The following is a 134,028-nucleotide window of genomic DNA, read 5'->3' on the forward strand; positions in this document are numbered from 1 at the left end:
TGTTGGGGGAGAAAACATGGATGGGTGGGTGGAGGACGGATTGATGGGTGGGTAGATGGATGGATGAATGGATGTTTAGATGGATGGATGAATGAATGTTTAGAACAATGGATGAATGGATGGTAAGACGTTTGGTGGGTAGGGAGACATGTATAGGCAGACATGTATAGGCAGGTGTATGAATAGATGAATAAATGGATGAATAAATGCTCACTTACCCCTTCTTGAATCAAGATGACCAATTTTATGCTGGATAGACAATATAGAATATAGTTTAAGACTACCTTTTATAATCTGATGAGGAGAACCAGAGAGCCTCTGACATGAACCTGGCCAGGGTTCCTCCCATTTGGGCTCACTTTGCTTATCTATAACAAAAAGCTACACTGAGGTTATTGATAGAATCCTTCTAAGAGGTAAAGAGATGTAGCACTTATTTGTTCCAGTTGCCTGTCACATGGGAAGGCCCAGTCATTCATGGTGTATAGGACCTGTCCATACCATGGCTCACATTTGCTAAATACATATATTGTGGGCTTTGTGTGTGTCATTTCACTAAGTCTCCATGACAACTACAAACTAGGTACTTTTCATACATTCATGGATCCCACAATCTTGTTGTGCACCTACTATGTCCTTGAAACGTGTGTTTATTCTGCACTCCTCTGTGTGTGCACAGCTGGGCTGGGTGTAACTCTCTTCATCTAGGATCCTTGTGATTACATCTGCCATGGACATGAGTGTGCAAGGCCTGGTTTCAGTTACTGGGTGCCAAGATTGAGTGTGCATAGTGGCTGCTGAACTTCTCCAGACCAACCCCAAGCCTCTGAGTCACATGCATGCCTTTCTTTTCCAGACTCAGTCCCCTTCAAAGCCTGATAGACAGCCTCACAGACATCTTGACTAAAGTCATTCCTGGCCTGGTGCAGGGTGTGGTAAGAGATCAAAGGGACAGTCCCCTGCTCCAGGGGCCCTAGAGCTTCTTGGGCTGAGCTAAACTGAGCTACTCTGTATGAGAAATATCTATCCATCAGTCCAGCTGTCCTGTGGTCCAGATGTCTGTGTTACTTCTTTCTACCCCTCTAAACACATCGGTTGGCTTCTTCTGGGCTGTAGAAAGTATTTCTGAATCTATTCCACCTTGGGCATTCTGCTTCTCCAAGGGTCTCCTTGCAGGAGGTCCTGTGCCTAACTCCCCTCTCTGGCCTGGGTCAGGTATGTCCTCTGGTCAACGGGATTCTCAGCCTCTTGGATGTCACCCTGATGCATGATGTTGCTGGTAAGTACAGTTTTCAAGTTTTGTCCTTACACACCATGGGACAGCCAAGTCTAATTAGCCACACCCTTCCTGGTTGGAGGTGTCTTGGTTCCCATGAATGATCCAGATGTGTTTGAGATAAAGTCTGCCTCCTCCTCAGTCTGACCTGAGAACAGCTAGGCTGGCTGGAGGGGAACACCTAGAGCTCCCTGACATGTCTGGGTATGATTGGTGAGCATGGCTGGTGCTCCAGGGCTTCGGGAGACACTCAGGTTCTTTTCGGACTCCTTTCCCTCTGGATCATAACTTTAGTCATTTTTTTTTTCCTAGACTTGCTGCTGCATGGAGTACAATTTGTCATTAAGGCCTAAGCCTTTCAAGAAAGGCCCTGTCTCTGCTGAGATGGTAAGTGCTGTTCCCATCCCCCAGCATTTGTGGACTAGCTGTCATCCTCTAGGACAGGAAGGCAAGGCTCTTGAGACAGCAGCACCCACAGAAGCTCTCCCAGCAGCACCACTCTGGGCACTAAGTCCTTAACACATGGGCTTTAGGGAAAGATGTTAGACCCAAGCTATAGCAATACCCCAGGAAAGAGGCAAACATAGACATACTCACACAGAGATGCATGAAGTCCATAGAATGATTGACAAGATGTGGAGACAGACCAGAACCACAGCAATACAGCTTCAAAGAGAACCATATGTGATCATGGGTACACACTCAAGCACATAGACATGACAGTCAAGCACTCATCTACATGGGCACACATACACAGACTCACTAGCCAAGCCCTCATGAGTACACAGACACCCACTCAAACACACGCACAAGAAGCCACAGCGACAGCGTTGAGTCTTAGCATGCTCCCATCCCACAGAGTGTCAGGTGACGACGGAATAGTGCCAGTGAGAGTCGCTGGCCTCAAGTCTCCCTCCTGATTGAACTCTTCTCCCAACAGAACAATTCCTTGCTGCTTTGACCTCTTCCTCCTGCCCAGCTTCCCATCATTCACAGAAGGGGACCCAAGTCCTGGAAAATGGCATGGCCATCTTCTCAAGGAACCTGCTCTTCTCCTTTCTCAGACTTGATGAATATTCTGTGTTCATCACTAAATAAAATGGCTCTGCTTCTCCACTGGGATCTTATGTTCCTCCCATCTCTTGAGGCTTTAGAGGCTAGAGAGAGCCCTGCCTAGGTAGCCATGGCCACACCAGAGCTGGACCTCACATCACAGAGCTGAGTGGTCTTGAACAGCTGAGAGCTGGGGTTCAGATACTGCTCTGCTGTCCTTACAAAGTGTCTGTGAGGAAGCTGGTGGTGGATACTCCAGGCATAAATGTTCACACACACAGCATTACCACACAAAAAGTGAAGCAGCTGATGGAAGAGATGTCCAAGAGCTGGGCATGGAAGAAGAGTGTGTAAGGATATATATGGCTCCAGTCTATATCTCAGGGTGGGTGTCTTACCCAAGGTTTGTATTGCTGTGATAAAACACCATGACCAGGCCCTGGAGAGATGGCTCAATAGTTAAGAACATTGTTGCTCTTGCAAAGGACCTGGGTTTGATTTGTGGCATCCACATGATGACTCACAACCATCTATAACTCCAGTTCCAGTAGACTCAGTGCCCTCTTCTGGCTTCTGGAGGCACCAGGCACACACAGGGAACACATATATACATACAAGCAAAACACTCATACACACACATAAATAAATCAATTAATAAATAAATCTAAGATTTAAAAAAAAATTACCAAAAGCAACTTGGGAAGGAAGGGGTTTCTTTCACTCCACAGCTTATAAATCCATCACTGGAGGAAGCCAGGGAAGGAACTCAAGGGGGGAACCTGGAAGCAGGAACTGAAGCAGAAGCCATGGAGGAACGCTGCTTACTGAATTGCTCCTCAGCCTGCTTTCTTATATATCCAAGACTACTTGTTTGGTCTGGCATCACCCCCAGTGAGATGGGTCCTCCCACATTAATAATTAATCAAGAAAATGCACTACTGAGGTACTTTCTCAATTGAGAGTCCCTCTTTCAAATGACTCCAGCATGTGTCAAGTTGACATAAACTAGCCAGCACAATTGGCCCCTTGCCAACTTGACATGTCACTATTCCACTAAGTTTTTCCTTTCTCATTTTTTCCCAAGATGGCATGTTAATGTTAGTATTACAATATAAAACATTCCAATTTTTAAAAGTCTCAGTCTTTAAAAATTCAAATACTCTAAGAGTTCAGTCTCTCTAAAATTCCAATACCTCTCAATTGTGGGCTCCTGTAAAATAAAAAATAAGTTAAACCCTTTCTTACTCCAAGATGAAAGAACCAGGGCACAGTCACAATCAGGCCAGTGCAAAACCAAAGTTCAACCATGTAAAGCTCGGTGTCAGACTTCTGGGACTCACCCACAATCTTCTGGGCTCTGATGGGCTTGCCACAGGACAGACAGCACTCCCCGGGGCTCAAGCCAGCTCCACTTCTTGGCTGCCAATATTCTTGATGGTCACACCATGTATGGTACTGGCATCTCCAAAATGTTGGCATCTCCCCAGCAACTTGGCTGCACCTTCACCAATAGCCTCTCCTGAACTCTCTTTAGGAACTCTGATCCTGCCACACAGTGCCAATCCTCAACTCCTCTCCATGACCTCTTCACCCCTGGTGCTTCTTCTATAGTTGAAGCTGAACCTTCACCAATGGTCTCTTCCAGATTCACCTCAGGGACTCAAGTCCTGGCAAAACAGTGCCAAGTCTCAACTGTTCTCCGTGACCCCTTTATGCCTTCAAAACCAGCACAACTAGCCAGGCGGTGATGGCGCGTGCTTTTAATCCCAGCACTTGGGAGGCAGAGGCAAATGGATCTCTGTGAGTTTGAGGCCAGCCTGGTCTACAGAGCGAGATTCAGGACAGGCTCCAAAGCTACACAGAGAAACCATGTCTAGAAACAAACAAACAAACAGCACTACCTAGGAGACTCTTACACATACCAAGTTTGGCTTCTAGCACAGAATACAGCTTTGGTCCCCTCTGGACCACCGTTTCAGTGAAATGACCCTGAGGGAACACTTTCCAGAAGATTTTGCTTCAGTGATGCTGGTCTCTTCTTAATCACCACTAATTTCTCAGCTCCTGCTGACTAGCACTGATTGTCCCAGCAAAGCAAAGCTTTCACTTTAGTGGTTCAGAGTTAACCAGAACCATCAATTCTTAATTCAAAATATTGGACGGCACCAACAGAGTCCTTAAGGGACTCACATATTTCCCTATGGAACTCCACAAGCCAGGCCTCCATCATCTGCACCAACAGATGATGGTATGATATGAGAAGTGGAGCTGGTCTTCCAAGCTCCCATCCAACAGCCCGCTCAGGTCTGAGCATTCAATGGCTTTTCCAGTCCAAAGCTAAAATGCCACTGCAGTCCTTCAAAAACATGACCTGGTATAAATTCTGCCTTAGTTAAAGTTTCTATTGCTGTGATAAAACACCACAACCAGCCAGGCGGTGGTGGTGCATGCCTTTAATCCCAGCACTTGGGAAGCAGAGGCAGGCAGATCTTTGTGAGTTCGAGGCTAGCCTGGTCTACAGAGTGAGATCTAGGACAGGCACCAAAAAAACAAAACAAACAAAAAAAAAACCACCACAACCAATGCAACTTGGAGGAAAGGGTCGATTTCAGCTTAGGGCAAGAACTCAAGGCAGGAACCTGGGGTTGGCAGAAACCGAAGCAAAGGCCATGGTGGCGGGGGGGGGGGGGGGGGGGGGGATGCTGCTTACTGGCTTGTTCAGCCTATAGACCCCAGGAGGCAATGACTAAGGAACACTGAGACACAAAGAACATATCATACATGTCACCAGACTCAGGATTCTCACCAGAGATAGAATTAAAGGACAGGCACAGACAATTTAAGCAGAAGCTCTCATTGAGCTGCTGGAGTATTGTGACAACCTGCTTTCTGTTGCCGTAACAAAATGCCCGGGGAAATCACCTTAAAGGAGGAGAAAAAGGTTATTTGGCTCACAGTTTCAGAGTTTACAGTCCACGGTCTATCGGATCCACGGCTCTGAGCCTGTCACAAGGCAGACACCATGGCTCACTTCATAACAACTGGGAAGCAAGAAGAAAGAAAGTCACAGCCCCCATGTTCCCTGCAAGGACAACCTTGAAATGACTTAGCTTTCTCCCACAAGGCCCCACTTCCATGGTTCCACCATCTCTTCGTTGCTCCAGAGACTGGAGAACAAGCAAGCTTGGGGGGATGCATCACATCCAAATGATAGCAAGTGTGTCCACAACATGGCAAGGGACTTCCCCAAAGACCTAACCAGGAGAGGCATGGGATGCTTTCTATGGCCTACTCTCCGAAGCCACACCCATCACTTTTGGTTGATCTCTCTTTACTAGAAGTGAGTCACCAAGGAAGGGAGAATCAAGCTCGCACTCTGGAAGGAGCAACTGAGCATCTGTGGGCAAGGCTAAAAGCCATCTTCCCTCTCCCTTCCAGATGTCCCTGGGCATGGCCTTCAGTCAGTAGCCAGAGGCACAGGTACGCAGCGTCCCAGCAAACCACGTTTTCCCCTAAAATCTTCTCTCTTTGAAGATGAAAATGACTGTGGGTCAGGGCTTGGTTATTCAACATCAATGTCCCTCCCCACTCTATCCAACCCACATCAAAGCAGAATTACTGTAGTGGGCAGTGAATAAAGTGTTCTCCAGCTGCATCTCTCCATCTGCCACGCCTCCCCTCCCCCATTGAGGGCCTGCGTGAGACAAGCTCAGGTGGAATCCGGACAAAGCGTGAAGTAACTGTAACCCGTGAAGCAGCCATGAAAAAGCCATGCTCCTTTACCATTTAATTGCAGCGAGAGTAACGTCCTGGTTGGGAGGGAACTCTTCTCAGGTGATATTGTCTTAGATACAGAGGTGAGGGGGAGAGAGAGATTCTTCTCATCCTGTTACCTAAAAAACATAAACTTACTAACATCAGTCTCGCTCACATCTACTTTGCAGTCACCTTCTAATTAAGACGGTTTGCTTCTGAGAGTTTTTTAACTTTGTTCCATGGGGCTGGTTCGGTGGCTTAGTGGGTAGTGTCACTGAACCCGAAGATCCAAGTGCTGGGATCAAACCCAGGTCTTTATTCTTTTTACAAGCACTCTACAGACTAAGCCATCTCCTCGGAATATAGATGTCTTGGAATAAAAAGTGAGGACCAGTTAGAGGAATATGAGAAGTAAATAAGGGAGATGGTGGAGCCTCACCAGCCTCTGTCCTAGACTTCTTCGAGCCCAGGAGATTGATCTTCAGGCCACTAGTCAGGCGTCGGTGTGCAGTTGTCTCTGTAGCCACAAGAGGGAGCTAATGTAAATGCTAGTCCCTATTGCAGTGGAAAGAACTCACTTTTACAGTGTGTGTGTGTGTGTGTGTGTGTGTGTGTGTGTGTGTGTGTGTGTTCATATATGTTCCACATGTGTATGTCTCAATACAATTTCCTAGCGCCACTTTTCTTCTTCCATCATGTGACTCCCAGTGAGTCAGTGGGTTCTTGTCCCACCCTCCTCCTCCAAGAGGAGAGTGAGCAGACATCGGAGTGCACAAACACGAGATACTTTATGACCAATTCAGGAGTAACAACCTTCAAACTGATAAAACAACTTAGGTTGCCTCGAGGGACTGAAATGAACCGAGTCGAACTCTCCATAGCTGATGAGAGGTTGGTGCTTTGAAAATGCTACAGCTCAAAGGCTCTCAGGGCATCAGATGCCAATCAAGAGCCTTCCCTTGCCAGGCACATCTGTGGCTGTGGGAAGCGTTATGGCTCTCTCAGACTTCCTGAGCAGCTGGCCTTTGAAGTGGTCGGTGCTTCCACCTCCAGTGGCTAGAAACTGTTTTGGAGGCCAAGGCAGGAACATGTTCCCAAGGCCTACAGTGGTGGGGAGGGGCAGAGAAGCCCTCGTCACCTCTGAGAAGTCCATCTAGAGCTGTCAAAAGTCATCAGCAGGTCTGGGTGTCAGGTGACCATCTGCTTTTCTCCAACCTGGTCCCGTTGGGTTCTGGCTGCCAAAAGTTGGGGCCTTGAGTGGCAAGGGGTGGTTTCCTTGGCCCCAGGCTTGAGTTTTAAGCCCACCCACCACAGCACCCCAGAATCCACATCTAGCAAGAAGCCCAACACCTGAGGCCCTTTCCACCCACACCATGGTTGATCAAACTCGGGTCATCAATCTTGGTGGGAAAGCAACATTATCCACTGAGCCATCTGGAGTCCAAGAGACTTTTATGGAGCAGGCACCAAGCAGCACTCTACTGTCCTGCAAGACTCCATCCCCAGGGACATGGAGGCTCCATGTCTCCTAAGTTATAAAGCTTTGTGGGCAGTCAGTCCAGCACTCAGGTGCCAGTCAGGCTCCACGGCTCGAGTTCCTTGCTGCCTGCAGAAAACTCATGCCCTACAGACATTTTTAAAGCTGGATTTCGAACACAGACTGGCTTCACATAACCTCCCTGTGACACCACAGATGACCTTGACTTTCGAATCCTCCTGTCTCCACCTCCTTGGTGCTGGGATCGTAGGCATCCCAGCGTATCCGGTTTATGTGTTGCTGGAGCTCGAACCCAAGGCTTCGCTCATGCTGAGCAAGTGCTCTACCAACTGAACTGCCTCAGCCCTACTTCCAAAAGAAATTGATTCTGAACGCTGATTAGTGCCCAGACCGGTACTGTAATGTGCTTATCACTCTCCCAGTCAGCACAGCACGCCATCCTGCATTAGCTGCTTCCTCCCTGTCTTAGGTTTCCATTGCTGGGACAAAACATTGACCAAAAACAACTTGATGAGAAAAGGGTTTATTTCACCTCAAAGGCCATCATTGAGGTGAGTCAGGTCAAGAACCTGAAGCAGAGACCATGGAGGGGTGTTGCTTACTGACCTGCTTCCTGTGGCTGGCTCAGCTTGCTATTTTATACAACCCAGGACCACTATCCCCAGGGTGCATCATTCACAGTTGTTTGGACCATCCCACATCAATCATTAATCAAGGAAATTCCCCCACAGACTTACCTACACACCAATCTGATGGAAGTATTTTCTCAACTGAGGTTCCCTCTTCCCAGATGATGTGGGCATATGTCAAGTTGTCAAAAAAAAAAAAAAATCTAACCAGGACAGTTCCCAAAGAGTTGTAGATTTATGACAAAAATATAAGAGATGAGGGTATACCTCAGTGGTCAAGTACCTGCTGAGTGGGCCCCAGGTCCCAGGTTCTATCCTCTGTACCAACCTTAGGCAGGTAATTCACCAGACCATGGGTTGAGCTGATGGTGGTGGTTGGGTTGTAATGATTGGGTGGTGATGGTTCAGCCATGGTGACCCTCCATGCTGCCTCGATGGGGGCCTATGAAGTGCTCTACAACAGACAGCCAGAACAAGAAACTGGCTGAACACATTTGTGTCAACACGCAGGAATCAGAGTTAAGTGCGAGTGAGGCAAGGTTTAAAGAGATGTTCCTCCAAAGGGAGCATGGACCTTCAGCTAGTGATGGCTGCCCTTGAAGCTGCCCAAGGTTGCCTAGCTTCGTGAGCATGCTGTGCCAAAGCATGCACAGACACATTTGTGACTTCCCCCAACATTGGAATTTATTGAATAATAATAAATTTATGGACCATATCGGTTTTGTTGGCGGCCGTTTGCCAAGCACTCATGATTTCCCTTGATCGTTGGCCACTGGCAAGCCAAGGTCTTTTATTCCAATCTCAATTATTAATATTGACTCTTAGATTATGCTTCACATAGTATTAAACCGTATCTGCGTGTGTGTGTGTATATATGTAGATTACAGAGTGGCTGTGAGAGGATTAAGGGGCCACAGAGGTCAAAGAATTCAACGAAGCTTAACTAGAAGTTGAGACAGAGAGTCGATGCAAATTCGTAGAAAGTCACTGCAAGTGATTAGATAAGACATTGCTGAACTAGTTGGAAAGCTGCTGGCGGCCACAGAGTCAAGCCACAGGGCTGAGTCAGCAGGATCTCAGGGCTGTGAAGGTGAGATTCAGGACTGGGTCCTGATGGATGGATAGATGTCAGGGACCCCACAAGCCTCAGCAGGAAGTTGATTGGCGTGAGGTAAAGAACAAAACTCCAGTCCGGGCTATCTTTGCAGGCACTGGATCAAAACCTCCAGGGTCTGACCTCATGGTTTATTCCTCTCACATATTTAAGCACAGGAAAAGTTTGGGGTTTCCACATGACAATTATCACAACAAAGCTTTAGGCATAGCGACATAGAAACTCTCTAGGAAGGTGGCAGAGCACCTGTGACCTTTACAATGAGTTCTACTGGCTGATAAACAGAGCTCAGGGCTGGGCCTAGAGTAAGGATCTGTGATAAGCGTAAGGATGGATTCTATTGGTGGAGGATGCAAAGTGCATGGGGCCTCTTGCATAGGGATGGGTTCTATTCGTTGAGAGACAAAGCTCGGAATTAGGATTAGGGCCTAAACAATGCTTGGGATATTGGAAGGATTCTGGTGAAGGCTGGCTCCTTAAAGACAAGCAAAGGGTCACCAGATTGTCTGACCATTGTCACTCTGACATTCCAGGTGACCGGGCATCAATTCATTTCCTTCCTTTGAAGAAAATAGGCCGCATGATTGACAATCCTGGTTTCTCTAATGCTCACTCTAAGCTGTGCTTCCTACACAGGTCAGCAGGTTTGGGTCAACAGGTAGATGGGCAGGTGGGCTGCTGAGTACAGGGGTGGGTGGATGGGTGAGTGGGTGGATGGACAAACTCCTGGGTCTATGCTTTTATCCAAGCAGCATGTAGCCCAGAAACCTCTTTTTCTGTTTTGTACTAGCAAAGGCTAAATCCACCACGCACCTTAATGTGCCACTTGCAGAGGCCTCATTCCCGCCATACTGCAGGTCGAGTGCACATGCCAGGAACCCGCCATAGTAGCTCAAACACGCAGGCTGCCACTAACTTGAGAGAAACAACTAGGAACTGTTTTTAGCTCCATTTTAGAATCTTTTTTCTCGTAGCCATGTTGGGAAGCTGAGGTGGGTGGAGCCAGCAGCCACAGCTGCTGCAGTTTAAAGGAATAGATTCACAATAAGACAGATTCAGATGTAATAGTTTACAATGTGTGTAAAATATATGTAGGCTTGAAAGAGACAAAAAGGTGATATATACAGTTATATAAACAAATACATAGTTTTAAAAAATAAGGTCTTTAAAGAGACAGTAAAATTAATATAAAAATAAGCCACGTAAAGAGAGACACTGCCAGCCGCCATGATGACAAACAGCATGTGAAGATGCCGGTAAGCCACGAGCCACGTGGCAAGGTATAGATTTATAGAAATGGATTAAGAACAGTTAGTAAGAAGCCTGCCACGGCCATACAGTTTGTAACCAATATAAGTCTCTGTGTTTACTTGGTTGGGTCTGAGTGGCTGTGGGACTGGCGTGGGTGAGAGATATTTGTCCTGACTGTGGGCCAGGCAGAAAAACTCTAGCTACAACAAATGGACGGCAATTTGAGTGAGCTGAGTCAAGCAGTGGGAGGCAAGCTGTGCTGAAGCTCTGGGGGACATCAGAAGTCCTCTGCCTGTGGAAGTCCTCTGTCGAAGTCCTCTGCCTGTGGAAGTCCTCTGCCTGTTAAAGTCCTCTGCCTGTGGAAGTCCTCTGTCCGTTGAAGTCCTCTGCCTGTTGAAGTCCTCTGTCTGTTGAAGTCCTCTGCCTGTGGAAGTCCTCTGCCTGTGGAAGTCCTCTGCCTGTAGAAGTCCTCTGCCTGTGGAAGTCCTCTGCCTGTGGAAGTCCTCTGTCTGTTGAAGTCCTCTGCCTGTGGAAGTCCTCTGCCTGTTGAAGTCCTCTGCCTGTGGAAGTCCTCTGTCCGTTGAAGTCCTCTGCCTGTTGAAGTCCTCTGTCTGTTGAAGATCTCTGCCTGTGGAAGTCCTCTGTCCGTTGAAGTCCTCTGCCTGTTGAAGTCCTCTGTCTGTTGAAGATCTCTGCCTGTGGAAGTCCTCTGCCTGTTGGTGACTTGATACACACATTGAGTATTTAGATGACATGTCAAGGCCTGTGATCACTGCCATCACAGTGGTAGATGTTCTTCTCTTCATGTGGTCTAGGTGAGAATGTTGAGCTCTTTGTTAGTCTACTGTGTTAAAGTCCTCCCACCTGACTTTTCTGATATGATTTTAATATACTACTATGCACATGTGTTCCTATCTACTTTGATAAGCTGATAGATGGCATCATTTTCTTTTAAGAATATTGTCCATCATTCTGTGCCTTGCAGTTGGCGCAGAACCAGTGCTGTGTTTGTGTACAGGGAGATGCAGGGTTATTCTGCCTCTGTATTTGCGTTCAAAGTAGAGCCAAATGTTGATTTGAAAAATGGAGTCATTCAGGACAAGGCACAGTCGGAAGCCATCTTACAATAAGGAGAAACTTGGTACATCACACAACCCAATAACCCTCATGTTACCCCTGAACCCCTAGACAGGTAATATCAGGTAAAAATGGTAATTTTTGTTTTCAATGCCGGGGCTTTGTTCTCTGTCTTAGCAGCTTACCCAGGACTCCTCTCTAAATGAGTAACCAGTACTGGGTGGAATGCTCAAAACCAAAAGAGTTATTATCAGCCCAGCCTTGGGAATTACCTACCCTATAGGCATGACATTGAGAGTCCTCACCTAAAACGTATGAGTTAAAAATCTATGACTCGGTGCTTGTAAACTGTGGCAGCTGCAGTCATGTGATGAACCATCCTGCCTCCACCTTAGGCTTAAAAGCCATCTTATAGTAAAGACAAACTAGGTTCACTCCTGTTTATCATTAAACCTGTTTCTCAAGGATTGGGCTATGACCCACCTGCAACCTTAACTACAAATGGCTCTGTACTGCCTGTTCAAGAAATAGCAATCATGTCTTTGTTTCAAAAAGTTGTTTATAGCCAGGCTGGAGAGATGGCACAGATGTTAAAAGCACTGGCTGCTTTTCCTAGAGATCCTGAGTTCAATTTCCAGCAACCACATGGTGGCTTACAACCATCTGTAATGAGATCTGGTGCCCCCTTCTGGCATGCAGGCATACATGCAGGCAGAACATTGTATACAAAATAAAGGGGGAAAAAGTTGTTTATAACCATCTAGCAACCCTACGTTTGTTTTAAAAAGGTTGTTATGGTGTCTTAGTTAAGTTTTTATTGCTGTGAAGAGACACCATGACCACAGCAACTCTTAGAGACAAAACATTTCATTGAGGTGGCTTGCTTACAGTTTCAGAGATTCAGTTCATTATCCTCATGGTGAGGAACATGGCGGCTGGGAGTATGGCAGCATGCAGGCAGACATGGTACTGGCTAAATCTTGACGAGAAGGCAGCAAGAAGTTGACTAAGACACTGGGCAGTATCTTGAGCATAGGAAACCTCAAAGCCATCCCCAACAGTGACACACTTCCTCCAACAAGGCCATATCTACTCCAACAAAGCCACACCTCCTAATGCCACTCCCTATGTGTGGTGATATTGTGTTCCCAAAATATTGTGCACCCTAATAAACTTGTCTGGGGTCAGAGAACAGACAGCCACTAGATATAGAGGCCAGAAAATGGTGGCACACACGCCTTTAATCCTATCACTTGGAAGGCAGAGATCCATCCGGATCTCTGTGAGTTTAAAGCCACACTGGAAACAGCCAGGCATGGTAACTCATGCCTTTAATCCCAGGAAGTGAGCCTTTAATCCCAGGAAGTGAGCCTTTAATCCCAGGAAGTGAGGGCAGGAAGTAGAAAAGTATTTAAGACGTGAACTAGAGCCTGGTTAAGCTTTTTAGGCTTTTGAGCAGCAGTTCAGCTGAGAGGCATCCAGTCTGAGGAAACAGGATCAGCTGAGGAATTTGCAAGGTGAGGTAGCTGTGGCTTGTTCTGCTTCTCTGATCTTTCAGCATTCACCCCAATACCTGGCTCCAGGTTTGTTTTTATTAGTAAGACCTTTTAAGATTCGTGCTACACCTATGAGATTATAAGATTATGGGGGTTAATTACATTCAAACTGCCACATATGGCTACCTTGTTCTGATTACCTTGTTATGCCCACCTTGCGACCATGTCTTTGTTTCAGGAGGGACTAACTTGTTAGGCTTATGTTCTGCTCCTGTAACCCCGCCTATTTTGCCAGCCAAATTCCCCACTTGGTAAACCCCTACCCCTGAGCTATAAAAGCCTTGTCTTCCTCACTTTCAATGGTGACCTCTCGAACCCCACCTTAGGGAAAGACAGCCCATGTACACGAATAAAAAAGTTTGCTTTAACTAATTGCTTGCTTTAACTAATTTGGCCTTGATGACTTGGGCCAGTGGTCTTTCTCCTCCTATCTTTGGGATTAACACATGCTCTGAGGCTCAGAGACTCTTCCCCCCACAAACCTCATCCCACCTGACACAGAAGCAGAGAAAGAATGGATTACCCAGAAAGGATAAAGACTCATTGAAAATAACTGGTAGACACAGGGGGGGATATAAGATTCTGTCACCCCACACAGAGCAAAACATTAGCAAGGGACTTCATGACTCATGGCATCTTAAAAGAAAGGCATCAACCGTTCTAGCCACTTGTGCCTTTTGGGAACAAAAAGAAAAAAAAAAAAACATGAAGTCCTCAGTCCAAAAAGTCGTAACATCCTGTCTGCACTGCTCCTGTAACACTAACTAGGCCACTGCCTCTCCTTCACCTTGTGCAAAGCATGGGCACATTCTGAGGAAAAAGACTGACACCTGAGTGTTCTCCACTGCTTCCTTGTTAGAGATGTAAACATCATCTGGTGTTTGCTGACACCTCTCAAGATGAATAAGGGCCTATTCACTCAGGCTGCAAGAATTCAAGAGCTTGTTCTCTAGGATAGACTTCTCCCTTCTGAGTCTCCACAGCCTCAAGAATATCCTGAGGAGAAGGTCGCTTACAGTATGAGCTGTGAACTCTTTAAAATTCTCTTCAAACAAGAAAGCACAGTATCTTAATGCCTCGTGGCTTGGGTCCTGGAACCCTGATTAAGGGTGGGGAGGGAATGAAGAAAGAACGGACACGTTACATGGAAGCTGGGACCAGGTGGGAAGCTGCTCCCACCACAGCCTGGAACCTCTGCATGTTTATTAGGTGCAGCAGGGGAGAGGGTTAGCTAGTCCACAGGCGGTCTCTGTAGGGAGCAGTTGCAGACCACAACATCCCGGAGGAGGAAGCTGCAGTTACCAGTCTTTGCACACACTGATCAATAGTCTATAAACACTCAGACTCAGACCCCCAATGAAAGCTTTGCCATTTCTCTTGAGTCTGGGTAAGAGCTTTGCCAAATTTCCCATGAGTCAATTGGCCCTGGAGTACTCAACATGCCTATGCCCATGTCAAAATACACATCTACCCAAGACTTCACTCACTCAGGGCTTCCTCGGCTCCCTACATATTAACTTCTTTAAAGCTGTAAGTTCCATTTATAATCCCCCCAGCAACTGTAACATTATGTTCTGGTTTGCTTCATTATTTTTCTTTTAGGCACTGTTATATAGTCACATATTCTCAATGATTACAATCTCATTCTGTATTCCTGTATTTTTTTCCATTGGCTTCCTTCTTAGGACTGTTCTTTGGTGTTTTGTCATTGTCTCAGAATACCACCCTCAGTTCTTACAAAACAAAGTAACAATAATTACCCAAACAGTCTTGCTTTGAAGCACAGAAGATGATGAAGACTGCTGTCTGACAGAACCAAACGGCCCTTGAGAGTCTGGCAGCACACAGGAGAAAGCCGCGCCACTGTGAGGCAGAGCACTGTGCACATCTACCTGACAACCAGGGCAAGGTGTGCCCTCAGTCCTGCACAGTTTGCGTGCCCATAAATCTGTGCTTGATTCCTCAGTAGGTTTTGATGATTTGTTTGCATTATGGTTACCAGGCACCTCGTGATAGAAGAAAATATAAAAGCCATGTTGGCTTTGGGGTCAGTCTTGGGGTCAGGCAAAACCATCTGCTGATGCTTTATTGCTTCTGTATGGCTTGATGTCTCCTCTCATATAGAAAGAGTCAAGAGAAAGCCAAGATAAACGCCCAAGTGCACGTGGCCCTCAAGTAGGGCTAACTCCTTTCCCAGATGCAAACTTTCAGTTTTCTGGGAATCTCACAAACAAGATTCTAAACTTTACTTACAGTAAAATGTGTCTTAACTTCCTTAACCCCTGTGACCTATGGTTTTACCTTACCAGCTTTAATCCTGTCCAGTGTACCTTGGGAGCTAGCCTATGACCTCGTTTACCAAAAAGGAAACAAATAGAAAGGGGCTGAGAAAGTGGCTCGGTGGTTAAGAACACTTGCTGCTCTTGCAGAGGAGCTGGGCTTGGTTCCCAGCACTCACTTGATAGTTCCCAGCATCCACATGATGGTTCACATCAGCTCTAACTTCAGTTCCAGGGGATCTGACACCCACTTCTGGCCTCCTCAGGCACCAGACACACATGCATACAGGCAAACACTCACATATAAAAAATAAAAACAAATAAGTACTCTTTAAAATAGTGGGAAAGGTCTTCCGAAACTCTTGGAAGGATGTAACGAGAAGCCACCAAAGCAGTATATCACTTGAGCACGGTTCTCTCAGAAGAAGCCTGTGCGCTCACACTTGGCCGCCCCATCCCTTTCCTAAGAACTCCTATCCCCACCTTAGACACACATGCAAAAGCTGTTTCCTGATAAAGTCCCCACCCAGCCCTGCTTCCTCCTGGCTCCTCATGAAATTCTTTCCTGGGACATAGTCAAGAATCTGACTTCACAGGAGTAGAGGTCTCCGAAGAGAACTGTTACAGGCACCGTGTGGAGCTGTGGCTCTCGTTCTGCCACTGGCACTCCAACATGGGACTCTCCAGGGAGCTTCCAGGCTTTCAACACCAGACTGGGACTGCCTAAGCCCTTAGCCTCATGTCTGAGCAGCTACCGGCTTCTCTGCCTCTTCTGCATGCAGATGGCCATTGCTGACTACCTAGCCATTCTAAAAAATTCTCCCTTTATGGTCAACATTCTGTTGGTTCTGTTCCTCTAGAAAACCATGCCTAACACAGTCAGAATATAAAACTAAAATATGTGCCCACAGATCCAGAAATTCTGCCCCCACAGAACCTACCCCACCTGTACCCAGAGCTAGCTGTCAACAATGGGACTGTTGGAAATAAGAATGCCCTCCTCTAAGGGAGGAAAAACTGCAGTCGGGATATAATATATGAGAGAAGAATAAATTAATTAAAAAAAAAAAAAGAATGTCTTCCTCTCAGAACACAGTGTCAAAGTTGCAGCTGAAATATGACACTGGAATGCTGAGGGGGAAGTGATGTCATGTGGTTAGATGGTGGAAGGGAAGGGAATCCCCAAGACATGCCCCAAGAGGCAGAAGACCAAGGACAGAACCTTGGAGTCCTTTGTCCTGGGAACAAACAGGTAAGCCCTTCTCTGCAAGGCCAGTAGGCAGGTACTGGCAGTGACTGCAGCTGCAGGGAGCAGAGTGGGTTGGGCCAAGGAGTTTGTCTGCAAGGCACTCCATCTCCTGTTACTCCAGTGAAGATTTATCTGGGAGCTGAGCCGCTTTCCCCAAACATTTTGTAAAACAAGTATCTAGGACTGGGCCACTGGCTCAGTTGGTCATGTGATTGCATAACCCTGGGTTCAATCCCCAGCACTGCATAAACTGGTTATAGTGACCTAGCACCCAGGAGGTGGAGGCAGGAGGGTCAGAAGTGTAATGTCATCCTTGGCTATATACAGAATCTAAGCTGAGCCTGGGCTACATGAGGCTCTGTCTCAAAAATAAACAAACAAATCCTAAATCTCCACACCTGCACACAATTTGAACTGTGTAGTGGGCACACACCCATACAAGTGCTAGACTGTAATTAGTGGTTTGTTCTGCTTGCCAGCTCACAGTGTATCTACCCACTCTGTCCTACCCATGTATGTATGTGTACCACATGCATGCAGTGCCTACAGAAGCCAGAAGAGGGCATTAAATTACCAGAAGCCAGAGTTACTGGTAGTTGTGAGCCACTATTGGTGCTAGGAAGGGACCCAGGTCATCTGCAAAGGCAACCAGTACTCTTAACTACTGAGCCATCTCTCCAGCCTGTAGCCTATATTTTTAATTTTAAGGTAAATTTTATACACAATGAAATGTACAAATCTTTAAGTATAACTGTGTACTACTTTGGGGAGGATTTATGTGTGTCAGTGTGTTATGTATATGTGGTGTATATACACATGTATGTGAAGGTATGTATGATGGTTTGAATAAGAATGTCCCCCATGGTCTCATATATTTGAATGTGTAGTCACCAAGGAGTAGCACTATTTGAAAGGGTTAGAAGGATTAAGAGGTGTTGGAGAAAGTGTGTCACTGAGGATGGGCTTTGAGGTTTCATGTCAAGCCCATGCCAAGCTCAAAGTCTCTCTTTCAGCCTATAGATCAGGTTATAAATCATAGCTACTTCTCCAACACAATGCATGCCTACAGCCATACTCCTGATGCCATGCTCCCTGCCATGATGATAATGAACTAAACCTCTAAAACTGTAAGCAAGCCCCCAATGCTTTCTTTAATAAGAGTTGCCTTGGTCATGGTGTCTCTTCACAGCAATAGAACAGTAACTAAGACAATATGCATACCCATGCATGCACACAGAGACTAGAGGAGAATGTTGAATGTCTATTAGTCTGCCATGTTCCTTTGAGACAGAGTCCACTGAATCTGGAGTTCGGATGGCAGCTGGCAAGCACCAGCCATCCTCCTGTGTCCTCCCCGCCCCTTCACCCTCCCACATCTCGGGGGTTACAGGTACTCACACTCTGTCTTTTGTATGGATTCTGGCGGTGTGAACTCAGACCCTCAGCTTACACAGCAAGTGTTCTTACCCACTGAGCCATCTCTCCAGCCCTTGTGCATCCATTGTGTTTATACTTGTCTTTTCTTAAACAGTTTGAGTTCAGGGACACTGCCCCACTTTCAGCCCACACCTCTTGAGCCCCCTCTGAGTATCAAATCAATGTTTTTTCTTATTAATAGCACATGTTATTCAGAGAGAGAAGATTTATTGTGATTGTCCACCATGTGGCAATATGCATGGGAGACAGAGTGGACATGAGTTGACTTTGTCATGTACCTACCACTCATGGGACAGGGAAGGGCAGACAATCACACTGGAGTTAGTAAGATCGCCAAGGAGGGCTACACTGTCTGGGGAGCCCACCAAATGGAAAGATGTTTAGGGAGGCAATCTTTAAGGTCCCTTAAGGAGGGGGACAGCCAAAAAGGTTCCTAAATAGCAGAGGATCCCAGAAAGCCTCTCACTTTGACACTGAACCTGTCTGCCTAACTGTCACAAAAATGACCCTTCCTCACAGGGAAGGTGAGGATTAATAGAAGTGTGATGTGTGTCCCTGTGGGAAATGCAGGCAGCAAGTGCAGGCACTGTCTCTCCATTGTATCTGCTGCAGCTATGCATGCTGTTAAATCCTAGATCCTGCTGAGTGGTGCTCTGGGTGCTAGAGATACTGTGAATCCCACGGTGTCTTCCTCATGGAGTTCACAGTCCAGATGGTGAGACAAAGACAGAACAAAGTGCCTGGAGCTGCAGGGAGACTTTCTAGAAAGGACCTCATGACACTGAGAACAGCATGACTTCTTGCTGGGATATCAGTGTCTGCCGAGGCTTCGAGGAGGGGACGATACCTAAGCTGAGCTCTCAGTCTCTGTCTATCTGTCTCTCTTTCTCTGTGTCTCTCTGTCTCTGTCTCTTGATCATCTGTCTTCCTGCCTCCAGTTCAAACTCAGGGCTTTGTACGTGTTAGGCAAGTCTTCTAGAAACTCTACCAAGCTACACCCCAGCTCTTAAGCTGAGTCTTAAAAAAACCAATGGGACACCTCCAGATCAGTGCAGCAAGATGCATTTCAGAAGAGAAAACCACTATATAAGAGCAAAGGAAAATGAGTTGCTTGGTCACACACAGGAGAACTATTCACATCAATGTAGGAGGGAAACATGGGAAATTCAAGACCGGGCAAAGGTGGGCTGAAACATGGAGGACTGGAATAATAAGTTAGGAGCCAAACCTTCTCCTGAGAGACACAAAGAGCCAGTGACATGGTTTGTTGTAAAGATGGCATTAGCACACTCACAAGAATGGACATTATTAAATAAATGTTAGTGAAGGAATGGGCTGACAGAACACTGCAAGTGAAAGTATAGAGTGGTACCACCACTTTGGAAGGTTCTGGAAGGTTCTTATATAGCCAATCATACACCTAGCCCTATGACCCAGAAATTTCATCCCAGGAGAAATGAAAACATATTCACAGATTGACTTGCAAAAAACATTTATAAAAAGTATACACACAACTGGAAACTGCTCAGGGGGCCACTTGAAAGAAGAATGAATGAGCACATTTTGTCAAGTTCATACAATGGGAGACTGTACCCCTGTCAAAAGGATCAGCTGCGGCCCAGACGCTACCAAAACATTATCAGTGATAACTCATGGGTGAGCATGACTGAGATGCACATGTGTGCTTGAAACTATAGAATAGACTAGACTAATCTATGGTGGGAAAAAGTTAGATCCTATCCCTGCAGTGGGAGCTCAAGGGATACTGGCTGGGAAGGGTTACAGGGGACCTCTCTGGAGTGATAGTGACATTCTCAGTCTTGACAGGGGGTGGGTTACATGGGCATAGGCTTTTGTCAACACTGAACAAGCCACACTTTGCATTTGGTTTTTCTCTCTGGCACTTGACTAATCTGATGTTCTGCAGTATGACGGTAAATGTCAACCATGCTGTTGTGAGGGTTGCATCACACAGGCTGCACAGTCCCCGGGAATGTTTTATTGGTTCCAGAAAGTTCTCTAGTCTGAGGATAGGTACCAGCTATGTCAGGTGCTGCTGCCAGTCTCACCAGGGGTCTGTTCCCACCACACTTTATGTCCGTGTGCCTGCTTTTGTCTCTGGGGAGCTTTGATAAAGGCAACTCATCTTTCATGCTGACCCCACCCATTCTGAACATCATTCAGACTGTGAGTTTTAAATCCTCCCAGTCTCCAGTTACTTTGCGGCCCAAAGGGTGGTGTCGAATTCCACAGCAGGTGCCTGGCTTTGATTTCCCCAGGATCAGCTCAGCGAGGTGGCGGAGGTGACTAGTATCAGATGAACCCGGATACTGAACAAAGAAAGCCATGTGATAGCCATCTCCAAGCTGAAACCAGACTGTTAACAAATATTGAACTCCAGGCTCCAAGCATCGCCAGAGTATAGAGGGAAAGGGCACAGGCATCTGCAGCTTTCTTTGAAACACCTCAACCAGTAGTACCATAGGCAGATGGCAGGGAATGAAGCAAGCAGAGACAGGTATCCATAGCGACCCAGCAGCACCTGATACACTGTTCGAAAAGGTCTGTAGTAAGTTACTAGGGTTAGGAAAGATGGCTCTGGTTAGTGACAAGAAATCAATCTGACAGGCTAGGTGGAAGTCAGGGAGGCCTGTGAAGAATGAATGAGGAGACCTGAGGGAAGGCCTGGGCAGCAGAGGGAAAGAGGAGAGGTAGCCAGAGGCACCATTTGTGGAGATCTGGGGGCAGAGACAGAGGTGAAGAATGACCAGAAGTCAGGTCTACTCTAGAGAAATGGAACAGTCTCTGTCAGAAGCAGCAGAGAGGAATGAAGAGGGATGGGGGTGGGAGAGGCACACCAGAAGAAAGCAGGGGGTCACTGCCAGTCCCCCACTCACCAGTGGTGATCCTGGCTCGCCTCTATCAAGGGTTGAACTCCTGGTTGCCTCGTTCTCCTGGATGACCTGGTGACCGAATGAGTAATTGTTAGCACAGAAACCCCACCCTGTGAAGGGGACCACGAGGGAGGCTCCCCTGTGCACCCCTGCTGGCCCCCAGGAGGTCAGGTCAAGCAAACATCAAGATGTTCAAAGCCTTGGGAGGACCCAGGCTGAAGAACAGGTGAGGGAACCCGCTTCGCTTGGGCCTCAGAGACTCTGCTGCTGCTGGACACAGCATCCCAAGGTGAGAAACTGCAGTCCTGGTGTGACGGGCTTGGGATGTCCTCAAAGCATCGCCAATGCCGGATATCTGGGGGAGGGTTTTCTGGAATCTATGGCACTGCCGGGTGGCACTGTGGCACCATCGGGTGGCATCCAGGCACCGTCAGGTGGCACTGTGGCAGTCAGGTGGCAGTGCTTTCCATTCCTACTCTCTCAGTCTTTGTGATGATAACTCAGAGAAAAGCTGGACATGGTGTTCATGTGTTTTCAACAACGTCTCCAACCATTCATTAACTCTCCCCTTGGAGAGGAGAGAGCAAGGGCCCTGAGTGTGGCTCGGTGGTGGAGTGCGGCTCAGACCTGGCTTCTGGGTTCAATCCCCAGCACTGGGGTGGGGGAGGTGTTGGTCGCCAGAGGTCGCTAGCATGCTTCTGTTTGTACTGAAGTGGAGAAAAGCCATTTCCTCTCTCTCTCTCTCTCTCTCTCTCTCTCTCTCTCTCTAACAAAGGTTCATCCAAACCCCATTCACACATGTCCAGGCACCCGTGTGGGGCTGCACAGATAAAAACAGCAAAAGCAAAGGACCTGGCACCCATCACACCGTAAACACCTGCTAAGTTGGTGATCGCCACCACTGCCGTCGCTGTGGCCCTACAGTAACTTTCCGTTGATGGAAAGTGGCGTTCCTCACTTTAGGAAGTGAGACACAATTTCCAACTGGGCGGAGAACATTCAACTTACTCAAGTTTCCCAAGGTGGCTTCTTGGACCAAAATGCATGCTGATAATTGGGAATCTCAGCAGTTGGCAGGTGGGGGTCCTCTGAGGAGGTTGTGGACAGGAAAAGATGGCACCTAAACACAGGTGTCAGCAGACCCTGGCAAGAGGACAAGAGTGCAAGTGTTGGTGTCACACAGACCTGAGTTCAAATCCCGGCTTCCTGTCCTGGTCACTGTGTGACCTTGAATAAGTGTTACTCAGCACCTCTAGGTCTCCATCTGTGCAATGGGGGTCATAACTAAACCAGCAGGCTCAGGCCCAGCCTGTGGCTGGTGAGCCATTCAGAGACGGCAGGACCAGTCTGTTCCATGTGGCAGGTACCACATGCCAGGTACCCCCCCTTCTGTGAATAAGCAACCCCCGAAGTTGTTTGTAAACCCAAATACATGAAGGTGGAACAGGCAGAGATGGGTGCATGTGCGTGCTGGGGGTAGGGACCACCCAGTTTCAGTGGGACTAAAACCTCACAGACCCCCACAGCATCCTGACGGATGGCCTCTCCAGTTAGTCCTCACACTGAGAAGACAGAGTAGTGTGGTTTTACATCAATTTGTGTATTTCTAGTTCACTCGGTCTTGCCCAGAGACCTTAGTCCAGGGGAATGTGTCCCCTGCTATGTCCAAGGCATACAGAACTCTGCTCACACATAGGGGAGTGCATACATCTGCTGGCTAGCCAGCTCAGCTCTTGGCTGGATCTCTCTCTCTCTCTCTCTCTCTCTCTCTCTCTCTCTCTCTCTCTCTCTCTCTCTCCCTCCCTCCCTCCCTCCCTCCCTCCCTCCCTCCCTCCATGGATTTTTAAAGAAATAGAGATTTCAGGGAGAGATGCTGCTGCATGTGAACTCCTAAGATCACATAGTGAAGTCTCCCTCCCTGGACTGTCCTGGGCTGCTGTGGGCCCCTCCCCGGCCTGCCTTGGCCTGCTGGTGGGCCCTTCCTTGGTCTGTCCTGGCCTGCTGGGGGGCCCTTCCCCAGCCTGCCCTGGGCTGCTGGGGGGGGCCCTTCCCCGGCCTGCCCTGGGCTGCTGGGGGGGGCCCTTCCCCGGCCTGCCCTGGGCTGCTGGGGGGGGCCCTTCCCCGGCCTGCCCTGGGCTGCTGGGGAGGGCCCTTCCCCGGCCTGCCCTGGGCTGCTGGGGGGCCCTTCCCCGGCCTGCCCTGGGCTGCTGGGGGGCCCTTCCCCGGCCTGCCCTGGAGCAGAGTGGAAGAAGCTGCCCTCAGAGTCTGTCTCCACCAAGGTTAACCAGGGGAAGATGAGGCTAACCTCGGTGTGCTTCCAAACTGAAGCTCTCAATCTGAGTGACTCCTCTGCTCAGAAACATCCTCATTGCAGAGATCCCCGTTTCCTAGGCCTCAAGCACACACAGCCACACCTCTGGGAGTATTCTCAGAAGTCTGGACTTTCCAGACCACTGGGTTTTTTCCTTTTTCCAGCCATGGATGTGCACAGCAATCTCAGCACGTGCAGTATTGATGTCAGGGCTGCTCAGGCTAAGAGTCCCTGTCCTTGGGGCTGTAGAGGTGGCTCAGCTTTTTAGAGCACTGTTGTTCTTGCAGAGGACTAGCACCCATGTGGTAGTTAACAACCACAGGAAACCAAAAGATCCGACACCCTCTTCTGGCCTCCACAGGCACCAGGCATGCATGAAGTTTGTGTACATGTAGGCAAAACATTCGTACCCATAAAACAAAGTAAATAAATTAAAAAAAAATTCCTGGGTCCAGGCCCTGCTCTAAGACAACACCTTAAGCTTTCCAAGTCCATGCCCCAGAAGTGCTACTCAGTCAAGGTTAGACGTAGCTGGGTGCCCAGAGTTGGAACACTGAGACCCTCTGTCAGGCCCAGGCTGTATCACAGAGTGGTGAGACACGCATCCAGGGCCACATAATCGGGAGGGGTCACCTGCTTTATCCAGGTGCCCAAACCTTGCTCTCCATGGGGCCTCAGCTCTGTCCCAGCCTCTGTGATGGCATCTAGAGATGAAGAGGAGAGAGGAGTAGAGAGAGAGACATGGGACCAGGAAAGATAGGTATAAGAAAGAAAAAAAAGAGAGGAGAAGGAGGAAAGTGACAGAGGCTTGGAGAAACCAGACACAGAGAGGGTGAACTAGGACTAGAGACAGAACAGCAGTCCTCAAGGCACGACTCAGGGAGTCAGAATCCCACCCAAGGAGGTTCTTGTGCAAACTAAGGATGAGCCGGGGCCCCTACAATCTACCCTACGCTTGCCACGGGGTTCAGACAAGCTCCTAGGCTCACTGTTTTGCTCCTGAGGGACCCCACATGAAGTGCCTCCCTCCCCCTACACCCAGCTCTTAGTTATTACCTTCTTCCAGCCCAGGGCAAAGGTCACCACTTCAGAAGCTGTCTCTCATCCAGCCTCCTCTCGTGCACCTGTTCCGGAGGCCTCACCAGAGATTCCGGGGACAGTCACACCCTAGACGGGTGCCAACCTCCGTCGGTGCTGATGTGTGTTTTCACGTTGCCTGTGCGTCCCACACTCTCAGGCCCTGACAACAAACAGTCCCTGTGCCAACCTCCATGCTAACATGCCACACGACCTGGACTCCTTGCAGCAGACAAATGCATCACACTGTTCCAGGTCCTGTCCTTAAGGCCCCCAGCCTCCATCTTCCTCTGATAGCGTGCTGCCAGTGGGGGGAAGGAAGTGCCCCCAGCACCAAGCCCCACCATTGCCTACTGTGAAAGGCCACTTAGCACCTGCCAGGACCTGACTGTGAGCCTCATCAGGGCAGGGCCCTGGTCCTCCTTTCCAGGCAGGGCTGTGACTGAGCCTGGTTTAGCCACGGTTTATTTGCCCTCAATTTCGTCTATTCCTGCCCTACAAAAGAGAGATTATGCCCAGAAGCTTCCAGAACGGGATTTCCGGGCTGATGTAACTGAGCCTTTGTTGCACTTATCAGTGGCAGTGTGGCAAAGCTTCCAGCTAACCTGGAGTGGGCAGGGCTATGACTCAGGCCCTGGGAAAGGGAGGCCTTCCTGCACTCCTTGACCTCTGCCAGCTTCCTTCTGCTCATCTTCAAGTTGTTTAATGTGGTGCTTTGCTGATCCAAAAATGCATTGTGTAAAAAATATTTAAATCTTAACATCACCAAGGAGATCAGAAAAGTCACCCAGGATCATATCACCAAAAAGAAAAAGACAGCTGTGTTCTCAGGGGACCGTATCCTTTCAGAACATTCTCTAGGTTAATTTCACTTGTCTCAGTCTCCCTGTGTTGTTCAGTGACAGCTGCCTGGCGGCTCCAGACTGAACAAACCCCCGGACACTGCTTTGGGGCTATTACAAGTAGCACATTAACAATTCTTTTCCCAAACTACTGGGTAACTCCCTCAGCAGAGCACCACCCCACCCCTAAATCAAGGAGCTAAACCTATCTTAGAACACACAGTGGTGGAACACCTCTCCCCTCCGCCCCCCCCCCCACGCCCACCCCGACTTGAATATCAGCTGGCTCCCTCTGCTGTGGACAGGCTCATACAAAACAGCCTGACCAACGGTATCACAGAACCTACATCTCTATTTTGCATTTGGGGAGACTGAGGCCAGAGATAGGAACCAACTTGTCCAAACTCAATCCACTGGAGGCAGTGGCAAACTTCATGTCATCTACAAGTTCCCCTTTCCATTTCATCATGTCTTTAGGATTTTTACCAGGGCAGACAGTCTTTAATAGGGATGGGGCAGGAGGCCACAGTACAAGGCCTCTGCGTTGTCATGGCAGACATTGCTAATCAATTGTCACATCCTTTTCTGCTGGACCCAGACCCTGAGGACATCCACAGCCATGACTGGGCTTGGCACAATAGTGAAGGCTCACTGGTGCCACGAAGAGCCATTGCGTAAAGGATTTGAATCTGCCGAGAGCAGCCTGAATTCTTGCCTTTCTTCTCCCCTCTCTTCTGGGCAAGAAACGGTTGGCAAGCTCTCCGGTTTCCACCCGACTAACCCTGCCACGCCAGGCCCTCCCACACCCTCTGTTTCTATGCAACCACAGCCTTCTCCAGAGAGGCTGCCCGTGTTGCAGCTGGACAGGGTGGCCGAGTAGGGGACCAAGTCAGGAAGAGCTCATCTAGTTTCTAGTTCCTGCTTTAGGGCTATGGGAACTCAGGCAGGTCTCTGCTCTTCTCCTAGAACCCAGTTCAGCTGGGAAAAGGGGGTACCAACATGCTATTTTCTCCTTTCTGGGTCTGCTTGATGATAGAGTAGAGGTTGATGGTCTTTTCTGCCTCTTGCTTTGCCTGAGCAATCAGCTTTGACATGACATGGCCTCTCCTCAGCCCTAACCCAAGCTCCCTGGGATGACTGGCAGCTGTTCTCGCTCTCACCATCCGGGAATGGAGGACAAGTATGTGGGGAAGAGGGAAGGAAAGCGTGGCCTGAGTGTGACAAGGTGCTCTTGCTCTCTGTGGACAGGATGTGCTTAGTGCTGGGCCTCAGTGGCACTTTGTGGAAGTTTCCCTAAGGCTCTCTGCTAAGCTTCCCAAACTGCAACCGCTCCAAGGCAGAGCTCCCTGCTGCCTACCCAGCCCACTGAACCATCCTTTCCAGCCCTCCCTGGTCCTCCTCAGTCCCTGTCTTTCTGACATCACCTCCTCTCCTCTCCAAACCATGACTTCCGATAGGCCAGAACCTTGTCCTGCTGTGTCCACGCCAGCTTGGACGCTATCCACAGCAGTGACTTCCCAAACCCGTCACTCTGCCCTCCACAGCTGCAGCTCATCCACCCACACAGAACTCAGCCCGCTGTGCATCACACTCTAGGAACACAGTCTCAAGCTCCCAAGTGGTCTCGGGAAAGCCCTCTCCTTCTAGACACCCTGCTTCTGTGCTGGGAGACCACAGAAGTCCCTTAAGGAATGCCTCACAGAGATGGACATGGTGCTGCATGCTTGTAGTGCCAGCATCTGGGAGGCACAGGCAGGAAAATGAAGGGTCCAAGGCCAGCCTGAGAGACGGTAGAAAATCCTGTCAAAAATAGAAAGGGAAGGAGGGAGGGAGGAGGGGTTGAGGGAAGGAGTATGGAGATAGGAATGGAGGGAGGGGGTGCTTTCACAACTATACTCTTCCCCTCTGGTTGCCCTTATTACCTCTAGCTGGATCAGAGCCCTGCACGGTGGAACTGAGAACTGTGTATTTGTTCTTGCTCCCCATTCCCCCACCTGCACTGTGGCCCGCCCATCTCCTTGTTGCATAACATCTGTAGAGTTGCACACTTGAGTCTTCAGGTCTGCTTCCAGCAAATTCTGGTGTAAACACCCATCAGCACATAGCCAGAAGCACCTCGCCCTAGTCAGGTGACCAGAAAAGGCCGCTCCAAGGAGAGAAGCTGAGACTTGGTAGAGGAGAAGGAGCCAGCCCGGGAGAAGGTTCAGCATGTGCAAAGGCCCTAAGGTGGGAGGAATGAGAGAGGACAAGGGCAAACGGATGAGAAACGAAGGATTAGAGGAGCCGCCAGTCATGCTGGGTCCTGTAGAGTTTGGTTCTCATGCAAGATCACTGCAGGCTTTGGCAAGTTTCACCAAGACTTGTTTGCAAAGGGCCACTGGCTGCTGGGGGAAATTGGACTTTTGGTAAGAGAGACTTAAAGGTGAAGACCCAGAGACCAAGAGGGACCTGTATAAGAATGAAGGGAGGAAGGAATCAGGAAGATGGCTCAGTGCACAAAGTTCCTATTGTGCAAGCATGTGAACCTGCGTTTGGATCCCCGGCACCCACATGAAAGCCTGACACACAGCAGCATGTGTTTGACGCCAGCACTGGCCAGCCAGGGCCAGAAACAGGCATGTTCTGGGGACTCACCGGCCAGCCTGTCTAATTGAATCAGTGAGCTCCAGGTTCAGTGAGAGAGTGTCTCAAAACGTAAATGGAGATGGGGGCTAGAAAGGTGGCCCCGTAGTTGGAGCATCTGCAGCTCTTCCAGAGGACCTGGGTTTGGTCCCCAGAACCCACACTAAGTAACTCCTAACTGTCTGTAACTACAGCTCCAAGGGATCTGATGTCCTCGTCTGGCTCTGGGGGCACCTCCATACACATGATGTACATTCACACAGACATATGAATAAAAACTAAAAAAATTCTTTTAAAAAACCATCAAATAATAAGATGGAGGGTATAGCAACAGAAATAGACAGCTGACATCAACTTCTGGCCTCTGCATACACAGACATGCTCACACACACACACACACACACACACACACACACACATCCACACACACACACACATCAAATAAATAAATAACTTTTAAAAGGCTGAAGGAATAAGGAATAACGGAGGGACAGAAGGCAGATAACACCCCTCAGGGCGCAGGGTTCATATCTTGGGAACGGAGTGTGGGCTTTGAGGACTCACGGGAGGGTAAGATGACAGGGACCAGGCTGGGCAGATATTCCCTTCTGGATTGGACCTTGAAGGTGGCAGCTGTGTAATGGAGGTAGAATTGTCATTCTGTGGATGATGATCCGGAGTTTTTCTCCTCAGAAGGGAAGAATGTTCAGTGAGGCTACAGCTCACAGCACAGGAAAGGGTGAAAATCGTGTCTCAAACTCTAAGGTTTCCTTCTGGCCACTACCACAAAAGATCTTTCTGTATTTAATTTAAATCTTTTATTTTATTTTATTATTTTATATATATACATACATATACATACACATACACACACATACACACACACACACACACACACACACACATACACTTACTAACAGTTGTGAGCTGCCATGTAGGTGCTAAGAATCAAACCCAGGTCCTCTGGAAACCAGAGGACCCAGCCAGTGCTCTTAACCACTGAGCCATCCTCTCCAGGCTTACGAAGGAGCTTTTGTGAGGTGTGAGGAGTTCCAGGAGGGGGACACACAAAGAAAGTGAGGATCTGAGAGAAGTGAGGCCAGAGCAAGAGGGGCAGGACAGAGGCACACAGGACTGGGTACACAGTCCAAGGGGTGCATGATGCCCGTCCAGCCCTTACAGACTGAGCCGACAGGCAGGAAGCTGGAGCAGATGTAGACATTGGCCTTGGCACCAGCTCCACCACCCCACAGAGGAACTTTGTCCCTGGGCAGCAGGCATGGCAGCTGAGAAGCCAAGCAGGAGTATATGTCTCTCTGCACATGTGCCCGAGGCACTGGCAGGGTCCTTCCGGGGAGCCCTTCTGGCTCTGGAGCAGCTAGCCTTTGGTGTTCAGGACGTATTGAATGTTCCAGATACGGCAGGATGCAAACCACATTTTCCTCCATGACCAGCCAGGGCCTGTGTGACTTCACAGACACTGCCCCTCTCTCGTCACACTACAGATGAGGACAAGACTCAATAATGGATCTCCTAGCCCTAATCCATAACATGTGCCCAGGTGGTGTCCAAAGGTCACATCTTTATCCATACTGACCCTAACATTAACCAGGGATCACCAGGACAGTGTGGTTAAAAGTGTGTGACTTACACTAGGTGCTCAAGTCCCCTGGTCCTGTGACCTTGAGCAAATCACTATCCTCTGAGCCTCCAGTGCTCCTGGGAAAAGCAGGGCTGTTAATGCCCCTTGGGTGCTGTGTGGCTAAATGAGACTAGCCTCTACCCAGGCGGAGATGACCAGGGTCCCTCTGGCCAGTTCACACTTGTCCCTTGGTCCATGGTCCGTTGCTCATTATTCTATCACTCCACAAACATCCACCACCTTCCTGGCAGTGTAAATGAGGCAGAGATGTGCGCAGGTCATAAAATGACCAAATCCAAGTCCACGACAAGGTCATGTGGCCCATAGCTCAGCTGACGCTCTCGCCAGCCTAATGGACAGCATTTCCATGAACCCCATTGTACCGAGGAGGTTAGAGAGGCCCTGCGAAGTGAAGCACCTCGCCCGGGGAGCACAGCAAAGAAGTAGCAGAGGTGGGATTCTAACCTGTTCTCTTAAAGGAATCAGTCAGTGGAGATGTGCTCTCCTTGGTGGATGGGAGAAAGTGAGACGGGCAAGGCTGTGCCTTCCTCCCCTCCAGGTGGTTACTTTGACTAAACTGTTAATGTTGCCTCTCTACAAACCTCATCCTGTTGTAAGCAGTACCAATGACAACAGCCCCAAACACACTGCTACTGAGCATCTCTGGGTAGGCCCAGTGTCTCCAGCTACATGCCCTCTAAGTAAGAGGAGCTTGGGTGTGCCCATTTCACACATGGAAACAGAGAGGCTCAGTCCCCAAGTCACTCAGAATGAAAAAGGTGAAGCCAGGACTTGACCCTGGTCTGTCCCCTAACACACATCCTGTGTCTACCAAGCTGCCGAGATGTCCCCAGATGGCTTTTAAAGCCAGATTTCTGCTTGGAATCCTCACTCTTCTGTTTATTGAGTGTGGCGGCTGGTTCCTCCTGGCTAATATCAGGATGACTGGCTGATCACGCATGAGGATGACACCCATCAACCTAACTGATGGAAAACACGAATGAGGCCTGCAATGTCAGAGCTGTTCATTCATAGAAACTGCTACTGTGATCATTATGGTGCTGTAGGAAGCACAGAGGTCTTTGTGCTCACAGATAAGTGCTAGGGGAATCTGGAATATTAAATACACAAAGTTGTACCTTCAGGGGAAGGAATGCATAGCTTTCTATCTTCCCAAAAGGCTGAGAGAGGACATGGTTCCTAGCCTGGTGACCTTTGCTCTATTTGTGTGGCTAGAGAATTTTTCTGGCACCAGGTCCCCCCCACCTCAAGACCCTTATTGTAAATTGTTTTTCTCAGTCAATCTATAAAACCTGTCTTTATGAACTTTACAAGAATTTTGATGTAGTCACATCTGATTTTGTATTTAGCTTACTTTGTTTCTCAAAGAGACTTATGTATGCTTTGTTGTGAATGTGAGACTGAGTGAATTATCACCGGAGTAAGTTTTCACCAAATACCGTTGTGCTTAAATATACCTAAAATAAACTCCTTAGGGTCAGGCTCCAGAAGTTTGAATCAACACCAGCTACTGAGTGATACTGAATTGAACTGCCTCTTGCCTCCTGCGGATCATGACTCTGCTGGCTGTGGAGGGTGCAGAGACCCCTGCATGATCCTGTGGCGGTGACCGCCCAGGATGCAGGGAGCCCCTGTGAAGCTTGCTGTGCGCCTGAGACACCTTCCTCCCATATGCCCCAGCACTCTCTCTGCCCCTCCAGCCAGTTTGGACCCTCCTTTCTCCAAACCTCAGGAAGCTGGAGTTCCTAGACTGCCTCCAGGAAGGGCTCTGGTTCACCAAGAGCTGCAAATATTTACCTTGGAGACCTCAGCCTGAGGTCTTGGCCCACATGCTCAGGGTGGCTGCCCAAGTCGGGGTTGCAGGATATAAGGCTGGGTTTCTAGACCCACCACCCAGGAGAGGAGCAGAACAAACCCTGGACTCCGGCACATCCAGGTAAAATGGGGGGGGGGGGTTCCAGAAGCCTGGGCAGTGAAGAAGATTCCTCAGGGGACACCTGCTGAGGTCAGCTAAGGGAGAATTGAGGAGCCTAATAATGCCCCTGTCAGCTATGGTTTCGGGGGGAGGGGGGGAGGCAGAGAGATGCTGGTGCTCTTATCCAAAAGCTGTGAACAAAGATGGCAGCATGAGGCAGGTTGGTCTTTCCCAATCCTCAGGCTAGGGACTACAACCTGTTCTGCACACTCTGGCTGTGCAATGCCTGTGTGTGCTGAGCTGTTGCTGGGGACAAAAAGAAGCGTCAGTCACAGCAACCATCAAAGAACTCCCAAGGGACCATTGTGGGCTTACTGTGTTTAAGGAAGGCCTAGGACCAGAGAGAGGGCAGTCACAGGAGGCTTCCTGGAAGAGGTGGCATGTGGGAGGCAAAGCTGAGTGGATGCTAGAAAGGAGTAAAAGGCATCCATGAAGAGGGCAGGGGCTGAAGACCCCATGGTGGGTGGGCCCAGGCTGGGATTTGTGGGAGACGATGTCTCTCATAAGAGGCAACACTACAGGTTCTGGGTTCAGAACCTGTCTGATCAGGAGGCTGAGCAGTGGGCAGAAGGCGGCCAACAGGGACCAAAGTGTTTGGAAGACAAAGACATGGTTTGAGGGTACGGTTGGCCTTGTCAACCAATGCAGATTGCCAGCTCTGCCTTCTGGCTTTCACTGTGGCGCGGTTTCCTCTGATGCCAGTATCGGTAGTCACTAAAAACTATTAATGTCTCCCAAGTTCTTCCTGTGGGGAAAACACCACACTGAACGATTTCTAGATACTGTTAATCCCAGAGACTCTGAAATGAAGTTTCATCCTGTTCACTTGCCAGAGGAGAACCCCGAGGCACAGAGGCATTTGTGTCTTGGCTGATTATTCAAGGATGCACACTAAGCCTTGGCTCTTAACCACTGCCCTGAATGCCTCTTCTGGACACTGTGTCCCAGGCATGGGCTCCTCTGTCCAGCTAGCAAGGACCCTTTGTGCTTACCCTAGGCCCTGGTACCTGTCACCCACTTCTCATCAATACCCAGAAAGATGGTTGGTCCATGGATTGTCACCTTCCTCTACGGTTTGCTGGGAGCCACATTGGTCCAAGCTGAACTTCGGCCCCCTGCTGTGCTCAACCTGGGCCCAGAAGTCATCAAGGATCGTAAGTCATGACTCCCTCTCCCTCAAACCTCACCACCATAAAGCAAGGAGCAGATGGAGCAGTCCTCTAAAAAGGAGGGGAGTTCCTTGTCAAAAGGGTGTATCAGGCATGGGTGGAGCCCAGGACTTGAGTAAGGCAAGAATAGTGGCTGGGGTACGAAGGTCTGGAATATCATGATCTCAAGAGCTGGTGACGCCAAGATATCCCCAAATTATATTATTCCAAAAAACCACTACCCTGGGGATCTGGGAGCCTTATGGGCGGTACATGGCCACTGCATGCAGGGATGCACCTCAACCCTGTCCTTGCCTGAACTCCCATCAACAGAGTTAAGACCCAGCATGTTCCTGGTCCCCAAATCAGAGGTCTAGGCAGAGTCTGGTGGCCTAATACCACACGCAGGCTTGTTACTCCAGTTCCATGACCCTGGGTCTAGGCTTACTCTCCATAAGCACATGAGAAGGCCTTCCTCCCTGGGCCATCCAGAACTCACAACACCATAGAAACTGAGGAGGGTCACAGGGCGATCTGGTAGCCTTCTCCACAGCTCCTCTCTGGCATGGGGCACAGTCCTATGTGGTAGAAGACACTTAGAAGCACCTTCCACCCAGGCATGGACACATGTCTCCTATGACAATGTGGCAATTACCTGGTGGACAAGCACTGTCCCAAAGGCTGGGGGAAGCAGATGACCTGAGGTCCATCCTGTGACTCCCAAGCATGTGGCATTTGAGCTACAGGGAGCTTGGGGTGAGTAGCCATGGTGGAAGTGTGCAGTCAAGGAGTTATGACCAGTAGAGGTTGGAAGGAGATTCCCAAGATCCCCTACAGGAGAGTCAGTGGGCCTTCCCAAGCAAGTGACCACCGAGGGCCAGAAGCCACTAGGCAACTCTATCCATTAACTCCATCAGAAGATAAAAGCCACACCATAATCCTTGGGAGGAGCTTTTAATGTAAAGGACTATGTTGGGGATTCAGAAGAAGGAGGATTTGACTAAGAGGGAAAGAGAGAACTAACTCTAAAGGGCACCCAGCAATTAGGTGGCACTCAAAGACAGAACACACTCACAGTCGGAGACCCCTCCCAAGGCCCCCTGGGACTGGGTGTGATGAAGGCCTGTCGAATTGGAGGGAAGCAAGCAGGGTTGTGCTAGCCCAGCACTGGCCTGATGCTGGCAAGCAGAAGCTGCAGAGCACACCCCTGCCCTCAGCTAATGATGTCCTTTGGATGATGTCCCTGGAGGGAGGAGTTGTTTTACCTCTCTAGAGGGCCATCTCTGCATGGGACCCTAGAAGCTTGCCAGAGGCCCGCAGGACTTGCTCTCAGTCTTCAGGAGCCCTGTTAACTGGCAATTTGATGTCACCTGGGCAGTGATACCACAAGAGCTGATAAGAGGCACACTTCAGGGAATTGCCCCTCCGTGTCCCTCAAGAGTCTATACTGATGGGGTTTAAGATTGCCAACCGGCAAAGAAAAAAATGCTCATGGGTCCAGCCCCATCAGTACAGAATAGGCAAATGTTTGACAAGACTCTGAAACACTGGGACTGGCATGGCTCGGGAACAGGGTCTATGGAATAGGCTCTGGCCACTGGTGAAACGCCAGCAGGGACCAGCCCCAGCGCCCTCACTCCCATTTCCTCCTTCCTCTGCTAGCATCTAAGGTGCTCTGGACAACAGGGCAAACAGTAAGGGAGCCAGAAGATCATTGTGTGATTTGTCACAAAACTGTCCCTGATGGGATACTCAGCTCAAGAAACAGTTGGCACTGGCTAGGGAGAGGGAGAACACAGGTCCAGCGTCCCAGCAGTGACAGGCAACATTCTGAGTGTGATGGTTCCCACTGTCTCAAGGCCACCGCCCTCACCTAATGTCAGGTCCAAGGAGTCCTGAGTGATGGCCATCCTCAAACCTCCTCTTGACCTCTAACCCCTGGATCTATCTGCAGAACTGACCCAAGCACTGGAGGATCACAACGCCATTGCCATCCTCCAGGAGTTGCCACTGCTTAGTGCCATGCAGAAGAGGCCTGGGAGCATCCCCATGCTGGACAGCCTAGTGCGCACTGCTCTGAGATACATCGTCTGGTGAGTCTTGCTGGACAGTGCTGGGAGCTTCTCTCTCCCACACTTCTGCCCACGTACGCTGCTTACTCAGTTCTCAGTCAACAAACATCAGTGAAGATGGACCAGGTTAAGTCTCTCTTTTGAAAAGCACCCAGCATGGCTAGTGGTGACCACAAGGCAGTGTCACTGGTACCTTAAGAGGACAGCCACATAGGAAGGTAGCCCCAGGTGGGACAGTGCCGGGACCAGGAGATGCTTCTTCGTGAAGGTCAAGGCTAAGCCAGAGACACCAAGAAACTGGCATTCCAGGCAAAGGGACCAGTAGGGTAAAACCATGACTGGGTGAGAGTCACTCAGAATGATTGCATTCCAAAGTCCCACAGCAAAGAGTGACAGGCCAGTAAGGTCGGTTCACAGAGGGGCTTACTGTCAGCCCAACAGGCTGAGGCTAAAAGCCAAGGAATCCGCAGAGAGGCAAGCAAGGGTGAAGGGAACAGACAGAGGTGGGGTCATGACAGAGAGGGCTTCGAGTCTGGTCAGGTGTGCAGAAGTCAGGAAAGAGAATGGTAAGAGGCTTGGGGTGACACTTACCCGAGTACGAATGTGATTCCATCTCCACTCCACCCTATCCAGGATGAAGGTCACCTCGGCTAATATCCCCCAGCTGGTTGTGCAGCCTTCGACCTATGACCAGGAGCTGATTGTCAGAATCCCCCTGGACATGGTGGCTGGACTCAACACGTGAGTGTCCCCTGAATCTGTCACAGCTAACCTAACAGCCTCATCTGCTCACTCTCGGCCCTCCATGCAGATACCTGGGAAAGAATCCAAAAGTGTGAAGAGCAAGTGCAAAGGCCCTGAGGTGGGAATGGACTTGCCTCGCTCAAAATGACCAAGAGGAGGGGGGATTAGTTAGAGGCGACATCAGCAAGCTGCTGAAGCCTGGTGAGGCAAGGCTTGATGGGCCAAGATGAGAACTTGGCTTTTACAGAGTATGAGGGCCACGAGCAACAGAAGGTCTGAGCCAAGGAAGAGCTATGGGGGAAAGTGTGAGGCAGAGTGGAGGTGGACCACAGAAGGTCCTTCAACAACTCTAGGGGAGAGAGTGATGGCTTAGGCCAGATGGTCAGAGGAGTAACAGACAATCAGACTTCAGGGTCTGCTCCAACATCAATCCGAGAGGAGCAGCCAGCAGCCAAGGCAAAGCTTGAAAGTGGCAGGCCAGGGGGACGATGTGGAATCCACTGCTGCCACGCTATCCTGAGGGACTCAGAGGACATCTGAGTCGGGCACAGTGTGTGACCTGGAGTCCCACGGCATCCATAATGGGTGAGATCAGGAGAGAACTCCAGATGTTGGAGGGATGAGGGGAACCAGCCAAAAAGATAGCAAGGGACAGACACCCAGCTGTGGCTCCCACGTGGACTTGCACAGCACCCCCTCTCAACGCTGTTGTCCTCACAGGCCACTGATCAAGACCTTGATGCAGTTCCAAATGAACACGGAGGTCCAAGCCCTCATCCGGGTGGAGAAAAGCAAGAGAGGCCCCGCCCACCTGAACCTTAGTGACTGCTCCAGCAGTGAGAACACCCTGCGCCTCAGCCTGCTGAACAAGTGAGTGCTGGGTTCCACCATGCTGCTAGGAGAAGCAGACTGTGGCTTGCTCTCACATGGACAACACTGAAGGAACGGACACCTGTCCCTCCTGACTCTTGATCTAAGGCTCCTTCCGGGATGCCAAAGCAGTTCTGGATGGCAAAGATGAAAACAGCAATAGGTGGCATAATACCAGGATGGGAGGGTGAGGGTAGGGGTGGGAGTGAGTACGGGTGGGGGTGGGCATGGGGCAAACACCTGCAGACAGAGCAGAGCCTCCATCTAGGGCTCCCAGGCCACCCAGGCAGACCTAGGCGGGCCCAAAGCAAGCTTACCTTCTTCCTTGACTACCTGGGTGATGTTGGCCAAGTCACCTCCCCATGTCTCACTTTCCTGGTCTGGAAATGCTGCTGATGACACTTTCCAGGCATCAAGAATGACCCACTCATAAGAGTGCATGTCATCCCTCCGGGGACCTGTCAGCTCCTGGCATCCTAACGTCAGCACAGATCTGTAAAGACAATACCCAGGCCAATGTCTGCCCTCAGCTCAGCCTCTGCCACAGCTTTAGCTAACATCCTGGATAAACCTGAGCAAGGAGTCCATGTTACCTCTATAACATAGGGACAATTCTCTCTTATAAGCTTCCTAATCTCCCACTCTCCTTTGCCAAAGGCTCTCCTTCATGGTCAACTCCTTGGCAAATAATGTCATGAATCTCCTGGTGCCAGCCCTGCCCCAAATGGTGAAAAACCAGGTGAGTTAAATCAGGCCTCTGGCCTATGGAGATGGCACCCTCTGTAGGACTAGGGTGAAACTGTAAGCTGGTGCCAAATGAGCCACTGGGCTAGTGAGATCATCGAGGTCAATGTAACAGGACAGCCAAAAAGCCGGGAGGCCTTGTCAGTAGTGTGCTGATTAAACTTTTAACACTTGTCTCTACGAGAGTTGAGGGAGGGAACCCTATGTGTAGCTTTTGCTGACTTCCCAGTTATAAATCCTACCTCCAGGCTGATCTTAGTCTAGTCTAAAGTGATGTCAGGGAGCAGAACTGGAAGAAGGTTCACAGTAGCATGTTCCTGTGTGGTATTGCCACCAAACAGACAGTAGGCAAGAGCAACAGACCTCGAGAGCAGTAGACAACAGTAGATGCTAAGCAAACTACCTAGGAAGGGACAGGTTTTCTGCCTTTATTAAATTTATTTTAGTACGTTTTTATGTAAGTCTATATACTTTACTTTTAAAAAACTAAGCTGGAAATCCCTGAACATCTAGCGTTTTGTCCTGGAATACTGTCATAAGCAGGCTGTGGCATGCCCCTGCTCAGCCATCCAGGTGTGGTTTGTAGACACTGCATCCCACCAGATGAGCTGCATTTATTTCCTCTGTGTCAGTAAACTCAGGCTGTGTGCATGCATATATGTGTGCATGCGTGTGTGTGGTGCTGGGGATAGAACCCAGGGCTTCACATCTGCTAGGCAAGCGTTCTACAACAGAAGACACCTGCAACCCTGGTGACTCCTTCTGTATGTCCTTAATATGCCACAGGTAACCAACATGCTGTAAGTGGATCCATTCATATTTACCTGTGATTTCCATTGTAAATTTAACGTGCATTCACTTCAGTAATTACCCAGAGGGCTCAGAGCACCTTGTCAAGTAGCTGTCTTTTTTTTTTTTTTTTTTTTTACCATAAGCTGACAAGATGTCATTAGTCTCATTGATACCATGGTAATGTTTTAATGAAAAAGATGACATAATAACTAGCACAAGTTAGGCAGAAAACATTCATAATGTGTCCAGTCCAATCCAGCAGCTGTTTGGCCATTTGCTCATCTCCAGCTCAACCACAGGCACTCATGTTTTTATGTGACTGCACCTGACGTTCCTTGTCCTCATCTAACATTTATAGTCATTATAATAGCTGGATCACATTTAACTGTTTATCAAAATGTCTTTTTAATGAAATGATTGTATTAAGATTACTTTAAAACAAGTGATTTTTTTTGTTTTGTTTTGTTTTTGTTGGTGTTGGTGGTGGTGGTGGTGGTTTTTTTGGTTTTTCGAGACAGGGTTTTTCTGTGTAGTTTTAGAGCCTGTCCTGGATCTCGCACTGTAGACCACGCTGGCCTGGAACTCACAGAGATCCGCCTGGCTCTGCCTCCTGAGTGCTGGGATTAAAGGCGTGCACCACCACCGCCCAGCAAAACAAGTGATATTTGAAACAATATTTCATATGCATGATGAGATTTTAAAACAATAGAGTATCAGTTTCCCTCTGTTCAAAATGTATCAAATCCTACCAAATCACCTTCAAGAAAAATACAGTGTGGCATTTTGCCTCTGTTAATCATGGTCTACTGTATAATACTGAATTGTGTTTGGGGTTTTTTTTTTTTTTAATTCATTCTTGGTAAAGCTTCAATCCCTTTTTCTATGCTAGGAAACAGTCTACTGAATCTGTTGTTAGTAGACTAAATGTCTACATGTTACAGAGAACAAAGAAAAACAATCAATTTATCAAAAAACCTAAGTGCTAAGAGTGTACCTTGATGACAAAGCACTTGCTTAGCATGCACAAGGCCCAGCACACACACACACACACACACACACACACACACACACACACACACAGAAGAAATCACAAATGAGATCTTATTTTACTGTAAAGATGTTTATTCTTAATCATCTGTATATGATGTGTATAGGAGAGGGAGTATATTCTACATATGTGGGTGCCCACTGAGGCCAGGAGTATCTGATCCCGGGAACTGGACTTGTCGGCAGGTTTGAGTGCCTAGAATAAGTGCTGTGACGCAAACTTGAGTCCTCTGGAAAAGTAATACAGACTCTTAGCGGCTGAGCCATCTCCCTAGGCCCTGGATCTTACATTTTATAGAGTTAATTTAAAAAACAATATTGACCAGTCTGGAATAGGCTTGTAATCCCAGCTTCTGGGAGACTAAGAGAAGGATAAAAGTTCAGTGCTTGTCTGTGCTATAGAGCAAGTTCAAGGCCAGCCTGGGCAACTTGGCAAGATCCTTCCTCAAAATTAAAAGTAAGCCAAGAGGGCTCAAGAAGTAGCTCCGTGGTGGAGCACTTGCCACGCATGTGTGAGGCTTGGACTCAATCCTCAGGGAGGGAGGGAACTTCCTGGTTCTTCTTGGAAGAGGGGAGGTAGGGAGAGAGAGGTAGGAAATGGGAGAATTAGTATTTATATGTGACTTCCAAATCAAGTCAATTTTAAACTCCTGAACCATTAGTTGAGGTGCATATCCAGAAAGGTATTTTTAAAGAGAAATGGAAAGAAATCACTTTGTTAAATGATCTTGTCTCACTATCATGAGCATGTTGTGCCAGAAACATATCTGAAGACATACATGTCTTTCCACAATGTCAGGATTTGCTAAATAACAATAAATTCACAGGTTCAGGGGTTTCGATGGCAGTGATTGTCGGATAACCCATCTACCTTGGTCATCTGGCTCAGGAGAATGCTCTTCAATGCAATTTTTTTTAAGAGAAGGGCATAACCTGTTATCAACTTATATGAGAATGTTATAGGAGTGGGGTCAAGGGTATCACGTAGCCCAGGATAGCCTTGAACTGCTGATCCTCCTGCCTCCACATCCCAAAGGTGGGGATTACAGGCATGTGCCAATATGACCAGTAGATACATTTTAAGAACTTTATTTTTCTGTTTAAAAATAGGAGTTTCTTGGAGTAGGACCCAGATGCAAATATTTTCAAAATTTTACCCAGGAACATACTTTAATAGAAAAAAATAGATTCCCCAGCAGAAGAGATGGCATGAACTTTGAATTCTAAGCTAATTCTAACTCATGGGTTTGTAGTGACTTGAGGCAGGGGTCATTGGTCACCATTGTGATTCACAGAGTGTCATTTGAGGAGGGGACTTCTTGATGGAGCTCACAGAGGAAAGCAAGGAGCCCTTTTCAGTATGGACATGGCGCTCAACGAAGCTGTGTTTCACAACTATCTGAAGGCTATAAAAATGGACGTTCCATCCCACCCCAGATTCAGAAGCAATGGATCTGGTGGGAACCTTGTGTCCCAGACTCAGATATGTGGCCAGGGTCGAAGGAAGTGAAGGATGGGGTATTGTGGAAGATGCCTCTTTCCTGCAGGGAATAGTCAGTCCCCTGGCTGTGTGAGTCAAGATGTCTCCCCACCTATCCCTCCTCCTCTCTGGGTCATGGGTTAGGGAAGTGATGGAAGCAGAGTACCTTTGTTCACAAGTTAGCATTTCTCAAAATGCACTGCCCTCCCTCACACAAGAATATTGAAGTGGGTAGCCAGTGAGATGGTCCTTCCATTAGAGCAGCTAAACATCAAAAGGTCCGTGGGTCCTAAAGACTGCAAGGCAAATGTTTACCCCTTTCAGTAGAACCCCTAAATCCACACTGCTTTTGGGGACTACTGATACTTTTGATACTTTGGGGCTGGGCTGAGGGGAGGAATGAGTAGTAGCATCCTTGACCTCTGTCCACTAGATGTCAGTATGGCTCATACGCTACATTATGATAACTAAAAAATGCCTCACAGTGTCTTGCCAGAGACCAAAATCGTTCCCTGATGAGAGGTGCTGTCCATGTTAGTCAGCGAACTCCTTGGTGGCACAGGGATGTGTTGGGGCTGGAAACTCACCAAGATACAGACACTGCTTAGCGTCTGCTGGGACAGCCCAGAGGGCCTCTGCTCTAAGAGTCTGACATGGGAGGAACTCTATGAGTTCTTATGGAATGAACAAGTGAGTTCTTGGCTTCCTCTAAGGAAACATGGGCTTCTTTGAGCAATCATGGGTGTCCTGGAGAGGGTAGCTGGCAGACCAGGCACAGTCTGGGTACAAGGCAAAAGGCAAACCACTGCAAAAAGGACCTGGATGGCCCGTAGGACAGCCATGGACTCTGAACAGCAAGGAGGGACGGAGATGGACAGATCTGTGAGTCCTCCACTCCACAGATGAACATTTTACTAGCTGGGGCACTGCAGTGGGATAAGAGTGGTGGAGACCAGGCCCAGGATGCCGTGGGCAAGGGACTGGCTCTTCACTGGTGGTCCTGTGTTTGTGCTGTTCCAGCTGTGCCCTGTGATCCAGCAAGCCTTCAATGACATGTACGATGACTTCCTGAGGCTGGCAACAGGTAGGGGCTCTGCTGTCTCCACTGTCTTTTCTTTAACTACAGGCTTGGACCTCAGGCCCCACCTTTACCCAGTAGAGACCACCTCCTCATGTCCCATCAGTGCCTTGGGCCCAGCACTGGTGCATAAGCACTTGTTAAGCCCTGCCTAGATGCTGCAACTTCATGATCACCTTACGTGTGCAAGGTTCTAAGACAGTGGTTCTCAACCTTCCTAAGGCTGCAACACTTTAACACAGTTCCTCACGTTATGGTGACCCCCAACCACACAATTATTTTATTGCTACTTCATAACTGTAATTTTGCTAGTGTTGTGAATTGCAATGCAAACATTTGATAAGCAAGATATCTGATATGCAATCCCCAAAGGCTGAGAACCACTGTTCTGTATCAGCAGATACTCAGGCAGAGCTGAGTTAAAGCCCAGCTTTGCTGCTGACTTGCTCCTTGATCTGGGAGAAGTCACTCTAGCCTTTGTCCTCCGTTTCCTCATCTGTAAAATGGGGCTTTCTACCTCCCAACCTCAAAGGATTGTATTCAGCACTTAAAGGTTATAGGAAAGTTCTGGTCATATAGAATACTCCACCTAGCATGGAGTTGCTTAAAAACAAATGCATGCTGGCTGGCTGGCTGGCTGGCTGGCTGGCTGGCTGGCTGGATAGATGGATGGATGGATGGATGGATGGATGGATGGATGGATGGATGGATGGATGGATGGATGACTGGATGGATGGATTGTATGGATGGATAGATGGATGGATGGATGGATGACTGGATGGATGGATGGATGGATGGATGGATGGATGGATGGATGGATGGATGGCAAACTGACTGCTGTGTGCTACTGAGAGGAGAGAACAAGGGCAGGAGTGAGCTATGTGCCCAGAACAGATGTCTTTCTCCCTCCCTGAGAGCAGCAAAGAGGAGACAATATGGGCTTCTGCCCTCAGCCTTGGAAACTGGTCCTTCTCAACCCCCTCAGAGTGGGAATCAACAAGATGGGAGAAAACCCTACCGTGTGCTGATTTAGGATCTAAAGAGGCACGTCACAGGGTAGCCGGAGTGAGATGAGGGGAACAAGTAAAGCCCCTGGTGCACACGAGAGCTAAATCCAGGACTGGGTATTTCTGTCTCACTTCCTCGGCACACTCAACGGCCCCAATGTACACGTGGGGAAATCTCTAAGCTCACAGAGGAGATTCATGGTACGGAAAGCTGGAACCTGATTCTTCCTGTTCCAATTAGCTGTGGGGTGGTATGGTCATGGCTTACCTAGCATGTATGAGACTTTAGGAGAGAGAGAGAGACGGGGAGAGAGAGAGAGAGAGAGAGAGAGAGAGAGAGAGAGAGAGAGAGAGAGAGAGAGAGAGAGAGAGTAATGTCACAGGAGTTCCCAGGTCTATCTAGCCACTCTGCTCTTAGTGACAGGGGCTGGAGGAGGGCAAGGACAGGCGCATGTACTCTCATTGTTCACCCAACAGCTGAGCAGAGTCTCCACCCTCTGTCCACCAAGTGGGGAAAACCAAGGCACACACAGGTGATGGATGAACTAATGTGTGCACACCTGAGTTCAGTGCCCAGCCCCTACCTGCCTTGAGGAGTGGGTTACAGTGAGGTGAGGGAGGCACAGGTCATAAACAGCATTTCAGGTTTGGCAAAGGACTGGATGGGTTCCAGTTATACACAGAAAAGTCCAGCTCTATGTTGGTGTTTTGAATGGTCCCTGTAATCGTTGCCATAGTTACCACCAACAGCATCATTTTTCCTGACTCTGGCAGTGTCCCTAGCTGGAAGCAGTAGAAAACCACCCCACCCAACCCCACCCTCCATCCTCACAAACTTTCTTCTTGCCCTGAGAAGCACCCGTTGCCCTCAGCCCTGGAGCCTTGGATTTTGACCTTCTGTCTCCTGCTATCCAGGACAGTAATATCGTGTTCAACCTGAAGGTGAGTGTGTAGACCTCAGAGCAAAGTGGGGACGTTGGGGAACAGCTGCTCTTCTGTGGCCACCCAGGGTCCAATACCTACACAGCATCAGGGTATGCAGTTGATGAAGTCAGACCCTAAGTACCCTGTGAAAGCCAGCAGGTAGAACTTCATGCCCCACCCACCAGGTTCCTGACCTCAGACCTTGACCTGATGTATGTATGGGTCCCTGGGTCTTTCTCTCAGGCAAGCTCCTGCCAAACCCCAGACTTCTGCTAACATTGCAACATGGCCTCAGGACAGAGGCGTCCTCAAGGATCATACAGCCTTAACTTTCCTGGATCCCTGACTCCCTAGCTGTGTAGCTGTGGGCAGGTTTCTTCACCTCTCTGAGCCTCGGTTTCCTTGACTATAAAATACAATTCTTAGGAGACAATGAGATGAAACCATACTGACTTCCCAGACAGGAAGCACTCAGGACCGGTGGACCTCTATAAAATACCGCACTGTACACCTGCAGGGAGTGCTCCCCGTGGGTGGTGTGAGTCCCAGACCTATTCTCAGGAGTCCCTTGAAGTCACAGCATGGGACAGCTGCCTCTGCTCCATTGCAGTCTGAATCCTCCCTTCATCTAAAGGGTTTGAGAGGCTGAAGCGTAAGTGAAAAGCAAGCATTTCAGTTACAAGCGAGGCACCGGCAGCATGCATCCACAATCCTGGGCACTCTGAAGATGGAGCCCAGAGGATCATTCGAGCTGAGGCATTAGGGGCCAGCCTGGGCAGCATAGGGAGATGCCATCTCTTTAAATGTGAGGCAGAAGGGCAGAGGGAAGGGTGGAAAAAGAAACTGAGGGAGGGACGAAGGGAGGGTAGAGGAAATCTCAGGGACTCAGTCAGGAGTGGAGCTGCCCGGTACCTGACAGTCACTGTCTTCATCAATCTCAGCTTCCTGACACAAATTCGAGGATGCAAAGCAGAATGGTATCTGTCTTAGTCTAGTTTGTGTTGCCAGAACACGGTACCTGAGTGGTTTATAAACAACAGGAGCTTGCTGGGCTCATGGTCCTGGTAGCTAGGAAATCCAAGAGCATGGTGCATCTTCTGGGGAGGGCCTCCATGCTGCATCAGCCCATGGTGGAAGACAGAAGAGTAGGGGAGGGGGAGAGCGAGGGCAGCCAGGGGTCGAGCTTACTTTCAAATGGCCTCCTCCTACCTGCAGTGACTAGGCCACTTCTGCACCAGCACTAACCATTGATCAAGGCCCAGTCACCTCTTGAAGGACGCACCTCTCAACCCTGTTACACTGGGATGAGGTTTCCATCATGAGAATTTGGGGAGACAACTTCCCCCTTCAGCACAGTTGTTTCATTCCAGGTGGTTATGGGATACAATGGAGTACCAAAGTCTTCAAACCATGCCCTGTTCTGTGTCTCCTCAGGCCAAGCTGCTGGACTCACAGGCAAGGGTGACCCAGTGGTTCAACAGCTCTGTGGCTTCCCTGATGGAGACCACCCCCAACAGGGCCCCTTTCAGCCTGCTTGTGAGGCAGGACCTGGTGAATGCCATTGTGAACACCCTAGTCCCCAAGGAGGAGCTTGTGATCCTGCTTAGATTTGTGGTAAGCCCCACTGAGAACAGAGGATGACTCACGTCTGTGTCATCTGCAAGGAGACCGAGGTGGGAACTCCCAGGAATGATCAGCTCTGCCCTCCCTTCAGAGAGACCCTGTTTTCTGAAGTTTGATGCTAGAGCCAAAAGTGTCCCTTAACATCCAACTTGGGTCCTGGTTCTGCCTTAAGGGAATGGGTGTACCGTTTTCCTCCTCCAAATATCCTGGGGGAGCTCCCGAGCATTCTGGATCCTGAGGAACCCAGAGATGGTGCCTGCACCCCAACAGCACAGGTCACTAACTGATCAAGGCCCTCATTTCTCCTGAGCCTGAGTGCCAACACATACGCTGATCTTCTTACTGCAGCCTGATCAATGCAACTGACTCACATCCCTTCCCCTCTCTCCAGATTCCTGAGGTGGCCCGAGAGCTACAGGCGAATATCAAGGAGATCAATGCAGAGGTGGGTCTGTTTTTCACCTGCAGCTTTCTGGGTGCTCGCTGCCTTTATCCATAGGTCTCTGCGGTGGAGAACAGATGTGGGCTGTTCTCGCCCGGAGACTCCTTCAGTCTAGCAGAGAAGCTTGAATCTGATAGGCGGACTGGCGCTGAGTGATGAGGGTCACTCTAAGCCCTGCTCTGGGCTGAGAAATCAGAGAACATCCACACAGGGGCCCTGGAAAGGACAGAGACTGGAAACACCACAGGGGCCATGAGGGCCTGTGCACTGTGACCAGACGTGTGGGTCTGATGTCTTTCCAGGCAGCAAACAAGCTGGGGCCCACCCAGATGGTGAAGATGGCCACTCAGAGCAGCCCCCAGATCGTGCTGAATGAAGGTAGCGCCAAAGCAGCCCAAAGTATTATCCTGGAAGTGTTCCCAACCAACACAGATGTCCGGCCCTTCTTCTCCCTCGGCATTGTGAGTTCAAGTGTCTGTGGCACAGGTCAAAGACTGGGGAGGTCTTCCTGGTCATTGTTCCAAATTGGGGTGTCACCCAGGAACAGGGAGAGGAGGAGGAGGAGTGATGAACCAAGAGTCAAGAACTTTGGGGGCCCATCAGCCAGTCATTAGCCACCAGCAGCCCTAGGGACAGAGGGACCCTAACTCCCATCAAGGCAGCTACATTCCAGCTAGGGGAGTTTTCAGAGAATAGGCAACATGCAGCAGCTCAGCCACAGAGCGCCTCCTGGAATGAAGGGGTGGGTCAGAGCAGGGCAGCAAGCACATGCACTCCAGAGGGCAGAGAAGACTGGCGAAGGGTGGGCTCATGAGTAAGGCCAGCCAGGCTTACCCAAAGAGGGTGAGCAGTACCTGTTATGAGTAGGAGCTGACTCCTCCTTATAGCAGGGTCGCTATGTGCAGTTCTACATTACACAATCTCAGGGGTGCCTTTCTAGACTAGAGGTGTATTGGTTCCTCCCAGAGAGTTCATCTTGACATTCTGGCCTTGCAGTGAAAGACAGTGTGGGAGCCCACTTTCCAGGCCAGTCTCACTCCCCAATGACCCCTCCATGACTGATGAGAAGCACTACAAGAAAAAGTGGTTCTCTAGGCTCCACTATAACGGAGCCCAGCACTCGGCCTCTGGGTCAAGCTGAAACAAGTCTTGAGCCCTGAATGTCAAGCCGGACTTAGCCTCTGAGCTTTGCAATCTTACTAATGGTGCTTAGGGCTTACCAGAGCCCCTGATGTCCTCTGCCCTTCGGTTTCCTCCCATGGACACCAGGGGACTGACAGGGCCCCTCGAGGGGTGGTGGGGCTTATTGAAGAAAGCATTTGAACTGCCTGACACATAGTGAGTAGCCAGCCAGTATGTGTCGGCTGTGTTGGAATTGTCGTCCCCAGGCCTGAACTGTCACCTGTGAAACAGGCACTAGGGCATGCAAAGTGAGGCCCAGAGAGGTTAAACTGTTTCCCAAGGTCACAGAGCCAGTAGCCGAGATGCGGGTCAGCTCTCCTCGACCTCGATCTTTCCTGTATAACCCTCCCTCTAGAGACATTCTCTTCAAAAAATGGGGGTTGGGTTCTCTTGTTGCAGGAGTCCAATTATGAAGCTCAGTTTTTCACAGAAGGTGACCGGCTTATGCTAGACTTCAGTAACATCAGGTAAATGTGTGAATCTGTGTGAGGTGCTGCTGAGTGTTGGCCCAGAGCAGTGGGTTTCTTTAAACTGCCAGCAGGGGGGCACCAGAGAGGGCTGATGGCAGAAGGCTGTCTTGCCAAGCCTGGTCCACCTTAAGGGATGAATTCCAAATAGAAAAGGAAAGGACTTTACAGGAGCCACAGAGCAAGCCAACCCCACCACAGGGCTGGCCTGCCATGCACCACCACAGGCTTACAATGGCCCATTCTGACACTTTTCAAGACAAAGAGGTAACAGCCTCAGATACTAAACCCTTGAGCCTAGCACAGACATGACATCTGTGCCCCTGCCAGCCCTGCAAGGTCAACCACCTTCTGTCCCAGACTGAGTTCAGGGACTCCAACGGGAGGCTCCAGTGATAAAGTTAGGCCCAGGGAAGTATTTAAATCAGCCCACACAGGGTAAGATGATAGCTAGGTAGAAGATGATAGAAGATAGATAGATAGATAGATAGATAGATAGATAGATAGATAGATAGATACATACATACATACATACATAGATACATAGATAGATACATAGATACATACATAGATACATACATAGATACATACATAGATACATAGATATATGATACATAGATAGATACATAGACAGACAGACAGACAATAGACAGACAGATAAAAAAAATCAAACTATCAAACTATTCTGTTGCCCAGGCTGGCATTTTTACACGAGTAGTTGAATGGGAATTAGGGACCATCTAGAAAGGACTTTCTCTAACTAGTTCACCAATCCTCCCTCATTCCTGGGTGATTTTCCGCCTTTGAGCCACTGTCCTCCCCGTTTAGAATGTGAGCACCATGAAGCGGGTACCTTCCCTGCTTCACCATTGTCTCCTGAGAGCCTGCCTGGCACACAGCAGGTCCTCAGTAAATGAAGTTATTGACTGAGACCCCAAGGGATCACTCTCATGGGTATCTTCTGTTACAGTATTGAGCGCATCAAGCTGATGATCTCAGATATTGAACTGTTTGATGTAAGTATTAGCAGATTATCTCTAAGGGCACCGGGGCCAGAATGGGCCATTCTAAAATGAGACACCGCCCAAGATTTACTTTAAAGAGATATCACAGGAACCCCAGGGTGGGCTGGAGGTCTTCTCACTACCCTCCAAAGTTTGGCCTGCAGACTCCCGTTTCTGCTGAGCACCCACTGTATGCAGACATAGCTGAGAACATCAATCACTACAGATGTGCACCCACTCTCTATTATAAACAAAGCCCTTCCACTGATCCTGGGCGGCCCCTCCCCTCTGGTCCTCAGTTTCCCAAGTTCCTAGCCTGAAGAAAGCTCAGCTAGGCTGAGTCTTTGGGGTTTTGTATTACTTTGGGTTTTGTTGTTGTTATTGTTGTTGTTGTTATAGGTGGTGGTTTTGCTTGTTTGTTTTCTATTTTGCTTTGCTTTATTTTGTTGTTGGTGGTTTTTCTTTTGTTTTGTTTTGGAGACAAGGTCTCACCATGTAGCTCTGGAGCTGGCCTTGAAACGCATGGCAGTCCTCCTGCCTCTACCTTCTGATTGCTGAGATTGTAGGTGTCCATTACCACACCTAGTGCCTCATTAGTTTCTGTGAATTTTGGTTTAAAAACAATATTTTAATGCAAGGCTTGTAAAAATCAGGACACCTGGCTTTTCTTCAAAAGCAGAATTCCCTCGGGGGATTCTGAGTGTAGGGCATTTTCAATGAGCCACACCCAGAGCAGTGAGGGCCTCTTCGAAGTCTTTCTGGTCTGACTATGGCAGCTCCAGCCTGCAGGAGGCCTGGTATTCCAACACATGTCTGCTGGTTACCCTTGTCATGGGGGACAAGTTAGGAAACCTGTATTAGCCCAGAGGACCTGGCAATCAGCCTGGTAATGGCTTCCTTCTTCCTCACAGCCTGAAATCCTGAAGGGCACCCTGACCAAGATCCTTGAATACACATTGCTGCCCAATGAGAATGGTGAGTCCCTCAGCCCCCAATACCCTCTCCTAAGCTGCTGAATCTCCTGCCTTCCCCTGGGGCCTTTTATTTAAAACCTGCTGTCTTAGTTAGGGTTTCTATTGCTGTGAAGAGACACTATGAACACAACTCTTATAAAGGAAAACATTTAATTGGGGTGGCTCACTTACAGTTCAGAGGTTTAGTCCCTTGTCATCATAGCAGGGAGTTTGGTGGTGTGCAGGCAGACATGGTGTTGGCTATATCTTGATCAGAAGGCAACAGGAAGTGGTCTGTGACACTAGGAGGAGCTTAAGCATAGGAGAACTCAAATCTCACCACTACAGTGACACACTTCCCCCAACAAGGCCACACCTCCTCCAACAAGGCCACACCTCCTAATAGTGGCACTCCCTTTGGGGGGCCATTTTCTTTCAAACCACCAAATTCCACTCCCTAGTCCCCTAAAGGCTTATAGCTACAGCATAATGTAAAACTGCATTCAGTCCAACTTCAAAAGTCCCTGTAGTCTATAACAGTCTCAAATTTATTTAAAAGTCTAAGGTTCAAAGTCTCTTCTGAAATTCACAAAATCTCTTAACAATAATCCCCTATAAAATCAAAATCAAAGAATAGATGACATACTTCCAACATATAATGTCACAGGATATACATTATTATTCCAAAGTGTAGGGAAGGGAGCATAGAGAGGAAATATTGGACCAAGGCAAGACCAAAAACCAGCTGGACAAACTCCAAACTCTGCATCTCCATGTCAGATGTCAAAATGCTCTTCAGATCTCCAACTCCATTCAGCTTTGTTGACTGCAACACACTTCTTTCTCTTGGACTGGTTCCTGTAGTCCAATTTCTAAACAGTCTTATTAAATAAGAAACACAGAGCCAAATACAGAGGTAATAGCCAAAGAGATCAGAGAACTAGCGAAGAGCCACGAATACCTTATCTTACCACCTCACCACCACTGTTGTTTCCCCAGAGAGAGCTTCTTCCTGTCTGACTTGTGTTTTTATTGCCTTTCTGTTCTGCCTTCTCACTGGCTTTAAGCCCAGTCACATGACTTCCTTGTCACTGCCTGTCTATACAGACCTCCAGGTCTCTATGGTTGGTATTGGAATTAAAGGCTCGTGTCACCACGCTTGGCTGTGTCCTTGACCACACAGATACTCTGCCTGCCATGTGATCAGACTAAGGGCATATGCTACCACTGCCTGACTCTGCTTATGGCTCGCTATGTGACCTCACTATGTGACCTCTGATCTCCAGGCAAACTTTATTTATTAACAAACAAATAAAATCACATTTCAGCATAATTAAAATATCACCACAGGTTCTACTCCCTGTTTGCAGCTTTCCTCAGCCAGGTATCCCATGACTCTGGCATCTCCAACATCTTGGCATCTCCAAGGCAATCCAGGCTTCAACTTTACAGCTTCATGCAATGGCCTCTCTAGGCCTCCATTCAGGGACATCCCTGACACATGCCTGGCCTCAGCAACTTTCCTTAGATGTGGAGGCAAATTCCATTGCCCCTTTCTTCTATCCTAAACTCTAAAGCCAGAACCACGTGCCTGAAGCTGCCAAGTTCTGCTGCCTACTGGGGCTGGAACATGGCCTCCTTACTCAATCTTCACCATCTTTCTGTTTTTGATGGTTACCTTCACTGCCTAAGCTTGGCTGTTCTGGAACTTGCTCTATAGACCAGGCTGGCCTCAAACTCAGAGATCCACCAGCCTCTATCTCTGGAGTGCTGGGATTAAAGGAGTGTACTACCACACCTGGCTCTAAGACTTTCTTTAATTCCTTTTCACAAGTAGGAAACTTAGCTGGGTGGGATAGTGCCCTGAGGTCATCACTCCCTTTATCCCATTTGTTAATCTGTTTATCTCTTTGAACACAGGATTTATCTCTATTCCACTTTCTGGTGCCCCTTTTCTCAATCTGTACATTTTATATTTTTTATTTGCTCACCTTGCTCCTTTTCATTATAAATCTTCATCAGAGTTAACACTAGTAACCACACAACAGAGTCTATACTAGGCTGTTTGAGATTCCCTCTACCAAAAGAACTAATCCAAAACTCTTCATTTTAGTCTCAGGTAGACTCTTAGGACAAGGTAAAAAGCAGCCACTTTCCTCACCAAAATATCCCAAGAACAATCTCTAGGCCACATGCTAACATTCTCTGATCCCCACACTTCAAATCATTCTCAGCACCACTGTCTTCCATGCTCCTACTAGTACAGCCCATTAAGCAGGGTTTAGAGCATTCCACTGCTTTCCTAACCCAAAGTCCAAATTCCTCCAATAAAAACATGGTCAGGCCTATCACAACAATACCCCGGTCCCTGGTGCCAACTTCTATCTTAGTTAGGATTTCTATTGCTGTAAAGAGGTACCATGACCATGGCAACTCTTATAAGGAAAACATTTAATTAGAGTGGCTCACTTACAATTCAGAGGTTTAGTCCATTATCATTGCAGGGAGTTTGGTGGTGTGCAGGCAGACATGGTGCTGGCTACATCTTGATCAGAAGGCAACAGGAAGTGGACTGTGACACTGGGAGGAGCTTGAGCATCGGAGAACTCAAAGCCCACCCCCACAGTGACACACTTCCTTCAACAAGGCCACATCTCCTAGTGCCACTCCCTTTGGGGGCCATTTTTTTTTTCAAACTACCACACCCACCCATCTTCTAAGCCTAGTTCAAATTCTTTCTGCTCCAAGGAGCCTTCCTGGTCACCAACTGGACAAGATTTTCCTGCCTCTCCCTCTGCCTCCCCCTCCTGCAATTCCCTCCCAATCTCCCCCTTCGCCTCCCCCTCCCAGCCTGGTCCTTTACTAAGGACAGTTCTAAGGCAAGCAGGGAAGAGCAGGCAGACACCAGATTCATAGGGCCAGGTGGAATCAGATGCGAACAGACAGCTAGAACTCACTAAAGGGGCCATAGGCAGACTGAGCTCGAGTGCCCAACTCCTCTTGCTGGCTGCCTGGCTTTGAACAAACTGCCTGGTCCTCTTGAGCCTTGGGTTCTCCACCTGTGAAAGGGATAAATACGAGTACTTTCCTCAGAGGTGGGAATGAGATGATGTATGTGAGGGGTGGGGAGACTGGTACCTGTGACATCATCACCTTTTTAATCTTGCTCTATGAGCAGAAAAATCTCAGGTAGAGAAATTTCTGCAGCGGGTAATGGCTGTTCTTGAGCAAAAGTGTTAGAGGATGCAAGGTGCATTGTGGGACAACCAGAAGATGGTGCCAGAGGGCCAGATAGGGCGAGGTGAATGCCAGGGTAGAGGACAGGCATGCAGGATGGAAACAGAACAGGCCCTACGTGCCAGATCCTAGGCTCACCTCCAGGAACTGTGAGCATGCCCATTGCTACCCAGACCCACACTAACCCACCACTCTCTGATTACATTTGTTACTTCAGGCAAACTGAGAAATGGAATCCCCGTGTCAATGGTGAAAGCCTTGGGATATAAGAAATCTGTGTGGTCTGTGAACAAGGTGAGAGGCATGTGGAGAAAACAAACTGTCTGGGCTGAGAATGGCCTATCTGCCACCACTCCTGGCCCTGCCAGGTGTGGACACCAGAAGTGGAAAATCAGCGCTCTCTCTCTCCCCTTGACATCATTCATCCCTTCACTCACTTATTCAGGAAAATTTCTTGATGCGTAATATGAGCAAGGCATGGCTCCTAATGCTTCAGGCCCCAGAAACAGAAAACACTGTCCCTCTGGAAGAGCCTACATTCTAGCAAGAGAGACACCTATATAAACTAATAGACAGCATCAAGTAAATAAGGGCTGGGAAGTAAAAGAGGGCAGACTCTGAGAGAAAAGTGGGATGCCGGTTTTGATGGGGTGGACAGGAAAGTCCTCTCTGAAAAGGTGATGTTTGCTGATACCTGAGAAGGCCCTGTGGATAGTGGGAAAAGTGTCTACAAAAGCACCGGCAAGTTCAAAGGCCCTGAGGCTGAGAGGTTTACTGTTCCAGGACAGATGAGGAAGAGGTCTTGGATATGAGGTAGCACCCAAGGACTGTAGACCTCAGATTACACACACACTTGTGTGGCTAAGTGACCTTAGCCTGAGAAGACCAGAGTTACTGCTGTGCCCAGCATGGTCAGTGGGGCCTGACACACAGTAGATGTTCGATAGATGGTTGATAAGCAAGTAATATTCCTGGCTTCGGCTGGAAAGGGCTGTAGCGGTGGCAGGCACCTCCCACCCAGTATCAACCTCCACAGCGATGTCACACCAACTGTGCTGCCATCTTCACACCTAGATCCTGAGGTGGATCCGGTGTGAACTCCTATTACAGATGGGGAAACTGTGACTCAATGACAAGATCTTCTCGAAGGTCACACACCCTACTGGTGGCAGAGTGGACATTTGCAATTGAAACCTGGCCCAATAACCTTTTGCTTTAGCTCCAACTTCTGCATGAGCCAGTCAAGGAAGTGCCCATTTTGGTCAGCTGGCTAGTGGGCATTTATTAAGCACCTACTGCATGCAGACACTGGCCACAACAATAAACCAAACAGAAGGAAACCTCTGGCTCCGTAGGAGAGGGAGAGATGCTAAAAACAGAGCAACGAGAAAGCCCACAGATAACTTGCTGACCGCCTTCTGTGGCAAGGTGTTCAGCCTCACTCTACAGAGGCACTTGGGGCCAAACCTGTGATTCTTACAAGTCCCCATTTGCCCCCAAGCTGCCCATTAGGACTACCAAGCTCCTAAGTCATTTAATTATGGAGAAATCCACTGATTTAAATCCATATTCCCCCTATTTCCAAATGTCCTATTTTTGCTGTATTGGTTTCTCTGTGGCCAGCAATTCATTGACTGTGTTCTAGAGCTGGGTGACACCACACATTTAAATTAGTGGGAAGAGAGTGGAAAGCAGTGAGTAAAGCCAGCATGTGAGAGGAGATGGCAGAACACAGGTGACAAGGGTCATGTGCTCATCACTCACTTCTACTTTGCTTGGAGCTGAGAAGAGATCAGAAGACAATCGCGGGGCATAGACCAGAGCAAGTTTTATCATTACATTTAGTTCTGTTTTGTTTTGTTTTTAATAGACAGTTATTTAAAACCAAGATGTCCTCTACAGACAGCCAGGAATCTGCATTTACAAAATTCCTTAGAGCTCCGCCATGGGCTTGAGGACAACTGTCCTACACAATCTAGCCACTGCACACGCACACACACACACACACACACACACACACACACACACACACACACACACACTTTGACTGGGCCACAGAGTGCTGGAAGATACTGCTGTGCATACACAAACCCTCCACTTCTGACCGTGTTATGCACTCGACACACACGTGTTCAGGGTCACGAATGTTCCCCCAATACCCGGGCTTCCTTCATGGAGAACAAAAGCAGGGCAACCCCCAAAAAGGCAGGAAGTGAAAAGCAAAAAACTAACCAGATTGACTCCTCTGCAATTCCAGGGTGCCCTCAAGCTCACCCCAGCCTCCTCCTAGAACCCTGGCTCTCCTCCCTCCTGATGAAGACCTGGGCAGTAGCTGGCCGGCACAAGCCAGGCCCCAGCTGGAAGTGCGGGAGCCGTCTACGTAGACTACCCCCCTGCAGTCAATAAAGGCTTACTGGTGGCTCTTGTTGTCAGGGTGGTTTTGTCCAGCATGGGAGTCACTCTGCCTCTGGGAGGCCTGGGATAAGAACAGAGACATATGGATGGGGTTCAGACACCCCTGAGCCAACCTGGGGTGGACAAGTCTTTGTCATAACCACAGAAGGACAGTAGCCACAGTTGGGATCACCTCCCTTTTGGGTGGCTTTTGAGTGGGGGGACACCCATTTTGTTGATCTTGTTGGTGTAGTGGGTCGTGTGCTCTCTGAGCCCTGTGGTTCCAAAAACAGACGAACAGAAAGCAGCTTCCCCTAGGTGGACCTCTCTGCTGTCTTTGTCACAAGGGGAGAGTCTTGGTTCTCACCTTGCAGAGCTGAGGTAAGGATTAAATGAAGCACTCAGCCAGTGACACCATGGCATCACAGGCCCTTGTCACCTGACCTCAGGGAACACTTTATCACCAAGGCCTTTCCTACTTAGACATAAGTGAGGGCCATTGACTCTGTGGCTTCCCTGAAGCCTCGGGGTTCTGGGACAAGACAATAGGCCTCTGTTCTTTAGGCCTGGGTCGTGCCCACACCCACCCACAGCCTTCAGTCACAGAAAAGCCCTTACAGGAAGACAGGGGTGGTGTCTGGGAAGGGACAGTACTCAGTGTCAGAGCACCATCTCTGTCAGACAGAGGTCTGTAGTGCCACCTGTTCCCCACAAGGTAGGTTCTTCCAAATTTGAGTGGCCAGGCATGAAGACCTTTCCCTAATATGGCCAAGGCTCTCCAAGTCCATCATCCCCTGGGGCCTCCTAGGGTGGCAGATGAAGAAGTTCAGGATCCTTACTCCCCAGGCAAGGAACAGCTCTGGGGCCCCAGCTCTCCTGTGGCTCCCACCCTCCCACAGGAAGGAGTTTGGGTACCCTCAGCAGCTGGTCACATCCCACTCCCTACGTTTGTGTGGGTCATCTCCTAGATACATGCCACTCAAATCTGGATATCAGTCTGCTGCTGGGGACCCCGAACCAAGACCATTTGCTCCATGTGGGTAACACTAGAGGGATCTTAGAGGTGACTAATCACCTACCTTCCCCACAGACTGGCAAGACTCTCCCCTCACTAGGTGGCAAACTGGGGTTCTGGTAAGTCACCATCACCACCAATCAGCAGCCTGTCACTGGCTGCTCTTTCAGGCTCCTTCCCCACCCAACCCTCTTCTGTTCTCTACCTTCCAAGGGAAAGAAGAGTAAGCACTCCTGAGCTGGCCTTCAATGACAGGACCCTGAAACACCATCCCTGAGTACAGACAGGAAGCCCTAGAGGTAGGGGTTCCCAAGTCCCACAGGGAAGGCTCTGAGCCTCTGCACCCTTCCTTGACGGAGAAAAAACTCCTTCTCTTTAATCTGAATCTCAGAAACAGCAAAGAGAAAATTCCAGGTGAGGTCTTACATATTATCCTTTGGTGACACCCATCTATGATCCCAGCTCCTTGGAAGGCTGAGGCAGGAGAATTACTAGTTGGAGACTAGCCTGGGCTACATCACAAGACCATGTTTCAAAAAGACTCAGATCTTGGGCCTAGAGAGATGTATCAGTGGTGAAGAGCACTTGGCTGCTCTTCTCGAGGCTCTAGGTTCAATTCCCAGAGCCTACATCAGGGCTCACACCATCAGTAACTCCAATGGCACGAAATCCAATGCCTTCTCTCTGGCCTCTGTACGTACCAAGCACACATATGGGTATACAAGACAGAAAGACGTGCAAAACACCCATACACATTAAATAAAATAAAAAAGACCCCCACTCTTTGGGCTGGAGGGGTGGATCAGAGATCAAGAGTGCTTACTGTTCTTACAGAAGACCCAGCACCTATATCAGGAAGCTCGCAACCAGCGACAGTTCCAGGGACTCTGGTGTCCTCTGGCTGCCGAAGCATCTGCATACACGTGGTTCACATAAACTCATTTAGGCACACACACCTACACATAAATTTAAAGAAATAAATCTTAGAAAAGGAGCCTAGTCTTCTCCAACATATTCCACCAAATCATGTGACCATTCACTGCCAGGGTGTGCTGTTTGCTAAAGGAAGAGCTTCAGAGCAAGCCAAGGTTAACCCTGTAGCTTCTGGGTATCTGCTGTTCCTGGAACTCCATCTCCCACCAGTTCTCATCCCTGAATCTCCAGGTGAGAGCTGGAACTCACAGAGGAAAGGGTGGGGAAGGAAGGGGAGACACGATGTAATGATATTATAATCTCAAAGAACTAAATTTAAAACAAAAAGAAAATAAAACTGGAGCGAACACCCACCCTGCTTGTGCCCTGAACTGTAAAGGAGAAGATCCCAAGCCAACTGGAGATAGGCCTGTCTGCTGTGGGGTTGCCACACCGCGTAATAAGAAAGGAGATGTGCTCACCTAGCTAGATGCATATAGGAGCAAGGGGGACTGGGTCCCCACAAGGCAGGGCTTCTGCACAGCTATGTGGCAGAGAGTTCAGGCCTGGAACTGCTATGTAAAACCAACAAATCTTGGTGCCCTTTCTGGGCCCTGACATCAAATCCCAGCTTTCCCTGGGCAAGCTACCTGACCTTGATGGAGGCACTTATCCCTCTGCATCTCAGCTCCCTTATGTATAGAATGTAAATAGTCCTAAGAGTCTGTTAACCCTTCCTGTGCACTGGGCCCTGTGCTCACATCTGTATGAATTGCTATAGTGACTTTCACCATCCCCCCCAAAGCCATAGGCATGTGTATCATATTCTGAATGAGGCTTAGAAAGGAATGAACATGGCTTGTTCTCCATTTCTCAGTCCTACACAGGCAAAGCAGCCATTCCAGGGCCTGTCTGCAATATTGGTGACCACATCTGGGCAGAAATGATGAGAGCCTAAGTGACATACATAGGAAAGGCATGAGAATACAGCGACAAGATGGCCACAGACACTGCTACCCTCATCTTTGCCCCTCAAACACCACACACACACACACACACACACACACACACACACACACACTCATACACACATATCCTCACCCCCCTTGGGCTCCATGCTAGTCACATCTTGCATTAGCAGCCTCTGCATCCCTCACAAGAGCTGAAGATGTGCCAAGAGGAAGGGCCCAGGCCCAGCCCACTTCCTCCTTGGGGTCTGCTAGCCATGTTCTGAGCTTGCCCCTCCCACTCCCACCCCCACCTCAGTACCAGGCTTTATCAGATTGGCCAAAAGCCCTTGGCTACACAGGGCCAAGAGGAGTGATTCTTCCCCTGAAGAACTCCTGAGTGTGCCAAGCCCTGGCCAGGGGCCTTGACTTCCCATCACGTGCCCACCCCTCACTCCAGAGCTTGGCGTATAAAACTTGTCCTTTAAGAAAGCTGGTGATATCGGCCTGAGAGACTCTAGAAGGTCCATTCAGAGAGTGGTAAGGACAGAATTGACAGCACCCACATACTCAGGCTGTGCCCCACCATCACATGGTGAAATAAAGCAGAGATTCTTAGCACTCAGTCATGCTAGATTCAAATCCAAGCTCTGCCACTTACTGTATCACCATGAGCAAGTTGGACGCAGAGCAGGACTGTTAGGACTTAAAAAGAAGGATATAGGGGGTATAGCGTGGGGGACACGGGGCTGCGGGTCCCTGGAGAGGACAGGAGCTCTCGCTTCCATGGCCACAGGTCCTAACGGGAGAATGCTGCTGATGTGGACGCCGCTGTTGTGCTGGGGGCTGCTGCACCAAGCCCAAGGGACAACCCATAGTCCTCTCCTCCTGCGGATCAGCGAGAGATGGCTGGAAACAAGTGAGTCTCAAGGAGTGGGCTTGGAGAGGCGTGAGCTCCAAGAAGGCAGAGCGGGGGACAGCTCTGGGCTTGTCCTCCTCCGGCCTCCCACTTACCAGCCCTCCCTGCTGTCCTTGTCCCTCCTCGGTTCTAACATCTGCATGGCCCACTTGTCATGGGTAGTCCTCGCCCTGACATCCAAAGCCCCCCATACCTCCAGCGTCTTCCCCACACCTTCCCTGTCCACCACATAGAGGTCATGGCTGCCTCCTTGGCTGGTGTGGGCCCTCCCCTCTTCCTCCCTTCTTCAGTGTAGTGTACTCCGACTGGGCCTGGAAGACAAAGTCCTTAGCTCCTCTCCTGCAGAAACCTCTTCTCATCTCCCTGTAGCAGTTAGGTCTATCCTTCTGGCTCCCACAGCCCTCTGGTGAAACCTCAATGGCCTTGTCCAGATACAGCACCTGCCAGCCTGTCTGTCTGTCTGTCTACTGTCCTCCCTGCCTCTTGTCTGTGAGGTGCTTCTCGTCCCAGCTCCAAGATCCGGTTTGCAAATTCACCACGCTCATAACCTTGAGGCCTTTGTATGAGCTGTTATTCTCCCTGGAACCTTCCCATAATGAGATCTTTCACTTCCGTGAGATGTCTGTCCCAAGCCTCGTCCTCCTCAGAGCAGCCCTCCCTGACCATCATGTCCGAAGCAGAAGCTCACCATGCTTGACTCAGCCCTGTTTCATTTCCTTTGTAACAAAACATACTTTACTTGCTGACCTGAGTATAAGTTTGTCTTTCTCCCTGGCTAACATGTCAACTCCAGGGCAGTGGGAAGCACACTGCTCCCTGAGCCCAGACTTGCCGACTGAGCTTGGTGGCAAGCTGAGACTGAGCCCGGAGAATGACTTGAGCCCAGGCATTGAGACCAGCCTGGGTAATACAGTGAGGCCTGAGCTCTGGTGTCGTCGTATGAACTTGTTGATGAATGGCTATCTTATTTGCCAGATAGGCACAGGTGCCAGTGAGTGTTTGCTGAATGGCTGAATGAACCCTGAGGAGATGCTCTGTTCCCAGATATTTCAGATCTATTCATAGAACATGAGGTCCTGAAAGGTGTGATCAGGATGCCTGTGACTGGATCCCCAAGTGAGGGTGTGTCTGTCCTGGACCGCCTGCCCTTCGTCAAAAAGGAGTTTGTTGGGAAGAAGAGTGGGCTGGACCTGTCACTTGTGGGGGACCTGCTCTCTGGGAAGACGATGCCTGAGCTGAAGAAGCTACTAGAGACAGCTGGGTGAGTGGCCAGCAAGGCAGCCTCTGCCTCTCTTCTCCTTCAGGAGGCTTTTCCCTGTCAAGTGGAACAGAGGTGGGCTGGCAACCTGGGGTCCACAGCGTCTCCCCAACCTCAAATGCATGAAGCAGGTTTCCTCCTACTGTGTGGCTACCTTTCCAGGCCTCCCCAAACACCCCTAGGAAGGAAGCAGGGTCTACACTAAAGTGGGTTGGCGGTGCAGCATCCTCTGTGGTTCTCCACTCCAACACTTTACAAATCTGAACAGTGTTTCCAAAGTAGTTTCAGTTAATCACCTACATTTGAATAACAAGAATTTTCCTCAAAGTCCATGTTTCCCAACTGTATGAGTTTGCAAGGACAGCCACACTAAAGTGTTCAGAGCCAAGTGGTCCCCCTGTGGAATATGGAGACGAGGGCAGGGGTCTGCCCCTGCTTCCTGGAGCTTGGCTCAGCCACTGCTCCTGGCATCCACTAGCAATCATTGGTGCTGGTACCAGATGCCTGATACTGCCATCTTACAGGGCATCCACCTGGGTCCAAATTCCCTTTCTGTAAGAACACAGCTATGTTGGGTTACAGTGTAGACTACTCTAGTATGACTTCACCCATAATTTTGATTGTCCTTAAAATGAAAATCTGGCCACACCTGTCCTGACCTTCCACATGTCAAAAATTAGTGTCAGGTCTATAGTCCCTTAGCCGGTCCTCAGATGCCCCACCATGCTGTCTGCTCAGCCCTGAAAGCCCTGGGTTGGAGCCTCCTAGCAGAACAGAACCCACCTTAATGAATGGTATTGATTTTGACTGGGGGCATGTCTCCCTCATAGCTACAGGCTTAGCCCTGAATGCATGAGTCCTTCCCCAACATGAGCAAGGAAAGACCCATAGGTCCTAAGACCCCAGGCTCCAAAAGGGATTTTCTGGTGGGTGTGAAATGGAGTAAGAATTCATAGAATTATAGTGTGAGGAGAACTGCCCAGGGAGAATTGGGAGGCAGCATAGTCAAATACCACACCAGCCATGCCAAGTATTGGCACTGTCTATTGATTCCCCCACCCCACCTGGGTAGCTATGCCATGGCTTATAAGCCTATCCTATCCCAGGACATGGCTTGGGGGGGAACAAAGGAAAGCACAACATGGTCTGATCCTAAAAATATCCTCGGCTGGGCAAGAGCATCAGAAGTTCCATCCTTAGCTACACAGGAGGTGTGAGACTAGCCTAGGCTGTATGAGACCCTGTTTTGAAACAAACAGGGAAAAAAATCCCCTCCAGAAGGCCCCATGCTGGTGGCCAGGTTTCCCCTGTGATAGAACATGTTGCTGCCTGATTCAGTGGCTCCAGGGGAATCACCAGCTGACACTGGTGTTCATAGTGCGGACCTTGACCCCTCTGAGCCCAGGGACAGGAGGCACCTGAGCCCTCAGAAGGGAGCACAGTGCTTGAGGATGCTCAGCAGAGCCCATAGCTCCTTCGTGGATGGCAGACGGGCTGCCAGGACTCTTGCATCTCCACGCCCTTGCCTGCTGGCTTTTCCTTTGAGATGTTCGTAGAGCCTTATTCCCTAGACCTGGGCATCAACCCCAGGATCCCAAGACAAGGCTTCTCCCACTAAGCCACAGCCTCGGCCCCAGAGGCTTGTACTTGGATTCAGATGACTGTGTGTGTGCACAGACTTAAGCCATAGTTCCTGATTTTTCAGAGGCTGACCCAGAGAAGGGCAAGATCCTCAAGGCCTAGAAACTAGAAGCTGAGTTCTGTGGTCTCTGGCAGGCCAGCGGGCAAGGACAGACTATCCCAAAGCTGTCTCCACTTCTCCTGGTGTCAGCTCCCATTCTAGCTACTCCAGACACTCACAGAGCCAGACACATCGCCCACATGCCTCCCATAGGTTGGTCATAGAAGATGCCAAGGGACCGGAAGTCACCCTGGAAATTCTAAGTGACAGCCTGCTGCAGATCACACTGCGCTGCAAACTGTACCTCTCACTCCTAGAGTAAGTGCCCATGGTACTTCCTCCCCACATGCTGCCAGGAAGCGAGACTAACAAAAGCCATGGACCACTACAAGGATCACAAGTCCTTTCCACTTGGGCATGTTTCAGAGACTGACTTATGAGGAAACAGGTACAGAATGGGGAAGAGCCCTGCCCAGGATCATACAGTGAGTCTGCAGTGAGAGCCCTCTCCCATGCTATCTGTGCATGTGGGCACACTGACACTAATGGGGCAGTCTGGGAAGAGTCTGGGATTCCCCGGCTCGGCAGCTGAAGCAGGAGTGTCCATTCCCTGGACATGAGTCTATAACCCAGTATAATTCCAGTTCCCTGCTACAGTAAGCAAAGTGTCTACCTGCATAGCTCTGAACTGTGGGTGGTTGTACCTGTGGCCACCTGCATCGGCAGTGAGACACACCCATGTTGGCTTGTGAAGTAGGGACGCTACTTTGGGAATATGCCAGCTCCTGCCTTTCTCGTGAATATGACTTTTTGGTGTGACTTTACCACTTCATGACAGAGCATTCTATGACCATTCCCCCTAGAATGATTCTGCTTAGTTGGGAGCTAAGCAGGACCCTTAGTTAGCGCTTGGATGACAGATATAAACCCAAGGAAACACTACGACAGAGTAGGGGGCCCTGAGAAATGTGTCTCTGCTCCCTGAGGAACATATTATAGCCTCGGTTAGGATAGTGTGGTAATAGTAAGATTCATGACCCACGGACCTCGGCAATTGGGAGACTATGTGTCCCATCTCAAGGTCACACTCAGGACAGGTGTCTGATGCCCTGTGAGGACACTGGCTCCCGTGCTGCCCAGTCTGCCAGCAGATTCCATATTTTAAATAGCTCTCCTGGTTTCTAATGCAAGCCTTCTGGCAGCAGCAACAGCCAACTCATGACTTCTGGTCTCAACCTTGGAGTCTGGCTGGGAGCCTGCCCAGACATACTGTCCCTACAGGACCCTACGGCTAGAAGCCATCAAGAACATACGCATTGGAGTACGACTAGAACAGATAGGGAACAAGACCCAGGTGGCCTTCGAGGAGTGCCACGTGCCCCCTGGGAGCCTGAACATTGAGATCCTGAAGCAGTGAGTAGTACCTGGTGCTTCTGAGGCTCCCCTGACTGTGATAGGTAGTGGCTCCTCCTGCACTGGCCCAGCCCTTTCTGCAGTGGTCCTTCTCTGAAACCCAGAGCTGGGGCTGCCTCTCCTTCAAAGACACAGACTGTCCACTCCACCTGTCTGTCAGCCGCTCCTGCCTCCACACTGAAGGTCATGGTTAAGACTCAGCCTCTGCTTAGCTAATCCTAATAGTGGGTCCTGGCCAGGTCCTGACTTCTGGGAGCCTCGTTTGCGTTGCTTACGGTGCCCAGCCCACATGGAGTGGTCCTGGGGAGGAGGTGTACTAACCCACTTACATAGCACAGAAACTGACACCCAAGGGGATTGATCATTCATCTGTTGACACAATCCAAAGCCTCCAGGAAGCAGGACATGATCTCCCCATTGCCAGTGGGGCCACTTCCTGCTTGAAAAATCCCAAAGACCTTCATGAAGGAGAGAATACGAATCAGGACATAATGCAGAAAACTGGAGAGAAAGCACATGGAGCGGGGAGGCAGGAAGGAGAAAATGGAGAGGAGGTGGGAATGCCAGGGAAGGAAAAGGTCGTCGCTGCGGGCCTTCCTGCTGCCCTGCCTCGGTGGTGCTCAGCTCCCCCTTCCCTGCCCACACCTTTGGCGCACTGCATGGCTGACTCTACCTTGTCATCCCTCCCCTAGAACAGAGACCCTGCTGCCAAATCAGCTGCTGAACCTGGTGACTGAGGTCCTGGAGGAATCACTGCCATTCCTCCTCCAGAAGATCGTGAGTCGCCAAGGGGAGGGGCGTTCCCCCAGAGAGCCTCTCTACCTCGGCCTCATGCCAGCAGGACCCCCACTTCCCTTCTCTCTAGGTGTGCCCTGTGGCCACAAACCTGCTCAACTTCCTGCTGGAAGACCTGCTACACATCGCTCTCCGTATGTTGCTGCTGGTCAACTGTCCCTTGCCATGTGCCAGGCACCGTCTGTAGGAACATACCCAGAGACAGGACAGTCCTACCTACGGGGGGATACTTTCTAATGGGGAAAAAGAGGGGACAACATGGCTTGTAACCTTCATATGTCACTTCCCCTCCAAGCCTCAGTTTCCCTATCTGTCAAACAGGATCAATGAAAGGCCCACAGATAATGCCTGTTAGAATAATATTAACAACCTGGCACAAATGACAGCATGCAATAACTGTCCCTTGTTCTAGGAGGCATGTGCTCAGTCATCAAGGAACTTAAGGCTGAGCAGAGGAGAAGGGATTTCTCCCTGCCTCCCGCAGCATCCTTCCCACCTCTACCTCCGGCTGAGTTGGGTTTCATTTCTGCACCGTAGCTCCAATCATCTCGGGTCCCAATGATTTCCAGTACTATGTGACCACCACCGAGTTCACAGAGGGAGCCATCCTGATGACAGTGCAGGTGGGCAACCCGAGGCTACCGTGGGCCCTTGGGGAACCTGCCGGGAGCGGACAGGCAAGGAGAAAGGGAGGTGGGGCTCCACAGGGTGGGGAGCAAGGGAGGAAGAGGAAGGCAGGAGAACGAGGAGTGAGGAAAGAGAATGGGGAGGCCACAGGCCGCCGACCAGCGAGTGAGCCAGACCCAGCAGGAAAGCAGCTGAGTCAGCTCCCAGATGGGGAAACTGAGGGCAGAGAAGGGCTGAGGACTGCCCAGCTTCTGTCCACTGCTCCTTGATGTCTCTCTGTAATGGAAGGCAGGAGGGAGAGGAGGGCCCAGGAGGGCCAGGGTTCAGAGAATGGAGTGGAGTTTGATGGGAGCAAGGGAGCCAGGCTCAGGGGCTCAGCTCTTCCTCTTCCGGTGTGGGATTTGAGTGAGTGACGTCACCTCTCTGGGCCTTAGTTTCCTTGTGGTCAGAGAGTGACCGTAATGACTCCCTCCTGGTGATGCTATTGGTAGAATGCTATTGGTGATGCTGTGGTCAGAAAGGTGAGCTGTGGCCAGGTGCCACCAGGAGAGCTGTCCCCACTGTCCATCTTTCTTCCATCATATCTCTGAAGCTTGTGACTCCCTGTGGCCCACACCAGAGGGCTTCAAGGCCGGAGCATGTGGTTCCCCCACCTCTCCCAGGATTAGCCCAGGACAGCACGGCAGATTTTACCTTTTGGCTAAAAATCTACAATGACATCCTGTCCTGTCTGTACATGAGCCAGGAGATCTTCGTGGAGCCCCAAGACTCCTCGGTGAGTGCTGGCAGGTGGGCAGGAAGGAAGGACAGAATGCTCCTGCCCTGTTTCTTGCACGAAAAAGCCAAGGCCCCAGTAGCAAAACTTCCCCACTCTGGACTTGACTAGTCTAACCTGACTAGCTCCTATTTATCCTTCAGAACCCCTTTATCTGAGAAGAGGAACACCCACATGCCTATTGTTCGCTTCATAACACACAGCCATTCTTACACAACAGGTATTTATGAAAGCCTCCTGTGGACTGGCCCTATGAACACAGGGTGTCTATCATGGAGAGATCAGAGTCTTATAGGGGAGTAGAAAACTGAACAAGAAAACAATGTAATAAGTGAAAGGTTTGGGTATGGGTGTTCAAGGGGACACTGAGATGGATTACTGGGGAGTAAAGAGTTATTAACACCACAGACAGACAGATAGACAATGGGAACAATGTCTCTGAAGACAGTCTAAGAGCCTTCCTGGCAGAGGTGGGATCTGAGGGCAGGGAGGTTTCACAGCACAAGCCTGCAGCCAGACCTGCTGATCTCCAGGCAGGAGGCAGGGTAGGGTGGGGAGCCAGGTATGAGGGTGTGAGAACTTTGGTGTTCTCACTTCCCAGGGGCAAGTCTGATAGCTAAGGACTCACAGGCAGTGTCTCTGAAGGTGCCTGCCGGGATCTGTGAGAGGAAGCCACTGTAAACATAGTGTGTGGCCTGGCAGAGGTCAGGTTCTAACAGTGCATTCTTACAATAACTAACTAGCTGGCTTTGCTTAAAACAATCAGGGCAGCCAGAAGGCCACCTGCATATTGTCACTAGGGAAGGCGTACCTGAGGCTGGCCTCTGCAGTGGTGAGGAGGCACACACAGGTGGAGGAGAATAAGCACTTCCTGGGGCTGATGGGAAGAATGGGCAAGGCCGCCTATATCACTGCCCGTAGCAGCTTCTCCTTACCCCAGAGCAAAAGCCAGGCTCCTCCGGGTGGCTCTGGGCGGTCTGATCCCTGGCCTCTCTCAAGCTCTGTCTCTTTACTCCCTGAATTCCAGCCACGCAGGCTCCCCCGATTCCCAGCTCAGGTCTTTGCACATACTGGGCTCTGCCTAGAACATTCTTCTCTCATTGGTAGTCTCAGTATGAATGTCATCTCCTCACACTGCCCCTTCAAGACTACTGCATCTAAAGATCTAAGAAATTGCGTGCTCTCTCTCTCTCTGTCTCTCTGTCTCTCTCTCACTTTCTCTCTGTCTCTTCCTCCCTCTTTCCCTTCCTCCCTCCCCCTTTTGTTCCTTTCTCTTCCTCTTTCAAAATACTGGTCTCATTCTAACTTTATATCTAATCATATATGTATATGAAATTATATATGCAAAGTGCATATGTATGTGCGTTGAGCATCTGTAACTCAGATTTGAAATCCAAAATCTGAAAATTTTTCAAGTGCCCACATGACACCATAAGTGGAACAGGCCACATCCAGAAGCGTTACATCACACAAAGAAAGTTATTTTAAATAGTTACGCAAATGAGTGCCCAGACTGGAGAAGTGGCTGGTTCAAGGTCATCCACAAGCGGGATTGACTAGAGATGAGGTCTCCTGTCTCCCACTGCTCTTCCCTGTACCCCACGCAGCTGTGACAGCTCTGAGACTGTTACAATTGAACCCTACATCTGAAGAAAGTCTTACACTGGTGGGCAGGAACCCAGCTGCAGGGTGTCCTTTAGGGCCACATTTGCTACAGAGTAAAACTCAAAGTTGATTCGTGGCCCATCACTAAGCAACTAGTAAACTCTCTGAGACTGCAGGCCCTGCAAACGAAGACGTGGTGCTTTGTAAGAACAAGATGCTTCTACAGGTCCTGGTGCTGAGTGGCACTAACGAGGCACAGGGCTATGTGGGCCAGAATACTCCTCTCTGTTCACGCCTGTGTGTGAGCAGAAAAAGTCCATCTGGAGATACTTCAAAATGTCAACAATAGTTACCTCTGAGAATTGGGTTCAGAGAGAAAAGGAAAGATATATTGGGTGAATTTTACTTCAGACATTTCTATAGTTTTTCTCTATGATAATTTGTGATTTTGGAAAACCAATGGAGCAGGCATCCAAGGTAGCTCAGAGGTCAAAAATGAGCTTAACATGTGAGGCCCTGAGTTCAATCCCTACACCTCCCTGAAAATCAGTAGAGCATAGACGGGTGGGTGGGAGTATGATAAAGCAATGGCAGAAATTGTTAATAGAAGGCTGTATCGAGCACGCAAATGTCATCTATGAAACTCGGCTTCGCTGTGTTTGTAGCATTTCTCATAGTTAGGAGGCTGTGGGTGTAGCTCAGTGAGCAGAGTGTTTGCCTAGCACCCACGAAGCCCTGGCTTCAGTCTCCGGCATTGTGCACACCTGTAATCCCAGCACTTGTGGGGAGGATCAGGAGCTCAGCTACAGAGTGAGTTTGAGGCAAGACTGATACATGACACACAAGACCCTGGCTAAAAAAAAATTATAATAAAACGTTAGGATAAAAATTATCAAAACCACAGAAAGTTAATCTTTCCAAATAACGGCTCTGAGAAGCCAGACATGTAACTCGCCTTGAGCTGAGACTGATTCGGGTGCAGACAATGTGTCCAGTAGAGGCAGCTATCTCCCTGAGCCCACAGTTTGCTCAGACACACCCTCAGGACGCCACAGCTGACTCGGTCTTTACCTTTCTAGGAAACTGGCCTCTGGGAGCTGTTGTCCCTGAGTGCTCCAACGCCCAAGCCAGAGGTAGGTATGGTGCCTGCCCCTCCTTCGGCACCCTGGGCCAGGCAGGCTGGACCTAAAGACTTCATAGACATGTTCCATTTTTCTGCTGTGGACTCCAGAAGTAGGTGCACCCTTTTACAGTGTCAGGGATGTAAAACAAGAGGAAGCAGTCAAGACAGTGACTGTGACTATGGGCTGTCATTGTTCACCACTGAGCACGCCCCACCCTGCTAAGTAAGGCTCACCCAGATAACAGCAAGGCAGAGCTCATCACTGCTGAGTAACTAGAAGAACCTGATTTGAACCCAGCCCCTGCTCTAGAATCTGAATGCATTGAGTTCTCCAAAACTTTGTGTTCACCAGATGGGCAAACAATCACAGCAGAGAAGCCTTAGCACTGTAGGAGCTAATGTCTCTCAAGCATAGCAGAGCAGTGAGTCATCTAATCCATACAACTTTGTGGAGTGGGTACAGATCTTGCCTTTATTTTACAAGAATGAAAAATGTAAAGCACAGAGGGATTAAGAATCTTGTTTCAGGCTACACAGCTTTCAGAGGTAGATCCATTACTTTAACTCCCAAAACCAGCACAGCACTGTGCATGCCCAGGACAAGAAGGATGTGATCTTACCTCAGAGAAGTTCAGAGGAGCCAAGTAACTTCCCCTAAGCCACACAGCAAGATGCTGTAGGGCTAGAAGAAAAACCCAGTGCCCTACCTCATGAGAGGGCTTGTTCCCACCCTTCCAAGCCAGGGCCAGGGAAATCTGTCTTCTGACTCTCCCTCTACCTTCTCTGCTTTAACTTAATTCAGGTTCATAATCTGACCAGAGGGAGCCTGGGACTGATCATCAGCACCCCAGATCCGCCCACTGTCCACCTGGATGGCTCCAGGGCCACAGTCACCCAGCAGGGCTTACTGATGCTGCAGGGGACCAAGAATGCCTCCTCTGATGCAGTTGCCTGGGTGAGTGAAACTGCATGGACTGGATTCCCAGTCTGCAGACTGAGGGCAGGGAGGCGGGATGGCTGTGACCAATGCCACCACCATCTGCTAGTAGTCTACATGTGGGCAACTGTGCCCACTGCTAAGACACTCACATACGAGTTTCTGTACTCACCAAGGCCCTCCGAAGAAGTTTCGGCTCCAGCCCCTCCTGCAGGGTGCTACCAGTGCTTTCAAAGGACTCCCCAAGGGATGCCTGAGTCACAAAGCAACCATACCAATCATTGTGGGGAGAATTCTGGGGAACACAGCCCGCTCTCAAATTCCCATGGCTCGATTCTGAATCCCTGACCTCAGAATTGGCAAGTGCCTCAGATGAGAAAGCAGAAGAGTCACTCTGCCACACTTGTGCTGGATAGCATCCTAAGGATGTAGCAGGGTCCTTGGATCTTAGGTGGCATCATGGTATGACCAAGAATTGGCTACCCCCCACTGGTAGCAAGGATCCCTGAACCTGTACATATGAATTAGAGGCCTATCTACACCCCACAAAACCAAGGGAAGCCAGTTGTGATGGTGCACGTTATAATCCCAGCTACTTGAAAAGCTGAGGCAGAGGGAGCACTTGAGTGCAGAAGTCTGAGACCAACATAGCAAGAATCCATTTTAAATAAAATAAAATAATAATAATAATAATAATAATAATAATAATGCAGTCAGTTAGGACTGTTGCTCAGTGGTAGAGTCCTAGCCTCGTACAAGGCCTTGGGTTCATCCCAACAGGCAAGAAGCCTGCTGGCTTCTAGAAATGATGATTCCAGGACTAAGACCTTTCCATCGAGCCTCTCAGGAGTGGCCAGCCTGAGTGAGGCCATATAGGCATAGGATGGGGAAGACAGTGACATGGGTACAGGGTGGGGACCATGGGACAGAACACAAGTTGGGTTGGGGCTGAAATGGGATTGGGGCTGGGAGGCTCTGTAGGAAACATCTCCAACTCTGCCCTGCCTGTCTGCTTTCAATCCATCTCAGCAAATCCTCTCCAAAGCTGTGTTCTCCTCAAGAAGTCAGAAACTAAAACTCCAGTTCACGCCACACAGGTAATGGGTTTTGACTTGGGAAATATAAGACAGCTGGGAGTGAGGGAAGAGGAGAAGGAGTGGTTAGGGATTGGCAGCCCCTGCTGTGCCCAGGGCAGAGCAGGTACTTAGACCCCCCAGCTCACTCACTGACTTACTCTTTCTTCTGGCAGGGCTGTGATCACCTTGGGTCCCTACCCCACCATCATTGAGAAGCAGGTGAGTCCCTTTCTTCAGTCTTGTGTCCTAAAGGAGCCATATGCACAGTGTAAAGGGTTGAAAGCTTGAATCATATTCTGCCCCTAATCTCATCTCACCCTGGAGCCCCTGACTCCTGCTGGGGTAGGGTGTGGCCTCTGGGGCCCTGGCTTGTCTCTTTCATATATATATATAAATTGAGTACATACCATGTGCCTAGCCTTGCCTTAGGTACACAGATGAGTCAGGTATCAACACAAAGGTCCCCACTCACAGGCTAGCAGACATAAACCCATATAAGCCTCAGCAAAGCAAATTATACAGCATGGACTCAGGTGATAGCACCATGAAGAGAGAAGCAGGGTCAGCGTGGAGATCAGCAACATCAGAAAGGAGTCCAGGAGCTGGAGAGATGGCTCAGCAGCTAAGAGCACTAGCTGTTCTTCCAAAGAAAGCTCCCAACTTGTTTCCTACAAGAAAGCTCACAACTATCTGTAACTCCAGTTCCAGGGGATCCAACACCTTCACACAGAAAGACATACACGCAGGCAAAACACCAATGCACATAAAATAAAAATAAATCATTTATTTTTTTAAAAAAAGGAGTCTGGGGGATGTATTGGGGTGAGCTTTAAGCAGAAGTGGGGAGACCAGATACATCAGGGAAGAGGTGAACCAAAGACCCAGTACTAAATGTGCCCCACTGGTTCAGGAAAGAGCCAGGGCTCTGGAACAGAGTACAGGACATCAAGAGGGGTGGGGTTCATACTGGGGTGACTTTCTTCAGACTGAGATGGAAGCCTCATTGAGAGAGTGTGAGCAGAGGAGAAGCAGCACTAAGAGAAGCCAATGGGGCCCACAGCAGGGCATAGCCAGCAGGTGGATGAGGCTCCCAGGAGGTGGTGGTGGCTGAGCACAGGAGAGTCAGGACCTGGCGGTTTTTTGAAGGTGGTCCTAACCAATAGGATTCCCAGATGGGTCAGAGACGGGAAAGGAGGTGGGGAGTCGTCTAGGATGGGGTAAGATTTTAAGGGCCAATCTTGTTCTCCAGGCTAAACATAGGGGTGCAGGGAGCTGGGCAATATGGCTGAACCTACTGGCCTTCAGTCCCTGAGCTCACGCCACTGCAGATGCAACCTGCACCTCTCCCCCAAGGGTTGATCCTGCTCCTGCTTGGGAAGAAGGGTGCCACAGTAGGCCCCTCCCCACAGCCCACCTGTCCTCTCGGTAGGCCTGTGTCACAGACTCCAACCCTAAAAGAGAAGAGTCACAGGGAGATGGGGTTGACAGTATATAAACCAAGCAACGCTGTAGGGAGAGTTCACTGGCAGACCTGCCCCACAGAATATTATGGTCCTTGACACATGATTTTCACTTGCTTATAATCTGGGTCAAAGGCACTAAGGCTCTTTTTCTCTCCAGTCAGGAATATCGTCTGTGACAAATCACAGGGCATCCATGAGACCAGGGTGACAATTTATACACTGTATAAGCCACCGACACCATGGACATGTAAAAATATGTATGTAGTAATAGCAGCCTCCTACCAGACAAAAAGCATCTACGGGAGTCGGGACAGTCCTGATCAAGACCCCTTGTGCACTCATAAGGCTGGGAGGCTTGCTGTTTCAGTGTGTCCCACTGCCAGCAGCTCTCAGTACTAGAAGAATCTCTCTCACACTGACCCAAAGTTGGTCCCTGTGAAGCGTGCTCTGGGCTCCCATAGACCCATCCGTTTCCTTCCCTACAGAGATGATACCTGGCTGTTGGGGGGGGGGGGGTCTCCTTTTTGGGTCCCTCAGGGTTCCCCTGACCCTTCACTAATCTGACCCCAAAACTTCAAAGTCCTTCAAAAGTGGCATGTGGATAGATGTGGTGGCACCTGTAATCCCAGCACTCGGGAAGCTAAGCCAGGAGGATAGTACGGTCAAAGCAAGCCCAGCCTACACAGGAAGACTTTGGGTATTTTTTAAGGTGGTAGCTGCAGGACTTCTCCAGAATCTGTGTGGCATCTGTACAATCGAGTCACCCCCTCCTGGTTGGAACGTGCCAGACTAGAGGAACTGAACTGCATGCTGTTTCCCCATTGCAGGAAGAGCATCTGAAGGCCTTGCTCTTGGCGGTCCTGAAGAGGCGGTTCTTGCCTCACCATAACAGTAAGTCTCACTGTACCTCCCTGTCAGACCACACATCACAGTATATTGCTGGAGGCAGCACCAGACCTGTCCACAGGGGCTGCAAACAGCTGCCGGGTTAAGACTGGCTCCTAGGCAAAGCAGGAGGCAGCACGTATCCAAGCTTTCCGGTGCAGTTGCAGAGGCCGCTGACGCCGATGCAAGCTCAGAGCATGGACCAGTGGCCGGAAGAGCAGCTGCAGGGAGGATGTAAAGGAAGGGGCCCCCAGAGGGGAGGGGCCACTCAGCCTCAGCAACTGCAGGGCCAAGTAGATGGTCCCAAGTGGAATGCCAGATGGGCTGAGGCCAATAAGATGGCTAATGTGGGCAGCTCACACTGTAAACATGATCAGCAGGGTGAACATTTGTACAGGCTAGAACAGCTGAAAGCTGAATGTCACAATACATCACTTTCCCCTAGTTATCAGGAATCCAGAATTTTCCAAAACTCTCTGTCTCACCCTGGGCTCCTCAGAGGCTGAGACAAGGCAGTGTAGACAGCTGGGGATGTGAGCCAGGAAGATGGAGGGGCAATCCATAGCACTGGGCTTCCCAGCTTGGCCATTCCTTGGGCAGGATGTGTGCCCATCACCCGTCTCCATGGCCAGCTGGTCAGTACCTGTGTCCCACTGCATGGTGAGCTTCCCAGGGACACAGGTCCTCACGTTTCTCATTGTGTCCATAGCATCCTGTCCAGTGACTCACACCAAAGAAATGTATATAGGATATACAGCCCAGCCCCACTTACTCCTGAGAGATTATCCAGCTCAGTCTTTTCATCTTTCAGATGGGCCCACTCCATAAACCCAGAGAGGTTAGGTGACTTGTCCGAAGTAACTCAGCAAATCTCTGGCCAAGCTGAGTCTAGAATCCTGACTTCTTGCTTTCTCAGTTGATGGTCTTTGTGCTCTGAGTCACACTAGGAGAACAATCACTTTGAGAAGTTGGCAGAGGCTCAAACACTGCCCACGTTTCCATCCTGAGGGACTCTGGTAGCCAGGGAAGGGTCAGGGCATGAAGTGAGCAAATCTGTTCAAAACGGGAGACTAGCTGGGCACAGAGCAGGGGGCAGTAGAAGGTCCATCAGGGCAGCCAGAGAGGCCAGACAGGCAAGGATGCCACCTGCAAGGGGCTGGGGAGATAGGGCCCACTCTTCCTGTGCCCGCCACAGGTTCTCACTCAATGCTTGTGTGTCACACCCTGGAACACCACAAGGGTCAAGAGACAACCCAGAGAGTGGGCCAGGCCCAGAAGTTGATGTGGTCATGCAAGGTCTAAACACCAGGCCAGGAGACTGCTTAGTGCCATGGGGTGCTGCTCACACTACAACCCCACCCAGAGGAGAAAAGGGCAGCACGAGGCCATTGAGGAAACCCAGGAGGGCTGCAGGAAACAACTTGAGATAAGAAACGACAGTCGGGAGACTTGGGAAAGTCCTATGGAAGAGACCTAGAATGAGGAGTCCTTAGGCTGGGGACCCAGTGAGGTCTGAGGACAAATGGGAGAACAAATACGTGGGTTCTTCTCCTCCATCCACCCCCACACCCGACTTCCAAGTGACCATTAGGCCAGCAAGGGATTGCCAGATTACTCCAAGCCCAGAGTGCCTGGGAGAAACGGGGTGGGGAAAGGCTGTTCAACACAGCGTCGTGGGCACAGGAGGAGGCCATGCCAGGCCCTCAGTTTTTCACAGCTCCATTTATGAAAATCAGTTAGCCAAGTAGTTAGGTGACAGAAGCACTAATAACAAAATGGCCAGCTCTGTAAACTTACTGATCAAGGCTTAGTTTTCAGATATTTGGCAAGCAAGCATATCTGTGAATATTTGCCTTCTTTGATATAGTCAGGGGATATTGTCTAACAGAGCCATATTTCTAGCATTTTCAGTTGATTCTGACCCCTGTCTCATCTATTTGTGAGATGTTTTATTTCTACCAACATGTCAGCAGTTCTTAAGCTCAGTGTGAGAATTAGGTAGAATGCATTTCCTGAGTACCAGAAAACCTTCAATCTTCAACAAATTTTATCTTCCTTGAACACTGCAAAGAAGAATAGCTACCTAACAACCTGTTCACAGATCTGGGATATATTTAAGAAGAATGTTCCTTTAAAAGACTGGTCATGAAGGTGTGGGGGGACGAGGAGATGATCAGGGGTATCCAATCTGTGGCTTGCAGAACCCATGTGTCCCAGGATAACTATGAATATGGCCCAACACATTTGCAGATGGCAATGTCATAGTGAAATGTTAAAAGTTGTACACCTCTAGTAACGTCTACTTTCCCTGGGCTACTTGCTGTTCAGGGCTGTCTGATTAAGGAGGATTGGGGTACAGAAGGTGCCCTGGCTGGGAGGGGTAGCCACCCAGAACCTCCCAAGCATACCTGCCAGACAGCCCTGCCCACCAGGCCCTGAGCTCCTGCCTTCCTCTTGCAGAGTGGCTCAGAGAGCATGGCCTCCTATTGCCCAACATCAAGGGCATCTCCTTCAACCATGCCCAACTGGACTTCTCTGAGGTAGGTGCAGGAGGAGGGGTCTCCCATGATGCTCAGCTAATGAGCAGGAATTTAGAAGCTGAGGCCCCTCCCACCCTCTGCCTCTCTATTACCATGCCTGTATGTGACACCTGTTATAGATGAAGTGACTGAGGCCTTGGGGGCCAGCATGAGTCCCTCAGGAAGCCAGAACACAGGGCTCATCAAGAGCATCTCCCTTTACACAGACAATGCTAGTCTCCCCACTCTGACTGAGAGGAAACTCAAGGCTCAGAAAGGCAGAAAAGCAGGGCCAGGGTGACAAAGCAGGAGTCTTTATCTGACCTCCAAGTCTGTTACCTTAGCCAGGACCACCCACCTCCCTAGAACTGAGGGGTCCTGGTTCCCAACCAGTGCTGCTGTGCCCGGTGCCCACTCTCTGCAAACACCCCGGGGCGTGAAGCAGGGATAAGCTTAGAGGGCCCTGAGGTGCTTCTGCCTGGGGATCTGCTCCCAGGCCTGTCCTGCTTCCTGTCCTGGCTCCCATTTCTTCCCAAAGAGGAAAAGTTCATTTAGGGAAAGTTCCAGGGATGCGGGTCAGTGCTGAAGGGTGCTGCTGCTCTTCTAGAGGACCCAGGCTCCATTCCCAGCACCCACAGCCAGGGGTGGCTCACAACCATCTGGAACTCCAGCTCCAACCTGACACCCACTCCTGGTTCCACTGGCACCTACACGCCATGGCATATATTCACAGACATACAAACATACACATAGATACAAACAAAATAAAAACTGAAAATACCTTTTAAAGAGGTGAAAGAAATATTTAAAGGAAGTTGAAGAAAAACAAGTTGGAAGGGAGACAGAAACACAATCTCACAGTTAATAGAATACATCTCCCAGAATGAAATGTCTTCTGAAAGCTGAACATGACCATACTAAACTCCAGATTGGGGCAAGGTGGAGACAGAGAGACAGACAGAGACAGAGACAGGGAGATGGGAAATGGAGAAGGAGGTGGATGGGAAGGGTAGGGTCACGAATACTTTTCAGTTCCTTCTCTCACCTTGAGGTGATTTCTAAGGTAGTGGCACATGCTTGTAATCCCAGCAGTCAGGAGGTGGAGGCAGGAGGATCTGAGTTCCAGGCCAGCCTGGGCTACATAATGGGACCCTGTGTTAGAAAGAAAGGAAGGACAGAAGGGAAGCAGAAGAAGAAGAAGAAGAAGAAGAAGAAGAAGAAGAAGAAGAAGAAGAAGAAGAAGAAGAAGAAGAAGAAGAAGAAGAAGAAGAAGAAGAAGAAGAAGAAACAAAAAGACAAATGAATGACCTTGAGCTTTAGGACCCCAAGCTTAGACCTTAGGCCCCGCATCCCCATTCCTGACTACAGAAGCCTGCCTTCAAGAACCTGAGGTAGAAGGGGCAGCAGGCATTGTTGCCTCATAGGGACACTCATTGTCTTCCGCTCCCCATTCCCCCCACCACCACTGTTCCTGCCTGAACATCAGCCTAGGGATCTTAGAGAGTCAAGAGAAACCCCCACTTGAGTAGACCTGGAGGAACACATCCAGGTAACCCAGGGTTTGTGACTACCATAAAAATGATGTCATCAGTCCTGGAGCCATCAGGTCAGGTGCTGCCCAGAGTGGCAGATCCAAATGACCAGAGACAGGACACAGCCAGCACCTTCCAGCCACAGAAGCGCCGCCTCATAACCAGACCTGTGAAAAGCAAGGCTCACTTGCTGATCTGCTCCTCGGCTGCCTAGTGCCATGGCTCAGGTTGCAAGTTACATAGTGCACTGTGCAAACTGTGATTTAAAGAAAAAAACACCATCTGGAGCTGTGCAGTGTGCAACACACACACACACACACACACACACACACACACACACACACCCTTCCAAGGCTACCCTGGTTGTTCATTCACTCCCTCATGGTCCTTTGCTCACTAGTCAATATATCTCAGGAAGAGCTCCAAAGTCAAGTGTCTTCCTGTCCTCATAAACACTCCCAAGACTTCATCTTCCTCTCCATTCTACACCCTTATCCAGAGTCTCTGGCTCTCCCTTCCTAGTCAAGGGGGGGTCCCCTCTGAAGTGTCAGGAGCAGCTCCGGGAAAGCAGACTGTGTGAGAGTGGGCGCACATACTGGGACTCTGCTCTCTCCACAGGAATACATACTGCTGACCATTCCTGAGTAGCTGCTTTGCCAAGGCCCAGTCCCTGCCCCAGCTGCACATGCTCAAGACCCCAGAGTCCATGATCAGCTTCAGTCCCAGTGGAGTTCTCAGCTGTAATAAAGATGTTTCCTCTGAGTCTGGGTCTGAGTTTGCGGTGTTTCCTGCCAGCTGGGAAGCAGCCTTGAAATGTTTAAATGAAGGGCATCCTCCCCAGCTCTAGTTCTCCTGTGACCCTTCGGGAAAGTTCTGTGCTCTGTCCTCGGTGGGAGGAAAGACAGGAAGTAGCGGTTCACACCTGTCAGCTCAGAACGATGGAGCCTGACATGGACAGGAACTGTCATGTGTTTGAGCAAGCCTAGGCTACACAGTGAGTTCCATGTCAGTCCAGGCTAGACGGAGACCTGGCCAAAAAGGGGGAGGGGTGAGAGAAAAGAGAAAGAGAAAAACAAAAAGGACAAAAAGCCTTTTGACTCTCCAAAGATCAGGCCCTGCAAGGATGGCATCTAGGAAGGATGGCGAATCTGTGCGCCCAGAAAAGTTTCTCTAGTCAAGAAGGAAGATAGAAGCAAGATGAAGAAGTGGGGGTGGCTAGGAGGGGGACCCTCAGGAGCCCAGGGGCATTTTGGAGGCCTTGGGTGCAAAGGAACAGGGCAGAGAGAAATAGAGAACCGTCAAGGTGGCTATTTCCGTAGATTTGTTTCCTTTAATCCTTTTTCATCTGTTGTGTTACATGACTTCTTTGTCAAAGGTATGGGATCTGAGTTGCATCTTTGGCCCTGCATCATGACTATCTGGCTGCTGGGAGGTTCATAACGTTACTGTCTACTGAGAGGCTTTCTGCTAATGAACAAAGACACACCAATGCCCTTTCCATCAAGGGTTCATCCAAATGGGCCTCTCGATCCCTTTAAAACAAGAGGAAAGTGGGGTCCTTGAGTATAACAGAGGCTTTCTAGCCTCAGACAGGCTTAATTCAGGATGCTAGTAGCTAGGAGTCGGGCAAAACTCCACTGAGTCATGGCTCCAGACTCTTGTCTCACAAATTCACAAGTGAATGTCATGGACCATGAAGAGGATGAGTTTTTAGAAGTAAGTTCATTATAGGTTCACAGGTGAAAGCTTAAGAGAGGAAGCAAGTCAAGCTCCTACGTAGCAAGAGGAGGTCCTGGGAATGGGGTGCCATTAAGCTGCTAGTTTGGGGGCTTTTTATATGACTTATGGCAGAAAATAGCTGAGTTGTCCCATCCATTAGGTATCCACATGCCTCTCCATCCTAAGGTATCTGGACTGATGTTTTGGTCACACTCTCACCTACAGTTTCCAGGCAGCTGTATAAATGGAGAAGAAAGATAACAAGAAATCAGAGCAGGAATTAGAGCCCCAAAACACTGCTGGTATTTCTGACCTCCATCCAGGACTGACTCATTTCTATCTTCTCTTCCCATCATCCCCTCAGAAGCAGTGATCCTAACTGTCATGAGGAAACAGGGCTGGGGATGGTGACTGGTCTTCTTGCTGAGCAGGGCTAAGGGAATGGCAGTCAGGGAACTGTGGTCTCCAGTGGTCCTGTCTAAGAGACCTTGAAAATGCTTCTATGGTATTGTTTGTGTAACAGCCAGGTGAAGTGAGGAAAGGAAGCCCTTGGTGCCTGGACAGTGATGTGAAGGAGAAGGCATAAGGAAAGCAAAGAGTTAGAAAAGTGGTATGGGCCTAAGAAATTATTCCACTCCACTGGAAATAGACGGACTCTCCAACAAAAGCTTAACATTCTGAGGCCCAAGGGAACCAGGAAAAGGCAGAACAGAGGAGATTTTTCAGTGTCTGAATCAGGAGCTGGAGATGCAGCTCAGTGACAGAGCACGTGATGCTCCATCATGAGGATCAGAGCTTGGACTCCAGAATCCACACTACCTGGTTCACAAATACCTGTAACTTCAGTTCCAAGGGACCGAACATCCTATTCTGGACTCAATGGACACCTGCACATGCATACACATATACACAGGCACACACACCCATGCACAAAAATAAAACGAATCTTTAAAAGAATAAAATGAAATGTCTGAATGAAAACCCATAGGCTTACCAGAGCATCCACCTATGTCTGGCTTACTGGGCCTCTGGTCAGGCCCTTCCTTCTCAGGTTTTCAAGGGTTGATTCAAGAGCAACGAACCCAGGATTGGCCTTCAGGTACTGTGAGAGCTGTTGGAGTGGCTATAATCACTGCATGAGGCCCCTCTCAAGTGACTCCTGGGGAGAAAGATAAGAGACTTACCCCTCATTGACCTTCAGGTTGGAACAACAGTGAGCCTGTCTCTGGGCTACAGGTCCTGTGCAGGCACAGAGTGCTGAAAGTAAACTATAGTCCTGCATCTGGGTAGTGGTTTCTTTCTTTCTTTTTCTTTCCTTCTTTGGTTTTTCAAGGCAGGGTTTCTCTGTGTAGCCCTGGTGCCCTGGAACTCACTATGTAGAGCAGGCTGGCCTTGAACTCAGAGATCTGCCTGCCTCTGCTGGGAATAAAGGTACACACCACCATGCCCAGAGTGGGCTGCAGTTTCTCACCAAGCTTATAACATCTCATGTGGACTTAAGCCTAATATCTAGGGAGTGTGATTATTTGAACTGTTTTAAAAAATTCTAATCATTTTAGTTTGTGGCTATACTTTTCAGTTAGGTGTTTAAGACTGAACAGATGGCCAAAATTAACTATTTCCAGTTTTATTATTAAGGCCACAGGGTCTGGTCCTCAGAGAGTTACTTGGGATTCGGGAGGCCTCTGGTTCTTCCAATCTTTCTTTTACCCATTGTGTCATTTTCTGGGTGAGTTGGGGTTTTTTTTCTGACACTGTGGCTTCTTTTAGACTCATTGAAGACTTTGCCTTCTTTCCAAGATGTGTACTGCATAGAGTATAACCTCTGGGTCTCTGCAGCCTCTCAGACAAGAGGACAGATGACATAGCAGAGCTGCAGGGCTCTCTGAGAGGTGACCTGTGTTCATCTGGAACTGATGACCTTGGATGGCAAGTGCCACAATACAGGCTGTGCTTTCAGTTCCTCCGTCCACACCGATGTGGAAATGCAGGCGTGGTTACAGAACACCCAGAAGCTGGGTCACGTCAGTTTTGAAGAACAAATCGTGCTTTAAAATTTAGGTGCAAAGACAAAGGACATAAGGCAAAGACAGAGGACTAAGTAGTTTTAAATGAATCATGTTTTGTTCTTTAAGCCAATTTTTGGAAGTGTTGCCAGGAGAAGACCAATAACTTAAGAGAATTCTATTGACGGACATTGACTAAACTTTGAGATTAGATAGTTTAATATCCTTTAATCCTATATACATGACTATGATATATGATAGATATATCTATAAACCTCCTGTGATTTACATCAGCCTTCTATGACCTAAGTTCCCTCTACCACATAGAAACCCTTTTTTGAGCTAGGAGATGGTGGCACACACCTATAATCCCAGCACTCGGAAGGCTGAGCCAAGCGGATCTCTTTGAGTTTGAGGCCAGCCTGGGCTATAGAGTGAGTTCCAGGACAAGCACCAAAACTACACAGAGAAACCCTGTCTCAAAAAAAAAAAAAAAGGAAGAAAGAAAAAGAAAAAAGAAACGCTTCTTTGCTAAAATATCTTTCTGCTGATACCCTTCTAACATTTTCTTCCCCTAATTAGTGGTTCCCTTTCACTTTATGTCCTTTCTTAATGTCATGTGATATGGTCACATTAACAAATAATGATATTGTCTGATTTTTTAAAGATTTGAATCAAAACTACACACATAATGTAATATAATAAATTAAGATTACTTGTTTATACATTGTTAAACTGTAAGGTTTATGTCTGTTGCACATTCCCAGGCAGACTTCATCACCACTTAGATCCGTCAGGGCCAGCCATCACCGCCTGCAGTACTGCGGTACTGTGGTACTGTGGTACTGTGGTACTGGATCTGTCAAGACAAACCATCACCGCCTGTGGTACTGTGGTACTGGATCCGTCAGGGCAAGCCATCACCACCTGTGGTACTGTGCATTGGAGATGTGGACAGAAAAGAACAGAAAAACAGTCTTATTCCTTCCCGGGGTAATTTTCCTTCTCTCTGGGAGCTTCCCAGTCCAATCTTCCCCCTTCTCTCTGCTCCTCACTCCTTTTTCCATGGCCCGGCACTAGCATTTGTCTCCTGGCCCATGGCCCTCCACATGGGTGCCTTGTCCAGGCCTGCAGTCGTAGGAACCAGCCACTGCTCCTCACGGAAAGAAGCCATCATGCTTCCACCCACAAATCGCCAGTCCCTCCACCCTACCCCTTCTTTGCTGCCGACACGTGGACAAAGTAAAACGGGCTTTCAAACCAAGTCCAGACAAAACCTACAAAGAAGTCCCTCATTCTCTAGCCTGCAGAAACGCCTTCGGCCGCACCTCTTTCTTGTCCCCTCAGCACCCCAAGAAGCCACACTCCAAAGACGTAAAGCTTTGACCAACCCTTGCTTTCCCCACCCACCTGCAGCACAGTTCTCAGCCAAGCCACAAAAGACGAGTTATTTTGGAGGGGAGGGGAGGAGGATGTAAAAACACTCAGGTGGCAGAATTCCTCCGTCCTGCACAAGTAAGCGCCTCTAAAAACTTAAGAAACTACCCAAAACAGACTCAAAACCCTCCGCTCTACCCTTCGGCTCTCTCAATGGTCGATGTAATCACGTTACATGTTATTCTGATGTGCTGGCGTGTGCTGCCAGCTGTCATTTTGAAGATGTGTACATGCAGTATACATGTATAGCCATTGGTATGTGCGTTTATACAAATACTTTAAGGTAATTTCATTTTAAACACTATACAAACGCCAGGTGTGGTGGCACATGCCTTTAATCTCAGCACTCCAGAGGCAGGTGGATCTCAGTGAGTTCAAAGCCAGCCTGGTCTACATTAGTGAGTTCCAGGACAGCCAGACCTACATAGTGAGAGCCTTTCTAAAACTAAACACCAATAACAAGTAAGTAAATAAAATAAAAATAAAAACTATAGAACCTGCTCAAAGATATACCAAGACGTCTTAAAATTTTCAAATAATCCCATGCGCTTGATTATGTCATGAAAGTAACTTCTCTTTTACAGTGTATTTAAATTGATGACCACATACTGCTCATACTTATGACTATTAGAAATAAAATTAGATGTAAACACCATTCAATTTTAAAAGATACAAAGGAGTTCTAGATATAAAGTGTATTTTAAGTGTGTTTCTGGTAAAGAAGGTCAATGAAAAGAGAAATAAATGTCTTTGGATGAGAAAGGATTTAGTGTGGTAAGGTAAAGCTTGTTCCAAAACGGCAATGGATGAGAACAAAGTTAGAAGACAAAAGTATGCTGTAGAAAGACAGCGAGAGAGACAACTGAACCACGCTCATAGGAACTCATGAACTTTAGACTCACAGCTGTGGAACCTGCATGGGACTGGACTAGACCCTCTGCATATGGGCGACAGTTGTGTAGCGTGGTCTGTTTGAGGGGCCCCTGGCAGTGGAACCAGGATCTATCCCTGGTGCATGAGCTGGCTTTCTGGATCCTATTACCCGTGGTGGGATGCCTTGCTCACTCTGATGCAGGGAGGAAGGGCTTGGTCTTGCCTCAATTCAATGTTCAAGGCTTTGCTGTTCCCCCCATCATGGGAGGACTTACCCTTTTGGAGAAGGGGATGGGGAATGGGTCGGGGGTGGGGGAAGAGTGGGTATGGGAGAGGAGGAGGGATGAGAGGGGGATCTGTGGTTGGTACGTAAAATGAATTTAAAAAATTTAAATTAAAAAAAGAAAGATAGTGAGATTGAGACTAAGGAACATGGGCATGGTGATAATTGTTAGGTCCAAAGAGGGCCCCCAAAATGGCATTGCTGCTGACAGTGTCCTAAATGACAGTCTGGGCTCAGCTCAGGCTTGACTGACTGGGTAAACAGAGGACAGCTAGCAGATAAAAAAATAACCTAAACTCAGCATTCCTCAGAAACCTTGGGAAGCAGGGTTCTGATTGTCAGGAGAAGTCATTACTTCCCTTATCTGTCCCTACAGTCAACTACCTCCAGTAATGGGCATCAGACAAGCCCACACCAGATCCAAATTCCCAGGCTGTTCTGTCTCACACAGGCTGTTCTGGCTGACCCACACCTCCCCCTACTCTAGCTACACGGCTGTTCTGACTTATGCACTGCCGCCCACCACAACCTGCACCCCATAAAACTGGCAAGGCTCTTTCTGCCATTGCTGCTCTCTCTGCCTCCCAAGAAACAGCCTCGTCGCTTTGAGTTCCCCAGTAAACCTTCCTTTCTATACAGGCAGCGGTCTAGTTCAGTGGTTCCACTGTGCCTCCACGTCTAACAACGAACGCAATTAATAATGAGTTGTTGAACTTTTAATGTCAGAATTCAACACCTAGAGATAAAGCTGATGCCTCATTCTGTTTACAACAATAAGTTGTTCTTAAGTATTGCTCTTCTCTTAGTAATGTTTACAAAGAAATAAACTTACTTAGAAAGGCAGGGACTTTGTTCTATTCTTTAACTAAATGATTTTAAATCTGTGGTTAGGTTTTAGTTTTATGTTTTTTATACTTTCATCTGCTAGACAGCCACTTCCTTATCAATAGGAAAAATTCTCTTTAAAAGAAGTATGCCTGGGGCTGGAGAGGTGGCTCAGTGATGATAAGTCCTCACTGATCTTGCAGGGGACTGGTGTTAGGTTCCCACATTGGGCAGCTCACAATTGCCTAAAACTCCAGCCTCCAGTGCATGTACATGTATACACACACACACACACACACACACACACACACACACAGAAATAATTTTTTTTCATTTTTATTTATTTATTCTATTATCAGCTTGATACAGAACAAATTCTTATCCTAATAGTGAAATATTTCATTGAGACTTGCCCAGTAATTGAGTAAAACCAAAACTTATTTTAAGCCACAGTCATCCTAGGGTCCCCCCTGCTATATAGCCTCCCTGGTTCTGTGGGTTGTAGTCTGATTGTTCTTTGCTTTATATCTAGTATCCACTTATGAGTGAGTACATACCATGTTTGTCCTTGTGAGTCTGGGTTACCTCACTCAGGATGATATTTTCTAGTTCCATCCATTTGCCTGCAAATTTCATGCTGTCATTGTTTTTCTCTGCTGAGTAGTACTCATTGTGTATATGTACCACATTTTCTTAATCCATTCTTCAGTTGACGGGCATCTAGGTTGTTTCTAGGTTCTGGCTATTACAAATAGTGCTGCTATGAACATAGTTGAGCATGTATCTTTGTGGTATGATTGAGCATTCCTTGGGTATATGCTCAAGAGTGGTATGGCTGGGTCTTAAGGTAGATCGATTCCTAATTTTCTGAGAAACCGCCATACTGATTTCCACAGTGGTTGTACAAGTTTGCATTCCCACCAACAGTGGAGGAGTGTTCCCTTTGCTCCACATCCTCTCCAACATAGACTGTCATTAGTGTTTTTGATCATAGCTAATAAAATAATTTTTTAACAGAATGATTCCTACTTGGGACATTCCTGCTAAATTGCATAGAGATCATGGATCTCATTTTAATGGACAAATATTTAAATATATTTATAAGTTTGGACTACTGAATAAAGAAATGAGACTAATAATTTGTCAAATTCTGCTAAATCTTACATTAACAATGGAATATCCCAAGTAACTGAATTATTCTCTTAGTTTTTAATGCTCCTTAAATGCTTGTATAAATAAATCTTTTCAAATTGCTTAACATATTTAGTATTTTACTTGGTATGTTCCTATGTGATTAAATAATGCCAACCTTAGTTTTAATGAACAACATTATGGGCAGACATAGTGTTGCATGCCACATAAAGAGACTCTCTCTCTCTCAAACAAACAAACAAAAAGAATTATGGTTTTCACTAATCACGGTTTTATTATGACTGCTTGCTTACCCAGAATCCCTGTCTTTTTTTTTATTCATTTTACATATCAACCACAGATCCCCCTCTCATCCCTCTTCGCGCTTCCCCGACTCCGGTCTTACCCACCCCACCCCTTATCCCTTCCTCCAAAAGGTTAAGTCCTCCCATGGGGGGACAGCTAAGCCTGGTACATTCAGTTAAGGCAGGAGCAAGCCCCTCCCTGCTGCATCAAGAGTGAGCAAGGTGTCACCACAGGTAATGGGATCCAGAAAGCCGACTCATGCACCAGGGATAGATCCTGATCACACTACCAGGGGCCCCTCAAGCAGACCACGCTACACAACTGTCTCCCATATGCAGAGGGCCTAGTCTGGTCCCATGCAGACTCCACACACAGCTGTCGATCTAAAGTTTATGAGTTCCTATAAGCGTGGTTAGTTGTCTCTGTAGATTTTCCCATCATCATCTTGACCCCCGTTGCTCATATAATCCCTCTTCCCTCTCTTCGACTGGACTCCCAGAGCTCAACCTGGTGCTTAGTTGTGGATCTCTGCATCTGCTTCCATCAGTTACTGGATGATGTATGATGACAGTTAGGGTATTCACCAATCTGATTACCAGGATAGGCCAGTTCAGGCACCCTCACCACTATTGCTAGTACTCTAATCTGGGGTCGTCTTTGTGGATTCCTGGGAATTTCCCTAACACCAGGTCAGAACCCCTATCTTATCTGAATCCAGTTTTTAATGTCTAAAATAATTCAAGTGTTCACTTTTTCCATTATTCAGTACAACTTGTATAAAATAAATCTACATGTTTGAGGTTTTGCTTTGGTTTTTTGTTTGTTGTTTTGTAGTGTGGCTTGGTTTTATTCATGTCTATACATATTTGCAAAAAAAATTACAAACGGAGAAAACATGGAAGTCGAGGTTTCTGGGTGTCTACTGTTCATACTGTGTAATCGCATGGCCTATTTATACAGTTGGCTCTGAGCTCTGTAGAAACAGTGATCACAATGTTCTCTCTGCTCAGTGGCCGTGACACCAGAAGCTCAACCCTGACCGCACTGAACAAGACATGTACACAAAACAGAACACAAACCCAAACATCACATGAAAAAAGGCAAATGGGAAAGTGATGGGCTGCAGAGATGCCCCAGAGGTCTGGAGCACTGGGACAAACCACAGCTGGCTGGAAACGAAGACTCGGTGCTTCACCCGGGGAGGGCGGGAACCCAGAACTAACAAGGAAACACTTCAGACAGACTTCAAATACAGACTTCAAAGTACTTCGCTCTCTCTCTTCAGAAAACTGATAATAAAGAGGAGACGATGGCCTAACTGAATGGCTGACTCAGTTAAAGGGGGAAACGGGGTGATGGAGGCAGACAGGAAAGTATCGCACGTCCAGCATCCATGAGGGAGTGGCTTTCCTCAGAGCCCAGAGGGTGGCAGGGCAGACCACCTGAAGGGTGGAAACCACCCCCAGAGGACAACAAATGTCTCCATGCCAGGGCAGTCAGAAGTTTGATGACAAAGTCCAGTTGTTATGTTGACAAATCTTATTTACGTCTTCCAAAAGAATTTCCATTTGTGGGACACTTATATTTTATTTTGGGGCCAGAAGGTATGGTCATGACACTCAGGATGACTATTTTCGAATCCAAACACTTTAGATTAAAGAAAACATTTTCTTATTAAAAAATACGTTGGGGCCGGGCGGTGGTGGTGCACGCCTTTAATCCCAGCACTCGGGAGGCAGAGGCAGGCGGATCCCTGTGAGTTTGAGGCCAGCCTGGGCTACAGAGTGAGTTCCAGGAAAGGCGCAAGCTACACAGAGAAGCGCTGTCTGGAAAAAACAAATATATATATTGGGGGCTAGAAAGATGGCCCAGCAGTTAAGAGTGCTTAGTGCTCCTGCAGAGGCCCCAAGTTCAGTTCTTAGCACTCACATCAGGTGGGTCACTACTTCATGTAACTCCAGCTTCAGGAGATCTGATGCCTCTGGCCTCCCGGGGCACCTGCATTCATGTGCACAGACATACACACATACATATAACTAAAAATAATAAGGGGCTTGAGAGGTGACTCGGCCATTAAGAGCACTTGTTCTTGCAGAAGACCCACATGGTGGCTCACAACCATCCATAGGCATGCACATGGTGCACATACATATATGCAGACAAAACACTCATGCACATAAATAAATAAATCTAAAAAGTTTAAATTAGTAATGATAATAAATCTTTTTTAAAATTGACTGGGAGCAACCAATTCAATTACGACCTCTCTAACGTCAACTCTACCTACCAGTTGGAGACACCTTTAATTAACTCCGGTAGTCTGAGTTAGAGTGCCTGTCTCCCTCCTCTGCTATCTGTACTTCCTGGAAATTTTAATATGACACTTCCATTACATCAGTGTTATCAGATACTGAGGACCGACCGGATCCTGATGGAGAAGAGACTGATATCCCCCAGTTTCTTTCTTGACCTTTGTAACCACATCTTTCTCCTGAATCTCTCACTTCCTGGTTATTCATCCTTATCTTCATCAACCCCTACTTGAGTTCCTAGTCATGTGGGACGTGAGCCAGTACTGGCCATGCTTGGCCAATAGGAAACTGGAAAAGTTACCAAGAAAAGCTATGCCTGTGTTGCTGCTTCAGCAAGGTACACCTGTGTTGTCAGAGCTTCAGTGATGAACACGGCAAGTAAGACTATTTGGGGCCTAGAGGCAAAATTACCCAGGAAGCTGCTCACAGACTGATCTGAGGAAAGGGTCCAGAAGATCATACACACCTTCAACCTATTCAGGCAGAGGACCACTAACCAGGGAGTGACTCATGGTGCCTCTAGTGCAGGCTCAGAATCCAAAAGGCTGTATGCTTGTTGACCAAAAGACAAATCCAAGACCTAGAAACCCACATACATGTGTCCACCAGGGCAGGCCCAGCACCCAGAAAACTGAAAGCACACTGCCCACCCAGTACAGGTTGCCTACATAGTCAGGGGTCAGCAACACATTGCCACTCTATGCAGGCCAGGTACTAAAGAGGCCACCCATGTGCTGACCTCAGGGCAAGCCAGTACACAGAAGGCTGCTTGTATATTGAAACCAGTGCATGCCCGGTGTCTAAGGGACTGAGCCCATGCTGTCCACAATATGGGCCCAAAACCCAGAGGGTGCCCTCACATGGACTAAAGGGCAAACCCAGTTCCAAAGAGGTAAATACACACAAATAAGCATGAGCCCAGTACACACTTCACCGTGCAGGCCCAATATTAAGAGGACTGTTCCAAGGAAGAAGCAATACCTTGTGTGGCACCTCCATTGATCTTGGGCAGGGCCAGTATCCATGGGAATGCCCATATGCTGAATTCAGCAGAGACCCACGAGCCAAGAGGTCAACTGTAGTTATTCCTAGGGCAGGCGAGTCAAGAGGGTGACCATACAATGATCCCAAGACAGTTCTGCACGCAGCAGGCACAGAAAAGAAAATGCCAACATGACTGCCCCATCGTATGGCTAAGAGGAAGGCTTTATTGTAAATAATAGAGGGAAAATATCCAGAGGCATCTGGAAGAGTCCAGAGCAGAGATATAGAGAAACAGACTGGGCATGACCAGGGCTACCTGCAAAAGAAGGGAGAAGAGCAGGGACGGGAAGTGGGCGAGGGGCACTGTTATAAAGAGAACAAACTAGTATGTGAGAGAAGAGAAGCCTGGGAAAGTGAAAAGGACTAGGATGCTGGCACGGGGACATTGAAATGTTATATACTGTACTCAGGGCACTTGTGAGTAGGCACTGGGGAAGCCTGAAAGCTGGCATGGGCTTTGATATGCAACCACAGATATATGTCAATGAAGCCATATGTCCCTTTTGCCAGAGGTAAGGGAAAAGACTCCTTTTGGCAGATAGGAACTGATTTTACAAGTTCTTAAGGAATGCTGGCTTTTATCTCACTCTCAGAAATCCTTCTATAGTCTAGTCTGAGCTCATTTCTGGATATATAGACTTCCGATTGGACTGCCTGAGAAGTACTAGAACTAGAACTAGCAAGTTCCAGTACTCAGGAGGACCCTGTACATTGCTCCTGGGACAGAACAAGTACCCAGGTGGGTAACTGCACACTGACCTCAGGGAAGATCCAGCAGCCATGTGACCATGCCCAGTCTGACCATAGTGGAGGATTAATACCCAGGTAAGCTTCCACATGATGCTCCCAGGGTATCCCCTATACATAGGAAGCTGCTGAAAAACTATCCTCAGGGTAGTTCCAGTATCCACAATGTTATCCTCACACTTCCATCCAGAAAAAGCTCAGTGTCCATGGGCTGCCCACATACTGCCCTCCAATGCAGGATGAATACCCAGAGTCTTCCCTGAAGTCAGATGTGGTTAGCTCCCTTTGACACACTGTTCTCCAGTGGTTCCATAGTAGCCAGGAGGCCACCTGTGCACTGACCTCAGAATAGAATTGATATTCAGAAGGCCACGTGCACATGGCAACCCTCAGGCCAAGTAACCTGGGAACAGCCCATGTCGCCTCGATGGAAGGTCTAGGACTGTAGCGCAAATTCTCCTTGGTCTTAATAATAGAAACACAGAGTCAGATATCAGGGTGAATGCTGAAAGATCAGAGAAGTAAAGGAGCTAGCCAAAGTCACCTCTTACCTCCATGGCTTCTCAGACTATAAAAGGGTTGAGCTCCTGTCTCCTCCCACCTGGTGCTGGGATTAAAGGCGTGTGCCTCTCAAGTACTGGGATCAAAGGCGTAAGATCCCAAATGCTGGGATCAAAGGTGTATGCCACCACTGCCTGGCCCCTCTGGTTAACTAGTGGCTAGATCTCCACTCTGATCTCCAGGCAGGCTTTATTTGTTAGGATGCAAACAAAATATCACCAAATAGGACCCAGAAGATCTCTTGTGTGCTGACCTGACAGTAGGCACAATACTCATGGGGCACCACTCACACTGCCTTTAGAACTGGCCTAGTAGTATGCCCACACACTAAAAAGAGGCTATCAAGAAGACCCTTTCTTCCTACTGAAAATAACTGCCTTCTTTCTGATGAAGCACTGTAAAAGATCCATTCTGTGTTCTTCAAAAAAACATAACCTGAAAACCCATGTTGTAGGGTTGAGGGTTTAGCACAATGGTAGAGCACTCGCCTACCAAACCACAAGCTGGGTTTGATCCTCAACTCTGAAGACGAAAAAAATCCATATTTCATCTTTGCAAACAGGTTAAAAAAAACAGTTGCCAAATAATAACATACAGAACTGCTAATTAAATAATATAAAATCTAACAAAAGTTTCAGGGGAAACCTGAGTGTAGCAAATGCAAAGATACAGGATGAGGAGGAGAAAGAGGAGGATGAGGGGGGAGATAAGGAAGAAAAAATGACAGGTTCTGGAGAACAGACTCAGCAGTCAAGAGCACTGAGTGCTCTTCAGAGGACCCAGGTTTCATTCCCAACGTTCTCCCCATGGCTCACAACTTTCTATAACTTCAGTTCTGGGGGATCCAACGCCTTCTTGAGACCTTCACAAGTACCAGGTACATATGCAGTGCATAGATGTACATGAAGTCAAACACACACATAAAATATTTTTTTTAGTTCATAGGGGGAAAAAAATAAAAATATAGCTACTAACATATATCGGTCATGCTACCAGCTGTTTGATGTGTTTCATCTAATTTAATCCATGAAAATCCTAAGAGAGAGGAGCTCACACACAAGTAGGATGAAGAAACTAAGGCACAGAAGATTAATAACCCAAGGCCATGCAGCCTGTAGGCAGCTCAACCACAACTCACTTCTGGGTATATTTGGCCCCAAAAGCTGTGGTCTGAAATCTTACCTTCTTCTAAACTACAGGATCGTCACAATTAGTAAATCACAAAAAAAAAAGTGAAGAAACTCATTAAGACCAAGTAATCTCAGCCACCATAGAAACTGAGGCAGAAGGACCAAGTCCACCATGCATAACTTATTTAGACTGTTTCTCAAAGTTGAAGTAGAGTAAGCAATGTGTGATAGACACGGATGTAATCACTACTCTGGGAAAGTGTAGACACGAAGTTCAGGAGTTCCAGGTCACCATCAGCTATGACAACAAGTTTGAGACTAGTCTGAGTTAAATGACATCAAGCTTCAAAAAAAAAATTAAAGACTGAATGGGCTGCAAGGTGGCTCAGTGGTTAAAAGCACTTGTTGCTCTTGTAGAGGGCCAAAGTTCAGTTGCCAGTACCCACACGGTGACTAACAACCATCTATAACTTCAGTTAAAGTGGATCCACACAACTCTTATGACTTCCATGGCCAACAAACACACATAATCACATGCATAGATGAAACTAAAACCTCATAAACATAAAATCAATTCATCTAAATTTTTAAAATAACAATACTAAGTTAAAAGAACAAACATTAATAAAAATACTTGGGATATGGCTGGTGGTTGAGTACACACTTAGGATATCTAAGACCCTAAGTTCAATGCCTAGTACTTGAAAAATTGAACTGAGACCTCATTGAGAGTACATCACCTCTGCAGGCAAGACCACACTTTACCTACAAATTCAAAAGGTTAAGAGACATAAAGAACCCAGGAAAAGACCCTGTGACCTGGGACTCCAAAGATGAGAACTGATCACACCCAGATGCAATGACACAAAAGGCCCAACTCAGTCTCTACTTGCAAGAGACCAAATGTAGATAAGCACATGAGAAGACAGAGGTGTAAGCCTGTCCACCAGTGTGTGCACTGGGTGTGATCAAAGACACAGCTGTCAAAGGTGGAAATCAAATGCCTGTGTCAACAGGGCACCTTTGGCTCAGCATGGCCCACTGGGATCTCTTCACACAGAGGCCATTAAGAGTTGGCACCTACCTTACTTATCACAGGCAACTGTGATCTCATGTCAGCCCTGGACAGCCCTGAAAGGCTCTCCCTTCAAAGGCACATCAGCAGGTAAAATCACTTAGTGTCTCAAACAAATTGGCCTTTCTCATCCCTTTGTTCCCAGTTGGGAAACCTGCCCTGCATGACATATTCCATGCATCCTGGATTAGCAGAATTCAATGGCTGCCCCACCTCTTAAGAACCAGGAGGACCAGGGCCCACACAGACTGTCTCCTGATGTGCCCACTCCCCACCTCTTCCATAAGTTGTTTGGCTCCAAAACAATAACTGGGGACATTAAATCAAGAGGTCTAATCACTGAGAGGTGGCACAACTGTCATCAAAACAGGGCTCAATTTCCCTCAAATGTCCAAAAAAAAATAAGAATAGAACACTTAGGTTCTGTCTTCTACTAAGCATCATGGGTAACACTCTGAGTTCTGCCCTGTAAGAAAGGTCAGCTGCCAACTGTTCTTTGCATCTGACATTTCACCAAGACCAACAACACTGAGGCCTTTGGAGGGGGAGCTGCAGCTGAGATTCAGAGCAAGGACCAGTGTGGCTGGGGAAAGCCCTGCAATGGATGGACATGCTGAGGCTGTTCGAAGGGCCAAGCAGGATGATAGGAAGACCGCTCTATGCCCAGCCTGTGGGGAGCCGGAACAGGCATGAGTGACCTCCAGTCAAATAACCGCATCCTTGTTTGGACCTGTGATCCCACCAGACCCGGTGACATCATGGACAGGGAATTAACCCCATCCTTCTTTGGACCTGTGATCGCACCAGACCCGGTGACATCATGGACAGGGGAAGATGGCAAACCCTGCAGGGATGGGAGCCCCACAGCCTTCTTTGGAAGTGGAAGGGAAACCTCACGCCCAGGAAACAGGCATGGAAGCTTGAGAACCACAGGATGGGAAAAGAGGCAGAAAGGAGTCAGGCTTCCCTCCAGACAGGGACTTACTAAGTACAACCAGAACCATGAGAGACCACTAACACCATTCAGGCCTCATTCTGTTACTGAACTCAGGGCCACACCCTGTGCCCCATCCAACAAGCCAGGTTTGGATGCCCGTTCTTAATAAGACAATGAAAAGCCAGATGAATGTGAAAAGCACAAAAAGGAGACTTAATCATTATATCTACTGGGGGAAGCAGGACAAAGGGATCCAGTGACACACCATCTCCCCCATCAAGACCCTTTTTAGGGTCCTGGCGTGAGGGTCAGGCTAAGTAGAGGCCAGAGTTCTATACAGCTAAGCAGTCTCAGCCAGGATGCGCTTGCTCCATCACGGTCCCCCTGTGGTCTCTGTTGCAGGGGGTCTGATGAGCCCGCAGCTGTGAAATCCCTTCCAGGACACACCCCACCTCTGGCAGGCACTAAGCTCCAGCCTTTCTGTTCCCAAATTGGGATTCCAGGGGACATTTCCCATTCCCCACAATGCCTTGTTTCAGTCTGCTTGTTAGTGGAGATACCATTGTCTTTTTAAAATATCCTAATCTTACTTCAGGCACATGTTGAGGGAACTAAGGTGCAAGGGTCAGCCAAGACGTCCTACCATTCCCACAGTACTCAGTCTGAGAACTGGAAGAGGGTGTCTGGGTTACTGCTGTCTGTAGGGTTGCCAGGCTGCAGCGTCTTGGTGGGCGTCGTTTTGCCATGGGAATGGGAAGAGGAGGAGCGGGAGCTCTCGCTGGAGCTGCTGCGTGTCTCTGTGCTGGTGCTTGTCCTCTTCATCTTCCTCCTCTTAGCCAAAGGGGCCTTGTCCACATTCTGAAGACAAAACCCTTCTCTCTTGTATTTGTTATAGGCATGAAAGTTTTCTTTCACACAGGTGTGTACAGCAGCTCCTGAAGATCCCAGAACGTCTGGAGTCATCAGAGGATTGGAGGACAGCTGACTGCCATTACATGGAATGTCAGGACTAAGAAAAATGATCTTCGCTATGTTTACAAGAATTATGCTTAAAAAGATACTGTCCAATGTGTTTATTTTAGTTTTGTTAGTGATAACTCTTCAGCATTAGTTTGGAATTTGAACATGATACCTATTTATCTCTTTCTTTTTTATATTTTCATAAAAGTTTATTTGTGAACCTAGAAATAGGCAAATTTCTACAGCACGATCAATACAGAATGTTTTACAATATTTGAATAGTACTTATTTTGTACTAATCTGCCTCGCATTGTGATTTCTATAAGCAGACAGACTGAAAGAGAACAATGAACTGAACTTGGGGCTCACTGCCTGCGCATTCTCAGTCCCTGTGTTGAGCACATGGGAGAACAAAGGCCACTGAGTTTCCTGAACACTTCATTTCTACACAGAGTTTAGCAATCACTGAGCTTCACATTATTCTGACACAAACAATCATCAAATGGCCCACCAAAGCAGCTAGACATCAGAAAACTTTTCTAAAGCAGATCAATGGAATTCATCATTAATATAAAACAATACCTATGTTGATGCACACGTGTAGTAGGCGCCCATAGAAATATGTCAATAGCTTTACTCAAGGAAGTCCGTATACAAAGAATTCACATGAACAAATGTATTAAGAAAATTGTAGGGAAAAGAAACTTGGTACCAAGTGAGGGAAAGTGCATCATCCCAATGATGACATCAAGCAAAAGAAAGGAAACATTCTACCACCATCCAAAAAGCACCACAGAAGCTGATGTCAGGTTCTCTCGCATTCGATTGCTCTCCCACTTGCTTCAGAGAGTTACACTTATGTAACAACAGGGTATGATACTGGGATTTAATCTGACTGGAAAAACAATGGTACAGCCACACTGACTTCAGGCTAACTCAATACCCTGAAAACAGGGGCCAAAATGAATAAATAAGGAACAGTAGTCAAAAAACATTATATGGTATAGTATGATTTCTGAAAGAGGAAAGCGCCAGTAATCCTCAATGAAAAAGGCCATCAGGAATGTTGGGATGCGGGCTATCAAAGTGGTACCCCAAGACATTAACTGAAACAGGTTCCAAGCCCACACTAACTTGCATCACCTCAGTTTAATAATCCAATAAATGACAAAAAAGACAAACAATGAAAACAGCATCATATAGCATAGCAATTTTGTTTGGCTTCCTCTGGACAAAATCTTCAGTCTTCCCATGGTTTTACCTAGAAATCCAGTTGTAGAATCAAATTGCGAATCCATTTCAGCTAATAGTTTGTTTTGATTTTTAACTTCATGGCCTATTTCAATGGAAAGAGATTTTATGGCAGTCACTTTGCTTCTCAGACTTTCATGAGCCTGTCCATCTCTTCTTCACAGGCATTATATCCACTACTGGCATCGCCATAGTTCCCATAGCTGCAAGGAGGCGCTCCTTCACCCACACCTGCACGCCTCATCCTGCCAGGAGAGGGAAAGGCGGGCGAGGAGGAGTGGGTAGGAAAGGGCCAGGGTCACCGGACCTCGACTTCAGTCCCAGGGCACCTCAGAGCACCAACTTTTTGCCTCTGAGCGTCACGACATCAGTGGAGTCTAAACACCGCACCGGTTTGTGTCCATTTATCTCTTTCTTAAGGTAATAGCAGCATTAATTTCAACCAGTGATGAGTACTAAAAATACTACATTCTGTGTAATGGTAATGTATTCATTACTAAATCAGTGTACATATTAATAGTATAGGCAACAAAAATGACAAATATTAAAATGTTTTCAAAACATTAAAAATAATTAATTAATTAATTTAAAAAAATAAAATATCCTAATCTTGAGCAGGCCTGTTATACTTCACGGGAGAAAGAAAGGAAAGGGATAGCACCCAATTATCTAGCTTTCCTGTTTAACAAACTCAGGAACAGCACTGTACTCAGGCAACTTAAGTTAGTCCCTCGGTATGTTCACCTGCATCCCTCGCTCATTGTTACATCGTTATATTACTAGATGTTACATGCCAATCATGTCTGAGATGGTCCTGTAGTTATATTACTAGATGTTACATGCCAATCATGTCTGAGATGGTCCTGTATCATGGGTTCCTGACAGTCACTCTGTACTGAGTATCACCTTTGTCAGGGCACTGTTAGGAGCCATCAAGGGAATCTCAGAGGACTGATAACTCATCTTTATGGCCCTTTTCATCTGGTTATTTACCCACCACTTGTGACTACCGGACAGCAAGATTGGGATATAAAAAAAGAGAGAGAGAAATCAGCCACTGAGCACAATAAACCTCAGGAAAGTCTAGATCAGAAGAATTCATAGTCTTCTCCTCCTCCTATGGTTAAGTACGAAAAACAAAGAACCACCAGGCCCCTAGGACCATTACACTCTGTGTGGTATGCCTGCTTCTGCCATCCCAAGACCAGCTCTGACAGGCACAGGGACATGCCAACAAAAGCAAGGATAAACAGCAGCTGCTGATTTTGGAAAGAATACTGCATCACAACTGTCTTATCAGCACATCTAGATCATGCCCCTTCCTCTATGGTGACCTTTCTAGGAGACAGTGAATGCCTATAAAAATGGGGTGCACCTTTGGGCAGACAGTCAGAGGCAAGAGCAGGAGGAGAAGCAGCTTCTGAAGACGTTGACCCTTCAGAGGGGAAAGGTAAGGACTGCCCAGAGGGACACACTAAGAATGGCAGGCCAGGTAAGAACAACTATGGGACAGGTCACCTCTGGACAGATGACTAGGGCTTATTCACTGACAATCTAGAATGTTCCTCTGCTGCTGAAATGTGGGATTATGGGACTATAGTGGGCTGGTACATGACAAGGGAAAATTAGGAGACTGTTTTCTGAAGAACACAGGAAACTGATTGCTGGAACATTCAGAGAGGTCCATTAAGGCAGCAGAGCCATGAACTCATTAACAGGCACAAATGCCTCGATTTTCCAGAGAGAGGGTTTAGATGAATGCCATGCTCTTTGGATTTCCCACAGTTAGGACAGCAAAGGCAGAAGTCTGGTGGAAATTGCTGAGATCTGTTTTTCAAAAAGGCAATTTATTCAAGGCAAGGAATTGTCACTGGCTTCTATTTACTGAAACCACTTTCTCATGGTAACGGCAACAGAGGGCTTGCTTTTGCTAGTGAGTGTACATGGTGCCAACCTAAACCGTCACACGCACCCTCCAAGAATCACCCACTTTCCAGACACAGGCTAGCTCAGCTCTGGGAAGACAAACTTACTGTAGACTAGTGGAGGATGCAAAGAGGATGGGGCATGGCCAGATCCGAGGGATGGAAGAAGACAGACTATAGATGATGTTTTCAAATGAGATCAAGTAATTACCAGGGTGGTACCAGTCATAGGTGGAGCAGTCACTTGCTGGACAGGTATGTCACAGGAGCCTCTTTGTGTCAGGCTGCAGTAGTGTTTCTGGATATTAAGGATTATAGCTGGAGTCTTGATGAATGATCCTTATTATTAGGAACACATGTGCAGGGTGCCCTCTGTCATAACCAAATTTTCATCTTCGGGTCACAATTTGAAAGAAGTGACCCCTATGGTGATTCTGACAGTGTTCTGAAAGGTGGGAGCAAAGACCCACACCCCCAATTTTACAAACCTCATAGGTGAAGGAGGACAAGAGGGAAGAAATGCCACAGTGCAACTCATGTCTTAGGTGAAAATGCCGTGGTCACATCCCTCAGGACCATTCTAAATGTTAGAAAGAGGAAAGAGAAATCAGTCAGCTGGTAAAGGTACCTGCCACCAAGCCTGATGACCTCAGTTTGGTCCCTAGAACCCACACGACAGAAGGAGAGAACAAACTCCATCAATTTCTCCTCTGACTTGCATTCCCATGACATAGAACACACATAAACACCAATGGAAAGCAATGAATAAATGTAATTCCAAGACTTAAAGAAAGGACAGGAATGGGGGTGTACAGCATTAATCCCAACACTGGAGGGACAGAGGCAACAGTTTTCTGTGATTTCAAGGCCAGTCTGAACCAGAAAGCAAGCTTCAGGAAAGTAGAGTAAGACCCTGTCTCAAAAATAAATAAGCAAATAAATCAAGGTAAATGTCAGAGACAAAACACTCAGAGAATAAGCATAAGAAAGGAATCTGAGAAAGTGAGATGGGAAATAATCTCCAGAAGTCACCAGCACACCTCAGATGCACCATGAATGAGGTCCACCACTCAAGACAAGGGAAACCAGGATAAGAATGGGACCTAATGCCTAGCTTTGCTCACACAATTCTATAAGATGCCTCAGTAAAAGTCACATACTAACTACTCACTAAGAAGATACTTAGGAGAAGAGACCTGAGATTGTAGCTAAGGACTCAACTGGACATGTCCACAGACAGGAACTGGGACACTGCCAGGGCCCTAAGGACATTGTTCAATGGTTCAGCACTGGTGTAACATGGGCAAGTCTTTTGTAAAATCTCAGCACTGAAAAAAAAAAGAGGGGTGAAATTTATATTTGAGATAATACCAAGGATATTATATCTTATGGCTGCACAAAATAGCAGGGCTCACCTTCATTGACATGCTACAGCCAATCCTGACAGTACAATTACCCATGGCAGAAACAGGAAGAGGAAAGAGTTGCTCCACAAGATGTTAACTAGCATGTATCAGAACATATTCCCACGAACAGAGGAGAAACTGGGGTGTCAATAATGTGAAAAACATGCTCTTACCAGAGCCAGGGAGCCATCTACACAAAGTAACATGACAGCTCTAAGGCCTGTGGTGAACGTGATGAGTGACCCATTTCCTTTCTGCAGGTTTCACCCACAACAATGTGGGCTCTCTGGGCCTTGGCCATCATGTTGAACATCCAAGCAGGAACACTTGACCTGGTGGAAACACCCCCAGCGGTGAACAATCTCCCTGTTGCTGTGCCCAGTGTGAGCACTCTCCCTCTTGTCATGCCAAGGCCCCCACACCTCAAAGGTTCCTCCAACAGCCAAGGCTTGCCTCCCAGAAAGCATCCAGCTGCCCCCAAAGGAGGCAAGTGTGCACCTGCAGCCAGATACTTCCTCTCCAGCGGCCAACTCCACGACTGTAAGTAAGACTCACTTTAGCTGTCATTTTGGGTCCTGTCCACACCTTCCATAGTCTGCTCATTTCTAGCTCAGAGAAGGTTCAGTCAACCTTCTCAGCAAGTGAATTTCAAACATGATGACCCTGTGGCATCTGCTTGGTGCCTAGAGAGAGAAGGGAACTTGGGTCATACCTAGAAATTCTGGCACAGCAAGGGCTGAATCCAGCTTATCCTAAAGCTCTGAGAGATGGTGAAGCTGAGTGTAAGGTAACTATTCTTAGTCCAGGACTGACTTATGCTACCCTGGACAAAGGAAATGTCTGACCCCAAAGCTGTCTCTCTATTTGCCTTCCAGTGGATTCTTACCACTTAGAGACTATGTCATACCACAGGGTTTCTCCTTGCTGGGCCCCAAGACTGCCTAGACTCCCACAGTTGATTAACCCTCGGGCTAGTTTCCAGAACAAAATCAGCACATTCAGAATCGGCCTGCAAGCCCTTGACCACACGTGCTCTCTTAAAACACCCACTTCAGCCTCTCCCTGACATACACTTTGGTCCAGGAGACGAGAAATTCTTCTCCCTAAGATTCTCAAAGGCCGAGACTACAGGAACCTGGGTAGTTAAAAGCATGACAAAGAGATGATTCTGCTTGAGAAACAGGGATTAGTTAGGTTTCATGGGTTAAAAAAGAACAACAGGAAACACTTTGTAGTTCCCTGGAGGTTCTGTGCAGCAACACTCCAGTAAAGCCCTGCATCACAGAGAGCATAACAGGATGATGACGGAGGCCATAAGCCACTCACCTGTCATAGTGGCCAACTAACACCCCTCATAAGCCCAAGATTCTAGACACAGAACGCTGGGCGAAGAAGGAGCTGCTAGGATGTAAAACATGCTTCTGTGGACTGCCTCAACTGTAACTCAACACTCTGCTGAGGCAGAAATTCCCCTTGAACCAATCAGCCACAGCTCTGCAATAGGCAAGCTGACCACAAGCAACACTTGATTGACATTTTATTCTATGCAATCCTGCTAGAGACAGACAGACAGGCATGTCGAGATAGCATTATAGTGATTTGACTATTTTCCAGGCCACAGGATGACTCTCAGCCTGTTCTCTACTACCCTAAAATTCCATCTTTCCTTTCTTACTTATACCAGACGGCAGGAAATAGATGATAGGCCCCTGACTGCCTATCAGGGCTTAAGTCTTGGACAAGTGCAAAGACTACCCAACATAGCACATCCAAGTAACAATAATCTGTAAAGACTAATGATATGAAAATGGGTCAAAAGAGCAGAGGAGACTTGGGCAGAATGGCCTAGAAAGAAAGAATATCTGTGCTGGTCTATTCACTACCCTCCTGCTCCTGCAGTCCCTCCACCTTACAGTAGACATCCGCAACCATAACCTTTATCCTTCAAATGGTAGCCAAGCACCACATCCAATTATAAGCCTCCAACAAACACAGAGGATGGGGATCAGAATACCAATGACGACCCTGAGGACTAGAGCTGATACTGAGCACCAGACATCAGGACAAAAACAAAAATTAATCAAATAAAGCTGGCCAGATGGCTCATGCCCTAACAGGACCAGTCAAGAATGCACAACACGTGTGTGTGTGTGTGTGTGTGTGTGTGTGTGTGTGTGTGTGTGTGTGTATGATTTTTGTCAATAGAAGGAGAGAAGGAGGCAAGACAAATAATGACAAGAAAAATGACATGCACAAATGAGGTTCCTCCTCACTCCACGCCCAAGTATCTTTGAAGCTAACAGTCTCATCACAAATTAGCATCAGTGTAGGACCAGCAGCAGCTGCGACAACACGGAAGGGAGATCTCTCAGACAGAAGGTCATTCTTAACTAGGGCAGGGGAAGCACTAGAACTTGGAACGCAGAATTCAGAGTTCCTATGTACCCCATATTTCAAGATGTCATCTTCCAAAAGGAGGGTGCTAGGGATGAACTGAACAGAAAATCCACAGCAGGACTGTCTCTTGATCTTTTTCAGATCTCATGAACACTCTGCCCCCACAGATCGAGGAACTTGTGAAGTGTAATGGCGTTGGCATGGGAGGCGTGCTTGGGACACTGATGTCCACACTGGACAGCCTTGACCTGCTCTCACTCTTAGATCCCACCTCCCTCCTACAAGGGGCAGGTGGTCTTGGCCTAGATGGTCTCCTAGGCCAAAAAGGCAATGAGGAGTCCTCAAAGGCCTCTTCAGGGTCCAAGGCCACTGGAGGACTCAACAACCTGCTCCCAGGGGGCAAGGAAGGCCTGGGCAGCTTACTAAACCTCGGTGGAGACAAGGGCTCTGGCAAAGGAATCCTGAAGGGAGAGGGGCTCTCTGATATCAAGCAGACTCTGGGTGGCGCGGTGGAAAACGTAGAACATCTGAAAGAATCTGTTGAGGCCAAGGTCAAGGATATCCTCCCAGAAGACATCAAAAACTCACTTTCAGATCTGCTCAAGATAAACATCCAAGAGCTTGTGCTCGAGTAAGTGCTTCCTTGACAATTCTCTGGGTTTCTGGACAAACAAACTGCTCATTGGGAACACTTACACTCAGTCTACAGCAACCCCAGCGACAGCCACACTTTCATAGAGAGACAGACTTACTCCCGCTGGAACTCTGCAAAATATGACCAGGATGTCTTGAGTTTAAACCACTGGGTGGAAAGGGAAGGAAGCTCAGGGTTCACAGGACTAGCAGCGCTTAGCTGGTGAGGAACTGGGTGCCTCACACGTACTTCTCAGGAGGGCCAGGCTGTTTCTATGAAGCAGAACTGAGTCTCTGTCGTCACTCTGCAGGTTCAAGGTCGACGAGGTGAGAGAGGAGAGCACGGACATAACCATGGAAGCTGATGAGATCCAAGTCCACTCCACAGTCACTGCCACCATAGGCGGAAAAGGGTGAGCCTGTTTCCACCATGATTGCTGGGTCACTGGGGACTAGGATACATGCACCCTACCCTAGAGCCAGATGACAAGGACTCAGAGACAGAGAAAGGAGGATCAGCTATTTCAAGCAAGTCTGGCTTACACAATGAGACCCTGACTCAGAAAAAAAAAATTACATAGATGAATAGATACATACATACATATAAACATACATAAATTCATAGATACATACATAGATAGGCAGTTTCATAGATAGAAACATACATAGATACATAGAAAAACAGACAGATAGATGACAGATGGACAGACAGACAGATGATAGATAACCTGCCTTGTACTAAGCTTCTTATGTTAAGAAGGCAAGCATTTCTTCTGATAGACTTCTTTTACATATTTCTACAAAAACTCAAAAGGCCTAAGTGCTAGACTTGGAAGTGAACTTATGGCTGGTAGTTTGTGCCACAAACAACAGGGGACCTCCTCAAGGCTAGGTTAGACAGTTATTTGTCAAATAGTAACTACTACCACAAGAACCACCCTCTTCATTCTGTGCCATGGGACTGAGGCGCTAGGAGCATGTGGACTAGGAAACACAGTCCTCCCCTCTAGAGGACAACCTTCACCACAACATGAGCCTGATTCCCAAATGCCTAGCCCTCCGCTGCAGCCTCATGTCTCAGGCAGTATTTCATTCACGTTCCTCTCCACAGCGTACTTGGACCTGTCATCACCCTACTGAAATTTGAATCTAACTTGGATGTGACAATGAAAATTGCTATTTCCTCCAACAACACGCAATGTGTCAACCTTGACGTCCAAGACACCCATATCGAGGTCAACGAAATGAAAATAAACTTAGTAGAGACGTACGTAACAGCTTCTATCCTTCTACTGAATCAATCCAAAAGTGTGTCAAAAGGCCCTGCTGCTGTCCCAGAGGAGAGCTGGTCCACCATAGTCCTCTAGACAATCAGGAAATGCTAGGAGAGCTAACTATCAACATTCCTCTCTTTTCAAGAACAGTCTTCTCACATCTACCTTCTATCTTTCCTATTGATTCTATTTAAGGGACTCATCCTATGTTTTCCCAAAAAGAACCATGAGGCCACACGGTGCAAGTCTCTCTGACACTTCTGTGGACCAGCTGCCTACCTCTCCTCTCCTGGGCCAACCATAGGTTCCAAGCCCTTCTGACGAGGTTAATAGTAGCCATTCTGACTAGGTTCACACTAGGAAGCTAGAAACGCTTCTCCCCCATACATACCCGTCCTGGACATTCTTTCCCTCCCTCTGGGATGCCCTATGCAGGAGTCACTGTAATTTCTCTAAGTAGAACTTAACAAGTTCTGAATTCAGATCCACAGCTACACCAAGACCACAGATAGGTCTATGGACAAATGTGTTCTGGTGTCTGAAGGATCCAGGGAGACCTCTGGGGCACGTGTCCTGTGCTTTGGCCAGGAACCTTTGCATGTTCCTTAAAGACTAAAGACCAAGGCAGGAGCGCAGGACTCACCCTCACACTGAGAACCAAAACATCATCCTGACTCCTTCATCACTGAGTCGGTCTGTCTAAGACATGCACAAATCTAGAAACATGACGATCACTCATTTCAACACATATGTCTTTCACAGAGTCACAGGAACTGTGCCTCTCCCCACGTCTCTGCCCTTGAATGACATCATCCCAATACTGCTGACAGCAGAAATGAATGAGAATGTAAGTCCAGGGAAGGGGTGGGGTTCCCTCAGAGACCTGAATCACTGGGGGACTAGGAAAGAATCTTGCAGCTTTGTAAATGGCTGACTGCTGGGACAGATTTAGGAACAAGGGACCCCTGGAGCCCAAAGGACAGTGTGGCCAGGAAACTCCTCTGAACATATGTCCAGCAGCAGAACTAGAGTACCCGAGATTTGGGAATAGTGGATAACATCTGCCCATGAGAGGTTAGGGAACTAGCTCAGGAAAGGGGGAAGCCAAGGGGAGAAGGAGAGGACGTTGGCTGATAAGACAGACTACTGATGCTCCCTCAGCTAAGCTAACCTGTGGTGACTTCACAGCTGCAGAAATCCAACTCCTGTGCCATCGTCCTCAAGGACTTTAATGACTGCAAGAATGGTGAGTACTTCCTTGGTGTCCTTTGTCAGTAGACTCAAGTGGCCCAGGGACCTTGGGGAATTTCATAGGGGACATACCACAGAGATTGGGCCTCTGAGATACCAAACTCCAAAACTACAAGGATTCTCACAACCTCCTCCGCACTCTTAGGAAAGAGGATGGTCCAGTTGACTTTCCCTCAAGTACTTGACTTCTGACACAGAAGAGAGATGACACAGTGTTTCTGGGGGTCTGCAGAGAGCCTCACAACCCAAACAGCATTTAAAGGCAACACTGCAAAGAGTCTGAATGAGGAGCAGTCCCAGGACCTCACCTCTGGGATCCTGAGATCAGGAAATCTCACAATATCCCTATAAACATACCAACAGTAAAGGCGGGAGGACATCTAGGGTTGAGCCACCCAGAGAGCTGAAGTAGCAAACTGGGCTTATTTCTCAAGTCCCAGGAGAGACAAAAGGCGTGGTCTACCTAGACAGTCTCTCCTTCTCCAAGGGGATTTTGACACATCAGATTTAAAATTAAAAAAAAAAACTCTAAATCCTTGTGGGTAAACCCAAAGCTCACAGCATCCCTTGAGATGTGGAAGCCATTCAAGGCAGCACCTTGTGTCTGGCATCCAGACAGAAGCAGCTGTGCATACTGGTATATAGGGCAGACCAGTCTGAGGCACGACAGCCATCAATGGCTGCCTGGGCTCTCTCCATTCCCCCCTCCCTCTCCTCCACAGCTACCGGCTTATTCAAGTACCAGGTTCAAAGTACCAGGATTTCTTCCAAAGGACTTTCCATTTTCTACTGTGTAAGTACTCACTGTTATTGCAATGACACCCGCTGAAGGCTGGAAGCACACCTGAGCCCAAACAGAGATCAGAGAGTCAGGACAGTGAGATGATCAGCTCAGTTCTCACCCTCATCTTCCCTGGGGTCAGTCTCCTGAGTGTCCATCAGGACATGGTCAGCCAGTGCTCTTCTCCATTCAAACCCACAGACAAGGGCCTGTGAGGAACTCCCACAGAGAGAACCATAACTTGTCTCAGCTCAGCTCTCCATTCGCAGTGGACTGTACACAACACAACAGATAGAGTCAGCTCCTTCCAACCACCCACTACCCAAAGTCAGGGAGGCAAAACCAGGCTGGGACAAGCGATGAAGAGAGGGGACATAGTTAGCTCAATTCTCTTCTAGAAATTCATCAAAAAAGCTGCACTCAGATGCTGAGTGCATAAATCCATGCACATTTGGGATGCTGTTCCTCAACAACCTACAACACACACCAAGGACATAAGCTGAGGGTCAGAACTTCCTACACACGTCACATGTGGAAACGGAGCCATGCTTCCCAGAGAGTATGAATCGCTCTAAAGTCAAGTAAAAACTAAAGGAGCTATTCATGGGACACGAGGAAACACCAGTGGTGTTAGGCATAAGTCTCCCTTCTCTGTTCCTGTCTGAATCTTCCAGCATCCCTTCCAAAAGGAGTATAGCTCAGAAATATGAGGATAGAATGCATAAAAAAGAAAAATGAAACAGACAGATAGATAGACAGACAAGCAGACAGACAGAAAAAATATCCCAGAATTGCCTTAATATCTAAGAACTTACTCCTCCATATGATGGTTTATGAAACATAGGAGGGAGGGAAATAGGGAGGGAAAAGGAAGACGGAGACACAGAGGGAGACTGGCCCTCAGTTCTGCAGAACGGTGACAAGGAGAGAAAGCAATATTAAACACACATCTTCATGAAGTCCGTCATAAACGACCGACTCACCTTCAGGTGAGGATTCATGGCCTCTGGGGCAAGCCTGGCTGCCCTGAGCCCTGCTCCACTGCCCTGCACAGTGAAGCCAGGCCACAAGGCCTTCCCTCTCCTTCGGGTCTCCTGATCTGACATAGCTGTCTCGCTGCTTTCCCTCCTTAGGTTGAATTCAATTTGGGAAAAAAACCAGTGCCTGTGCCTGGAGGTCGGCTGCCTCCAGATCCCAAAAATGCCACCATTTCTGTAACTATGTCCACCTCGATGTTGAAGATACTTTTAATGTACGTGGCCAAGCAGAGCTCTGTCAAGGTGAGTGTCCTCCATCAGCCTCAGGTCTGCACTACTCTGGATGTCAGCTGAGACTGTCACTTCTGAGGGAGAAGGTAGACATATAAATGAGATACGAAGGTTGTTTGATTTTATTTTATTTTTTTTTTTAGTTTCTTGAGACAAGGTTTCCTTGTGTAATCCTAGCTGTCCTGCAACTACCTCTGTAGACTAGCCTGGCCTTGAACTCACAAAGATCTGCCTGACTCTGCCTCCCAAGTGCTAGGATTAAAGGCATGTGCCCACTGCCCAGTAAGATCTGAAGGTTCCTGCAGAGATGGATAAGACCAATGCCACAGGACACACATCATCCTTACTGATCAGCCTTGATGCCATCAGTGGGGCTCAGAAGCAGGCAAGGGGGTAGGGAGGGTAAATATTATGAGTGTGTCACCCACATGCCAAGCACACTGCCATGTGTCCTGAAATGATCAATGGCAAGTAATCCTCAAAACACAGCTCAATGTAAGAACTCTTCTTGATTTTACTGATGCCCTCAAAGAATCTGTGAGTGGTCAAGTCACAGTAGCAGCAAGGGCACCAGGCTTATCTACCCAGGAAGTACTTTAATATGACCCCCACTAAAGATGGAAGAGGTCTCCCCAGTGAGAGGAGCTCTCACACTCTAGGTACCATGATCAGGTGACTCAGCCTATAAGGAATCTTCACCACAGAGTCCATAAGTGTTCAGCAGAGAGCGTCCAAGAACAAGAGCCGAGAAACACACTTCTACTTTGAAAGGCTTGATAGAAAGCAACATTTCACAAGGTCTCTGCCCCAACATCCATCCACTCGAGTAAACAGAGGCATGGGGTGAGGATGCACATGTCATTTCTTTTTCTCAGCTGCACCAGCACCCAGCTGGGTGACCAAGCCTACAGAAGCAAAGTCAGTATCTCAACCAAGACTGAAGGACACATGCCTGACTCATGGTAGGGCACCTCCCATCCTCTTCCTCTCACTGACTGAAGTCTTCTTCACAACAGATGAATGACCTGGGTGCCAACATCACCAAAATAGCCTATGCCTTCCAGAAAGACAAACTCCTCGGACTCACTTATGAGGTTGAAATAAGGAAGGGTGGTGAGGACTTTGCCACGGGGACAACGGTGAGTACAGAGAAATGAAGGTTCCCTGAGTTGGAAGAAGGGCAAGGACTTGGATGCATGAGATAAGCTGTCCCCAAAAGCCTGAGGCCCAATATACCTTGGAGTCCCCATAACAAAGGAAAGGCCACACCCCCATGTTTCACTCAAACTTTCTTGTGTCATTTCAGAAATTAATCATCGCTCATAACAGCAAGATTTCAAAAACCAAACTGGTACCAGACATCCAAGTCAAGAGGTACTACAAGCTGTAACTGCACCATCCTCCCAAGGATGTAAAGACCCTGTGAAACACATACACATGATGGGTTCTGGGAAAATATTTCAATAATTACAGGAAATGGGGAATTTAGGTCTACATGCTCTTAGTCACCTGTCCATTCTGCTCACTATCTCCTAGTCTACAGCTGACTCATTCCAAATCAACTGAGATAAGACTTGAACTCTAAACACAAGTGGTACTGTTCTCGTGAAGCTAACATTTCTTTGTTCTTTGTTGCTGACAGGTCTAAGAACACAGTGGAGCCTCCTGAGGCTGTAAGTTGGTGGGCCCTTATGTACTGACCCATGATAGGTGGGAAAGCATGTCAATGCCAGACACTCTGACTCAGGAATGGGGGAAAGAGAGGCCCATGGGTAATAGAGCACACACCTACTGTGGAACAGAACTCAGGTTCCTAACTGGCTCTCTGGAGAGCTCTTAAACCATAGCTGCCCATGATCACACTCACATCTGCATTGGGGGCCACAAGGAGCATACATAGAAACACATACAAAGGAGACGGAAGATACTGAAAGTCTGGGGCCACATGAGGGAGAGAGGTCCACAGTGGGACCCAGAGATGGGGTTAGGAAATGTGTCCCTGTAGCAGCCTGAGATACGAGGAGCCAGTGAAGCAGCAGACTCAGGGAACATTCAGGTTAGCAAACCTTCCATCTCTGCTTCTCAGGCAAGAGACAGGATGGTCCTGGCTCTGGACTAAGTGATAAAGACTGAGTAGGATTGACCGCTGACCTCATAGAGACACCCAAATACAGTAGTTTATGCCAAGATCTGTCCCTGGATGTTAGAGAGCAGAGTTTAAGGAGTGTCCTCTCTGTGCACACAGTGAGGTTTGGTTACAGTGGCACCCCAAGCCAGTTCACAGAAGCCTGATTTCCCACGAAGAGGGATGAGCAGTAAGAAGGAAAAAGAGGTGTAGAAGCAACCCCATATGCTCTCAGAGGAGGGTCACAGGATGAGAAGGGTGCACCATGACATGGAGGGACCCAGACCTACGTCCTCAGACCACATCACAGCAGGTAGCAGTGACCACCAAGTGCAGGGCTCCCAACCTTTGACCTCCTAGTCGTCCTGAAGTCCCAAAGCTACCTGCTGGAACTATAGCAAGGTGGCAGTAAACAGGACAATACCTCTGCTCATGGAGCCACAAGGGCAACAAACCCCAGTAGGGACCCCAAAACTCCAAAATAGCGGGAGTCCTAAGGATACAGGGAGATCCATCTCTATATTTGACCTTGACATGTGACAGACCTGTCCAATAGAGAAAGCCCTCAGAAACCTGCAGCCTCAGCTCATGCTGCTGGGCATTGAGGACAATTGGAGGGCTGCAAGGCTCTACTGAAAATGTCCTCCCGGGTCTTGCAGAAGGAAGAGGTGGAAGGCATTATGGCTGAAGTCATGAAGAAGGCCTGGTCTTCCTTCAATGGTATGTGGAATTAATGATGCTGACAGCCAGCACAGTGAGTGCCCCATGAGAGGTGCCGGGAATGACACATGTGGGACACTAAACCCCAAGCACAAGGCCACCCTGTCACCTGCTGGGTTATACATCACATTCTCTATCATAAATGACAGCATCATGATGGTATAAAGGGAAAACAGATCAAATTGCCTCCTCTGGAGCTCCCAGGAAGTCTTGTCTGCAGGTACCTGGGACCAAGACCACCAGGGTATACAGCTGCACAGTGGACCTGGGTCACCCACCCATAAAGACATTAGAGTTGTGACCCTTGAAGGTGATATCAGAACCTCTTTGGACAACAATGATGATGGTGCCACAGGCCAGGAATACACACAGTCCTGGTTGCTTCTACTGTGGTTGTCAATAGTATACTGATCTTCAAATGTATGTGTCACCCCCAGTCAGGTCCTGTCGTGAGGCAGTGTATCATTTCTCATCAATGGTAGGAGACCACCAGGTCCCCACCTGCTTTGGGGCCTTCCTTCCCCTACACCGTATCTTGCCTCCATCCTACAGGCTGGGATGGACAGTCTTCATGACACCATATTGAATGTGTGTGGCAGTGACTCCTCCTAGGGCCACATACAGGTCAGAGATCCCAAGTGTGACTGTGGTCAGACAAGCCACCCAGGTTCTCATTTCCCTTAACTGCTGTCACAAGATGCTACTTCCTTATTTCAGAACTGTTTAAACAAATGAATGTTCCGGAAGGAGTGACTACATTTGCCCTAAAGGATGCCAATGTCAGACCACTGAAATCGGTAAGAAACCGAAATACAACTCTTCCTTGCTTGTTTGTCTTCCTTCGCTTTGCCTCAAATACAGGACCTCGCACGGATTCCCAATCCTGCCTGTACGTACGACCAGTGTGAAATTAACCCAGAGAACACCAGCTTCTCTCATAGGACTCAAACCTGACCCCACACTTCCCTGCATCTGGGCACACATCAATTCCTAGAGCGTCTGAATGACAGAAAGGCAGCACTTGCTCAGGGTGGCTTTTCATGTTCTCATTCTTTCCTGCCCACCCTATCAGGGCCAGGGAACCTGCACAAGCCAGCCTTGATCAGGGCACCGATCAGATGGATGACATCTGATCTACAGCCACAGTGACAAGAATCACATCCCACAGCAGTTCTGGATAACAGTGAAAGTGTAGCTACTGACAGCCAGCACTGTTCAGGGTCAGCAGCTGGTTCACTCAGGATCCTGTGACCCCAGAGTCGGTGCCTCGCACTGCTGTCTCTGGGTGGACCCCGACTGCATCCACACGGATCCCCTCCTGCCAGAGGCTTCCCCTTAAAGTTCCTTCTCTCTTAATCTAAGCTCTCTAGGGTGCTCTCCAGGTGCTCTCTCCCCATCCCTGAAGCAGTGCTATGTGATCTGGTGAGGTGTGTGTTAGCACTTAGGCAGTAATTACTGTCTTTCTCTCTCTGTAGAATCACCTTCAGGCAGCAAACTGAACCCAGTGCTACTGAAGCCAGGCAAAGTACTGCGAGACAGTGAAACCCCCTGTGAATCTTTTCCATGCAACCTTGAAGCCCCATCCTTCTGATTAAGGAAACAATAGCAGTAGTCCCCTCAGCATGCTCAGGATCCTCTGCCTTGATTGACAAGGGAAAGAAGAACAGTTCAAGGTCATGGGCATTGTTGGAATAGCTCCTTAATAAACAGTCTCTGCACGCAAAAGTAAAAGATGACTCATGTCTCAACTCTGTTACATGTTCGTGAGCATGCAAAGCACTTCTTATTTGGGCTTGAACAATAATATGAGACAACAAAATCCAGCGTTCTCCGGTGCCCTGGGGGACAATCGTGACAATGATTAAACCTTTCCCCCCTCACTTTCCTGCCTTACTTGGATCTGGAGTGCCTCTCAAAGGCTCAGGTGGTACAGCCTTGCTCCCCACCTGGTGCTATTGGGAGGTGTTACCTCTAAGAAGTGGTGCCTAGAAGTGGTTCTTCGGGTCACTGGGGTGTGCCATTCAAGCAGATGGGGAACCCTGTCTCTTTCTGTTCCTGCTTTTGCTTCCTAGCCATCTCGTGAACACTTTGCTTCTCATAACCGTGTAGTGCTAACCACAGACCTAAAGACCAGGAGAGAAATTAGGATACAGCCTGGATCCTCTAACACTGAGCTTACATTAACCTCTTCCCTACTTAAGATGCTCACCTGGTTACACTGATGGAAAGCTAGCACACTCTCCAACTCTAAATGCTTCTTTCTTATTAATTGAAACCAAACAGAGCCTGGAACCCATATCCTCCATGTTGAAAATGGAGGAGCACAGTTTAAACACAAACTGTGAGATGGTTCAAAGAGGTAAGAGCCAAGTATCACTACAAATCTGTTGGGTGCTGAGGAATAATCTTTTTGTACACTGTAAATATGTATTGCTCTCATTGTTAATAAAAAGCTGATAGGCCGATAGCTGGGCAGAAAGAGATTGGGTGAGGCAGCCTGAGACAGACAGGATGCTAGGATGAGAAAGGGGGGAGTCAGAAGGTTAGCCATTCAGATGCAGAACAAGTCAGATACTCAAAATGGGATAGAAGTAAAAGCCATGAGCCTTGGGGTAACATTAGATTAACAGAAATGGGTTAAGTTGTAAGCGTTAGTAACAAACCTGAGCTATTGGCCAAGAATTTATAATTAATATTAAACTCTGAGTCAGTTATTTAGAAAATGGCTGCCAAGATAGGAAAACTTCTACCTACAGTTGGGAATATAGCAAGCAGGTCCTTGAGCCCACAGATCTCCAGAAAAACAAGAATTATCAAGCACACAGGATTACCTTTCCAATGGGAAAGATGAAAAACCTGTTCTTCCATCCAGAAAACTGAGAAATAGAAATGATTAACAACCTGGTGGTCTGTGTTCTCTGTTGGGCCAGGCCATATCAGGTTCTTCCAACCAAGACTGGGAGGTGGCTGATAATCTAAATGACCCTAATAGCCAGAGGCTCACCTAAGATCCCACAACCAGGACCAGTAGTGGCTAATAGCCCACATGACCTCTACATTTCCTATGACCAAGACCAGGCCAGACCCATAGGCTCTTAAGCTACTACAGCTAGTGTATCTCCAGAACCCATCTTCTTGGAAGAAATGACATGTACCCTGAGTTGACTTCCTTCCCCCCCCCCCTCGAGACAAGGTTTCTCTGTAGCTTTGAAGTCTGTCCTGGAACTCTCTCTGTAGACCAGGCTGGCCTCGAACTCACAGAGATCTGCCTGTCTCTGCCTCCTGAGTGCTGGGATCAAAGGCGTGTGCCACCACCACCCAGCTCCTGAGTTGACTTTCAATGTAATCATGTTTCCTCATGCAACAGGGATTGTATTACACCAGGAAATTTTTAATTGTATGAGGCTTAAATACATTGGGGGAAAAAAACCACCTGTCATTAGACTCCCTGAAGTTTGATTGAGGTTGATGAAGTCAATCTATACCGGATTTTCATTCTTATCTCTTCCTGAGGCTCACTTCTCTGTTGACACCTGCAGGGACCTCCTCATAAACCATGCAGAAAAAATTTCCTATAATCTAGATCAGTAAGTATAGTCCTAGCCTTGTGGCCCTGACTGAAAAGCCAAGCTGGCACTGGCTACAGAGATGTCTGTCTGCAGCACTCTGCCTTGTAGCACACATATTAAAAGAGACCTGGGCTTCTTAGTGAATACTTCCTGGTCCTGGAGAAGCAATGACAGCTAGATTCCTAGGGATCATTGGTCAACAACCTAGCTCACTTTCTGAGTGCCACGTTAGTGGGAAACAGTCAAAAAAAAGATAGATAGTGCAAACAACCACCCCCAGTTGCCCTTTGACCTACACACACACACACACACACACACACAACACACACACACAAAGTTACACAAGTACCTACATACACATACCCACACCTGTAAGTACATGAACAAATAAAAACACATACATACAGCCAAAAAAAAAATAAGAAACTAAATCAATAAAGGTAAGCTAATAAATGCCAAAACCTAGAAACATGAACAAGTTGGTTTCTTGGCTTTGTGCGGTGGCACACGCCTTTAATCTCAGCACTCAGGAGGCAGAAGCAGAAGAATCTCTGTGAGTTCAAAGACATCCTGATCTACAGTGAGTTCCAGGACTGCCACAGATAGAAAGTTAGACTCATACACACACACAAAAAGAGATAACTCCTGGGAACACAAGTGCCATATCTACACCACAATCAGTGCCTGGGTAATATTTTCATATTAGTCAGTAGAGCTCACTAAGGACACAAAGATCACATACAGGACATGGGCTTACCCCAAAGCAAGAATGACACCCAAGAAAATGGAGGCCAGACACCCAGGCAGGGGGATGGGGATCTGTCCCTGGTGCATGGACAGGCTTCTGGGAATCCGGTGCCTATGGTGTGATGCCTTGCACAGCCTTGGTGCAGTGGGAAGGGACTTGGACCTGCCTAGGCAAAGTGTGCTGGGCTCTGCTGACTCCCCATGGGAGACCTCGATTTGGGGGTGTGGGAATGCGGGGGTGGGGGGACCTTGGGAAAGAGGGCAGGGGGTTGAAGGAGGGAGGAGGGGGGATCTGTGGATAGTATGTGGAGTGAGTAGAAAATTTCTTAATAAAGAAAAATGAAAAAAAAAAGAAATGGAGGCCAGATCACATGAGTTCCCTCATCTCTTTGCCCATTTCTCCTCAGCTCTTCTCACCAGGCCAGTGGCTCCCTAGCAAATCCCACTGTAGGAATAACAGTACACTCACCCTCTCGTATGGCAAGATTCCCAGACATCACTTACTTTGTTGTTTTCTGGATTTCTTTACTTAAAAGTTCTCTAACCATTGGTAAGATATGAAAAAAAACTTAAGCGTTGCTGGTGCAATATGAAAACAGCAGTCACTGTGGTGGGTCAGGCTGATTCTTTTTTTTTTTAAGATAATGAATAACAGAACCTTAAATCTGGGCCACACTTCTGGCTGCAGTCTATACATAGGAAGAAGGAAGCACTCACTCTTTATCTGCTTGTTCTTACTCTTGCTCTTGTTGGCAAGTTCATGCCTTCATTGCCATTAGAACCCACTTCTTCAGGATTCTAACATATTCTGGAGATCATGGGAGATATCCATCCTTGTGAACTGAACAACTACTGGATTCTGGGACTTTCTATCAGTAGACAGCCAGTGTTGACTAGCTGGTCCAAAACCTGTAAACCACTCTAATAAATCCTCTTTAAGTAGCTAGGTATGTAGGTAGGTGGATGGATGGATGGATGGAGATATAGATAGATAGATAGATAGATAGATAGATAGATAGATAGATAGATAGATGGATGGATGGATGGATGGATGGATGGATGGATGGATGGATGGATGGATGGATAGGTAGATAGATAGATAGATAGATAGATAGATAGATAGATAGATAGATAGATAGTAGATAGATAGATAGATAGATAGATAGATAGATAGATAGTAGATAGATAGGTAGGTAGATAGATAGATAGTAGATAGATAGGTAGATAGATAGATAGTAGATAGATAGATAGATAGATACATAGATAGATACATAGATAGATTCATTCTATCAGTTCTGTTCCTCTAGAAAACCCTGACTAATAAAACACTTCAGAATATATCTCAGGTAAAGACTTTCTGACTAGGACCTTAATCACCTAAGGAAACAGGACCAATAAACAACAAAAATGTGGTACTTCATGAAATTTTAAAACTCCTCTACTGCAAAGGAAACTGTTAAATGACTCAAAAGGCAGCCTGTAGACTGGGAAAATACCTTTGCCAGCTATCTATCTGACAAATCCTAGAATGCACTCAGAAAATAAACACAAAGAAAACAACTCAATTAACAAGTGGACAGTAGGGCTGGAGAGATAGTTCAGAGGTTAAGAGCACTGGCTGTTCTTCCAGAGGTCCCCAGTTCAATTCCCAGCAACCACATGGTGGCTCACAACCATCTATAATGAGATCTGGTGCCCTCTTCTGGCCTCCAGGCAACATGCAGACAGAACACTGTATACATAATAAATAAACCTCACTAACCCTAATTTTTTAAAAAAAAAAAAAGTGGACTGTAAAATGAACAGAGAGTTATCAGAAGAAATACAAATGGCTAAGAAATATTTTTTAAAGTGTTCACCATCCTTAGCCATCATGAAAATGAAACTCAAAACTACTTTGAGATCCCATATTTCACCAGTCAGAATGGCTAATAAAACAAAACACAACAAAACCTGGTGCAGAAATGGAGAACAGGGACCTCTCGTGTACTGGTAGTTGGGCACACAAACTGGTGCAGCCACTGTCAAAATCAGTGCAGCAGTTTTGCAAAAGAAAAAAAACTAGAAATAGAGCTACCATACAGCTCTGCTATAGCACTCCTGGGCATAGCTCCAAAAGACAGTTTCCTACTACAGAGAAAAATGCTCATCCATGTTCATAGCAGTTCTATTTATAACAGGAAGGACATGGAAACAGCCTAGACATTCATCAAATGGTGAATGGATTATGGAAATGTTGTACCTATATACAATGGAATTTCGTTCAGTTGCAAAGAACAGTAAGATCTGTAGGTAAATTGGTAGAACAAAAAAAGGATACTGAGCAAGATGACCAAGACCCAGAAAGAAAAACATCTTACATGTTCTCACTTGTGTGTGGATACTAGTGTTGAACATTTAGCCCTAAACTTGGAGTGCCTGTAGAACCCAGGAAGCTGGAAAAGATTTATTAGTGACGAGAAGAAAAACAGATTTTCAAGGGGGGGGGGTGGTAAAACACAGGTGGTATGAAGCAGGGAAAGGAAATAATGGGGAGGAAGGTTTAGGTGGGAAGAGAAATTAGAGAGAGATAACTAATACTAAGGATGTTTGGAAAAAGCTACAAGGAACCTACCATTTTGTGATTCACATGTATATTTTCATATAAAATAATTTAAAGAGAGTGAATTACTCTACACAGGGGATAATGCTTTGCCTAGAAGCCACAGGGTGCCAAATGAAAAACTCAGGGCTTTAGTCAGTTTCAGTACTTTTAGCTGTTAGTCAGGGGTAGCCTAGAGGCCCCCAAAATAATACCATCTATTTCCATTGCTCTTGATTTTCCTCTAGAACTTGATAGTAAAACCATATTGCTGAAGATGCCACATACTTTTGTCATAGAGAAATCAAATTGGTGTGACCAGGAAGCATCCACCCTGCTGGCTAGGTTTATAGTACCAAAGGGTGCTGTGCAGGCTTCTGGACAAGAGGAGTTATAAACAGTTTTACCAGCTATGACTCCTGTAAGCTACAATAGGAACCAGTGTCACAATATATGCCCATGAACACAGCAGTGGCATGAACGTTATTGTGTAACAAACAACTTTCTGATTGAATTTAAGGCCCACTCCACAGGAGGAAACCAATGCCTGGTACTGTAAATCTGGCCAAGAACACAGGGTTGGTGAGCTTATAGGCAGAAGACCACATTCCCTGAACCAGAACTTGAAGGAATAAACAGATAAGCAGATCAGACAAACATGTCCCAACACCACCTTACAGCGTCCCAACAGGGAGGAAAGAGGATTTTGGCACCCAACTTTTGGCATCATTTTGGATCAAACTGTGCTATAAGCAGGATGCTTTTCGAGGTCATCATGGGGCAAATGTTTTTATGACTTGGAATCTGTGTAGAAGCATGTGGCAATTTGCATACCTTTTCCTGTGTTAGACAGAGACCTCTGGCCCAGGTTATAGAAACACAACATGCTGAACTTCATAGCTACCTCTCTCCTGTGGCTGTCTACATCCATGCCAGGACAGTTTCTGCTCCCTGGTATCAGCTGCCAGGATGCTCAGAAGTTCACTTGAAAGCAGAGAAGCACAGGAAAAGGGTTCTCTTGGTGACAGTGAAATAAACAGCGTTTGCTCTCGGGTGTATGGGCCCAGTGCTGGGAAGAGCCCTCAAGCTGGTTCTTTCTGAGCAATCCATCACTCCTTCTCACCAGTACTTCTCCCTCTTCCCCAGCCTCACGGCACCATCCTCTGCTACCTATTTCTCATTTTCTTCTTTCTGTTTTGTATGTATGAAGTATGTGTATCCACGCAGGGACCAAAGGAGGACATTTGGTGTTCTCCTCTGTAGGAAGCCCTGAGGGAATAAAGTCCTGGGTGAATGTGTGCTGTTGACATGGGCACAGCCATGTCAAGGACCAATGTCTTAATTCCATGTGAGTGACAAAGCCTTCCCTGGGTGACTTAGAGATATGGCAAAGTCTTCCTCTAGTCTGCATGTGAATGTTGATAGTGTGTGCAGAAAATGTCACTATAGCTTACACACACACACACACACACACACACACACCACATTTGTGGCCTGAAGACTGCTCCCCTACAGAGACTATGGGATTACCTAAACTTGCCTCTTTGTTCAGATGTATATAATACATCCTCCTCCTTCCCCTGCTATATGCAATAACCCTGATCCCCTATTCAACTGTATACAATAAATACACTGAGTTGTCTACCTGAGAGCCCAGAGACCACCTGATCCCCACTCTTCTGCAGGTGTGTCTGTCCTTTCTTCAGTCCCTCTTAGCCCCAGGTATGTCAGTCCCTGGAGCCATGCAGAGTGTGGCACCCCTCTGTCACTCTCTGACTTATGCTCTTAGGACAGTGTCTCTCACTGAATCTGATTTTGGTTAGGCTGTCAAGCAGCAAGGCTCGGCAATCCCCCGGTGTCTGGTGCCTCCAGCCCAGTACAGACAGTAGAGGAGCTTATGGCCACTCCTAGTGTTGTGTGGGTGCTAGGGAGCCACCAGAATTTCTTGCTTGCAAAGCAACTGCGTTTAAGTCACCTACCCAAAACAAGTGTATGATTAGAACTTGTTCATTGGAAAGGACACTATAAAAGCCTGGACGAATAAAATGCAGAAATGCATCATGTCTGCCCCACCTATTTTTTTCATAGCTGTCTCCACTGTCCTCCTCATTCACCAACAAGATTTTGTTCCGGGCTCCATGTTGCCTCTCGTGGGCCAGGTGGCAATAACGTAAGTTGCATAAGCAGTTTGTAACCCTACTCTTCAGCCCCTTCTAACCTTGTTTTCACTTTCTTGAAGACACTGTGTATACACCCTGGCTCTGGACACTGAAGTCTCCTGAGGTAAGTTTTAAAAAGGGGTGAGCTACTGTTTGTGTCTTAAACGCTGGTGCTCTCACTCTTGGCTTCCTCCCTGGAGAAGGGAGATACATATCCCAGGAGAATCTTGTTCTTTGGTTGTGAGTGCCAGCTGTGGTCATATCCTGGACTGGCTCATTGGAGAAGATTCAGATGTGCACTTCAAGGGCAGGCTGGTACAGAACACATCCTCAGAGATGGCGTAGCTCTCAATGTTCCCTCAATTGATGGTCATATAATAAGCAGCCTCATAAAATGACCAATAAGAAGCAACAAAATTAAAACAGTCATTTTAATAATCCCCACCTCCCATGACCAGGCAAATTCAGCCTATTCCACAAAATAAAAAGGGAAGAAACACATCCAAATTCATCCTATAAAGCTGATACCCCAATGCTAAAACAAAATAATTACACCATAACAAGAAAAAGTGTTAAGTCATTGTCCTTGGTGAACATGGATGCAACAATCCTTGATAAAAATACTCGATACCAATGCAGTCTCACTGGGTATATTAGCCATACCTTATTAAGATCAATCTACATGAGTCTATTTAATGGGTAGTAGGGATTTATTAACATATAAATTGAGGAAAAATACTCATGAATACAGAACGGAGTAGACAACTAAAGTCATCCTCTGATCTGACTGGGAGTGAAACCTCTCAGGTAGCAGGGAGGGAGAAGGAGCTTGTGACCCTTCTCCCTTTCCTTTTAAGAGGTCATGTACAACAGCAAGAAGTACTGCCTCCTTCAGGCCCAAGGTCATGGGGCAGACCAAATACCACTACATTTCCCCTTTTTATCTAAATAGGAAGGTTCTAAACTTAATGCAAACTACATACAATAAGAATGATTATCAAGTATTGTCCAGGAAAAACAAAGGGTAATAATATAAACAAAAATGGAACTACAACCAACAAGAACAACATCAAACAAGAAAGACATGCTAAATGTACAGAAATGTCCAGATCATAGGTAAATGGCAAATTACTAAGATTACTCCAATAGCTGTCCTATCCTGATATTCTAACTTTAGTATCTAAAATGTTCTTAGCTAAGATATGAGAGGATTATAACTGCAACTATCTAGTCTTCAACCCCATTAAAGACCTGAGAAGGAAAATAATAATACCTGAGAAAACAGAAAATGCAAGCAAGCAATTTCTAAAATTCTTGCAAGAATAGACAGAGACAGCTGGCAGCCTGGACAGTCACCTAAAGTTTCTCAGCATTGTTGGGGCTCCCAATTTGGCTACAGCCTAGAATATCTGACAGATCATTTTCAGAAGCAGGAATTTTGAAAGACCATCTTACCCTGTCTTGGCAGAGTTCAGTAGTTGATTTTCCTTGTGTCCTGCTCATCCAGAAAGGACAGCGTTCATACTGTCAGCAGTCAAGACAAAGGCAGTTCTTTGCCCAGCAGGCCATTTTGTGACAAGAGGAAGACAACTTCCAAATGGAAATGTCTAGAAGCCCAACATTCTCTTGGGATCAGATTGGTGCTGCCAGGAGCAATTGTGTCTCACATCAACAAAATTCTAAGTTATCAAAACATTTAAATGCCATATTCTCTAGGTCTATGAAGTGTTTGAAGATTACCTACCCATCTGACACATGTTTCTGTAAATCTGGACAACTTAACTAATATAACTTTAGAAATGACAGCACGGGTGGCATTAATCTGTAAGTCTTCCCTACTTAAATAACCTAAGGACTAAGGCTTCACGTTAACAAGGTAAACAGTCTGTAAGCAGATGTACTGTATAAGGACAATAACCTCAAAATTGTGATAATACACAAAATATCTTAAACAAAGGTAGAAATGTATAGTGCAAGATGACAATATCCTTAACATGTATAGATATACAAAATATCCTAAACAGAGGTAGAACATACATACAGTAGGACAAATATAATTTTACATTTGTATCAATACACAGAATATTTCAAACAGGAATAGAAATATATGTACAATACAACAAACATAGATTTTGTATTTGTATTAATATACAAATTATCTTAAATAGGAATATAAGAATAGTTTACATTTGTATCAAATATACAAGAATCCATATCAGTGCAAATTATCCGAGGCTGATAGTTTGCTAAATCAGTTTACTAGTTGATACAATAATCTACCTTAATATACTATACCTATCCATTCCTCTTTTTCTTTTCTAAAGGAGAATACTGAGCTTAAATTTTAGTGTTCCACCCCCAACCCTATAAACATCCATCCATAACCCTGAGAAAAATGAAACCTGTGGGAGAGGGGGTGTCATTTTCTTAGAATTGCTTCCTGCTGTTTGGGGGCAATGGTTTCCCTGTGGGGTCCTGTAAGAAAGCTTAGATAGTTAGGTCTCAATAGGGCTAGCTGTAGAGTCTGCAGCTAGTCTTAGAGTAATGGATAAGATTGTCTGAGATTCTAGCCAGAAGTGTAATATGATGGACCATTTCATCATGGAACTGTCCTGGGGAGTTTTCAGTCCAAAGCTGATCATAAAAAGCAACTGAAAACAAATGCTGGCAAGGTTGTGGAGAATGAGGAACCCTCACCCACTGTTGGTGGAAATGCCAAGTGCTGTGGCCACTGTGGAAATCAGTATGGAGAACCCTCAAAACACTTTTTAAAAATATCTACCTCATGACCCAGTGTAGTACGGATCTTAAAGGGTCTTATCAATAAAAACAAACTCAGGGCCTGGTATTGGGGTCAACGATGGAAGATCAGAGAAGCAGAACAAGCCAGAGCCACCTCACCTTGCCAAATCCTCAGGTGGTCCTGTTTCTTCAGACTGGATGCCTCTCAACTGAACTGTGCTGCTCAAAAGCCTAAAAGCTTAACCAGGCTATAGTTCCTCGTCCTCACTCCTAAAATATCTTTGTGCCTCCTGCCATTACTTCCTGGGATTAAAGGCGTGAGTCACCATGCTTGACTGTTTCCAGTGTGGCCTTGAACTCACAGAGATCCAGGTGGATCTCTGCCTCTGGAATGCTAGGATTAAAGGCATGTGCTACCACTGCCTATCCTTTATGTTTAATATTGTGGCTGTTCTGTTCTCTGACCCCAGATAAGTTTATTAGGGTGCACAATATTTTGGGGAACACAGTATCACCACAACCCAGCTATACCACTCCTTGTCACATGCCCAAAGGACTCAACAACCTACTCCATAGGTACTTCCTCAGCATTTTTCTTGTCATTCTATTCATAACAGCCAGGAAATGGAAACAACCTAAATGTCCTTCTACAGACAAATGGACAATGAAAATTCAGTACCTATACACAATGGAATACTATTCATCTATAAAAAAAATGAAAATATGAAATTAGCAGATAAATGGATGAACCTAGAAAAGTTTGTATTGAATGAGGTAAAACGAGACCCAGGAAGACAAATGCTGTGTGTTCTCTTTCGTCTGTGGTTCCTAGCTCCAAATCCTCAGATGGGAGTACAGAGCATGGAGTAACCACAAAGACCAGGCAATTATAAAGAGACCATGGGCCACAATGGTGGGCATCTGGGGGTAGGATAGCAGAGTAAGGTGGTATGAAGTGGGAAACAGTAACAGGAAGGGGACTTCAACGAGGGAGGAGAGCAGGAGGAGGAGGAATGGGAGACAAGGTTGTTTGATAAAACCTGAAGGGATCACATAGCTTTATAGTTACCTAAAATTATACACAATACATATAAATATAGACATAGATCTTATAAATATTTGCTATATAAAATATGTACAAAGTTATAAAATATACACATATATCTTAAAGTTAAACTACTTGGGCTGGAGAGCGCTCCTCATAAGAACCATAAAGTAATTCTCAGCAATCTTGAGTTGCCTGTACTTCTTGGTCTATGGGTGGGGCACCGTGTTACCATGTTACTATGTCTATGGGTGGTGTACTTGTTCAGGTCTTCCTTAGACAGCCATATTGTTGAGGTATCATGGGTGAAGCTTCTCTGTCATTTCCAGGGGACATACTCTCACAGCATGTTTCCTGGCCCTCTGGTGCCTAAATCTTTCTGGCCTCTGTTCCACAAAGTTCCCTGAGCATTAATTAGATGCAGGAGTTGTGTTGTAGATGGATTCACTGGGGCTGAGCACTCTGCAATCAGTGCGTTTTGACCAGTTGTGGTCTTCCAGAATGATCTCTGTCTTTTACATAGGACAGTTTCTGCCTGCAGAGCACGAACTAAAATGTAAGAATTTAAAATGCAGGCTAGCGTATGTTTCCCAGACCTGCTCAGCTGTTCATCAGTAGTTGGGGGTCTCTGAGAGGATGCAGACGTGGTGGGAGGTTACTAACAAATCCCTTTCGGTCTCCTGGTGGCTACAAAGGTTTCAATAGTTACAGAGGACCCTCTTCAGCTTCCAACGGGAATTACAGCCAACTGCAGCTGCAAGCTAGAGAATATCCTGGAACACCGTACAGTCAAAGGGATAACTTCCAGCAATGTTTAGGAACATCTAGTGGTCTTCAGGCAAATTCAAGAGCAGGGTGGAGCGACCCCTCTCAGGTGAGCAGCCCAGAGAGAGACAGCAAGACTTTTAACAGTGGAGATTCTGGGCAAGGAGACTCCCAGAGCATGACCCCTGTGGATGTGCCAGCGACAAGCCCAGCAGCTGCCATCCTTCCAGGACACATCTATCCTCTGCCTCAGCAAATGAGAGTTGAACATCCAATCTGGCTCCTGGAACTTTAGACCAACCTATTGTCTTTGATCTTCTCCTGAACAACTTGGGAGAAACCTTTGATCTTCAGCTTGGTAGATTCAATTGCCCAGTGAATGGCACGTATGTATTCATTTTCCACATGCTAAAACTGGCTGTGAATGTACCACTGTATGTCAACCTCATGAAGAATGAGGAGGTCTTAGTGTCAGCCTATGCCAATGATGGTGCTCCAGACCATGAGATGGCTAGCAAACATGCCATTCTCCAGCTCCTCCAAGGAGACCAGATACGGTTGCGCTTACACAGGGGAGCAATTTGTGGAAGCAGCTGGAAATATTCTACATTTTCAGGCTATCTTCTTTATCAAGATTGTCATTCAGCTCAGAGCAAAAGAATGAAGTTCTTACTAGTGGATCTAAGGACAAGTAATCCTTACCCGGTTGGGGAAAATATTTTGTTCCTAGAGGAAGGAGGAGGTCCTTGCTTCTCTGTTTTTCTCTTTATGTAAAAACTTTGAAGTGGAATGACAATTAGCACTGATCTGGCACTTTATAAATTGTGATATAGCCTTTCTAGTCACACAGTGAATGTGTATTGTTTGCACTTAACCCTCAACTGTGTTAAGGGTCAGCTTCCTGAACTGACTGACTCAACTTCAGACAAGTTACAATGCCTTGTTGTGCCTCAATAAAAAACTCAGACTGGAAAAAATGCAGGCTAGCACCCACTTTTTATAGTGAGGAATCTTGAGGGTTTATGGGTGGATGAGTGTAAGATCTAAGCACTCGGCAGTTCTTGGCCCTGGATGTGTCTTTGACATCTTGAACAGCAGATCAGGACAGCAGAAGCTTTTCTTCAAAATCAGTTTCCCTGTTAGTGCATTTAGGAAAGGGGAAAAGAACCCAGTTCTCCCTCCTTCAACTTTGAAATTCCATTAGAAGGAGGAAGAAGGTGTCCCGATTACAAGAACATTTAAAAACCATGCTGACTTTGACTACAGACTAGACAAAGAAGAGAGCGGAGCCTAACAGGCCTGTGTTGATGCCCAGCAAGGGAAGGCTGCTTCTTACTGGGAAAGCTGGCTAGTGTATGTTTTCTTTTGTTTTGTTTTAATTCTCTTTTTTTAATCTTCTCTGTCAATTATTTTATTTCTTAAAAGAACTAGATCTGAATTACATGTTAGGCGCTACATGGAGACAAGTCTTTCTGAACTGCCAGAAAACTCAGAGTTACTCTCTAGCAGGAGAAGGCTTTCTGCTAAAGAACAGAGACACACATTGTCCCACCCTTTCAAAGTTCATTCAAATGGGTCTGCCAATCCCTTGAACAGGAACATACTTCAGGACAGCTACTATGTTCTGGAGACTTTAGGAACTAGGACAAAGTTTACTTCAACTTTGTGTAGGTCAGCACAGTGGTCTCTCTGCCCATTGTCCACTCTCACCCCTCAAGAATATCTTCCTCCACAATGGTCCCTTTCAGCCACTGCTCTCTCTCACCCTTGAGAGAGCCTCATCTTATTCTGAAATGAAATCTGCCTGTCTTGACATTATGTTCTGCATGCCTCATTATTTGACAGAGATGGTACACCAGGGAGCAAAGGTGAGACCAGACAGGACCCTAGGAGCACACTCTCCACAATAAGTAGGGCAAGAACACAAAAGACAAAAAAAGGAAACAGAATGGAGTGCTTGACTACCTCAAGAAGCCAGTGAGATCTGTCAGGAGGTTTCACTCAAAGACAAAAGAAGGGGTGTTCCTTCAGAAGAATGGGAGGCTTCTTCCAGGAGAGGCTATTGATAAGGCCACAGATGAAAAACCAATTAAATGATGGAGTCTAACAAATGATCTTCTCAGACCACCATGGGACAAAGTCAGAAAAAATCAAAGGAAAAGAGCACTCACCTCTAATCCCAGCACTCAGGAGGCAGAGGCAGGGAGAGCTCTATGAGTTTGGGGCCAGCCTGATCTACACAGTGAGTTTCAGGCTATCTATGAGCTACACACTGAGACCCTGCCTGGGGGAAAAAAACAAAGTAAAATAGTTCCATAGTCATTGAAACTACATAATACAGTCTAAAAAAAGTCAATGACCTATTATGAGAGAGTTCACAGAGTACTGGACATGGGTTAGAAGCCTGACCCACTACAGAGTATCCACAGTGCATTGGAAGGAAGCTGGGTACCAGGCCCACCACAGACAATTCAGAGTGTGCTGAGTAAAGGCTTGGGTGCCTAAGCCAACATTACAGACACCCCAGAGAGTGCTCAGCAGAGTCAGGCCTAGTGCCCCTGGGTCCACACTTTCCTGCCTCTAGTGTACAAATAGTACCCAACAAAATGCTTGCATAGTTAAAAACCAAAACATTCCCAGCACCCAGCAGGCTGTCCCCATGGAGCCGCATGTGTCTCATAGTGCAGATCCACTTCTCAGGAGTCTACTTGAAAACTGTCGCCCAGGTTAACCCACATGCTGCACACTAGGACAGACTCTTTACCCAGTAAGCTACCTGAACATCAATATCAGTTCAGGTATAGTACCCAGGGCACAACAAGAATGCTACTCCAATGGCAGAATCGGTAACTAAGGGGATGACAAATCACTACCCACAGGGAAGACTTTTGAACAAAGGGAACCAACCACACACTGATTTCAAGGAAGGCCCAGTACTCGGGAGACTACACAAGCTGCCCACAGGGCAGGCCCTATTCCTAGAGGGCAGCTCCAACACAAAGGCCAGGGCAGACCTGGTGCTTAAGGGACCACCCACATAATTTCCACAAGGTCAACCCAGTATCCTTTGAGCTCACAGCCTTCTATTCTCCAATACTGGATTGGTACCCAGGAAGCCAACTGCATGATGGCCTCAGGGCAAGAGCAGCATCCCAAAGCCTACTTGAGCACTGATACCCTTTCAGCATTGGAACCAAATGAAACCCACAATGCCCCTAGGGTAAGCTTAATGTCATCTACACACTTCACTCAGTACAGGCCCAGGACCTAGGAGGCTGTCCCCATGATGACCTCAGAGAAGAAGCAATATCTTTTAGCCTAGTCATATTGACCCCTGACAGGCTCAATACCCACAGGAATGCCTACAGCCTGAATTCACTGTAGACTCAGTGCTCAGTAATCCAAATGTAGGCTGTCCCTAGGACCAGTTAGTACCCAGGAGACTGATTGCATGCTGACATCAGAGAAGACCCAGTACCCATGTGACCACACTCAGGCATCTCAGAGTGAAGGACCAGTACCCAGTTAACCTCCCACATGATGCTCCTAGGTATCCAGTATACAGAAGGCTGCCAGAAACTATTTTCAAGACAGTTCCAGTACCCACAGTGCCACTCTCATGCTTCCAACAGAAGAAAATCTCACTGGAGCTGCCCACATGCTGCCCTCCGGTGCAGGCCCAATACCCAGAGGTTCTTCCCTGAAGTCAGCATGTGGCCATCTCCTTTTGGCATACTGTTGCCCAATGCCCCACAATAGCCAGGAAGCCACCCCATGCTGATCTTGATACCAGAGCTGCCTCGTGGCAGGCAGCAGGGGAAAGGGACTTATGGTGAAAACTACAGGATGCTCACTTACAGCACAGTGAGGCTGATGTTGAAAGAAAGATTCACACTGGCCAGATGAGAGGAGGGACACAGAGCTACGGAGCAGTAATGGTACGCCGGCTGCCCCTCCCAAACCCCCCAGGAACGTACCTAAGGCACGGCTGTCCTTCCGGTGCTTTTAAATTGCTGATCGTAACAGACGGTGTGAAGACAGCTTCTACAAAAGCCTCCACCCATTTGAAGACAGAGACCCCCGTCAGTACCATAGATATTAATTAAAACGACTGCCACTACGTTTTGGTGGACATGAGTAACAGAGTGCTTACTCTAAGGTTGGCTCAAGGGACATGAATAGAGCATGTGGGCCCTCTGCTGGATGGGCCCATGACAGCATGGAGAACTAAACAATATCATAACAATGATCACATTCAGCCTTGGTCTAGTTTCTGCTATGCAACACACACACACACACACACACACACACACACACACACACACACACACACGAAGAAAGTTCAAAAAAGAGCCTTTTCCTATCTCAGAAACCCCTCCCACTCTCTGGAGTTTCTCACTTTTCTATAATTCTCCTTGAATAAATCCTGCTTCCACTTTGCTTACTCCCACAATGCACCTGTCTTTAATCTTGGCTGGCACGAGATATGAACTTGAAGGCCCTGTCCCAGGACTGCACTTAAGAGTCCTTGGGTCAAGCACAACTGTACTAAGAAAAGTCTCATCACACTCAAACCATCTATCAACCTCAGAGATGGATCTGCACACCAAGGGCCATTTGCAACCCTTGGAGGTCCAGGACTCAGAAGACAACCTGCATGTTGACCTAAGTGCAGCGATTTACCCAGAAAGGGCCACTCTTAAAGCCTTCAGAGCTGTCCCGGTACCTAGAAGACAGCCCACCCAATAAACCCAGGCAGGGCATGTCCACTATCCAAAGTGCCATGTCTATATTGCCATCAGAGTAGGCTTAGCACTAAGAGCACACACCATTCTGACCTCATTTAATCCAAGTATTCAAGGGATAACTGAACACTGCCCTCCATGAACTCCTACTAACTAGAATGCAGCTGTAATATGGTCCCTAGGACAATCCCTGTACTGAAGGAGATAGCCTCTTACTGCCTGAAGGATAGACTCGGTTCTAATAGGAAAGACAGTGTGCTGAAAACAAGGCAGGTCCGGGACCCATAGGGAAACCCACACATTGATTCAGTGTAGACCTAGAATCCAGGGGGTTGACTTCCAACTAATTTCAGGGAAGACCTAGTGGCAAGGAGACTGACTGAAGCTTGCACTTAAATTTGGTCCCAGCATCCAGAAGATAACCCCACAGCTGGCCCAGGGTGAGACCATAACATGGAGGACCACTTGCACACTGCCCCTACATCAGGTCTAGTACCCAAGGAGCACCCTTATACTGACCAGAGGGTAAACCCAGATTTAGTCAGGTGACCACATGCAGACCACAAAGCAGGGTTTATGCTATGCAGATGCCCAAACACTGACTTCAGTGCAGACCCAGTACCCAGATGGCCACCTTCATGCTGTCCCTACTGTAGGTCTGGCACACAGGCTCTTGTTGCTATAACAATCCTAGGACATTGTCAGTATCCAGTGGCAGCTTGAATGCTGACCCCCTACCCTAAGGCTCATCAATGAGGCAGCCTGATGTTGTGGAATGGCATGAGAGAGGCCTTGGCAGGTTTGAGCTGAGGAGACACACCATGTGGGTGTCAGCCAAGGGGGCACTGTGGAAAGTTACTCACACCATGCAGGCACGGCATCCATGTGGAAAGTTTTATTGGGGGGAAGGGAGAAGGGAAAGGAAGGAAGGGACAGGGGGTGCATCTCATGGGAATAGAGGGTGTAGATGTAACCATCTTGTTAAATAAGAAACACAGAGCCAATGCAGAGATGAAAGCCCAAGAGGTCAGAGCAATAGCTAAGAGCTAAAAACCTTACCCTTCACTGCCACTGCTGTCCTCAGCAAGTGTGCTACTTCCTGTGTATCTGTCTTTATATAGACTTTCTATTCTGCCTTCTCATTGGTTGTAAACCCAACCACATGATTGCCTCGTCACTGCCCATCTACACAGACCTCCAGGTCTTCTATGGTTGGTACTGAGATTAAAGACATGTGTCTCCATGTTGGCTGTATCCTTGAACACACAGAGATCTGCCTAGCTCTGCCTCCCAAGTGCTGGGATTAAAGGCGTGCACCACCACCACCCAGCTTCTGCTATGGCTTGCTAGTAGCTCTGACCCCCAGGCAACTTTATTTATTAACATACAAATAAAATCACATTTCAGTACAAATAAAATATCACCATAAGAGGTGAATAGAAAAAGAGAGGGAGAAGAAATTTTCTCTTAAAAGGGATGATGACATAGTCAGGATGCTAGGCAGGTCCCCAAGGGGCAGGCCTGAACGCCAACATTCCCTAACATTCCTCTCTTTTTGATTATTATAAAAAGGTGAGTTATGGATAGCAAGTGGTGGTGGAGGGTGGGGATGAGGGTGCCAAATTCTCAAGACTGTTTCCTGCTGATTTGGGGGCAAAGTGGGGAGGGGGAGGTTGAGAGTCCAGGTCATGCACAGAGGGAAGTGTGAATGAAGAAGCATTCAGTTAGCTGTCATCCTAGAGACCTCTTGAGAGAGCTGAGAAGGCAGGTTGCTAGGGAAAAAAATAGATTGTTATCATTGGCCTCATGAACGGGGCTAGCCATGGGAAGAGTGATAACTGCCAGAAAGAATGGAACAGAGAAGTGCCCTGGCTGTACAGAAGAGGCAAGGATAAATGAGTGAGACATGAGAGCAGATGTGTCCTTTATTGGGACATCTTGGAAAACCAGGTTCTGGTTGCTGGGTAGGTACCCGCCTGAGACTGGAGAGATGGTACCAGCAGTGAATTGAGAGATGGTGTGTTCTTTAGGAGTATATGAGCCATCATGTCTGCTGTTTCTCTGGAAGTGGGAAATAACTTTATCCATCCTAGAAAAGTGTCAACAAATTAGGAGATAACAGAGTTTTTTATGAGTGAGCATATGGGTGAAGTTAACCTGCCAGTATTTGCCCAGTTGGTGTCCTCGGTTGGTGCAGCAGCTGTTGGTGTATCTGGAGGGTCTTTGGGGGTTTGGCCTTGGCATGAGTCTGGCAGGAGGGGTAGATCTGTGCAGGGACCTGTGTCTGTAAAACAACTGGAACAGATTTATATCTTGGTGTCACAGCAAAAGGGCTCTGACTTTGGGTTAAAAGGCATGAACATTTTCAGAAGACAACCAGAGGAAATTCAAAACTCTGAACCTCTGGAGTTACATGTGAAGCCTGTTAATCCTGGACTATGAAGCCTGTGAATGATGCATATCTGTCTGTACTTTTAACAGGAAACTTAACTAATGAGTTACCAGGGTACTTGTAGCCTTGGGGGTCGGGAGAACTGTAAAGCTGGCAAGTCTATTAATATCTGGTAATCAAACACCGTGAGATCTGAGAAGGATAAGTAAATAAGCAGAAGTGAGACAGTTTTCCAGCTACCTAGGCAGCAATCCCAAGTCTCTCCATCATTGTTGGGGGACACAAGCCCCAGAGGCAGTATTTGGCCAGAAGATCTGACAGATTTTTTTTGTGTGGAGTAGAAATTTGGGGAGGTCATGCTACCTATCTTGGCAGGGAAGACAACTGATCCTTGTTGCTCCTCTTACTCACAGTCTGGACAGGATCTCAGCAGCAATGTAAGGCAGCTTTTCACTGCATGGCCAGTCTTGCCATAAGACTCTAGGTGGAAATTCTTCTGTGGCCATCCATCTTCTTGGAGAAGATACAGAATGCTGCCAGGAGCTGACATGTCTCTCTATCATCAAAAGCTTTTATATTAAATGCCATATTCTCAGATCTCTAAAAGTGTTTGAGGAATGGGGGACTAAATCTGTTAGGTATATCTAAATTAGACAAATGTTTAGTCTTAACTTTGACAGCATATATAAGTTAAATCTGGATATACAGTTTCACAATTAGTTACAGCTTAATAAAGTTAGCAAGGATAAGGAGGCTAGACATACATTCTCGTACTGTCATTTTTAAGGCCCTGTAGTTCTGATCTTTGAGTATAGCAAATTATAATCCTGAATGATTTATATAGAAATAATAATTTCTAAGCTGGGCAGTGGTGGTGCATGCCTTTAATCCCAGCACTCGGGAGGCAGAGGCAGGCGGATCTCTGCGAGTTTGAGGCCAACCTGGGCAACAGAGTAAGTTCCAGGAAAGGCTCCAAAGCTGTACAGAGAAACCCTGTCTCAAAAAACCAAAGGAAGAAAGAGAGAGAGAGAGAGAGAGAGAGAGAGAGAGAGAGAGAGAGAGAGAGAGAGAGAAAGAAAGAAAGAAAGAAAGAAAGAAAGAAAGAAAGAAAGAAAGAAAAATTTCGTAAGGCCCTATAATACCTCTTTTGTTTTGTATAAAGATGGTCAAGTGTATTATCTTATTGTAGAACCATTTTAGTCAATAAATCTAAATAAGTCTATTAATTGACAACTCTGGGCCCAGTTTCCTAGTATGTAGCCATTTTTGTCCCCTATGCCAGGGAATTTTTCTTTTACTTAGCCTGTTTCAAGGGCAAGGATGATGTACTCTCTTCTATGGTTGCTTCAAGCCGAAACGGGGCATAGATCGCCAGTACCCAACAAGGCTGAGAGGCTAGTCAAAGGTAAGAAGGGAATTTAGGCAATGGGGCATTTATCAGAAGCATCTGATTATCTGACCCAGCTGTGGAGACAGGGAACAACTGTGTTGGCTGGGTTGGTTCACATCAACCTCTAGCAAGTCCAGAGCTTGCGGTTGTTTGGAGCAGACTGCAGTCAGCAGTTGGTGCTTGGATGTGTCTGCCAGCCAAGTGGAGATCTGTTGAGACAAGTTCAAACTAAGAACAGAAGTTAAAATTTATGAACTTATTTGGAGCTTTTAGGCCCACAGTCTTAGTAATTGGACAGGTGGGGAAAACTCAAACTGTACTGCTGTACTTATCTGGAGTTCTTTTGACCTCTGTGAAGTGGATCCAAGTTTCATGACTTCTTTTGATCCTCTGAAGCTTATATGAATTTTTATTTTATAAAAAGACATAAAAGTTTAGATATATTAGTATTATCAATAAATATCTAAATCTAAATCATAGAAAAGCAGGTAATGGGTATCTAGGCTCATACCTTTGAGTCCTAGCAAAATTACAGATTTAGGTTAAAAGGTATGTACAATTTTTGTTTAGAGAGAGCCAGGTATAGATTGGACAGAGATGCCTTTGGCCTGATGAAAAGTTTAAGTTTATATTTAGAAGACAACCAAAGAAAATCTAAAATCCTGAGTTTGTGACCCAAATAGTACCAGAATTAATGTTAAATTTTGAACTTTTGAAATCTGAATATAACAATATCATAGAAGGGGAAGGTAATCTGAAGCATTTAAATCATTTATTTATATCTTTGTGACTGGTATTTATATCTTAAATCATTTTTGAGACCCTCAAAGCATGCATGGACTTTTATATTTTAGAACATTTTTTTATCAAGAGACTCAAGTGCCAGGTGTCCCACCCATGCTTGAGCTATGGACAGGAAGTGACTTTCTGCTGCCCTTAGTAAAGATGGTGATGAAGCCATATGACCTGTCTGTCTTTGACCTTAGTCAAGATGGTGCCTGATCACATGGTCATATGTTTTTTGTGGGGTTTTTTTTCATAAGACAAACACAACAGACATGGAACACATAATCTCAAGTGTTCAAAATCAGTCGGAAACACGGTCACATGGCCACCTCAGTCACACATTTCCATTCCCACATACAAAAGAAGCTTTTAACAAAATGAACCAGATCGAGAGGGTGTGGACCATGTGAGGGTGAGGCAATAGGGGCAGAACAGGAGAATGGGACATTTTAAGCAAAAGCATGAGGTGCCAGTAGGCACAGAAACAGGGAGCAGGCAATACAGGGGTATTCAGCGGGTTAGAGCTGGGAAAGGAGTGGACAGATGAACAAAACAGAAAAGGGGGAAGGTAGATGTTCCCAAGGCTGTGGGAGACTGATGGATAAAGGGGTGTAGGACCAAGTCTGAATGTGGTGGTAGGCAAACTTTCCATAAATGAGGTAGAGAAATACAAGATCCAATGGTTTTTTGATCTCCAGCATCCCAGTGATTAAATGAGGATTGATTGAAATGGCGCGAATTGTTCAAAGTCCATCAAACAGAGAGTAGGGGCTGGGGCTAAGCCAGAGGAATATGTGGTTGGCGGGGAACCAGGGCTTATGAACATGGCCAAAAGGCGAGAAGCCATGGTCAAGACGCAAATCCTCACTGGTGGAAAATGGCCAGAATGGAGGTGCTTACCAATAGCATGACGGGTCTCAGTGATCCTCCAGTTAGAAAAGTGATGGTGTTGGGAGGTACAGGGTCCCAGCATTTCTCAGACTGCCAGTGGGTAGGAGAAAGCACCATGGGGGCCTGCTGAGTCTCACAGCACCAATGTTGTGGAACGGCACGCAAGAGGCCTTGGTGGGTTTGAGCCAAGGAGACATGCCATGTGGGTAGCAGCCAAGGGGGCACAGTGGATAGTTACTCACATCATGAAGGCATGGCACTCACATGGAAAGTTTTATTGAGGGAAAGGGAAAAGGGAAGGGAGGGAGAAAAGCGAGAGAGAGGAGGTGCACACCTCATGGGAATTGAGAGAGAGGAGTAGGAGAGGCTTCTCTTAAAGAAGATGGCATGGTCAGGACGCCAGGCAGATCCCCAAGGGGCTGGTCTGAATGCCAACATCTCCTAACACCTGCCATATGTCCTCAGTTAAAATGAAATACCTAGGGTCTGCTGGAATGATGACCCTAGGGTAGACGCAGTACCGGGGGAGCCAATTGCATACTACTCCTTGTCCATGCCCTATACCCAAGGAGTGTCTCCATGCTGACACTGTTGGCAGTATTAGTACCCTGTGTCCAATCACTTGCTGATCTCAAAGCAGGTCAATACGGGAAGTACCTCCCACACCCCAGGGCAGGCCCAATTCCTAAGGCCAGACTACACATAGCAGATAGGGTAGGCCAAGTGCTTAAAAGGCCATCTTCACAATGCCCTTAGGGGTGCACAGAAAGTCTACTTTGCACACCTCTGAAACTCTGTTGACCTGGAGCAGCAAACCATTCATTCTTCAGTGACAGGGCCTGAGGAAGGGGACCAGAGGATGAGAAATTTTTAAAAAATGGAAAGCTGGTATCAGAAGATCTTGAACAAGCTATATCTTGTGCTAAGCAAGTTTATTAAGAAGTATAGCATCTTATACACAATTTGTAAGGAGGGAAATGAGACAGATTCAGCAGAAAGTGATATACAATGGAACAAACTCAGCAGGACAACAGTCTTGGGATTGATAACCATAACCCCTTAGGGGAGAAAGGGTTGAGTTGCCTGAGGACATTACTGATCTGGCTGAGTATGTTCTTGGTTTTAGAAAAGGAACTACAATGCTTTTCCATACATCAGGGCCTCAGGGAAAGCTCTGCATTGGCTTGGCTCCCAACATCACATTAAGAATATGTTATCAGGAGAGGGAGAGCAATGAAAGAGATATCTTGACAGAGTGTACCATTAAGGGGATGGGGAGAAATCTACAGCTAAGGAAAAGCCCAGGAACTCACAAGATTGTCCCCAGCTAAGACTCATAGCAATGATGGAGAGGGTGCTTGAACTAGCCTTCCCCTGCACTCAGATTGGTGTCTACCCTAATTGTCATCATAGAACCTATATCCAGTAACTGATTGAAGCAGATGCAGAGACCCACAGCCAAGCACTTGGCCAAGATCTTGGAGTTCAGCTGAAGAGAGGGAAGAAAAATTATAGTGGCAAGAAGGGTCAGGATCATAATGGGAAAAAACACAGAGACAGCTGACTCAAGCTAGTGAGAGCTCATGGACT

At 47.5% G+C, this 134,028-nt stretch overlaps 5 protein-coding genes and 1 pseudogene across 5 annotated transcripts in view; 5 read left to right on the forward strand and 1 right to left on the reverse strand.

Annotated features, from left to right (window-relative positions):
• The window catches only part of LOC131908659 (BPI fold-containing family A member 5-like), a 4,396-nt gene extending 2,767 nt beyond the window's left edge, over positions 1-1,629 (forward strand). The window contains exons 5-7 of the mRNA XM_059259694.1: positions 857-935; positions 1,216-1,279; positions 1,589-1,629. Coding sequence (XP_059115677.1) covers positions 857-935; positions 1,216-1,279; positions 1,589-1,629 — 184 coding nt within the window. The remainder of the gene's footprint in view (positions 1-856; positions 936-1,215; positions 1,280-1,588) is intronic.
• Positions 1,630-16,664: 15,035 nt separating this feature from the next.
• On the forward strand, positions 16,665-54,699 carry Bpifb1 (BPI fold containing family B member 1). The gene is made up of 16 exons (XM_059259695.1): positions 16,665-16,741; positions 32,557-32,713; positions 34,662-34,800; positions 35,413-35,520; positions 36,244-36,393; positions 37,051-37,132; positions 41,477-41,540; positions 43,398-43,483; positions 44,900-45,079; positions 45,480-45,533; positions 45,833-45,991; positions 47,112-47,179; positions 48,150-48,195; positions 49,095-49,158; positions 52,591-52,667; positions 54,631-54,699. Exons 1-16 carry the CDS (start codon positions 16,679-16,681, stop codon positions 54,661-54,663), a joined length of 1,530 nt encoding a protein of 509 aa, XP_059115678.1. The 5' UTR covers positions 16,665-16,678; the 3' UTR covers positions 54,664-54,699.
• A 3,743-nt stretch (positions 54,700-58,442) lies between these two features.
• Positions 58,443-76,897, forward strand: LOC131908661 (uncharacterized). The gene is made up of 15 exons (XM_059259696.1): positions 58,443-58,560; positions 59,605-59,821; positions 61,713-61,817; positions 62,781-62,912; positions 63,605-63,689; positions 63,778-63,841; positions 64,245-64,330; positions 64,927-65,109; positions 67,794-67,847; positions 68,640-68,792; positions 69,804-69,871; positions 70,024-70,069; positions 72,141-72,204; positions 74,659-74,738; positions 76,868-76,897. The coding sequence occupies exons 1-15, from the start codon at positions 58,452-58,454 to the stop codon at positions 76,895-76,897; spliced, it is 1,476 nt and encodes a 491-aa protein (XP_059115679.1). The 5' UTR covers positions 58,443-58,451.
• Positions 76,898-94,729: 17,832 nt separating this feature from the next.
• Positions 94,730-95,166, reverse strand: LOC131908662 (BET1 homolog; annotated as a pseudogene).
• Positions 95,167-96,243: 1,077 nt separating this feature from the next.
• Positions 96,244-110,342, forward strand: LOC131908663 (vomeromodulin-like). Its single transcript, XM_059259698.1, has 15 exons — positions 96,244-96,296; positions 98,438-98,717; positions 100,716-101,205; positions 101,519-101,620; positions 102,319-102,474; positions 103,244-103,328; positions 103,670-103,727; positions 104,455-104,525; positions 105,647-105,793; positions 106,798-106,920; positions 107,088-107,155; positions 107,424-107,454; positions 108,566-108,626; positions 109,344-109,423; positions 110,102-110,342. Exons 2-15 carry the CDS (start codon positions 98,453-98,455, stop codon positions 110,123-110,125), a joined length of 1,761 nt encoding a protein of 586 aa, XP_059115681.1. The 5' UTR covers positions 96,244-96,296; positions 98,438-98,452; the 3' UTR covers positions 110,126-110,342.
• Positions 110,343-121,575: 11,233 nt separating this feature from the next.
• On the forward strand, positions 121,576-123,198 carry LOC131908664 (caprin-2-like). The gene is given in 2 exon segments (XM_059259699.1): positions 121,576-122,497; positions 122,500-123,198. Coding segments are annotated over 2 exon segments (954 nt in total). The 5' UTR covers positions 121,576-122,052; the 3' UTR covers positions 123,009-123,198.
• The last annotated feature ends 10,830 nt before the right edge of the window (positions 123,199-134,028 follow it).

The sequence above is a fragment of the Peromyscus eremicus genome, chromosome 4 (assembly GCF_949786415.1).
Source record: "Peromyscus eremicus chromosome 4, PerEre_H2_v1, whole genome shotgun sequence".
NCBI lineage: Eukaryota > Metazoa > Chordata > Mammalia > Rodentia > Cricetidae > Peromyscus > Peromyscus eremicus.

Coding starts and splice junctions, on each gene's coding strand:
- Bpifb1 (XM_059259695.1), top strand. CDS start 16,679: ATGCCCCAAGAGGCAGAAGACCAAGGACAGAACCTTGGAGTCCTTTGT. Junction 16,742..32,556: donor TTTGTCCTGGGAACAAACAG/GTAAGCCCTTCT, acceptor TGCTTACCCTAG/GCCCTGGTACCTGTCACCCA. Junction 43,484..44,899: donor ATATCGTGTTCAACCTGAAG/GTGAGTGTGTAG, acceptor GTGTCTCCTCAG/GCCAAGCTGCTGGACTCACA.
- LOC131908661 (XM_059259696.1), top strand. CDS start 58,452: ATGCTGCTGATGTGGACGCCGCTGTTGTGCTGGGGGCTGCTGCACCAA. Junction 65,110..67,793: donor TGGAGCCCCAAGACTCCTCG/GTGAGTGCTGGC, acceptor TTACCTTTCTAG/GAAACTGGCCTCTGGGAGCT. Junction 74,739..76,867: donor CCCAACTGGACTTCTCTGAG/GTAGGTGCAGGA, acceptor CTCTCTCCACAG/GAATACATACTGCTGACCAT.
- LOC131908663 (XM_059259698.1), top strand. CDS start 98,453: ATGTGGGCTCTCTGGGCCTTGGCCATCATGTTGAACATCCAAGCAGGA. Junction 105,794..106,797: donor CCAAGCAGAGCTCTGTCAAG/GTGAGTGTCCTC, acceptor TCTTCACAACAG/ATGAATGACCTGGGTGCCAA. Junction 107,156..107,423: donor CCAGACATCCAAGTCAAGAG/GTACTACAAGCT, acceptor TGTTGCTGACAG/GTCTAAGAACACAGTGGAGC.